This window comes from Microplitis mediator, chromosome 3 (genome assembly GCF_029852145.1).
Source record: "Microplitis mediator isolate UGA2020A chromosome 3, iyMicMedi2.1, whole genome shotgun sequence".
NCBI classification, from domain to species: Eukaryota; Metazoa; Arthropoda; class Insecta; order Hymenoptera; family Braconidae; genus Microplitis; species Microplitis mediator.
In genome coordinates this window covers 19,757,666-19,874,062 of record NC_079971.1, presented here as the reverse complement: position 1 = coordinate 19,874,062, position 116,397 = coordinate 19,757,666, and the positions used below count along the sequence as shown (strand labels likewise).

The window sequence follows — 116,397 nt, the reverse complement described above, 5'->3', positions numbered from 1 at the left end:
TTCAATAAATCGAACTGAAATACACTGTACGCAATTATCAATAAACTAATAAATAAATTTTTAACTATATTACACACAATATTTTTCTTTTTTCAAATAAATACAATTTTTTGTATGTACTCAAAATCTTTATTTAATTAAACTGTCATATTTCAATTTTTTTTTTTATTATTGAAATGAGTACTATACTTCAACGTTACTTTAATCCTTTTTTTTCCCAAATTTCACTCATTTTATAAGATTGATAATAGTATATTTTTTTATTCACTTAGCTATTGATAGTATTTTTTTTTCTTTCCAATGTTTTTTCTTGTCTGGAATATTCACGAATAAACGACAAAATTCAACTGCTCTTAGTAACCAAACTATATTTAGATATCAAAATAGTCAACAGTATTTATTCTATTGTACTTTTAATATTAACTTAATATTAAACACAAAATTTTGAATTAGTATTATATGATGATTATTTTTATATAATCAAAATAATAAATAATTATAATGCACATGACATTCGCAACTGTAATAAATTACAAATTTTCTTAAAGTTCTATGCTATATTAAACATCGTCTATACTCACGAGTCAAAGACGGGAGTATGTCTACCTTACTTATACCCACTACTATCCACGATTTGCCTCAACCAAGTAATAGCCATTATCCAACATAGTATTATTTCTTATCATTATTTTTATTACATAAAAAATTAACAAACTATATTTATAATATCCTCATAAATTTTTCTCATATTTTACAATTTAATTTGATTCAATTTTCGTTAATATTCAAATAACTTATAATCAATACATCCATTTCTATTTAATATTTCTCCGTTGATTATATTTTTTAACATCATGAGTATATATTTATTATGCATGAGTTAAGTATTTTAATCTTTTTACTAATGGCTTTTTGCCTTGATCTTGCCAATTATTATAAAACAAATTGGAAATTATTATTTAAATACTAAAATATATAAATCCAGTTTTCTACATATATCGAATCAATGACCCACAAATTCTCTTATGAGTTTCAAAATTTTTATTCTTTTATTATAAGAAACAATTTTTTTATATATTTTTACATTTGATTATATTCTCAACTATAATTTCACAGCATATGCCTTATTAATAATTATATATTACAATTTATTTTTATTCATTACACATATTTTATTTCAATCATTCAATTAATTCATTTTTTAGTAAAACCATTTTCATTTCTCATTTTCAAGAGTTTTATTTTATATCTAAAAATTTTCACTAACTTGGTAGAATACCGTAACACTTGTGTTGTGTTTCAATTGTAGCTTCGGCTAAAAATTAATAACTTAAATTAATTTATAATTATACTCCATTATCGATAGACTATTAATCTATTATCATAATGCGCATGGTATTCAACTGTAATGAATTACAAATTTTCTTAGAGTCGTATATGCTATATTTAACCTTAACCAAGTAATAACCATTATCCAACATAGTTTTATTTTTTGTCAATATTTTTTCTCATATTTTACAATTTAATTTAATTCTTTCTTTGCTAAAATCCAAATAACTTATCATCAATACATCAATTTTCTAAATTTATTATTTCTCCATTGATTATATTTTTTAATATCATATGTTTGTTAAAAAATGTTTTTTTCTTTTAACCAAACTATCTGATCTGTAAACTAATTCCATAATATATACTTTATTTTTATTCATTACAAATATTTTATTCGTATTCTCATTCTTTATATTTGTAATCATTCAATTAATTTATTTTTTAGTCAAACTATTTTTATTATAGTCACTCCTCTATTGCTCATATTATTATTTCTTATTTCAATAAAGTGTGTATGCTAAAAAAATTTTCTATCTTATATTCACAAATTCTTTATTAAATTTTGTTAGGATGCTGTAACACTTCTGTTGTGTTTCAATTGTAGTTAGTTTCGTCTAAAAATCAATAATTTAAATTAATTTTCTTTATTTTTCAATCTAAATAATTATTTCTCATAAAAATTCTTATTCATCCATATTTGATTATTTTTTACTTAAATTAGTCATTGTTAAATATTTTAAATAAAAAAATCACTCATTATTATTATTATCATCATCATATTTTATCGTCATTTTTATTCTTATTTCATATACATTGATATCTGAGATATTTAGTACATGGATTCTATAACATTTATTAATTTCGTTATATTTAGTGTTCAATTTTAAAGAGATATAAAATGCATATTCAATCGTTGAATTTTTATTATTTTATAAAAATTAAATATATATTAACAATTATAATAACCATTAAATACATCTTTTATTGTTATTACACAAGTACAGTTTTTTTTTTTTTATAAACTTTGTTACTTTTCCCATCCCTGCTTAACAAGTAGTTTAACCCCGGATATAAGTTGTAATAAATAATATAAATAATATAATATAATATAATGTAAGAGCTTAGATATTCTTTTAATTAAATGTTATTATCATTCTTATAATAAATATGACTCATTTATTCTATTTCAGTTTAAGGAACGACACAAAACATCCTCATTCCAATTCTGCTAGTCGTTGATATAAACATTTCTGGAGTTAAAACGTTTCTAAAATTATATATCCAACTATTATCGAACTAGTTAAATTCAAATTATATACCTTTGTCAATCTTACCAATATTCATATACTTGTAAATTACTTGGTAGTTCCCAGTACTACTTGTGTACCCATTTTTTACAGATAAATTAATTATCTGATCATATTTTCTTTATTTTTAGCTTCATTCCAAGCTCATTACACAAAATTTATTTTTTATTATATATTTTATAAAAATTTTCATACACAAAAAAATATAATGTAAATACAAATATCGATTCTTTAAAATATTTTTATAAAAACTAATAAATGATTTATTTCACAGTATTTTTCAATCAATTTTATTTTTTTATTGTTATTATTAACTTCCTTTTTATTCTTTATTAATATACGTATACCTGAAAAATTTACCAACATACTTGTAAATAATCATTCATTTCGTTATGATCAATATCACACTCTAAAAAATCATAAAATATATATTTTATATCGAATCTCATCTTTTGAATCTTTAATATATTTATACTACTATCAATTATGTACGTTTTTTTTTTTTTCAAACATCTTTTATACTCGCCTGTAAACGACGGAAGTAAGACCATTATACTTTATACTTGACACTACTAACGCTTTGCCTCGACTAAATGATACATGTAGTATATTTTTTTTTTTTTTTCTAAGCTTCTCAAACTATTTCTCATAAATATACGATATACTTTTATTGTTTTTAATAACATTTTACAATCTCTTTTATTTTATTCATTTGTAAAATTGATTTTATTATTTAAGTACATGGTATTGATTTCTTTTTTCACAAGTAAAACAGATCTATAATTATGTTATTTGTTTAATTGTCATTATATATCTATTTTATAGTGTATATTATCTATGTAAATATATCAAATTGACGAAACGCCTCACTCTAATATCCACAACGTTTTCTTGCTTTCTCGAATATTAATAAAGTAAGTCTTTTGGTGGTTTATCTATGGTCTCAAATCCTGTTATTTGGACGTGTTCGTTAAATAAAGGAACTTTGGGAAACATCTGCCCTTGATGCAAAAATCTTATTACTCTACTACCGCAGTTTAAACGCATTGACTTTTAACTTTTTAGCAATTAGAAGCCCATCAAAAATTCCCATATGTCCCCATGAAAAAAATTTATAAAAAAAAATATATTAAAAATACATAAAAAATAGATAGATATATATATTTTGAATAGCTAACTTTTGGCCAATTTTAGTATATATTTTATATACTTTAAATATATTAATGTATAAAAATATACAAAAAATATATTTTTTTTTTATATATTTTATATGTATTTATATATTTTTTATGTATTTTTAATATATTTTTTTTATATTTTAGCATACATTTTTTTTTATAAATTTTTTTCATGGGGGTGGAATATTCAAAAATAAATTTATGTATTTAGAATTTCCATCTATTTTTTTTTTATACAAAAATGGAGATACCTATTTAGTAATCAACATAGATATTTTTATCACAACAGTTTGTACCCAATATTAAGATAATTGTATAAATTCTAATAACATACACTACTCAGTTTTTTTTATTATACATTTGAATTGAAATTATATTCGCATTCGTTATACCTTAATATTTTACCAACTCGATTGCTAATATTATAGTAATTTTTTTTTTTTCTTATATTTTTTAACTGTATACAATTATTTTAACATTATTGATAGACATGAAGCACTATAAGTAAATGCTGTTTATGAAGCAAAGTTTTTTTCAAAAGAATATAACCAAGACATTTTCATATAATATACTTTTTTTTCTTCGATAAATATTACAAGAAAAAACTGAAAAATGGTTTACGCTGCAGCCAGCTCTGAAACTCCCCGCTGTTTTTGAGCTCGAAAGATTCGAAAAAATTATTCTCGATAGAAGTTAGAGCTCTTTGAGCTCGACAATACCTTCAAATACATTGATGTTTTCGAGTTCTTTGAATCTGAAAGAATTTACATTTCAAATTAATCTCCGAGAATTCGAAAAATTGAAAATAATCAATAAGGATTGTTTCTCAAAGTTTCGCAGACGATTATGCTTGCTAAATTCATTGTTTTGAATAAAAGTTGGTAGAAATTTACAAGATGTAGAGTTACATGAACTTTGAATAAAACCAGCGAGATAATAGAGTGAGAGCACTAGTACCCAGCTCCAAACCAGTAGCCAGCCACCTTATGTTAAATTATATCTATATATATTTTGTGCCAATGTTAAAGTGTATGACCGGCTGGCTACTGGTTAGGGGCTGGGTACTGGTGCTCTTACCCTATATGAAACAACCATGATAAATTGTCAGAAACAGTGAATTTTCGTAATTTTCGATGATAATATTATTTTAACGAACCGATTGCAAGAATTTATGTAGCGATCATCTAACATTATGCAAAAGGACCGATTTGGGTTTTGGACCATACGAGGAATTACAATATGCGTTATCTGATGAGAAAAATTAAGTAAATTGTTCTTTTTATAATTTTTCATCACCGATATTCTTCGAACTAATTAACCGATTTTGATGTCTAAGGTGACATTCGACGCAGTTATTCAACCTTCAGCGCTGATACATTATTAGAATCAATCAGTTTCGTGATTTTTGAGTTTATTAGAAAAAATTATTAATAGAATATTAAGTATTCTAGTAGCCTTGGTAGTGAATGAGTACAGTTGTAACTACCCTGATAGCAAAGCTGGCAGCAGGAAAGTTCGTAACAATTTGTAGTCAACAGTTACAAAAGCGCAAAGTTGTTGACAAGTTGTCGTCAACTTGGTCACAATTAATTGACACCAACTTGCTGACCAGAAAGTCTTGCTATCAGGGTACTCTCCTTGAATTGAGATATTAAAAGTAGCCATGTAAATTGCGCCAGTAAGTTGACGTTAACTTATTGTCAACAACTTAAGTTATTGGCCAGACTCTCTGATCAGAAAGCTAGTGTACATTAGTAGCGATCAACTTGTCGACGAGTTGTCAACAACTTTCAGCTTTTTTAACTATTGACTACAATTTGTCACCAACTTTCTCAGAAAGTTCGCAAGGATCTACTACCGCAACCTGTCGACAACTTTCTGAGAAAATCGAAGGTAACTTTCCGTCAACTAATCGAATGCCAACTTTTGCCACCAACTTTCTCAGGATGTTGTCATCAACTTATGGAAATACTAACTTTTTTCGCCAACTTGGCTATCAGAGGGACAGTAGTATTTTAATATTTATTTATTTTAACGCTATCTGCAATTTACAATAGTTTAATAATATATAAGTGTAAAAAATTTGCTCGAATATAATAAACTCAATGTGTTTAATAATACAAAATTCCATATTTAGAAGTCACTCAAAATATTTGATACTGCATTTGCACGCTTCATAACGCGAAGCGTTTGAGGTAGTGCTCTACTCTCAACACGTCAAGGTCAAGCAATTTTCTTTTAAAAGTAGTGTAGCAACTATCGAAAAAGTTTAGATCATGGGCGTATTCATTTACTGTAGCGAATATTCTGTTCCTGGAACCACTCATTATAAATTTCCTCTTGTCTTGAGGTGAATCTAATAATCAATTTTCTCTCAAAATTTTAGTGGGTACTAGAAATTTTATTTCGTTGAGAATCTCTGGACTATCTATTCTATTATTGATGATGCTGTGGAAGAAGCACAAATCTATCAGTTTTCTACGGTTTTCAAGTCATAATTTTATATTAAATATGCAATTACAGCGTTCTTTTAATGCATGCGTAAAATACATATAGGTATAAGCAAACATCAACATATATCAAATTTTAGGCGACAATTAGGCTGGCTATCTATTGAGAATAGGAAGTTATACCTACTTGGTACCTTAATTTATAAGTATCTATATCTAGCCAACATATAGGGCTTTTTGCGGATAAATTAATATTCAAAAATGATATGTATTTATTGAGAGTAGATCCAAATAAAACCAACTCATTATGGCTACCACCATGTCATACTAATCACTATCAGAAATCATTTCTGATAACTGGGATTAAATTTTGGAATTCGCTGCCTAAACATATAACATCAGCTGATAGTTTGAGAATTCTTAAGAAATTATGCTATAAGCATTTAATGGTATCTGAGAAAAATAGTTAAAGTTGTTAAATTGTATTATTTCCCTTACTAATTATGTCTATAATTCGCGTCCCTAATACCAAAAAGGCATATAATTTTTTTTTAATTCACCTATCGCTTCAGAGTGACGAAATTGATCAAAAAACAAAAATTAAAATATTAATGCCAAAATGACCTATAACAGCAAGCACATGCCTTTTTGGCATTAATTTTATTTTTAATTTTTTAGCTAATGCCAAAAAGGCGTTTAAATAAAAAATCAATAAAATCAACGAATTGGTTCAATTAAATATTTATTAACAAAAAATGAATGAATTTAATATTTTAATGATTATTTATTTATGCACCTTTTTAGCATTAACTAAAAAATTAAAAATAAAATTAATGCCAAAAAGGCATATGTTTGCTGCTATAGGCCATTTTCGCATTAGTATTTAAAATTTTTTATTTTGATCAAATTCGTGATTCTAAAACGATAAGTGGCTCCTAAAAAGTTTTCACCGAAAAATCAGAAAATTAGAATCGTCGAGCTTCAAAATATTTTTTTTTTTTTTTAAATTCTCGATACGACCATTATTCACATAAATACAGATAGGGGATAGTGGGGCAGAGCGGCCCCCCTGAAATTTTGATCAAAAAAAAAATTTTTTTTTTTTCGTCTGATTACTATAAATCCGATATATTTGCGCATTTTTAGCCCTACGCATGACACCTGGGGCAAAATGGACCAGCTAAAAATTTTGAAAAAGTGATTTTTTCATATTTTTATTGTCAAATTAAAAAAAAATTATTATAATTCCACATTTCTAGCCCTACGCATAACACCTGGGGCAAAATGGACCAGCCGAAACGTCCGAAAAAATTATTTTTTCATATTTTTCGGCCGTTTCTCTATGTAAGAGGCAAATTTGGTCACAAAAATTTATAAAAATAAAATTTTTTTTTTTAGTTGATAAATTTTTGAAATAAAGTAAAACTATATAATTGTTTTTTTTTTTTTTATTAAATAACAATTAGTAATTAAGGTAATCGAGGGTGAACGATTTATTACACCTTAAAAAAATTTTTTCGAGTAATATAAAACCAAAAATAGTTGTCAAGAGAAAGAAATACATTCTTAATGATGAAAACAATTTAAAAAAAAAAAATAACGAAAAAAAAAAATTTTTTATCATTTTTTGGAGGGGGGCGCTCTGTCTTACAAAAAAAATTTTTTTTTTTCAGAATTTTGGCCAAATGTCCATAAATTCGTTCGAAATAGGACAAAAGTAAAGTGATCTTATGGTTGAAAGCCACAAAAAGTAATAATTGGCTTAGGGGGGCCGCTCTGCCCCACCCTCCCCTACTCAAAATTCACTGAAAAATTTCGAAATTTCTGTTTGACTTTAATTTATTCCCTTAGTATATTTAAATTTGAATTCACGGGTTTAACTTTATGGTGATATATTTTTTTTTTTATATGCCTTTTTGGCATAAATGATCATTGTGCCTAAAAGCAAAAAGGCTTATGTATATTTATAGGCCTTTTTGGTTTTAATTTTTTTTATTATCAAAATATTCATTTCAAATCATTTCTAAGCGATTGAGCAAAAAAAAAATGTATATGCCTTTTTAGCTTTATGGTAGATCTATATACAGCATATGCCTTTTTGGCATTAGGGACGCGAATTGTCAGTCTTATTGATTGTGTGTTATATGAGTTGCTGGCGTGTCTTTCTTTTATGTAAACAGACTTTAACGGGATTAATCTTAGAGTTATTTGTACTAATTTTTGTAAATAAGTATAAATAAATGAATAAATAAATAAAAATAAATAAATCATTTTCAACCTACACCTCGTCTCTTTCGTCGTGATTATGATGCCTTACCCTCTCAGTTAATATGATGGTAATGAAGATGTCATTCTTATCGATTCAAAATGCCTAGATGTTTACTTTATCTACATACGTATAATAAGTGTGTAAAAACAGAATATATATATAGTACCATAATAAATCACATTGATTTTTTTCTAACTTCTCGTCTCTTATTTCTATTGTCTGTGATTTTACACTCCGTACATTTCTATTCACATTTTGTTCACGGCCTGTTTCATAGCAGTCGTCCAAGAACCATGATGACGTATGGTTTGTGTAATCTCTTCATAAACAATTATTTTCAAACGTGAGAAATTATTTTACAGTTAAAAAAAAAAAAACAAATTAATAAATAAACTATGTTTTCCAATACATAATACATATTTCATTAAATACTGATTATTTAGTCGTAAATATCTGTCGCTAAACACGTTTATTTGAAAGTTTAATTATAAATTTATTTATTGACGGTGTAATTCAATTTTCCTTTGTATTAATTTGTGAAAATAATAAAAAGTAAAATTAAATGTTTCACAATGGTGAAACTAACGGAAGAAATGGTCGTTGCTAGAACCCGAATTTCGGATCTTACTGCTGTTAAAAAACTCAATTGTTGGTAAGTAATAACCTGATTTTAGTTATTTATATAAATTACTAAATATATATATATATATATATATATATATATATATATATATATATATATATATATATATATATATAATTTATTATAAAAATTATTAAAAATAATTTCCATTAATTATAATTTTTTTTTTCTTATATTTATTTATTTCTTAAAACTTGTATACTTTTTTTTCAAATATAAAATAATTACAATATTCAAAGATGAAATCTAATTATTGTTTTTATTTCAGGGGCTCCGAATTAACAGATGTTAGTATTTTACGTGAATTAAAAAAAGTTGAAGTTTTATCACTGAGGTATGGATTTAGAAATAAAGTATTAAGTAATTTATTTACTTTCGATATCGATTAACTGCTTTACCTTTAAAAGACAATTCAATAAATGTTTTTCTTTTTTATTTTTACATATGCATGTGATTGCTTGATGCTTGTTCAACTTCAAGGCCACTGAGCCTACACGTTTCTTCAGAATAGCTTGTTCTACCTACTTTAAATCCTTCAAACTCAGCAAATACTATTATTATTTAATAATCTATTTCATATATTTTTTATTTGAATTTATAATTTTATAAAATCATTACTTATTTTAAATCATCGAATTATTTTATATCTATATCTTTTAAAAACATCACGTTTTCTTCTACAATAAATTTATACATGCGAGGCTTCTAGTTTACAAACCAGACGTTTAAAAAAAATTAAAAATTGAGTTTCCTATTAATACACAGAAAAAAAATGATTTTTCGGTGCAAAATATTTTTACTCGTCTTAAGGTGGGCAGTACTAACCGAATTTTCGAATTTTACTTTTCTAATTACATTTTGAATAATTACGTCACTCGAATGATGAAAACCTTCCGAAAAAGTTTGTCTTTCACATTTTTTCGGAAGCTATAAAAATTTCTGTAATAACAATTGATTAATAAATTAAAAGAAAAGTAAAATTCAAAAATTCGTTTAGTACGGCCCAGCCTTAAGACAATTTTGACTTGCGCTAAGAAATATTATGATACTGAAGTTAGCAGACAATTAATAATTTTAAGATTTTTTTTCACCAAATCAATTACAAAAATCCTAAAACTACATAGAAAAAACAGTTAACGAATCAAGGGAAATATTCTTGATTCAAGAAAGTTTTTTTGATCGATTCGGAAAATTAGTATATTACACACCTAGGGAAGTAAAGCAAGAAATGTCTCAGATCACATGTAATTGGTGGCCGAGGCGAAGCCATTTTATTGAATCAAGATAGAAAATTCAGAAGACAATATTTTTCTTGAACCAAGTTAACTGTTTTTTTTTGTGTAGAAATATGCACATGTAGAAAATTTAAAAAACTACAGGTGCAATTTTTTCAAATATTTTTTTTTTTATAATTTATCGTTTGAAAAAAATCAAAAAATTATCAGACCTCGGCTAACTTCAGTATCATGAAATATTTTGAATTATAAATTGATAACAAAAGTTTCCATGGTATTTTACGGTAAAAATACGATTTTATTATTATAAAATTATCATATTATTCCCTAGCGAATCCTAATTACGGTAAATTACTGTAAGCACTGTATACTTTTATATTTTTTACAGTTTTACAGTGCAAGCCTTCACTTTATAGTAAAATTCCGCAGGCTTTCTGTGATTTTACGGTAAATTTCCGTACTTTAACGGCAAAAGTACAGTATTTTTACCGTAAATTTGCGGCAAGTCTGCGGTATTTTACCGTAGAGTAAAGTGTTGCACTGTAAAAATAAAAAAGCATACGGTAAAAATGCTGCAAATTGCGAGAAACTGCCATGTTTCACCGCAAATTGCCGTAATATGTGATAAATTGCGGTAATTGACCGTGATTCGGATCTGTCAGGGAAAAAATTTTTCGAGGAGAAAAAGTTTCTTGCGCCAAGAATTTTTTTAAGTCCCAAGAAAATTTTTGTTTTAATTTTCTATTGCAAAATTGTTCTAGCGCCAAGAAATATTTTTTTTCTGTGTAGATTTACGTTAAGTAATTTCATAAAATATCTATTATTTTTCTCACAAATATGTAAACAAGCGAAGCGTTCCTCGGTACGCTTATATAGTAAATAGGAATTTCACATGAGTAATTCTAAAAAATAACATAAAATTTCTTAACAAAAAACATTGTATCCGATTAATAATAACTTAATATATCGAATGTATCATCTTATATGATAATTCAGGAATTTATCCGTGCAAAAGTTTCATTTTAAAATCACATGTTTCATTCTCTTAATGCTACTTGACGCTACTTAATTCCTAGACATTTAAATCCACGGTTTTTTTCAAAACCAGACAATGCCAATGCGCAGTAGGTTTCAAGTCTGGACACAAGCAAACATATTTTTTCTGGTCTTTGAAAAATTTGATATCATGTTTCTTTTAGTTTTAATCATTTATTAAACATTAACCCTTGGTCCATCGTGCTATGAGCGCAGCCTCGTAATTTTTATTAAAAAATTATTACGTTTGTACGTACGTACGTATGTAAATGTCTGTAACTTTCGAACGGATGAACCGATTTCGATCATCAAGGTGGCATTCGACGCGGCTTGTCAATATCTAAAAGCTGCGAAAAGTTGAGCTTGATCAGTAGGGTTCATTCGGAGATATTCCAAAAACAAAATTTTTTCAAAAATGTTTTTTTTGGATAACTTGTTGTGCTCGATGGATTCATTCCAAAATCTAATCAGCTCTAAAACTTTCTAAGCGTCGAATGCCACCTCAACCATCAAAATCCGTTCATTCGTTCAAGAGAAACCGTTGTCGAAAGAATTAAGAAAAAAATTTTTTTTTAGTATTTTTGAAATTTCTCAAAAACGACTAGATAAATCAATTTTAAAATCTGATCAGCTTTAGAACTCAATAAAACACGTCGATTGCCACCTCAACCGTCTCAATTAGTCAATTCGTTTGAGAGATATCGTTGGAGAAAAAATGGTAAAAAACATTTTTTTTTCGAAAAGAATGGCATACAAAAGTATTTTCGAGCACAAGGAGGGGAAAATAGCGGGAAGTTTTAGGGCTAGCCCGTAGGGTCAACCGATAGACCGATTTTTTTTGTTGAAAAACCTGAGAAACGCGACAATTTGTTGCTGACGCGAGTAAACTCGGGCGTTGAATTTGTTCGGATTTTCTGCGCAGTATTTCCAGTTCGCACCAGCGACTTATTTCCAGCTCAGTTAATTCATCTCTTTCTTTAATATTTTTATTTGATACAAAATTTTTATTTTAGTAAAAAAATTACAATTGTCTAGTCGTATAAGCACGTGTGCTTTTAATTTTAAAAAATCATAGTTATGATACTTGGCAACACCGAAATATTAAATACATGGCAGCGGAACGCTGCGGCGCCACGAACAAACGGTGGCGAAACCGCGCGATGGGTGGAGGGTTAAAAATATTTTCTATTATGCATAATTTAAAACTATTGAGCTTTATATTAACCAATAACTAGTAATGTAATAAGTAATTAACAGTATAAATATATTTTTAATAAGTAATTATAATTACATATTTCAGCGTCAACAAAATAAACAGCTTATCAGATTTTCAATTCTGTTCAAATTTAAAAGATTTATTTGTTAGAAGAAATAACATAACAGATTTAAATGAAATATGTTATTTACAAAATTTACCAAACCTTCGCAATTTATGGCTTGGAGAAAATCCTTGCGCTGAAAGAGAGGGGTAAGAAACCGTATAAAAATATTATAAATTACTATTTATAATTAATCATTTTATTTTTAATACTCTTTACTTTAATAATATACTGAGTGTACACAAGATTTATTAAAAAATTTCTCTTATTTAATCATTTTCTTTAATACTGATTCATTTAAATTATATTAATAAATATCACTTATTATTATTATTATTATTATAGATATCGTATGGCTGTAATTAGAGCTCTACCAAATTTAGAAAAGCTTGATGAGAAATTTGTAACTGCTGATGAAATAAATGTTGCATTATCACGAGGGAAAATTCTTGTCCATCCTCTTAGTATGGATGCGTCACCTCCACAATCAGATCCAGCAAGTCCTGAGGTAAATTTTAATTACTAAAAAATTCAAATGATATCAGCAATCCCTGCATGTTTAAAAACTTTACAATTGTATACTAAAATTAATAATTTTTGCATATCAATTTATTTTATTTATTTTAAAAATTGATTTTTTTTTGTCACTAATATTGTGTGTTACTAATGCTTATAATCAGGAAGTCGCTGAGTTCATTGACGACGTTGTGTTAGAAAGGAATAGAAGATACAGTTCATCTAGCGATCAGGTAAAAATAAATATTTAATTGTTTTATGTAACAAAAAATTCACATTAAGTTGAAAATTGTATTTAAGACTCCAGAAAAGAAACAGATATTTTATTTAGACGTTAATAAGCAATGATATGTCGACAAACATAGACGTCATTTAAAAAAAAAATTGCGTTTAAAGATTTAAGGAGTGTCTATAGCAATTTTTGTCCAAAAATTTTAAACTAGTCCTCTAAATGCAAAATTAAGAACTCGATGCGTTACTCTGTTATCTAGCAATCTATGTTTTCATTTTTCAAAAATGTTCATTTGATGAAAAGAAAAACGTGGACAAAGATTCCATTTATTGTACAAGTGCAACAAAAGAGAAATAGGCGTTTTGATTCCCGGACAAAATATTCCCGTGAAAAAATGTTATTGCATTTTTCGAGAAATTCTTTTGTTTTTTATTATTTTTTTACTTTTACCAGTTATATTTCAATCACAAAAATTTTCGAAAAAGTATTGGTCAAATTTTCTTTGAATAAATGATAGTTCTACTGTAACTACAGTCGACTACCCGTCATAAGCCTAGTCTAGGGAATGTAGGGAAAATTTTTATGGGAATTTCAGTCTTCCCAGTACCGTATGTTTAGTTTTGTTCTCGACTATCCGTTATAAGCCTGTTTTCTTTTATATGATTTTAAACGTCATATTTATGTTTTGTTACATACGTGACTATCCTTATTATTCTGGTGCTTATAGCGCTAAAATAAATACTTATCTTTTTACACAAATAATAATTATAATGATAACGGTATTGATTACAGTAATAATAAAAATAATAATTTTATTGATAAACATAATGCTCAATAAAACTTTCCAATTGTTACAGAAGCTTTAAATTTAATTCATGATTATAATTATGAACAATAAATTATATTTTACTTAATAACGATTAAATTATTCTCCGTGAAACGTAGATAGTAAATTTTCATCATTAATTTGTCTATTTTTTCCTACTGTTAGTTTATAATTTTGACAGTTTTAACGGAGGCTTATAACGGGTTTTCTGTTACGAAACTCCTTAGAGTGGTTAAGTGGGGGAAGCTGTTTGAACTCAGTGACTCCCGATTGAGGGGAAGAGGCTTATCAAAGGCAGGCTTATGAGGGGTAGTCGACTGTTTATGACTTCATATATTTTATATTTACACACGTATAACTTGTAAAAAAAAAAGCACATGGCTATATCTATATTACACTGTGTCAAAAAAATCGACTTTCTAAAAGTAAAAGTTTGTCCAAATACATTTCGGACGAGGATATTTTGTCCGGAGACCAAATGGCATAGAACCCAACAAGGAGAGTACCGTTCGTCGACTTGACTGTGATAGAAAAGAAAGATCAGACTCCTCTTAAAACTATTTTTAATAAAATTTATCTCGAAATTATTCAAGCACAAATTACTTTCTTGTGCTTTCATTAAATAATATTCAACCAAAAAAAACAAATATAATAAGGTGACGATCTAAAATGAGTAAATCCATAAAAAATTAAATGAAATTTTTTATAACAAAATATAAAATAGTTTAATTATCAAAAACGTTTCATAAAACTAGACTCGGCTTTACAAAACTACTAATCGTACTTAGCTATTAAATATAATTAATATAAAGTCACTTGATTCTACTAGAATGATTACAGTATAAATGTTATTCAGTAAAAAATTAATTACTACAAAATTTGTTTTAACTTGTTATAAAAAAAATTATTTAATATTTTCACAATAACGTACCAAGTTACTTGAATTTTTATTCTGATCAATTAATGACTCTCTGCAATCTAGTGCTCGAACTCAAGTTACTTAACTTAATTTTCCGAAAAGTTTCATTCAGGTAATTTTTGTTATCAATTTTCGGGATTTTTTTATTAAAACTTTTTTTTTACGCTAAATTGTTTGAAAAATATTTTTTAGTTCGTGAGGAATCATCTGGTAGAAAAATTTTACAAATCTTTTTTTTTGTGAGGTAACACGTTATTGCTTTTCTACGTCTATTCGATGATAGATTTTTTTTTAATTTTTTCAGAGAAGTTATGAGGATCATCATCAAGTTCATGAAGAATATCAAGATACTGATCGAAGAAATGCTAATTATAATGCATCATCTCCTCATCAATATTCTCAAAATAATCACTACAATTATGACGTAAATATATTTTTAAATAAATAATTATCTTTATATTTACTTTAAAGCTTTTATAAGACAAAAATAATCTTGCGGTTCAAGCGGCTTGAACTTTAAAGCTTGAACTTTTATGTGTTAATAATTTTATATTAATAATTATTTATTTTTATTAAAAATAAACTGATAATTATTAACAATTATTAATAATAACTAACAGCTTCAAAATGGACAAACTAAAAATCAAGTAAAAGATGAAACAGCTAAAATTGAATTACGTACCAATGGACACAGCTTGCAGAATAACATTCCCGAATTTCCTAAGGTATATCATTCATCTTAAAAAGAACAGCATTAATTATTTGCGTAGAAAATTAATTCAAATTCCGATAAAAATTAATTCTTCTTTATTAATACCCTAGTGTAGATAATTAATAATTTTTAATCAAGACATCTTAGTACAGTTACTGTACTTGAATTATTTTAATTATAATTGTAAAGTTTAAAAAAAAAATTTTTATTCGCAAATTGAACAAAAAAAATTTAATCGGGACTTGACTTAATTAATATCGCTAACTTGCATTTAATTTTTTTTAATTTTTAAATGAAAAAATCTACTCACATTATTTATGATAAATTTATATTGCAATAAGAGAAATTGTTTTCAATTTCGAATTCGTTTTAATTCAGACTTAATAAATAGTACGTTTTCATGATGCACACTGACATGAAACGATAATCTCTATTTACGCAACAGAATTAGAGCATGTTATTTACCTTGTCACGATTGTAATTCTACTTAGCTTATACTTTCATTCGCTACTTTTCTAACTTTTTAATCTTTTATTATAATATTAATTGCTAAGTATTTTTTAAAATTAATAATTCAATTTTTATTGCTGGTAATAATTTTTTTCAATTAATTTATTTAGTAATCAATCCGGATAAAAAAAAATTATATATAATTATGTGTGAAAAATGGCCCAATATAATTACATAGAATCATATTTACATTTTATATAGTTTTCAGGGATTAAAAAGAAATTAAAGGGACTCTTTGCCTTTCAGAATGCGTATATTTTATAGTTCATTTCTGTAAAATGGCATGATTATATATAATTGTACATACGTCACCAGAATAATTGTATATAATTATGTAAAATTACATATAGTTATAAATAATTACCTAATTACGTACAATTATATATAATTTATACATGATTATATATTAGGGTATTTGAAAAGAAAAATTTTTTATTTTTTGGAAACAGGTTCAAAGGTCTTATTTAGGTATAAAAATACGCCTGTAAAAATTAGAGCTCTTAATATTAACATTGAGGTTCCGCATTGCACTTTTCTATTTTCCGTAAGAATAACATGGAAAATTTTTTTTTGGCGTCTTATTGTTATAACTAGCTAACGATGCGTCGTAGGAAAAATCCGCAGACATATTTTTGTAGGAAATTGAATGTTCTACAAAAAAAGTCTCTTATCATTTATTGATAAATCCATCTGCTCAAAAGTTATTTGAGCTCAAAGTCAAATTTATAGTAAATTTTGAGATCTTTTTACTTTTCCGGCGAAACTATCAGACTTATCACAAAATGTCACAAGGTTTTTTTGTAGATAATTTTATTTCTCAGAAATTATCTCTCATAAAATTGTTTAAAATTTCGCATTGTTTTCTAGTTATTATCATTTTTATGTCAAGCTCTTAAAAAAAAAAAAATAGTGTTCTAATCGCCTTTAAAAGCTTGGCATTAAAAAGAGCATAACTAGAAAACGATGTGGAATTTTAATCAATTTTATGAGAGATAATTTCTGAGCAATAAAATTATCTACAAAAAAGATCTCACGATATTTCGTGGTAAGTCTGATAGTTTCGCCGGAAAAGTAAGAAGATCTCAAAATTCATTATAAATTTGACTTATGCTTAAATAACTTTTGAACAGATGGATTTATCAAAAAATCATAAGGGCTTTTTTTTGCAGAGCATTCAATTCCCTACAAAAAAATATCTGCAGATTTTTCATACGATGCATCGTTAGCTAGTTATAAGAATCAGAAGACGTAAAAAAAAAAATTTCTATGTTATTCTTATGGAAAATAGAAAAGTGCGATACGGAATCTCTTAATGTTAATATAAAGAGCTCTAATTTTCACAGGCGTATCTTTATATCTAAACGAAACTCTTGAACCTGTTTCAAAGAAACTTTTTGTTACATTCTAGCTTTTCCATTTATAGAACAGAATAATTTTAAACTACCAGGTTGACGTCTTTAGGGTATCGATAGATCTCAGGTGTGTGAGATTCCTTTATTTTATGAAATAAATTTTACGGACCTAATCTCGTGATGGAGATTATGGGCTCCATAATTCGGCCCAAAAAATCCCTTTCTGCCTTAACCTTTCCGCTGCAGCCGGTGCGTAGACGTCCCTGCCGGTGGCCTTGAAATTGGCTTCAGAATAATACCCTTAGCGAGGGTCGTGGAAAAGAATAGCCCCCGAGAGTGATTGCTGCCGGTCTAGATCAATGTTTGGAAGCGGGTTTCCACCGCCGATACCCGTCCAAAAGGCAGGTTGACCCTCTACAGCGTTGATGTTTGACTATGCGGCGTAGCTGAGCCTTCTTGTCTGACCTTCTGCTTCTTGGCATGAATTTCTAGATCCGGAAAGGAAGCGCCTAGGCCGCCGGTATCAGGACCCAGAACAGGTGAAAGTATTAGGCTGTCGGTAGCAGCGGCCAAACTTTAAATAAGGAGTGCGTATTTCAAATAAAATACGGATATGTATTTTTGCCTTGAAGTTCGAGTGACAGGATCAAGCCAGTACCTTTGTGTAGAGTTCTTAGCTCTACTAGATCTTGTGATCGACTGCCTTGATCTGTCGCTCTTTGATAATATACATTCATCAAAATGTTGACATTACATCTCAGGTTTCCTATGAGAAAATCGTCGTGATATAACCCAGATCCCACGCATCGTCGTTTGTTTAGACTATTCTCGAGCCACGGTGATTCTCTTATCGCAAGAGATTCCCGTTACATTGTTGGCATTGAAAATAAATAATCTCACCAACAAAGTAACGATTTATTGATTTATTTATCATTCTAAGAAGTGTCGAAATTTCTAAAAATTTTTATTTAAATATAATTAAAGCCAGAACGTAACAATATATTTATATATAATTACATCGGGCTATTCTCTATATATAATTATGTAATCATATATATATTTTTTTCCTGGGGACTTTGAATCTCAGTATCATTTAAAATGAGAAATCAAATGGAATATTGATATTCAATATGCTTACGGATATTCAATACTGAGCAGTTTTTTTTTGTTTGTTATTTTATTGATAATTAAATTAAAATTATTATTGAATTATTTTTTAATACAAATTAATTATAGGATTACGATGATCGTCCAGCTGTTGCAAAACAGAATGGAGATTATGAAGATCGTCGTGGTTATAGTGCTGAGTATGAGAGATCGAGTGAACCTAATACTCATCGTTCACAGCAAGTCCTACCGTCACCAAGAACAGCTTACTCTGTTAACGAGTATGGCGATGAAAGACGATCTATAGATCGAAATATTTATGAATGTGAAGACCGAAGACAAATAGATTATGAGGAATCACATCAATCAAGACGAACTTCTGCTCACCAAAACAGTGAAAGGGTTAGTAGTTTTACAAGGCATATGTAATTTAGTCTTAATTACATAGCTTTCCATGTAAATAAATTTGTATTCATACTGAATTTAGATCTTAATTTCATCATGAAACTCAGATCATGACACAAATATGACTTCCATCATAAATTTGTACCAACAACTTTAATCACGACAAAAATATGACTCAGTCAAATTTTTATCCAAGTGATTTTGAAGTTCATTCAGTAAATTAATTTTACAATTAAAACTGATTTACGTAAGCCAAGTACTTGATAGAAAAAATTTATTGGTGATTTCTGAATCGATAAATTTGACAAAATGTTTAATATAGTAAAAATTTAGTCAAGTTTCTGTTGGTTATCCCACGTCCAATTCAAAGGCGTAATAAATTAATTTCAGAATTGATACAAATTTACTAGACGAAAAGTTGGAGCAAAGTCATGATGAAGTCATATTTGTGTTACCATCGGAGTTTCCTGATGAAATTCAGATCTAAATGCATTATAAATACAAAATTTTTTACACGGGTTAGCTTATTTAGCCGATGGACTATTTACGATAATTAAATAAGTACACTGTAAAAAGAGCGGTGTTAAAAATGGACTCATTTTAACTCCGCCCGGTGTTAAAATAAAACTACACCGGTGTTAAAAATACCGGTGTTAAATCGGGGTAACCGGTGTAAAAGCGTAGTAAAATCGGTGTAAAGGCGGGGTAACCGGTGTAAAAGCGGAGTAAAATCGGTGTAAAGGCGGGGTAACCGGTGTAAAAACGGAGTAACATCGGTGTAAAAGCGGGATAACCGGTGTAAAAGCAGGGTAAACTGCGTCCGCTTGGATTATTAACTTTAAAGATTATAAAACACAAAAAATGTCAGTTCTTTATGAAAATTAATAAAGAATTTCATTTATTAACAAGTATAGTGATCGAGTAAGTAAAAATATTCACAAAGTAAAATATTTTAACATCGGTAAAGAATATCTACACCGGCGGCGGCGTTATTTTAACACCGGTCTAGAATATTTACACCGGTGGCGGCGTTATTTTAACACCGGTCTAGAATATTTACACCGGTGACGGCGTTATTTTCACACCGCTTTCAGGGGTAAATTTAACACCGATAATTTTAACACCTACACCGTTTGGACTTACCCCGGTGATTTTTTACAGTGTAGTTTAAATTATATTTACTTTGTTTTTTAAGCTGAAAAAAAATTTATTACACTGTCAATTAAAATAATAATAATTTTGAGTTAAGAAAATATTTGATTATTTTTTAAATTAACTATCAAACTGTTTAGTTATATTTCTATTTGAATAGAGCAATATAATTAAATTTGCATTTTCCGGTGGCAACCCTGATTAAATCTCATAAAATCTGATTGAAAGTCAATCGGAATTCAAATTCAAAAGTTTTTTGATGACTCGGATGACGCATTCGATGCAGGAATAGACAGAAATCTTGCGAATCGAGATAGCACTGAGAATTTTTTGTATTTTGAATGGCACTAAAGCAGAGGATTTTCAACCAAAGTAACTTTCATCGATTATTCTGAATTTGAGAAAAAGTTCAATAATTATATCAGAGAAAAAATTTTCATGAAGTGACAATCCTCTACTTTCAATGACTTATTCAGCTTAAAATATCAAATAAATATAATTTATCTTACTTGTTTAGTAACCGTAGGTAGATCATTGCTAAATAATTAGTTCAACCATTTAACCCTCCGTCCGTCGCGCAGCGTTCCGCCCCCATGTATTTAACATTGCGGTGTTACCAAGTATGAGAGCTAAAAACCAATACGTCTAAGGTATAGATACACGGTAGGCTCGCGTCATGACACTTCATACATATCCATGTGTTTGAACGTGTGTACTTGGCGCGAGACACTACCATGTTTCCTGATCATAACTATGATTTTTAAAAATTAAAACCACACAAGCTTATACGACTAGACATTGACGCGTTGAAGTTAGAGTAAGACAGCAGCCGCGCGGAATCCGATTTTCAACATTAAATAAAAATTATTGTTTATGGAACTAGAGTTCCAAGAGTTGAGACTTTCTTCAGAAATTTCCTACTCATTAAAGATCTTTTTTTAGATTTTCGATATCTTTTATAGTTATTGAGCTATTAACAAAAATCTAAGATTATTTATCTTGTTTGTTTTTTATTAATAAAAAATTGAAATTTTGACAAATAAAAAAATAAAAAACACATCTTGCTCAAAATTTGATTCCGCGTCGAATGAGTTATCACTCATATTTTTGCCACAATTCTAAAAATTTTTTCCAGCAAATTCACACAGGATTTTCACAAAAATCTTCGTTACTATCCCTTTTTAAAAGAAACGATTTAAAACGATTAGAAAAAAAAAATTTTTTAATACTTTTTAATGCTTTTGATTACTTTAAATACTTTTGAATCGCCTTTCTTATGGGCATTTAACATTGCAAATCGTTTCTTTTAATCAGGGATGTAACATAGTACTGCCCTGTCATGACAAAACGACGTATCTCAAAAATTATAGTTTCGAGAAAATAGCGTTTAAAGTTAATTAACAGAATTTGAGTACAATTTAACAGAAAAATTAATTTCTGTTATGACAAAACGACGTATCTCGAGATACGTTTTTTTTATCGTAAAAAACTAATGCTTGTTTTGATAAATAGATGAAATTGTTATGACAAAACGCTGTAACTCGAAGAATTAAATTTCCAATGCAAAAAAGATACGTTTTTTTTCATTTCTTTTATATGCACATTCGACCAATATTATTGGCATAATTAATTAAATTAGTAAAATTTTGATGATACCCTATTATTAAGTGACACTAAATAAACCTTTTTAGCTTTGTTACGACAAAACAGCGTATCTCGAGATACGTCGTTTTGTCATAACAGGGCAGAGTAATGGTTACCATGCTAGCATAGGAATCAGAACTATTTTTTTCTCTCCGTGTAAGGCAGAAGACCTAATACCCGATCAGGGAACTAGTACCCGATCAATCCATGTATTTGTATATCTATAGTTCATAAATATAGACATACAAATACATGAGTGATCGGGTACTAGGTCACTTACCTTATAGACTATCGGAATATGCAAAAAAAAATTGATTTTGTCAAAATTCCACACTAGTGGTCCCCATTAATACAAATCGCGGCGCTGCGTTCATAACGCGATGGACGAAGGGTTAACCAGTTTAATTCTGAGAACTTAAATTCTATCTTAACTATTTTCCATTATTTTTTATTTATTTATTTTTAATACAGGAGGATCCCAGAGAAATGCCAGGTTGGGTGCGACATTCGGAGAAAGATAAATGTCGGTTTCATTATCACAGGAGACCTGTTACGAGAGTAAGTAAATTTTTTTTTTTTTATTCAATGACTGTAATGTTATCTAATAAACAATCTATTTCTTTTTAGAATTCAAACATTTTATCTGCTGTTTTGTGTCTTGTGAAAGAATTGGATTACCCAAGTCTAGAAGTTGTCGAAATGGCAGTTCGCAACAGAATGGACGAATTAGAAGAATGATGTATCTGACGCCGTCCCCATCTTACTCGGGGTACGGCGATGTTGCCACCATCAATGGCCAGTGTCGAGTCAATGGCACCAAGTCCTGATTATACTGATTCTTTAAATACAATACCTCTCGATTTAGATCGTTTTGATGATTTTTGTTACTGCGAAACTAAAATAAGACCTACCAAAAATGTTTCTATTGATCCAAGCCCGCGTTATTTTGGAGAACATGATAAAATAACCGGTGAAAAAAGTCCATTATTAAATTCAATGCCATCTCGTGGATTTGGTGATAAATTTACAGATGATCCGTCAATTGATTGTACATCAAAATTAATAAATGACAAAAGTCGTAGCAAGAGAATTAAAAATCTCGATCTTTCAGAAAATTCATGTTTCAATAAAATTCATGAGCTTAAAGGAAATCAAGTAAGAAGAGTTGCAAGTAGCGATAGTATCCCTTTAGCGATCGCTAAACGAGAAACTTATGTAAGAGACTATCGGGCTATTGATGAAAATTGTTGTGTTGGACGAGTTAACAGTCCAGATGTCAGGCAATTGCGGTATATTCAATCAGCTAAAGGAGCTTGGTCATATAATTTGTAATAAAATGAAATAAAAATGAGGAGATTACTGTCAGGCTGTGGGATAAATTTTTCAATATAATTAAAGAGCCTATTTAACTTTTAAATAAACAACTAATAAAAATGCAATAATTAATAGTTACTATTTATTGCTCTACAAAATAATTTTTGTATTATAAAAAATGAACAAACAGTCGTAGGAATCTTTTTATAATACTTTAGATAAAGAAATAAATCCAATTTTTAAAAATTTATAGACAAAAAAAATATAATTGAGATTATATGGGTGTAGTGCATCCCTACAGAGAATTTCTCTACATTATAAAACTTTACAAAGTTTTTTCCTACACGAATCAACTCTACAGATAAATTTTTACATCGCAACAACTCAACAAAGGTTATTTTCACATCCTTACATCTCTCATATAGACAATCTCTACAGCGATCATTTTTACATAGCGCTAAGTTCAAACAGTAGAATTTTTGTTTTGATTTTTTATTAATAAAGAAGGTTAATTATATAAAAGAATGAATGAATGAAAGTGAAATTAAATTATTTAAATATTACAAAAGTGATGATTCACCCCAACACAAATTTAGAAATTCTAGCGGTTGCTGCTTTTAAACTGGTGGTCTTGTGTTAATTTTCTGTATCAATTGTTATTTTTTGTTGTGTTTATATTTTTTTTTTTTTTTTTTATTGTAATTGTTTGAGAATACATATTCTATAACAATGTTATATTTTTATTTTTAATAAAATATTAATTGTCGAATAAGACAACCGTAGGACTGTTGAAAAATGATTTAAAATAAGTGAAGATACAGCGCACCTGTTGCTATATATAAACCAAAGTTGGAAATCAAGTTCAAATACAGAATAAAGTTATCAAAATAGATACGAAAAGTTAACATGAGACCACTAGTTTAAAAGCAGCAGTCGCTGGTTTCTCTAAATTTGCGTTGGGGCGAATTATCACTTTGGTAGTATTTAAATAATTTAATTTTACTTTTATTCATTCATTTTTTTATATAATTAATTTTCTTTATTAATAAAATTTCAAAACAAAAATTCTACTGTTTGAACTTAGCGCTATGTAAAAATGATCGCTGTAGAGATTGTCTATATGAGAGATGTAAGGATGTGAAAATAACCTTTGTTGAGTTGTTGCGATGTAAAAATGTATCTGTAGAGTTGATTCGTGTAGGGAAAAACTTTGTAAAATTTTATAATGTAGAGAAATTCTCTGTAGGGATGCAACACATCCGATTATATTATTTTTTTATTAATTGGTAACTTTATTTTTTTTTTTTTGAAATTAATTTTAATAATTTAATCAACTGCATACTTATATTTAAGTACAATTTATTTTATTCCTATGATAAATTTAATAATTTCTTACAATTATTTTTGCTGTTAATGACCGTCCATTTATCATATTTATTCCATTAATTGCTTTTGCTTTTGATTATTGTTAGTATAATTGTATTAATGTATTAAATTAATTTACATAAATTTTTAGAAAATTAATTTAAATAAAATTGATTTATTTAAAATTTTTATTTTTTCTTCATTAAAAAATTAACGGATTGTTAATAAGTTTTTGATATATTGTAAAAGTATATCTTGTTGAATAATTAGTTAATTATTTCAAATAAATCCTTATATAATTGATTATATTTATTATATAAAATTAAATCTTCCAAACACAAAATGTATATATTAGAAATAAAAAAATTGTTGAAAAGAAAAGCAGAACAAAAGTTTATGAAAAAAAAGAGAGAAATTAGACTAAAAAAAAAAAAAAAAAGGAAAAAAAATAATAATTAATTCAAAGTTACAATGAGTCTATTTGTCAGGAGTATTTTCATTCCATAATTAAATATTGTATTTAAATAATTTGTAATTCAATACGTCCAGTAAAATTATTTGTGTAGTATAAAATTATTGATTTATACATTTCTTTGTAAAATAAAAATTTTTAAACTGTATTGGTGAGAAAATCGTTCCTTCTCTCTAAGTCAATTTTCTTGCCGATTCGGCTTAACTAGAAACGATCAAAAATTAAATTGTACCTAAATTGATAAGCTTTTTAAATAAAAACATGAAGATACACCTTTAACAAGTATAAACGTATGTTATTTTATTTATTTATTTCCATGTTCTTAATAAGATAAATTATTATTGCACAGTCGACTACCCGTCATAAGCCTGCCCATCATAAGCCTCTTCCTCGCGATCGGGAGTTACTGAGTCCAAACAGTTTCCTCCACTTAAACACTCTAAAGAGTTTCATACCATAGAAGCCGTTATAGCCTCTGTTTAAATTGTCAAAATTATAAACTAACAGTAGGAAAAAATAGACAAATTAATGATGAAAATTTACTATTTATGTTTCGCCAAGAATAATTTAATCATTATTAAGTAAAATATAATTTATTGTTCAAAATTATAATCATGAATTAAATTTAAAGCTTCTGTTACAATTGAAAAATTTTATTGAGTATTATGTTTATCAATAAAATTATTATTTTTATTATTACTGTAATCAATACCGTTATCGTTATAATTATTATTTGTGTAAAAATATAAGTTTTTATTTTAGCGCCATAAGCACCAGAAAAATCGGGATAGTCGCGTATGTAACAAAACATAAATATGACGTTTAAAATTATATAAAATAAAATAGGCTTATAACGGATAGTCGAAAACAAAACTAAACGCACGGTGGTGGGAAGATTGAAATTTCCAGGAAAATTTTCCCTACGTCCCCGAGACCAGACTTATGACGGGTAGTCGACTGTAACAATTTGATCGGCATGAATGTCAGAGAAAGAGAGAGAGAGAGAGAGAGAGAAAGATCTTTTTGATATCAGAAAGATAACATCATTTATTTAGATAACTTTATGATACCAATAAGATGACTTTCTGACATTCATGCCGAACGGGAATGTATTCCAGCCTACCCGATCATCTTTCATTTATTGACAAAATTATCACATTTGCTTATTTAGAATTATGTTTCGTTGTTAATTTTAAGAGCATGATATTCATTGTTTGACTACATTTTTAAAAAAATTTTATTTAATAATAATCGGTGTTAATGTTATAAAAATTATTAAAAGTAACTCTACTTACATGTGATCAGGGTTGCAAATTTTTTAATTAAAAAAATTACAATCCATATTGTTAAAAAAATTATGAATTGAAATGATTTTGATTATTTATTTTTTTGAAAATGGGAAATGACAGTCCCTTTAATTTTTATTTTTGAAAAAATGGTTAATATAAATTGTATTAATTATTAATTATTTCGTCCAAAATTGTTAATTAAAACGATTTGGATGATTAATTTTTTCCAAAACGGTTAATTAAAACTATTTTAATTTTTAATTTTTTGAAAAATGGGCAATTGAAAGTATTTTAATTTTTAATATTTGGAAAAATGGATAATTAAAATCATTTTAATTTATTAGTTATAACTTTGAAAGCTCAAATCGTTCAAATAATCTGCAGATTTTTCCTACGATGCATCGTTAGCTAGTTTTAAACATCAGAATACGCAAAAAAAGTGTTTTCAATGTTAGTCTTATGAAAAATAGAAAAGTCCAATGCGGAACCTTTTCATGTTAATATTAAGTGCTTTAATTTTCACAGACGTATTTTTATATCTAAATGAAACTTTTGAAATTTCTTCCGAAAAAAAAAATGTGTTTTTTTTTTTTAATCTTATCATTGCATGTTTTATTTTTCAAATACTGTGGTGCAAATTTTTCAATCAAAAAAATTACAATTGTGCTTTTAAAAAAAATGAATAATTCAAATAATCAGAATTAGGTTCCGATCTAGACACATACAAGAGGTAGGATAGACTAGTAATAAAGTTGGTAAAACACAAAATAAATTTAAATATTTGATACATACAAAGTATTTTATTTATTTATCTATTGCAATGTACAGTACAGTTATTAATATAACTTTACATTGATAACTATCTACATTTTTTCTTAAAAGTTTTTCTGCATTATTAATCTTCTTAGCATACTATTTATTACTCTTTTTTACAAATAGGTTTTTAGTTATTACATTCACTCCACCTACACCTTTATCACATTTGTTTATCACCTCCCTATCCAAAAGTCCCCATAGAATCCACTCAAATGGGTCAACAGCCTAATAAAAAACAATACGTTATTTGTATCACTATATATAGTGATTGAGACAGCCATATCAAAAAGTTGACTTTGAGTCTTAAGCAAGTCATGCACAACTATTTTCAGCATGCTGCTGGCGCTAGTCTTCCTCTAGAATTTAGTTATAATTGTAATCAGCAAACTTTCTGCGTCTTGCTAAACTACGAGAGGTAAAAAAACTCAAATAGCGCGAAAATATATTTCTTGGGGATCTTTGATCGGAGGGCCAACCGTTGCCCATATATTTTTTGTTCATAGAAACAGGATATGGAGGTCTAACAACAAATCTTCCTAAAAGCACCAATAAATCATAGTTACTGAAATACATAAGGATTCGTCTCACGCATAAATAAGGCAAATAAGTAATATCTTTTAGGTGTGCCGCAGCTTCTTTCAGCAACCGGTAACGCTTGTATTCCTTCTTAAACTTTCTTATCAGGATCTGCGTATATAACGGCAACTTATTCTCATCGTTTCTTAGCTCTAAAGCTTTCCTAATACTCTCATTATCTGCATATATCACCACCTGATCAGCATTTTTGAATAGTAAATCGCAATAACGAACATAGCAATCCTCAATTTTTTCTTCATCCTTTCTCTCCACTTGAGCTCTGCATTCATTCCCAAAATCGTCGTATTTTATTTTTTTTTTAGAATCAGCCCACTTGGTAAGTTTTTCGTTTACAAAGAGTCCGTTATCCCTGAATTGAATTGCATACTTTAGAAGCATTTTGTTGCTACGAATGGAATAGCTGTGGAATTCAGAATTATCAATATCTGCACCCATATTCAACACCAGCTCAAGCATATCGGGATCGAAATTCTCAAGAGTCATGTCAATAACATTTACGTATGTTGAAGTTGACTTACGTTTAGCCGTGGCATTGACATCAGCACCATTGGCAACTAACATCAACGCAATCTCTTTTAAATTGAGTCTCACGGCTTCAAGAAGTGGTGTTATACCATGAAAACCATCCACATTACTTCTGCTGTCAACATGAGCACCTGCATCTAATAAACGTTTAACGATGTCTTTGTTTCTGGTATAAACAGCAAGATATAAAATTGTTGTTTCAGTATTCATCTTGACATTAACTCTAGCACCCATGCTCAGTAGCAAATCTATCATTACAATATTGCTACGCATCACAGCAAAATGCAACGACGTGTATCCATCACCCTTCCGGTTTCTGCAATGACTGTTGATATTTGCACCATAGTCTACTAATAATTTAACCATATCCAAACTATTAGCAGTCACAGCAACTTGCAAAGCAGTCACACCATACAGATCTTTCGTGTCTTGGTATATTTTAACGGTCACACGACTGTAAAGTTTCGAGTTAAAAATAGATTGAAATGGAGAGTACACATCGATCATTGCACCTTTGCTTATTAATTTCTTTGCCATTGTCAGATTATTCTTAAACGCCGCAATATGGAGAGATGTCAAGCCAGACTGTGCTTTGAAATTAACGTTGCAGCTTTTATGATCCAGTAGAACCTGGACCATCTTCTCTAGTCCCATATCTACGGCAACGTCCAAGGCACTTAATCCACCATGGTAGTTCCAGTGATCGTAAATTGCGGTGGTACTGACCTCAGCACCCTTCTCCAAAGAATCTTTGACCATTTCTGTATTTGCACATTTAATTCCTCGGCATAGCGAAGCCTGAAGGTCATTAGTACACTTCGATAAGGGAATGAGTATCATCGTCATTTTGGAGAGACTTGTTTCGCTGATGACGCCGATTGTATGCATTTTAATTGAATATATTTTTCAAATCTTCTTTTTCTAAGTTTTGGTAATTTGATGCACACAAGAATTAGTCAAAGTATTTTAACTAATATATTATTCTTGTCCTGAAAATTATTTTTTATAAATTATTAATTGTAAATTAGTATAGTTCTTTTATTTGTAATAATCTAATTTACATGTACATATATACCCGGGAAAAAATTAGCATGCATAATCAAGCATGCTCATGCATGATTCAGGCAAGACCAAGCATGCACGATCAAGCATAACTCATGCAAAGTCATGTCTGATCATGCAAAGTTATATTCAATCGTGCATAACGAGAAATGAGTTTTCACGCATGATTCATGCAAAGACATGTATGAGCATGCATGGTCATACATGAACATACATGATTCATGGAAAATCATGCCTGGTCATATATAAACAGTCATGAACTTGTATAATAGTATGATTTTACATGAGCATACATGACCATGCCTGATCTAGCAGAGCCATACTCAACCATGAATGATCTGAATGATAATGATTAGCGGAAAAATAATGGTCATACATGACTGAGTATGGCTTTGCATGGTACATGAGCATGCATGACTCATACAAAAGCATGCTTGATCACGCATGATATATGCAAAGTCAAACTCAATCGTGTATGACTACGCTTGACGGGCAAAGAATGGTTACGCATAAGCATGCATGACTGAGTATGGCTTTATATGATCATACGTGAGCATGCGTGATGCACGCGAATTTCTGCTTGATTACGAATGATTGATGCAAAGCTATATTCAATCATGCATGACTGGGAAAGCATGGTCGTGTATGAGCATGTATGATTGAATACCTACGACTTTGCATTATTTAAATGAAACAACCCGAGTCAAAAAACAAATTCGGATTTAAGTCTCAAAATTCTCAATGAGGTTTTTGAGGATCTATTTAGAATTTTAAGATTGACAACAGTATAGAAAGTTATCCTAGTTTAGTCCTCAAAGTAGTAGTTACGACCCATTTCACCACTTTGGGAACTAAACTAGAATAACATGATCTAGACTAGAGCCTCAAAATACTCAAAACATACAGGAATAATTTTATCCGCATTTGAACCTCAAAAGTCTCATTCAACGTATGCTCCCCCCTCCCTTTTCTATCCAAAATTTTTCAAAGTCCGAAGTATAATTTTTCATTAGTTGAGGATTTTGAGGTCTTAATTATAATTAAAAATCGATAAATTATTCGCATTTAGACCTCATAGTTCTCATTAAGGATTTTGAGTACTAAAGTAGAGTTACTTTCTGGGTGGTAAATAAAACATCAAAGGAATTGAGGCTTTTGAGGACTAAATTAGAATTTGTGTTTTGACTCGGGAAATTTATAATTATAAAGTCGTATCATAGATGAATGGACTACACTCCATTTTTTACTTAATTTCTAGTTTATTTAATCAATATTAGCAGAAAACAATGAGTTTTTATTCATTGCAAAGAATTTTTGTCACAGATTTGAATTAAAAATAATTTAATCAATGTCCATGATTAACAACTCCGATTGAACCGATTGAATACGATTAAAATCCGATCGAGCTTCAATCGGATTTAATCGAAGTTTTTGATCAGGGATAAGCAAATATTTTTGATGAAAAAATGTAAATAATTAAACATTTATTTTTATTTTGACGATAGTAGTTGAATTACAATGTTTTTTTTTTATCGAAGATTAAAATAAATTTAGTTTCAAATTTTTTGTTCAACCCAGATGAAAATATATGGTCGAAATCACGCCAAAACTGTATAAAATTTTATTGAAGAAGGCCGAAAAATTTTTAATCTTCCTAAAGAGGCCGAAAAATGATCGACAGGTAAATCGGCCTTTTTTCGACCATGTAAGCTTTGGATTTTCGACTTTAAAATTGGGCGCGAAATTGTAAGTCATCTGATAGCCATCTAACGTGCTAATTGTATATTAGGGCGTTTCAAAATAAAACAAAAATTTTTTTTAACTTCTCGCTAAGAAAATTGAAAATTTTCAAAAATTTGGGAAGTTATTGGTTTCGGTCCGATTTGCAAAAACCGAATTTCTATCAGATTTTGACGTTTTAAGGTTCTAGGAAGCTATCCTGACTAATTTCACGATGATGTCCGAGTGCATGTATGTGTGTACGTACGTACGTATGTAAATATTCATAACTCTTGAACGGATGAACCGATTTTGATCTTTGAGGTGTTATTCGACGCGGCTTGTAAATATCTTGAAGCCGTAATTTGAGCTTATTCGGTAGGGTCCGTTCGGAGGGATTCAAAAATAAATTTTTTTCAAAAATGTTTTATTTGGATAACTTTTATTTTGCTCGATGGATTGATTCCAAAATCTAATCAGCTCTAAAACTTTTAAAGCCGCGTCGAACGCCACCTCAACCATCAAAATCGGTTCATTCGTTCAAGAGAAACCGTTGACGAAAGAATTAAAAAAAAAAATTTTTTTTTGGTTTTTTTGAAATTTCTCAAAAACGACTCGATAAATCAATTTCAAAATTTGATCAGCTTTAGAACTTAATAAAACACGTCGATTGCCGCCTCAACCATCAAAATCGATTAATTTGTTCGCGAGATATCGTGGGAGAAAGAAATGCTAAAAAATGGTTTTTTTAAGACAATGGCATACAAAAGTATTTATCGAGCTCGAAGAGCTCGAAAATGTATTTACAATAATGTTTTCGAGCTCAACGAGCTCGAAAACAGCGGGAAGTTTTGGGGCTGGCCCGCAGGGTTAACCGATAAACCGATTTTTTTTCTCGTAACCAGGCTCAAAAGTTTCGTTTAGATGCCAAAATAGGCCTCTGAAAATATGAGCCATTAATATTAAGGTTATCCGCATTGCACTTTTCGATTTCCCATAAGAATAACACAGGAAAAAAATGTTTTTTTCTTCTGATTTTTTAGACTAATGAACCATAAATTGCATTGTAATTGCCATCAATTATTTTTGTAGAGAATTGAACGCTCTACAAAAAAAATCTCTTATTATTTTTTGATAAATCCATATGTTCGAAAGTTATTGTAGCTGGAAGTCAAATCTACAGTAAATTTTGAGATCTTTTTACTTTTCCAGAAAAACCATCAGACTTATCAAAAAATGTCATAGGACCTTTTTTGTAGACAATTTTATTGGCTACAAATTATTTTCAATAAAGTTCATTCGAATTCAGCATTAGTTTCTAGTTATTTTCATTTTAACGTTAACTTCTCAAAATCGATTAGAAGACTATTATTTTTATGAGCTTGGCATTAAAATGGAAATAACTAGAAACTAATGCGGAATTCGAATGAACTTTATTGAAAATAATTTGTAGGGGATAAAATTGTTTACAAAAAAGAACCCATAACATTTTTTGATAAGTCTGATAGTTTTTCTGGAAAAGTAAAAAGATCTCAAAATTTACTGTAGATTCGACTTCCAGCTACAATAACTTTCGAACATATGGATTTATCAAAAAATGATAAGAGATTTTTTTTGTAAAGCGTTCAATTCTCTACAAAAATAATTGATGGCCATTACATTTTTTTCCGAAAATTGACTGTTTTTAAAAAACAGAACTTTTTTAAAAAAGTAAAAAAAATTGTAAGCTTACTATAGTACTAATTTTTTTTACTATAAAATGTTAAAATGCATGTATCTCATGAACAGTGCATTTTGGCAATATGAGTGTCATATGAAATTTTGTAGAAGGCAAAATTCCCTAAAAGATTGGTCCTTTGCATATTTTCCGTAAGATGAGCCGTTTCTTCACTATTAACGATTAAATAAAAAAAGTGAAAAATTGTCTTTCGGAGCTGATACAATCGACATGGATCGAGTTAACCAAAACCGTTTTATACATTTTTAAAAAGCAACAATTACTCTACAAATAAAAACTGGTTTCAAAACGATAGCTCAAAATTGGGTTAAGTTATAGTAATTTAAAAAGTGTAGAAAGATTTTTATGTGAATAAAATAGTCGAATAAAAAAAACCGTCCATAAAGCACACCTGCGCTTTCGTGCTTGAGGTGTGCAAAAAAGTTATTCGATTTACATACTTTTTAAATGGGCAAACTTTGATGCGCGGGAGGAAGTACTTACAATTAAAATTAAGAGCTGAAATTTTCAAGGAATTTTTTTCTCAACATGAACAACGAAATTTACTTGTATCCGCTAAAAAAAAAATGTTCGTTTCAAACGAAGCACCCTAACAATACATGTTTATAATCTTACATTTAATTAATAAACATATATTTTTAAATATATATATATATTTTTTTTATAATTCATTACTTTTTCATATCGTAGAAAACTGATTATACATATTTTTATTTTCAGAGTTTTCTTTTTTTCCGACTATTCTACCCGACAAGATCTAATGGCCAATATTGTATATATATATATGAAAACGTGGTTAAATTAAGACGCATATGCACTATCCTCATTCATTCTACTCGACTCTTCTCAATTCCCCCCACTCTGTAAAATATATAAGGCTTGCCACGCAAGCAATTCTTCTTCTCGCCTATTCTGAACTTTCACTCAATGTTTCTCCTCTCACGCTATTTCCCCTTTTTCGTCTCAACACGTTCAGATTTAGCCTCCGTAAAGAAGTTTCATTTAAAAAAAAAAAAATGCATACATTGAGTAAATTTTTTTTTTAATTTCATTGAAATTTTACAAATAGCTATGTGTATATTGGAAATTTTAATATATGGTCATATATAATTCACTTCTCTCGGGCAATTAAATAACTATTTAATAAATACTATAATTTCTATTCTATTCAATCGAATAGAATAATAATAAAAATAATAATAATCGCAATAAGTAAATAAACTAAGACTAAAACTAAGAATAAGGAAAAAAAACTGTAAAAAAACGAAAGTTGTACAGTAATATGCAAATAATAATAAATAATCGTATAATAAGGATTTATACGATTATAATAATAATCGTATAAATCCTCGTCTTTAACGTCAGCCATTTTTAAGTTTCATTGTCGATCATATTTTGTCTTAATGAATTTCGGCCTAGCGAATTTCGGCCTCGTGTTACTACCTGTGCCTTTTTTCGGCTAAGAAAAAAAATTGTTAATTTTTCAGTTTGAAATATTTTCACCTCGGAATTAATAATTAAAATTAATCCTTTTTTCCAAAAAATAATTAAAAATAAATTTAATTAAAATTTTTTTTTTTTTAATAAATTGAAGAATTGAATTACTACTAAATTCTTGCCAAATTGATAATGATAATCAATAAAGTTGTATTTTTTTTTTCACTTAATAATTAAGATTAATTTAATTGTTAGTTTTGCTCGTAATTTATAACTAGAATTATTTCTATTAATTCTATAAAAAAAGTACTTTTCAGCCAATAAACTTTAACTATACAACAATACTAACAAAATAAATTAATTTAAAATCGAATTATCGTTATTTTTATTTTTTTTGAATAATTCTAGGGATTGTGCTTGCTCAGAGGCCTGATCATGCCTGAATATTCGCCAGCCATAAGCATGCGTGATCATGCATAATCAGGTCTGATGATTTTTTCCCGGGTATACATTTTTATGGTAAGTATATAGTGATTGCAGGAAAAAATAAAATACTAACCTGAGATTAAAAAAAAAAAAGTGATGATAAAATCTAACTATTTAGTAAATAGGAATTCTTTTTTAAATTAATAATAACACTTGGTTTGTAAACGTTAATATGTAAATATGTAATTGAAAATATTGTTTTATCATGTATATAACACAATTTATTTTAATTGAACCTTTTTTTTTGCTCCTGTCGGTTATCGTCTCGATTGGGCCACGTAAAAGTTTTAACTGAACCCACTAAAACCTACAGTTAGACTCACTAAGAGCTCACTCATTATTCAATGGTGAGGGTAGGGGAATTGTATAGTACTGAAGGGAACGCTCTCAGAGTAACTTCAGTATAAACATGTAGTTGTATAGTTAATGTTGCAAAAAAAAAAGATCGATTAATCGATATTATTAGTCGATTGAAATTTTCGAATACGATTATGAAAAATTGATTTTTTTTTAAATTACAAAAAAAAATTATTTTCGTGTCATTTCGTAAATGAATGCTTACAATAATTTTAAAAAAATTTTCTACATAAAAATCTCATAGCAATCTTGCCCAAGTCTGGTCACAAGTACACTACACTGTAAGAAGAGCGATGTTAAAAATGGACGGTTAAACCCCACGAGGTGTAACATGAAATATCACCGGTAAGACAGCGTAATTCGACGGGGTCGAACCAGTGTAAAAGCGGAGTAATATCGGAGTAAACCGAACCCACCTTGTTATAATTGCAAGATCAGTCCTGTTATAGCTATAGGAATAATCTTGAATTCGTAAAAAGTCTAATAATGTCAATTATTGGAGTTGAGAATCAACGCCGATGAAAAATAGTTATTTACCACACACATACACGCGTGCGCACGCACGCACATTGTTTAACTAAAGTGATCGAGTAAGTAAAAATATTCACAAAGTAAAATATTTTAACATCGGTAAAGAATATCTACACTGGCGGCGGCGTTATTTTAACACCGGTCTAGAATATTTACACCGGTGGCGGCGTTATTTTCACACCGCTTTCGGGGGTAAATTTAACACCAATACAGTGTACGGTCTATAAACACTGTATTAAAAGAAGATTTTTTTTCCGCAAATAAACATATTTTTATGTTTGAATTAAAAAATTTTTACCAGTTTCAAGAGTTTTTATTTTTTAATATAAGAGAAATTTTTTTGAAAAAAGTTTTTTTTTATGAAAGTGAAAATAAACTGTCCCATACAGGAGCTGCCAGAGTTGAACAACGGGCCCCTACTTGGCCCAGCACTGGGGAACCTAGCTTTGGCACACCTATATTGGCCCAGGCTTGGGCCAGGACTGGGTAACCTACCCTTGGCCGTCCAATGGCAACCTAGACTTGGGCCAAGACTGGGTAACCTAGCCTTGGCCGTTACAATGATTACCCGGGCTTGGGCCAAGACTGGGTAACCTAGCCTTGGCCGTCCAATGGCAACCCAGACTTGGGCCAAGACTGGGTAACCTAGCCTTGGCCATCCAATGGCAAGCCAGGCTTGGGCCAAGACTGGGTAACCTAGTCTTGGCCGTCCAATGGCAACCCAGACTTACGCCAAGACTGGGTAACCTAGCCTTGCCCATCCAATGGCAAGCCAGGCTTGGGCCAGGACTGGGTAACCTAGCCTTGGCCGTTACAATGATTACCCGGGCTTGGGCCAAGGTAGGATTACCCAAGTTTGGATATACCCATGGTTTATACAAGTAGATCATATAAATGTACCAGTTCAACGTTAGTAGGTTCGTCCAGTAGCTACCGTTCGGACCCAGTAATCAGAAGGACGGCAGTTCGCGCCCAGAGTCCAGCAGAATTTCCACCGAGTTTTTTTCACATCATTTACCTCCCTTAAATAATTAAAACGTTAATGATCATGAATTCTACGAGGTTAATAATAATAAATTTTTTTTAATTAAATTTATTCGTTTCCTGGAAGCCTGGGCCAGGTCTGGCAACCAAGCATGGGCCAGGTCTGGTAACCAAGCATGGGCCAGGTGTGGCAACCAGGCTTGGCCCGAGATTATCATTCCAGGCTTCTACCAAAGCTGGGCCAAGACTGGCTTACAAGCCTGGCCCAAGGTTCTACAAAGTTGGGCCAAGTCTGGGCCAAGCTTGGGCCCGTGGTACTTTCCTCTCTGGGGTATTTTTTTATTAAACAATTGAAAGCAGATCATAGTGGACAAATGAGTCATTTTACAATGCAAGTAGTAGTAAGACACATTGTATCTGTTATAGAATCTGAAGATTGCTTGTTAATGAAACTGAAAGATATGAAAAGTTTTTTCAGCTTGTAAGAGTGAGACGGCATAATCACCGCATAAATGCGGCATAATCATCAATATATTTATGCGTATAAATACGGTGTGAACATTGTATGAATACTGTGTAACCACTGTGTAAATGAGGTGTAGCTACCGTATAAATACGGTATAACCAACGCTTATGTACAGCATAAGAACCATATAAATGGAGTATACTAGACTGGGCCAAAAAAATTGACTATTTTTTTTTTTCATAGCTATATTGAAAATATTATTCAGAATGACAAAAAAAAAATTTCATGAAAGTTTGAGCCCTTAATATTAATTTTAAGAAGTCTATCATCGCTATTTTTAATTTAATTCATAATTTGATGTTTTACGTCGGAATTGCTAAAACATTGGAGTAAAAAAAATTTATTTCCACTTATTCTTATGTAAAATTAAATTCCCTACAAAAAAGGTCTGACTGAAAATTTTCGTCAGACAAGCCGTTTCCGATTAATTAAGCTTAAAAAATTGATATATTTTTTCGATTTAACATTTTTACTTTTGAATTTTGTAACTGTCGAATCAATAAATATCTAATAAAGACCATGCCAGATTTTCGAAGGAAATTTAATGCTCTACAAAAAAGGTCTCTTAACATTTTTTGCTAAATTTACTCCTTCGAAAGTTATTCACGTTATTGAAATCGTTTTGACTCAAATTCAACCTTGAATAACTTTCGAAGGAGTGAATTTAGCAAAAAATGTTAAGAGACCTTTTTTGTAGAGCATTAAATTTCCTTCGAAAATCTGGCATGGTTTTTATTAGATATTTATTGATTCGACAGTTACAAAATTCAAAAGTAAAAATGTTAAATCGAAAAAATATATCAATTTATTAAGCTTAATTAATCGAAAACGGCTTGTCTGACGAAAATTTTCCATCAGACCTTTTTTGTAGGAAATTTAATTTTACATAAGAATAAGTGGAAATGAATTTTTTTTACTCCAATGTTTTAGCAATTCTGACGTAAAACATCAAATTATGAATTAAAATTAAAAAATAGCGATGATACCCGTCATAAATTTAGTCTAGGGGATGTAGGGAAAATTTTTCTGGGAATTTCAGTCTTCCCACTACCCTGCGCTTACCCAGAGAGGAAAGTACCACGGGCCCAAGCTTGGCCCAGACTTGACCCAACTTTGTAGAACCTTGGGCCAGGCTTGTAAGCCAGTCTTGGCCCAGCTTTGGTAGAAGCCTGGAGTGATAATCTCGGGCCAAGCCTGGTTGCCAGACCTGGCCCATGCTTGGTTGCCAGACCTGGCCCAGGCTTCCAGGAAACGAATAAATTTAATTAAAAAAAATTTATTATTATTAACCTCGTAGAATTCATGATCATTAACGTTTTAATTATTTGAGGGAGGTAAATGATGTGAAAAAAACTCGGTGGAAATTCTGCTGGACTCTGGGCGCGAACTGCCGTCCTTCTGATTACTGGGTCCGAACGGTAGCTACTGGACGAACCTACTAACGTTGAACTGGTACATTTATATGATCTACTTGTATAAACCATGGGTATATCCAAACTTGGGTAATCCTACCTTGGCCCAAGCCCGGGTAATCATTGTAACGGCCAAGGCTAGGTTACCCAGTCCTGGCCCAAGCCTGGCTTACCATTGGATGGCCAAGGCTAGGTTACCCAGTCTTGGCGTAAGTCTGGGTTGCCATTGGACGGCCAAGACTAGGTTACCCAGTCTTGGCCCAAGCCTGGCTTGCCATTGGATGGCCAAGGCTAGGTTACCCAGTCTTGGCCCAAGTCTGGGTTGCCATTGGACGGCCAAGGCTAGGTTACCCAGTCTTGGCCCAAGCCCGGGTAATCATTGTAACGGCCAAGGCTAGGTTACCCAGTCTTGGCCCAAGTCTGGGTTGCCATTGGACGGCCAAGGCTAGGTTACCCAGTCCTGGCCCAAGCCTGGGCCAATATAGGTGTGCCAAAGCTAGGTTCCCCAGTGCTGGGCCAAGTAGGGGCCCGTTGTTCAACTCTGGCAGCTCCTGTATGGGTAGTTTTGTTCTCGACTATCCATTATGAGCCTATTTTATTTTATATAATTTTAAACGTCATATTTATGTTTTGTTACATACGCGACTATCCCGATTTTTCTGGTGCTTACAGCACTAAAATAAATACTTATATTTTCACATAAATAATAATTATAATGCAAAAAATTATAATGATAACGGTATTGATTACAGTAATAATAAAAATAATAATTTTATTGATAAACATAATGCTCAATAAAACTTTTCAATCGTAACAGAAGCTTTAAATTTAAATCATGATTATAATTATAAACAATAAATTATATTTTACTTAATAATGCTTAAATTATTCTCCTTGAAATATAGATAGTAAATTTTCATCATTAATTTGTCTATTTTTTCTTATTGTTAGTTTATAATTTTGATAATTTTAACGGAGGCTTATAACGGGTTCTCTGATACGAAACTCCTTAGAGTGGTTAAGTGGGGGACGATATTTGGACTCAGTAACTCCTGATCGCGAGGAAGAGGCTTACAACGAGTAGTCAACTGTAATTTAATTAAAATTTTTCTCAAGTTATGCACAAGTTTGGGTCAATTGTTTTTCAATTCACATCTTTTTCAGCAAGAAAGAATTTTCAAGATAACAGTTAAATTGAGACTTCATTTCAATCACTATTTACTGAACTTGTTAAATATTAATATTCTTAAATTTTGTTAACTCTTGAAGCTTGAAGAGTGGCTCATTTTGCCCCACAATAAAATTTTTTTATTTTTTATGGCTGAATCACATAGACACCGAAGTCTTATTTGAGGGGTAAAAAATGAGTAGAACTAAAAAAAGACGGAATTTTTTTTAGACCAAATTTACTTATACCCACTCTTCTTTTTTTTACTTACTAAAATCACAATGGAAATTATTTCAAGCGTTCAAAAAACGATAAAAAAAAGCTTAAAGTAATAAACTTATTTTCTAAGTTTAAAATTTTAACAACCAAAGTATTACAATTTAAGTCCCAGCTTAGTACATGAATAAAAAAAAAGGTAAGAAAAATTTTATTGCATGCAATTGTATGAACTCAAATAAATAAACATATGTTTACCAGATGTTTTTAAAGTACAGATATCATAGAAAAGATTAGCAGTAACAATATTTGTTATCTTAAATTTTAGTACATTCGAAAGATTTTACCTTTTCTAGAAAGGGATTAGTATACTAAAGTTTCATTCAATAATTTTGAAAATAAATTAGAAAAAAATTTTAATTAACGAAGAGAAAAATTTTTAAAAATCAAAAATATTTATTCAATAATTTATATTCAAAGAACCTTAAAGTTTAAAATTTTTTAAATATATTTGCAAGAAATTTTTTGATAAAATTAAAAGTTGTGTTTTTTTTTTTTACTGCAGGTTCAAAATAAGCTGATTATTAAAAATTTAAATCTACTTGTCTACTTTGTGAAAACTCAGTTTGAAGTTTTTTATGCCATGGTAATTTATTTATAGTAAAAAGTATGGTTTTTTATTTTTGTATATTTTATTCATATAAGTTTTTTTCCAATGTTTAATTTATTATTCTCACTTTAACTTCTTTATCAAACCCAGCAATTATTTTTTAAAATTAATATTCTGTCATATATTTTCTGCTTTGAATTTTTCTTTTTAATAAACTAAATAATAGATTCAATAATAAATAAATGGATCAAAAATATTTTACTTAAAAAAAACAAAAATATGTAACTGACTAAAACCTTAAAGATATCCGTGATCCAACAATATTTTGCATAGAAAGAAAGTAATTACTATAGTAATTACCTGCATATATGAAAATTTAAAAATCAACAGATTTTATATATATTAGGGTGGTCGTTAAAAATTAAATTTTCTCAGGAGCCCCAGAAAAAGCTTCTTTTTAGTGAAAAAAATACGTGGGGAATTTGGTTTTTTATTTTTCAGTAAAAAGAACACGTGCCTCAGGACGATCAAAGTTCATTTTTCGATACAATCGCGGTTTTTTTTAAATATCTCATGAAATATGCAAATTATAGGAAAAAATCATAGGAATAATTTTGTAGCAAATTAAATTCTTGACAAAAAAGGTCATGTTGATTTTTTTTGTAAAATGTGTATTTATGAAGATATTTTTAAAAAACTTTTTTGGATCTTATCAATTGAGCATTTTAAGGATTACTAATGTTAAAAATAACGTTTTTTTTTACTCTCTTAAAATGAATCAGTGAAAAGTGCTGCAAATCAGTGAATATTCACTGCATAAACAGCCCCAAGTATACCACTGTTTATGCAGTGAATATTCACTGATTTGCAGCACTTTTCACTGATTCATTTTAAGAGAGTAAATATAGACAACTTCGTTACTCGTAACATATTAATCCTTAATGCTTGTTGTAGTTTCTATATACTTAGAAAAATGTCATTTTCAAAATTTGTAATCCTTAAAACGCTCAATTCATCAGATCTAAAAAAAGTTTTCAAAATATCTTCATAAATACACATTTTATAAAAAAAATGAATATGACCTTTTTTGTTAAGAATTTAATTTCCTACAAAATAGTTCCCATGATTTTTTCCTTTAATCTGCATATTTCATGAGATATTTGAAAAAAAACCGCGATTGTATCGAAAAATGAACTTTGATTGTCCTGCGGCACGTGTTCTTTTTACTTAAAAAGAAAAAACCAAATTCCCTACGCATTTTTTCACTAAAAAAAAGCTTTTTATGGGTCGCCTGAGAAAATTTAACTTTAACGACCACCCTAATATACATCTTAGCTCCTTTACTTAATTCTCAGACAATGCCCCCTACTTTTTAAAAATTATTGATGATTTTCAATATCGTCATAAGTATATCAAAATTTAATCAAGTGATTGAACAGAAATTAAAACCTCAATTTAAAAAAGGACAACGTGGTAGTAATTTCGCCGAGGTATACCCATGCAGGAGCCGCCAGAGTTGAACGACAGGGCCCTACTTGGCCCAGCACTGGGGAACCTAGCTTTGACACATCTATATTGGCCCATTCTTGGCTCTAGATTGGGTACTCAGTCCTGGCCGTCACAATGATTACCCGGGCTTGGGTCAAGATTGGGTGCCCCTGCCTTGGCCGTTCAATGGCAACCCGGACTTGGGCCAAGGTAGAATTACCCAAGTTTGGCTATACCTATGGTTTAATAATAGATCATATAAATGTATCAGTTCAACATTAGTAGGTTCGTCCAGTAGCTATCGTTTGGACCCAGCAATCAGAAGAACGGCAGTTCGCGCCCGGAGCCCAGCAGAATTTTCACCGAGTTCTTTTCACATCATTTACCTCCTTTAGATAGTTTAAACGTTAATGATCATAAATTCTACAAGGTTATTAATAATAAAATTGTTTTTTAATTAAATTTATTCGTATCCTCAAGGCATGGGCAAAGTCTGGCAAAAAAGTCAGGGCCCAACGTTATCATTCCAGAGTCCTACCAAGGCTGGGCCAAGGCTGGCTTACAAGCTTGGGCCAAGGTTTTACATACTTGGGTCAAACCTGCGCCAAGCCTGGGCCCGTCGTACTTTCCTCTCTGGGTAGATTTTAAAAAAAATTACTTACAATTGATATCAATTGGGAGTTAAACGAAATTTGGAAAATAAAATTCAGTAAAATCTTCATAACAATTTTGTAATTCGAATTTTCGAATTTTGTGGGCCAAAATTTATTGACCAAATTTTGTTTAACTCTTCAATGATAAGAACGGTAAGTAATTTTTAAAAAATTCTATATGTTGGCGCAATTCCTACTGCGTTGTACTTTTTTCAATTGAGGTTTTAATTTTTTTTTTAATTAATTAATAAAATTTAGATGCGCATATGACAGTTGAAAGTCTTTGAAAGTTTTTAAAAAGTGGAGGGACACCGCATGAGAATACCCTTAGCCCAAAGTTTTAAGATATAAAGAAAATGAAAAGTGGTCATATTTTAAAATATGATTATTCCGGTTTATATTTATCTCCATTGTAAATAACTTAAAGTAAGACTACACAGTGACTTAGGTCTCAAGTGAGGGTATGAAACAATATTCGAAACCCAAGGTCACAACTGGAAAAGGCCCATAAAATAAAAGATTCAAAACTTTTACCCCATAAAATAGTCGTTACTTTGTACTTTACTGTATACTAGAAATTTAAAAAAAATTCTATATATATTTAAATTCAAAAGAAATATAATTATTGAATTCAATTTTTACTGTAATTTATAAACAGAATTTATAATTCAAGATTTTTTTCTATGATTGACTTTTTGCATATAAAAATAAATTGAAATAAAAAGTAATAAAAAAATAAAAAATAAAATGAATATTTTTTTTTCTCCTTATAGATAAACTGAAACCAGATACTTGAAGAGAGAGAGAAAGAAAGAGAGACGAGAGAAAAATAATAAAACATTTATATACTTTATAATTAAATGACATTAATGTGATCGATTTAATTTATTTAGACTCTCTTTTCAATTTATTTAGATTTTTTCAAACTCAAATTACTCTATACCAAAAAATTATAGTAATTTTTTTCCAAGGTATCATATATGATAAATACCATAAAAAAATATATATTTATTTTGCATGTCTACGTAAATAATAATATATTAATATGCAGTAAAAAATCAGTCTGAGTGAAAATTACAACAAAAAGGGGAAATAATGGCAAGTGGAACAGTACAAACAATACTAAAAATATATATAGATATATAAAACTGTACTGTAGCTAATAGCACTTGTTTGCATAGCAAGAATCCATTCATTATTTTTTTTTTATTTTATTTTCTGTTATGTTCAAGGTGTGACGTACAGAGTAAGAGAGTAAAATACGTTAAATTTTTCTCCTTATTTAAAATTTTCTTCGACAAAAAAAATTAAGTTATTTAATTTAATTATATGAGTGTGAATGTAACTGACAGTTGGCAATTTTTAAATTTTGAAATAAATAAATAAAATGTATGTAGATGAGTGGAAATTTTAAAATGCGTATTTAGATCATGATACTGAAGTTAACCGACTAATAATTTTTGAATTTTTTTTTCAAGTAAATCAATTGTAAAAAAAAATATTTGAAAAAATTGCAGCTGTAGTTTTTTTTATTTTCTTCATGTGCATATTTTTAGTGTTTTTTTTTTTCTTGTAATTGATTTGTTGAAAAAAATCCGAAAATTTTTATGATTCTGAAGTTAACCGACATTTAATAATTTTTGGAATTTTTCAAAATCATAAATTATAAAAAAAAAAATATTTTAAGAAATTGCACTTATAGTTTTTTGGATTTCCTACAAGTGCATATTTTTAGTTTTTTTAATTTTTGTAATTAACCAGTTTAAAATAAAATCAAAAAATTTCTAATTGTCTGTTAAATTCAGGATCATAAATCTTTTATTGTCTTCTAACTTCAGAATCATTTAGATCACGAGTGTGAAAATCGCAGACATGAGAAAATTTATAAATTTTAAATAAATAAATTACTAAAATTGAAAAAACTGCGCGTACTTATTTTTAATTGATCTAAATACGCATTTTTTAATTTTCACTACTTATATTTTATTCATTAATTCAAAAATTTAAAAAATTGCCAGCTACATTCACACTAATTTTACATCAATGAAAAATCAGTACGCGCAATTTTTTAAATTTGTTTTTTTAATTATTTAAAATTTATAAATTGTCTCACGTCTGCTACATTCACACTCATCTCCTTTTATTATATTTTTTAATTAAAAAATAAATGTCATAAACCATATATTTAAAATTACGAGTGCGAATGCAGCAGACGAGACATTTTATGAATTTTAAATAAATAAATTAATTAAAATAATCAAATTTAAAAAATTGCGCGTACAGATTTCTCATTGATCTAAATACACATTTTGTATTTTTTATTCTACTTACAGTTTATTTATTTATTCAAAAATTTAAAAAATAACCACTTGTCAATTACAATCACACTCATTTAAAATAATAAAATTTTTAAATAAATGATCTTTTTATCTCGTCCTTTGTCTGACTTTATTGTGAGAGAGAAAGAAATTTAAAAAATATACAATAGAATGCAATGACAGACAAAAAAACAAATATAATATATTGAATTGTATATCTATATATATATTAATATATACATACAATATCTTCTGTTCGGTGGTGACTTCATCTTTAGACAGCGATTCAGGATGGTCGCGTCTGATGATTATTATTATTAGCGCATGTCCGCAACACCTTCTCCCCTTTGATTTAAAAATTTAGACCAATCGGTGAATTACTGAAGTTCTGACTTGTAAGTTTCACCGGCGAGCTTACCCGATGATACCCGAACGCAGATTTTCTATTGTTCCGTTGCGCAGCACGAGGCACGAAGCCGGTAGCCGGTTGTCGAGAACAAGATCGCGACCACAACCGCGTGAGCAGTAGTAGAAGTCGGACGTGCGTAGCGTCTCTTATAATTTCGTCAATTTAAAAATTTAAATTGGTACTTAATTGTTGCAGAAATTACTAGGTAATTAATTATTTAAATAATTGTGATTTTTATTAATTAACCGCGAAGTTCAATAAATTTATTATTCAAGTTTTTGTTTAAATTATTTTTTTATTTTAAAAAGCCGCCGCGTTTTTGTTTTATCGGTCGCGTGTCTTCGCGAAAATATTTTCTACAGTTAAAACATAAAAAACGCGTTAATTAATAATAATTATTGTATTTAAAACTTGATTAATAATTTAATATTATAATTAATTGTAAAAAATTAATAATTTGGTTTTTTTATGCGGTTTCTTTTGTCTCGAGTTGTAAAATTAGTGCAGGTTAAAACTTGTGTGAAGCGATCGTTGTTTCTTGGAAAAAATTTATTCAATTTTTTTTGTTTTTTATTAACAATTGATTTAATTATTTATTTATTTATTAAATAATTATAATAATATTAAAATAATTTTGTGCACGTGTTTTTTTTCTTGCTAAATTACTGAGAGTCGAGTTCTTTGTCTCATTAGTATCTAGGTACGAGATTAAGAGATACGAATTTCTTAGAATCATCAGTATTACATTTTGTCGGTTCACAAAATGGCGTCGGTCATTTGGCTTAAAAAGAAAATAATATTTAGAAAAAAATATTAATTTGCGTCGTGTTTTTGTCTCAAGCATTGAAATCGTTCATCTCGGTCTCTAGTAAACTAAACAAACAGAACGTGTTTAGACTTGTCTTTCATATTTAGTATAAACTAGATACAGATATTTATTCCAAGTCGATATTATAAATATATATATATATATATATATATATATATATATACATATATATATATATATATATATATATATATATATATATATATATATATATATATATACATTTTTTTTTTGTTTAGGTTTTTATTTCATCTAGATAATGTTTGTAGAAAACATTCAATACTAAGAATTCGATCGTAAAAATAAACTGATTTTTTTTATTTCTTTTGCTCACATCAAAGTAAAAAAAAAATATATATATATATATATATATATATATATATATATATATATATATATATATATCAGAAAAAAAATGTAATTTATATAATTATCCTGAAGTTATCAGATGATTAATAATTTTCAAATTTTTTTTTTTCGACTATTTAATTTAAAAAATTAAAAAAATGCACACGTAGAAAATAAAATAAACTACAAGTGCAATTTTCTAAAATATTTTTTTTTTTTATTAAATTTATTGTTTGTAAAAAAATTAAAAAATTATTAGACCGGCTAATTTCAGTATCATTTTAAAAATCGATTTTTTTTCTCAACAAATCAATTGAAAGAAAAAAAAAAACTAAAAATATACACTTGTAGAAAATCTAATTGCTATAGGGACAATTTTTTGAATATTTTTTTTTTTAATTTATCATTTTTTAAAAAATTCACAAATTATTAGACCGGTTACTTCAGTTTCATTCAATGAATTGATTTTTTTTATCCTCAATAAATCGATTAAAAAAAAAAACACACAAGTAGAAAATGAAAAAAAAAACAAGTGCAATTTTTTAAAATATTTTTTAAAAATAAATTTATCGTTTGTAAAAAAAAAATCAAAAAATTATTAGTCCGGCGAATTTCAGTATCATTTTAAAAATTGATTTTTTTTTCTCAACAAATCAATTGAAAGAAAAAAAAAAAAAATCTGCACATGTAGAAAATAAAAAAAAAACAAGTGCAATTTTCTAAAATAATTTTTTTTATAAATTTATTATTTGTAAAAAATTTCAAAAATAATTAGACCGACTAATTCCGGTATAATTTTTTTTAAATTTCAGATTTTCGAATCAGCTAAACAATGGACGGTAGTGGAAGACCGGCTGGAAGAAGCCGAGGCAGAGCGACTAGCAGCAGCACTCCCCAGCAGCAACCTCAAGGAGCATGGGCCCGTCGTCCCGGACCATCGCAAGCTCACGATCCTTCGAAACAGTATGGACCCCCACCGGTAAATTAATTAATAAATTTATAAATAATTTAAGTGGATAGATCTTATAATTTAGAGGAGAAAGACGAAATATTTCCGTTCACAGAGCGGGGTAGGACGTTCCGTCCGTGCGCCCGCACCAACAAGCGCTCCCGCTGGAGACCAGCGTCCACCAGGAGTTGATCGTCCAGCTCCTCCGCCATCTGATATTGTTCCAGTCGGTGTGTAAAATATTTTTTTATATCATTCCATCTTTTTTCTATTTTCTTCAACAGGTTTATTAAGCATGTAATGGTTAATGTATGGTAACAACTCTATCTCGAAAACATTCATCTTTTTTTTTATTTTTTTTTCATTAATCAAGTAAATGTATAGAAAATGTGTAATAAAAACTTTGTCTAGGAGGTGGTGGTGATGCCGCATCAGCTAATGCCGGACGTGGAGCCATGCGAGGCCGCAGAATCATTAATCCAGACATTTTAAATTCACGTCCATCACACGTGAAATTATCGAAGAAAGGTGAGAATTTATTTTTTAAAAAAATTCAGACCAATTACTATTTTTATTGACATCAATTGACTTTTTTTTTCTTCAGGAACCGGAGGTAATCCAGCCAAATTGCAGGCTAATTTCTTCAAAATTTTGAGCGCTCCCGATTGGTGTTTGTTGCTGTACAGAGTCGACTTTGCACCTGAAGAAGACAGAACTATGGTTCGTAAAGGACTTGTACGTCTTCATAGAGAACAATTAGGAGTTTATGTATTTGATGGCACTCTTTTGTACACTGTCTCACGCTATCATGGAGTGACTAAAACAGATGTAAGATTTTAATTGTTTATTAATTATAACGTAATATGTTTGATAAATTTTTAAACATTGATTAATAATTTACTTTTTTGATTCAGGCTATGGAATTATTCTCAGAACGAGTAGGCGATAATACCAAAATAAAAATAAGTATTCGTTTAGTCGGAGAAATAGCCAAAGGTGACCCTCATTACCCTCAATTTTTCAACCTCATTTCTCGCAAAGGGTTGGAATATCTCCGTCTTCAATTAGTCGGGCGTAATTACTTTGATGCCAACGCAAGAGTAAGTTTTATATTTTAAAAAAAAATTTCAACAATTCGACAATGAATTTTTTTATTTAAAAATTTTTTTTTTAAGGTGGAAATTCCCGAGTACAGATTCCAATTGTGGCCTGGATATCAAACGTCTATTCGTCAACACGAACGCGACGTATTGATGGGATGTGAGATCACCCATAAAGTGATGCGTCAAGAGACGATACTTGATATAATGAACAGAATTCGTAATAATTCTCGCGGCGGTGACGTTCAAGTAAATTTCATTCAAAAAATTATTTACGTTTTGTAATTTTTTTTAAAATTTCATTTTATTTAATTTAATTTTTTTTATGTACAGGGAACTTGCAAAGCTGAAATCATTGGTCTGACTGTTTTGACTGATTACAACAACAACACTTACAGACTTGATGATATCGATTTTACTAAAACACCAAAGTCAACATTCAACAAGGGAAAAGACAATGTTCCGACTCCATATCTTGATTATTACTACCAAAAGTATAATATTCGCATTAGATCTGAATCACAACCGCTTCTCGTCGCTCGTTCAACTCAGCGAGATCGTCGTGCTGGACAAGATGAGATAATTTATTTAGTTCCCGAACTCTGTCGGGCAACAGGTAATTTTTTTTTATTTATTTATCTAAAACAGGGTGGCCACAAATTGAGAATTATCAGGAAATTTTTAAGTATCCGGGAATTTGATAGTGACAGTTAGAAATTTTCAAAATTTTTTAATGGTACACTAGTAATCAAAATTCATGTTCCTGATAATCAGAACGTTTTGCGCGCTACGAAAAAAAAAAAAATTGAAAAGTAAAAAGTCTAATGGATAGCGGGATTTTTTAAATGTTTTGCTCACAAATGCTGGTATGTCAGCCGAAAAATTTTGGCCACCTCCAACCTCTGGACTACCCCTTAAGTCGCTCAAAGCAGTCGAATTACATAAATTTTTTTCATTTTTATTGCGCGAAAAACGTTTCGATTTTCAGGTACATAACAATTGAGAGATACTTAAAAAATTGTAAAGTTTTAAGTGATTTTCAGGCTGTAAGCCGGAGGTAAATGGTCGTTCACAAAAGACAAATTGTAATTTTAAGTGTCTAGCTTTCTAATCTGGTTTCGAAATTTTTTTATTCTGCACGTCCCGAAGTAAACCTAAGAAAACGGTTAAAAAAAAAAATTTTTCAATTTTTCTTCGTCTCAGAAACGGTCTACAGGCTTCAATAAATTTTTTCCGATAATTGTAATTGATTTTTGATTACCCCGGAACCGTGCATAAAAAAATTTCAAGACCAGATCAAAACACTAGACACTTGAATCTTCAATTTGTCTTTTTTGTTTTTGTTGTACGGCCATTTTCCTTCGAGTTACCAGTCCAAAATCACTCAAAAATTTGAAATTTTTTTAATATCCCTTAATTTTTGCGACTAGTGTATTTTGAATCTATTTTGATGATGAAAATTCTTATTAAATATTTTAACTTACACACTTTTAACATCTAATAATTAAAAGTAGGGCATATTATTTTATTTTATTGACTTTTTTTTGGTTCCTCACATGATTTAATCATAAAATTTGATTATTGACAATGAAGACATACAGGGTGGCCACGAACCGGGAATATCGGGAATTATCAGGGAATTTAATGCAACCGGGAAATATGGAAATGCCAGGGAATTTCAAAAAGTATCCGGGAATTGAATTGTAACCGTTAAAAGTTTAAAAAATTTTAAATTATACACTAGTTATAAAAATTAAGGGAAATTTAAAAAATTTCAAATTTGAAATGATTTTCAACAGATTGTAACTCTAAGGAAAATGGTCATACGACAAAAACAAAAAAGGCAAATTGTAGATTCGAGTGTCTAGTTTTCTGATTTGGTCTTCAAATTTTTTTATTATGTGCGGTCCCGGAGTAATCATAAGAAAATTATCGAAAAAGAAATTTATCAAATTTTTGCTTATTTTAAAAACGGTCTTCGAGCTTCAATAAATTTTTCCGATAATTATTATTAATTTTTGATTGCCTCGGAACCGTGCATAATAAAAAAATTTTAAGACTCAGATCAGAAAACTAGACACTTGGAGCTACAGTTCGACTTTTGGTTTTTATTGTACGACCATTTTCCTTCGAGTTACAAACTTGAAAATTACTAAAAAATTAATTAGTGTATTTTAAATTCATTTAAATCATAAAATTTCTTATTAAATATTTTAACTTAAACATTTTTAACATGAAATAATCAAAAGTAGCCAATATTAATTTATTATATTGCCATTTTTATGGTTTCTCGCATGATTTAATTATCAAATTTGATTATTAAAAATAAAAATATAATAAAAACTTTAAATATTTAAATGATACGAATAAAATTTCTAAATCAGGGAAAAATGTGAAATACTTTACTGGAAAACCGGGAAATATCAGGAAATTTTGAAATCATTTCTTTGTGGTCACCCTGTACGAGTAAAATTTTTGAATCAGGGAAAAATGTAAAAAAATTTTACTGGAAAACCAGGAAAGAGGAAATTTTTAAATCATTTCTTTGGGGCTACTTTGTAAAAAAAAAAATTGATAGACAAAATAAATTAATAGCTCAATCAATCAACTAATTTTAAAATTAATTTTCAGGATTGACCGACGCAATGAGATCGGATTACAAATTAATGGCAGCATTGGCAGTACACACCCGTCTCAATCCTGAAAGACGTATTGAAAAATTATTGAATTTCAATAGACGTCTGCAGACTACACCTGAAGTTGTCGAAGAGTACCGCAAGTGGAATTTACGATTGGACACCAACTTGGTTGAAATCCCAGCTCGTATACTTCCGCCAGAAAATATTATTTTTGGCAACATGAAACAATCAGCCACTCAAAGAGCTGACTGGACTTCACATTTCCGTTCTGCTCGACTGATTGTCTGCACTAAATTGCACGACTGGGTCCTCATTCTTCCAGAGCGTTTACGTCGTGACGCTCAAGTAAGTTGACTTTAATTGTTCATATAAAATTAATTAAGCAATTGACTAAATTTTTCATTTCTTCAATTAAATTAAATTTTTTTTAATTCCAGCAATTCGTTGGTAACATCGTTAGAGTTGGACAAGGAATGTCCTTTGTAGTAAGTCAGCCAACCGTCCGTGAAATTCGTAACGACTCAGCTCAATCATATGCTGAAGAATTGGAACGCGTTATGAGTCGCAGTACACCTCAACTTGTCTGCTGTATTGCATTCAGATCAAAAGCTGATGTTTACTCAGCTATTAAGAAGAAGTGTTGTGTTGATCGTCCCGTTCCAAGTCAAGTTATTCTTGCCAAAAATTTGGCTTCCAAAGGAGCCATGTCAATTGCTACCAAAGTCGCTATTCAAATGAACTGTAAAATTGGTGGCGCTCCCTGGAGTATGGACTTTGGAATGGCTGGATTGATGGTCGTTGGATTTGATGTTTGTCATGATCCTAATCACCGTGGAACTGATTTTGGTAAATTGATTTACTTTTTTATTATACATATTTACAGGAGAGAGGAGCAAAACTAAATATCCCCAAAATTTTTTTTTTCTAAACATTCCAAAATTATTTCTGAAAATATAATTGAACATTATTTTTAATTTTTTTTGTCGCCGTTTTAGAAGAATTTTTTTATTGAAAAAAAATAGTATGAAATTGATTTCATTTCTTTTCTTATCAACTTGAGATTAAAAAACTCAATTTTGAATTACGTCAGATGTATTTTAATAATTAACTTGGAAACATTTACATTTTTTATAATGAACTTTCAATTATTTACATATTTTAAGTATTTTTATTATTTACTTTTAATTTAACTTACAATTAATTTAAAACTAAAACGTAATTTGAAATTTAATTAACTGATAATTTTTTTATTTGCTACTTTAGGCAACATATAATTGTTTTTTTTTTTTGTTTTAAATATCTAACTTAAATCTTTTGCATTAAAGTTAGAGCCATTCTCAAATAGTGCCCCCCCCCCACTTTTTAAAAATATTAAATGACTTTCAATTTTAATGACTATTAAAGTTTTTATAATTGATTAAAAAAAGGTTTAAGCATTAATTAAAAGAAAGGCAACGCACTTACAATTTCGCCGAGACAGATTTAAGAAAAAATAATCTACAGTTGATATCAATTAGAAGTTAAAAAAAATTTAGAAAATAAATTTCAGTAAAATTTTTATGTCAATATTATAATTTGAAATGGCAAATTTTTTAGGCTGAAATTTATTTTAATAAATTTCTTTTAACTCCTTATTGACTTTTTTAAAATCTATATTTCGGCGAAATTGTAACTGCGTTGTCATTTTTTCAATTAATGCTTCAATTTTTTTAAATTTTATTGATGAAATTTTGATACTGTTATGACAGTTCAAGGTCAATGGTTATTTATAAAAGTGGGGGGGGGGCTCTGTCGGAAAATGCCCTTCCAAACAATTAGTGATGAACAAAAAAAAAAATTGATAATTTAAAGTAAATAGTAAACTTTTTCAAAAATCGAAAGTGTTACAAAATGTTAATTATTTTAATTTTACAATCAAAACCCTGAAATTTTTTTTTTCTCTATTTGCATCCAATCATTACGTGAAATATAATTTTCTTTAAGTAAATTACAAAAAAAATTTGATCCATTTTGCTCGCGAAAAATTAAATTTTTTTTTTTAATAGCCGAGAAATTTTCTACTCACTTTGCATATCAAAAAAAAAAAAAAAAAAAATTTTACGTATTTGTGTTCCCGGAAACTCAACAGTTCCTTGAGAACCGCCCCCCTCCCTTCTGTAAATATCTAAATAATTATCTATTAAAAATTGATTGATTTAATACTTAAAAATTTAATTAAATAATTTTTTTGTAAATTTTCAGGTGCTATGGTTGCCTCACTTGATCGTGGAATGACCAGATACTTCTCAGCTGTCAGTGCTCATCGTAGTAACGAAGAATTGACAAATGAATTCAGTCTTAACATGGTCAAGGCACTACGCAAGTATGCGGAATTAAACTCCGGACAATTGCCAGCGCGTATTGTTATTTACCGTGATGGTGTTGGCGATGGACAAATTCCTTACGTACTTGATCACGAAGTAAACCATCTCCAAGAAGCTCTTGCTAAACTCTACGGTCGTACTGAATTAGTAAAGATGTCATTCATCATCGTCACCAAACGCATCAACACCAGATTATTCTACAATCGCCGTGAAAACCCACCACCAGGTAGTATTGTAGACGATGTTATTACCAACCCATGGAGATACGACTTCTTCATTGTCTCGCAATGTGTAAGACAAGGATCCGTATCACCCACTGCTTACAATGTCGTTCATGATAACGCGGGAATTGATGTCACCGGTCTCCAGAGATTGACATTCCAGTTGACTCACATGTATTTCAACTGGAGTGGAACTGTCAGAGTGCCGGCACCCTGTCAGTATGCCCACAAACTAGCGTTCTTGGTCGCGCAAAGTATTCACCGATCTCCAAGCAGTCACTTGGAAAGTCTTTTATATTTCCTTTAAAAAACAAAAAAAAATTATTAAGCAAAAGAATAATTTGCTTTAACTTTTTTTTTAATTAAATTTCTTACTTATGAATTTAAAATATTTTTTATTAATGTATCGGTGAAATACTTTTTTTTTTTTTTTATTTTTTCAGTAAAAAGACAATTTTTATTTTATTACTTCATTTTTATTTCTTTAGTTAACTGGAATTTTTAATAATTTAAAGAAAAAAAAAAACTGAAAGGTGGCAGTTAAATATTATGATTATTAAAATTATAACTAAATATTTTTTTATTATAAACTTACGTAAGTTATCAGTATTTTAAAATATTTATTAGTAAATAATTATTCAGACATTTGATCTACGTAAGAAAAAAAAGAAAAATGTTACCGCCTTAAACATGACTAGAAATTGTTTAAAAAGTCATGATGATAAAAAAAATATCATTATCTTAATTAAGTATATGTTGATTTAAAAGTAAAATATCAGTAAGAAATATTAAATGTTTACTTAATTTTAATTATTGAATAAATTGATACTAAGTTTAAATTTTGAGTTTTATTTTTTATTTCAGTTCACTAAAAAAATATAACATTTTTATCAATTAGCATAAAATTTTTCAATTGAAAAAAAAGTCAAAAATAATCTGACAGGAAAAATTAAATCTCATTTAATGGAATCACGAGTTAATTAAAAATAAGAGATTTTGCAATTACAGTCTTAATTCATAAAAATTATTAATTAAATATATAAAATTTTAATTTATATAAAATACATTTTTTATGATAAAAAATAATTCATGCTTATAATTAATTTTATCGATTCTCTTCAGCATCTTGCTCTCCTGCTACCGCGTCAATTACTCTGACTTCGTCATTACGCGGTGGTCGGTGTCGTCCAAGTCGCGATTGACATTTTCTTAACAATTGCGGTATTAATACATTATTATAAAATGAAGTTCCAATTAATAAGATGGTGAAACCAAATACCTGTAGATTTAAATATTTATTGATTAATTAAATTTTATATCTAATTAAAAGTAAAGAAAAAAAAAAATGTAAGGTATTTACTTGAATCGTAGTAGAGACGTAATGTAGCTCTTGCCATTGAAATATAATTGAAAATATCCAGATGGTAATTGTTCTGATACTGTCAAGTATCATACGCGTCGTAGCGCTCATTTCTTTAGTGACGCTGATGCCAGCGAAATTAAAGAATGCAATACTTAACATGATACCTTTTAAAATAAAAAAAATAAGATTGATAAATAATTAATTATTAATAATTACGCAGCGTTACAATTCCACTCACAATATCTCTACTTAAGGGGATACGCTACCGGACCTCTTTCTCACACTCAGAAAAATAAACGGGACTGTCTTTGTTGCACTCATAGAGTAAATGAGAATTTTAAAACAATTTTTCTTGGAGACGAACTGGAATTTTTGAAAATACGAAATTTCTAGCCTTCTATCAAGGTTTCAAAAAACGCCAAAGACCCTTTAGGTTTCCAGTGTTTGCCCGTGAATTAAATTTAATTTAAAATCGGTTACCGTTACCGCTTAAGGGAAATTGCTACAGCTCTACTCACTCACAACTTGATTCAGCCTCAACTCTACTCACCGTTTTTTTTTTTACTCAGGTTTAACTCTACTCAGTTGGGTGTTTACTCAGCTACAACTCTACTCACGTATTTTAGCCTATCGATAAAATAGCAATTCTTTGTGAGAAGAGTTGTAGCTGAATAAAGACACAACTGAGTAGAGTTGAACCTGAGTAAAAAAAACTGAGTAGAGTTGAGGCTGAGTAAAGTGTGAGTAGAATTGTAACACTGCCAATAATTAGGGTGGTGCAATTAAGTCTGTTACAGCGGGTAAAAAAGATAACTAGGTCAATTGACTACTCAGCTAATCATCTTAATATTTAGCCAACGGCTGAACTGGCTAAATGATAAATTTAATTATTGACGGCTAATAAATATGTATAAATTATATTTACTTTATTTTTTAAGGCCATTCTTAGATAGTGCCCCTACTTTTTAAAAATTTTCTATGATTTTCAACTGTCAAAGGTATCAACATTTTATTAATTTATTAAAATAGAATTAAAGTATTAGTAGAAAAAATGACAATTTTGCTGAGATATAAATTTAAAAGAAATAAAATTACAGTCGATATTAATTGGGAGTTGAACGAAATTTGGAAAATAAATTTCAGTAAAATCTTTGTCAATTTTATAATTTTTTAGCCTAAAATTTATTAAACAAATTTTGTTTAATTCATAAGAACTGTAGGTAACTTTTTAAAAATTTTGAGTCTCGACGAAATAGCAACGACGTTTTCCTTTTTTCAGTTGAAGTTTTAATTTTTTTTTTTAATCGTTAATGAAATTTTAATACAGTTGAGACAGTATAAAGTTATTGCATATTTTCAAAAAGTGGGGGGGGGGGCAATGTCTGAGAATCTCCTTAAGTTGATAAAACCATTTAAATATAATTTATTGTACTGCCACATAAAATAAGAACAATTTTGTAGTAGAAAAATATTTTAGTTTTCAAATTAATTATGAAACTTCAGTGATATTTCTATTTGAATAACGAAATATCATTCGCTTGCATTTTCTGGTGGTAAGTAAAGCAAGAGACCCAGTACCCGATCAAAGAACTAGCACCCGACCACTCTGGTATTTGTTCGAATACTAGTTCCCTAATCGGATACTAGTTCTTGTATCTTAGTTCCGTTTAACAGAAAAGAATAAGATTTTAATTGACCGTAGGTAGTTGATTGATAAATAATGAAATTAACTATTGAACCTGGTTAACTTGTTAGTCAACTAGTTAACCTGTCAGCACTCCCGTTATGAGGATTTTGCTCACAGGACACTATTCAAATTATAGGATGTCGCTGTCGCGTGAGCGAGACACTAAAAATCACGGAAGTATTGAAGTGTTAAATTGTATACTCTTATTAATAATAAATAAATTTTTACCAATGATGGACATAAAGAGTCTGCCGCTGTTTCCAATTTGAATAAATGCATCGATAGGTGCCTCGAGTGTACCCTGAGAATTATCAGCAAATGGAGGATCAGCTTTAATATAATTAAACGGAATAATAGTTAAAAATATTCCTATAAAACCGAAAACTCCTTCCCAACCAACAGCTTGAAGCGGTGGAATGTCTAATCCAGATAAAAATTTCTCTTCCACTACCATTTGTACAGCTGTTATTACCTATAAATAATTTAAAAGTAAATAATTAAATTTTTTTCATCATATCCTTGATGGAAATTATTTATTAATAACTTACTTGAGCAGAAATAATCAATAAATCACCAGTGATAATTGAATTTCTATCCATCGTTTGTTCAGTTACTATTAAATCGCTTACACCCACCAGAGTTAAACCAAATATCACCATACCAATTCCTGACCATTCTCGTGATCCGAGTTTACGGTCCAAAAATCCCATTGATAAAATACCAGTAAAAACAATAACTGACCCACGGAGCATTTGAAAACTACTTGCGTATGTCAGATTTAATCCAACGTACATTATTGATGTTGCAATCATGTCGCATAAAGCGGGAATTACAAATATTAACGGATTAAAATTTCTTGATCCTTTTGTCAGACGATTGTTGTCCACTGATCCATCCTATTTAATTATTTTATGTAAAAAAATAATTTTATATTTAAATATCAGGTGATTTTGTAATTATTTTTATTGAAGATATAGAAAATTTTTATGATCTTGAAGTTAGCAGACAATTCAAAATTTTCAGATTTTTTTTTCAACAAATCAATTACAAAAAAATGAAAACTAAAAATATGCGCATGTAGAAAATTTTAAAAACTAAAGGTGCAATTTTTCCAAATTTTTTTTTTCTTCAAATTTACCGTCTAAAAGAAAATCCAAAAATTATTAGACGTCGGTTAACTTCAATATCATAAAATTTTTTCATGTTCCGGACGTTGGGGACGATCCTGAAGTTGGCAGACAATTAAAAATTTTTTGATTTTGAACAATTAAATTTGAAAAAAAAAAAAAAAAAAAAAAACTAAAAATATGCACATATAGAAAATTTATAAGACTACAAGTGCAATTTTTTAAAATATTTTTTTTTAATAATTTATTGTTTTTTTAAAAATCCAAAAATTATTAGACGTCGGCTAATTTCAATATCATACGTTAGGGGACAGTTGAAAATTTTTGGATTTTTTTTTAACAAATCAATTAAACTAAATTAAATTTAACACATGCAGGAAATTTAAAAGAATATGAGTGCATTTTTTTACAACGTTTTTTTTTTTTTGTAATTTACCGATTTGAAAAAAATCCAAATTTATCAGATGTTGGCTAACTTTAGTATCATATTTTGTCGCTAATATTCTATATTTATGTTTAATGAATAATTAATTAGTAATTTGCATTGAAGAAAATTTTTAATTAGAACTTAATTGTACCGATTTTTTTTTAATAATTTAATTTAGAGCCAGAGAATTTTTTTTCATGCGATTTTCTTTTTATCAGTGTCAGAATTTAAAAATTTATGTCAATCATTAATTCATTGAAAAATTTTAATTTATAATAAACTCATTACAGTAATTTTAAATAATTAATTATTCATAAAAACAAAATACACAAAAAATTTCTCTTATAAAAAAAATTTATTCTTGATCTCTGAAATTAATTCATTGGAAATTTTCAATGAAATTTTTCTCTTAGCTAAAGAAATTACAAACATTTTTGAAATAAATTTTTTTTTAAAGCTGACATAACAAAAAAAAAATTTTGAAAAAAAAGTTGAAAAATTCTATCAAAACTAATAAAATATTTAAATACTTAAATAGTATATTGTACAACTAGTGCGCTCATTTGCTCGTGTGGGTGATCGGCAACACCGCACAAATTGAACATACTTTTTTTTATTATTAATGCCATATGAGTACTATGTTAGGGCTCGCTGTTTTGTTCCCCAAGTAGCTTTTTGCTGATTCAAATGTCGTGGAAACAGTTGAATGGGCAAACAGTTATTTGGCGAATAAAAGAGCGTGCGCTAAGATAGCACTTATATCGCATGAATGATAAAAAAGTCTTTTGTGAGACACTTGAAATTTTATGATTCTGAAGTCAGTAGACAATTAAAAATTTTTAGATTTTTTTCCAACATTTAAATTTGAATAAAAAAAAAAAACTAAAAATATGCACATGCAGAAAATTTGACAGACTATAAGTGCAATTTTTTGAAATATTTTTTTTCTTTTAATTGATCGTTTTTTACAAAATCCAAAAATTATTAAACGTCGGCTAACTTCAGTACCATGAAATTTTTATGGTATTTGTTAATTTTTTTCAGAAATATTTTATTTCATAGCGAGTAAAATTTTTTTTACAAAGAATTACTACAAAATATTGAAAAGTTTCAATAAACTAATTTTTTGGATCAAGAATTTATTATTTTTATTTTTTTAATAAAATTATTTTTTCTCTCAGCTTAAAAAAAAAAATAAAAATTTGAATTTAAAAAATTTTTGAATCAATTTGTGTGTCATCAAAATATTTAATAAAAATTTTTTTGTAAATATTAAATAAGTGGAGTAAATAAAAATATCGCGCGCTCGTTTGTATTAAAAAGCTCCTACTCCATGTAAAAATATAAAATAAATGTAAATTCGATACATCGTTTAGTTGATAATTAAAGATAAAGTAATCACTTTTGTTTAGTCATTTATAAATTCTTATAGATAAAACTATAAAATTATGCTCTCACATTACATTAATCGTAAGTTGTATTAAAATATTTAAACGTGACTAGAATAATAAAATAATAAATAAAAATTAATAAAAGTAACTTACATTGCGACGATTATAATAAACATATATGAGTTTAAAAATCAATAAACATGACATTTCACCTAAAAACATAAAACTTGACTGTATAAATGGATGATTGAAATGTCTAGGCTGTCCATCTTCACCAGGTACAATTAATCTGTCTGAGTATCTACAAAAATACAGTTTTTTTTACTTTTTTAGTGTAACTTTTATAATACTGAAGTATATGACAATAAAGTTTGCAGACATTTAAAAATTTTTTGATTTTTTTTAACAAAAAAATGAATATTAAAAAATTACACGTGTAGTTTATGAAATTTCCGACATGTGCATTCTTTAGAAAAATTTTTTTTTTCATTATTTATCTGTTGAAAAAAATTTTTTTAATTTTAAATGTCTGCTAACTTAACTATCATCTGAAGTATGAGTGTAAATGTAGCAGATATGAGAAAATTTTGAATTATAAATTAACGAACTATGCAATTAAAATTAAGAAAAAATGCATGTGCGGATTTTGAAATTCTACAAATGTGAATTTTTGGATTTTTATTCGATTAACATTTTCTTCATTTATTTCAAAATTATAATAATTGTCGAATGTCTCCAACATTTACACTCATTACTGAAGTAAGCTGACGTCTAGTAATTTTTGGATTTTTTTCAAATCGGTAAATTACAAAAAAATATATATTGTGAAAAAATGCACCTATAGTTTTTTTAATTTTCTGCATGTGCATATTTTTAGATTTTTTTTTTTTTGGTAATTTATTTGTTAATAAAAAGAAAATCCGAAAATTGTTAATTGTCTACTAACTTCAAGGTCATATTCTTTTATTATAAAATCCTGTGTAAAAAAAATTAATTACAAAAACTTTGATGATAGTGAACTTCCGGAATTGAAATAATTCTAAACTTTAAATTGAACATTTTTGGAACTTTTAAAAAATTAGAAAGAAGACTATTTTTTACTGGTGAAGGTTTTTGAGTAAAAATAATTTTATTTGACAATTTTTTGGGTTTGAAGGACATGAAAAAAAAGAAATTAGTTAGGAATTATGAACATTTACGACTCTTACCAGAATTATTCAGGTGTGAGGCGAAAAAAAATAAAAATGACCCAGGTCAAAAAAATAACTTGATTTTGACTTGCTTTTAACTTAATTTCGACTGCTATAATTTTTTAAAATTTGCATTTGACTTATTTGATTTAATTTTAGCTACACCTGATTTTTTTAACTTCAATATGACTTTTTTAACTGAAGAATTCAAGTCACATTTAAGTCACATTGACTTGGATCTGACTTATTTGACTCAAATTTAAGTTATTCAAGTTAAAGTGACTTTAATTTTACTTAGTTAACTTAAATTTTTAAGTAAAATAAGTCAAACTCGACTTGAATTTGACTTAAATTTAAGTCGTTCAAGTCAGATCCAAGACAACGTGACTTTAATTAGACTTAGTTGGCGTAAATCGGTACTTAGTAAGACAGCTTAATCAAAAGCAAGTGTATTTTCATATCTTAATATGCGATTTTGCGTTATTAAAAAAAAAACTTGACTTGCTTTTGTCATTCTACACTTGCTTTACTTCCAATTTTTTAAATTACGCCAAAATCAAGTTATTTTTTAGACCCGGAGACTTGAAAAAATACTTATCAATTTTTTTTTTATTTTTATTACATTGTTTTGGGCAGGTCAGTTATTTTTTCATTTTTTGGCATTCAAAAATAGTCTAAAAAATGAGTGATTGGAGCTTTTAATAAACTCACAAAACTGTCAATTTTGCTTAAAAAATTTCAAAAAAATTTCAAAAATCGACACTAGTTTAAAATTTTTCACACTTCTCTGAGAGAAATAAAAATAAAATTCAAGTAACCATGTTTACTTAACTCATAATACTAAAAATAAGAAAAAATTTTCTTTATAAAAACTGTTTGAATCTACTCATAAATTTCTACAGAAAATGCATTTTCACTAAAATTAAGAAAATATTTACTTGGCATTATTTAAGCAAAATGATTCTTAAATCAAGAAATTTTACTTGGAAAAATACACTTTTTTCTCTCAGTGAATTCTAATTATTTCAAAGTTACAAAAATGTTCAACTTAAAGTTCAGAATTCCCTCAATTTTTAAGTTCACTTTTAGGAAAATTTTTTGAACTAATTTTTTTTACACTCAGTGATAATTTATCAAAAACAAAACTTACTTGACAGACAAAGTATTAAATGATCCTGTCACGACCATAAGAAGAGCTAAAAATTTTTGGTAATTCGTCCACGCCATTTTCTTATTTTTTTATGTTATTTTTTTTACAGGATTCTATTTTAGACTGGAAATAATAAATAATATAATTAATATCAACAATATGGTATATAAATTTCACGACTCATGATGCGAAGCATCAGAGTGTGCTTTACGATCGAAAAATTTTTTTTTATATACATAAAAAAATTTTAAAAAAAAGTCAAATAAATTCTTTGTTATAAAATTAATTTAAAAAATTTCAAAATTTATTTATAAAATAAAATTCGTATTTCATAATAAAAAAAAAAAAGTATGAAATATTTAAATACATTTCCATTGTTCTGCATTATCTATAACATAAAAAACTGAGTCGTATTTCACGTGAAACGTCAAAGTTATTGATAAAGAATGACGTGAAATATTAAATGTTATTACAAGTAAAATGTATGTTGACTTTTTTTTTTTTTTAGATATTTATTTATAAATAAATACTTACTTATAGACATATTACTAATTAATCATACTTCAATTTTATGTTATTTGTTTACACTGACAAATATATTTTAGATATTTTTTATTTTGTTTATATTTTTATAATTAATTTTTTGGTAATATGTCAGATTGGCTGACAGTGATTATGAGAAAGCACTTTGATCGGTGAATAATCACTGCAATAGTGTCATTACTTTACACATATATATACTCTCCATTTGCAATAAATAAAATTACAACTAAGAATATGTGGGAGCATAGAGAAGAGAGAGAATGGAGCAAATCAGCAAAGAAATGTCAGACACGTAGAATTGAATTGTCGATAAAAATGCAGCAAACAAAATTTCTTTATCAACTTTTGTTAAAATAGATTGGGAATGATCCCATGGGTCATTTCATGAAATGACCAATCAAAAAACTTGTAACTTCCCGCTAAGAAAATCGAACATTTTCGAAACATTCGCACAGTAAAAAAGGATCCGTCAAAATCAACACATATCGTGTGTAAAACTGGAATTCTTAAAAATTCTTTTGTGATGGTCGACATTATTTTGAATATATTTTGTGTGTTGATTTGACAGTAACATATAAAAAGTGTTACTGTCGAATAAAGTAACATTTTTTTGTGTTAAAAAATCAATCGATTGCGACTTTTTTTGAAAATTTTAAATTTTCTTAGCGGGAAGTTAAAAAACTTGAAAATAAACAATGATCATAATGTTGATAGTAATATATATTTTCCAACCGACAAAAGAAAACTTAATGTGTCTATAAATAGTATATTGTGTGACAAGGGATGAAACATGACGATTTCAAACTGTTTTATCCTCCCTGTTAGCCAAGTTAATAGACACTTTCTGAGAAAGTTGGTGACAAAAGTTAGAAATTCAATAAGTTGACGGTCACTTTCTGAGAAAGTTCTCAGAAACCTGCATTCCAGTTGCGGCTCCATACTGGCGTCAAATTTCTCAGAAAGTTGGCGGTAACTTATAGCCAAAAGTTGCAAAGTTGTCGACAGCTTGTTGTCAAGTTGATAGCAAACTAATAAATACCAACTTTTGGACGAGAAACTCTGGCTATCAGGGGCTGAGTTACACACCATATTTTTCATGATTACTTGCATCGGAACTTCAAGATTCAGTGTCAGCAGCCAGTAAGAAACAAGTTAATTTCAAGCCGATGATAAGGAGAACTGTTAGAGAATGAGAAATTTGTGATTTACAGTCACTAATTAAATATTAAATAAGACAAAAATATTATTTTCACTAATATTTTATTAATTTTATTTGGTTAATTAAAACTTAAATCACTTAAAAATGAAATGAGTAAACCGAAGTAACAAGTAAACAAATGAGAGTGATAAGGCTGCAAATGAACATTAAATATAACTGACACCGGGTAGAAACAACCCTAGCAGATCCGAATTACGGTAAATTACAGCAATTTACCGTAAGTTACCGTAATTTCGCCGAAAATCTACGGTAATTTACCTATATTACCGGGATTTACCGCAATTTACCGTAAATTGTGGCAAATTACCGTACGTTGCGGTAATTTACGGTAAATCACCGTAGATTTTTGGCGAAATTACGGTTAGTTGCGGTAATTTACCGTAATTCGGATCTGCTAGGGTAACATCTAACACCGCAAAATAAGATCATACTACGGGAAAAATAGCGTAAATATACTGGAATAAAAATACGGCATTCTATATTGATGAATGTAGATCAAATTATTAATTTTTTACATTTATTAGAAAAAATCAAAATAGATCGAAAAATTAAAAAATTATTAAATTGTATAGATTCTAATCTATACCTTCAATGTAAGAAAATCTAAGTTATCTGAATACTTGTAATGATATCAATGTAGATCTACAATTTGAAAGTTCGGTCAACACTGATGAGAACAGATTTCTTTACGATTTGAATAATATCCAGCACTACACAATACCATATCTTAAAGACACGGTACCGAAATGTCAAGTAAAGACAGTTGTTTACAGTCAAATATTCGATTATCAACAGACATTCCAGTGAAAAGCTTCACATTACAGTAAAATACAGCAAGTTTACCGCAATTATATGGTGAAATACCGCAATTTAACAAAACTTCTACGGTAAAGTACTGCACTGTTACCACAACTTTACGGCGAAAATGCGGCATTTTTACCGTAAACTACCGTACTTTCACCGCAACATTGCCGCAAATTTACCGCAGCTTCACCGCAAATTTGCCGTAAATTTGCAGCATTTCGCCGTAAATTACGGCAATTTACCGTAATTTGCCGTAGATTACCGTAATTTACGGCAAATTGCCGTAATTTACGGTAATTCTGCTAGACGCTGTAAATTACGGCAAATTACGGTAAATCACTGTATTTACCGTAATTCGGATCCGCTAGGGAATTGTGTCTTCCCAAGGGAAGAAACACGCATGTTTCTGCTAGCTGTACACGGAAAAAAGAGCAGTTGAAAAATTAGTTTCGTATAGTAGTAAAGCGCTCCGAGTCTGAAACTGTAAAAATTACATTTTTTATCCAGAAATAACAAATATTAGTTTCAAACTCGATATTCTCGATTTAAACTGTGAAATTTGCTGCTTAAAATTGTTTTAATTTTATTACTATAACAAATGGGGATTCTACGGCTTCTGTGGCGCCGCTAAATGACCGTAAATTCTTGTAGAACTCGACGAAATAAGACTTTCTTAAAGAATAAAATTTTTCGATATCTTGCTCAGTTTTTGAGAAAAATGGATTTCGAGAAAAATGCGATTTTTTCAAAAAGATGAAATATTTCATTGATTTTAATATCTTCAATTTTTTTGTATTTTTTTCCGAAAAGTGCATTTGAAGATGAAAATTTTGAAAAAAAAAAACGTTTGAATTAGTCCATTTTTGAAGAAGTTATAGCCATTTGAAAAAAAGTCTTATTTCGTCGAGTTCTACTACAATTCGCGATCATTTGGTGGCGCCACGGAAACCGTAGACTTCCCTTTTAATTTATTGATAAATTGTTATTATAGAAATTTTTATAGCTTCTGAAGAAATGTGTAAGACAAACTTTTTCGGAAGGTTTTCACCATTCAAGTGACGTAATTATTCAAAACATAATTAGAAAAGTAAAATTCAAAAATTCGGTTAGTACTCCCCACCCTTAATGTTTAAAGATTTTTGACTGGAAGGCCTATTTTTACTGTAGAAACTGTAATTTTTCAACTGCTCTTTTTTCCATGTATGAAAGTATTTTTGAATTACGAATTCGCTAGTAGTCCTTTGCAGCACCGGCTTGAAATTCGCTTCTTTCGACTGGCTGTAGAGACACTGAAACTTCAAGTTTCGATGCTGGTATCATTCAAACAATATTCCATTTAAAATAATATGAAATAAAAAAATATAAATAATAAGTCGCTCTTAATTATTTTAAAAGTAAAGTAATTTTTTTTAAATAAAATACAAAGTACATTTGATATAATTTATTTTGATGTATTAATTAGTCACTCCTTTTTTACAATTGATTACTCTTAGCGTAATACAATTTATTGTATTGTGCAATTAATGTTCTCTTCATCTTCATGTAATTACTATTTATTAATTTATTAATTAATTCATTTATTTATTCGTTTTTAAAATCTTTACTTTCGTTACTGATTAACAATTTACGTGCGATTGTTTTATTTATTTATTTAGTGCCAGTTTGTGCTGTTGATCACAAGATCATCACTAAATATTTAGTTGTTTTCTTTAAACTTATAAACAAAAATAAACACAATATAATATTTCACATGTTTAAAAATATCTAAATATTAAAATGCAATAAAAGGAATGTTAAGCATCGAAAAAAAATAAAAAAGTTATAAATTATTTCGTTAGTTATTTATATGTAAGCTTAATTGTTCTCTTTTCTTCGTTACTTAATTAGTTTTTATCATGATTTTTAATTATTATTAAATTGAGCAGCGTCGGACGAACAAGAGCGTGCATGACGATCAGAAAATTTAATAATAATACAACTGTTATTATTATTATTATTTGTTTATTTTTACTTTAGATCGATCCAATTCATCTAAAATGTGCTGACTAAATTTGCGTCACGACAGCTCTTAAATTTTTATTTTTTTAAAACAATATAAATTATATTATTCTTTAAATTTTTTCGTGCTTTCTATCTGCATAACAAGTGCAATTAAACAAACAAAAAAAAAGTATTGAACTTATATATTTATAATTATTAATTAATAAAAAAAAATAGTACGAATTAATCGTAAGAATGAATAAAGAAATGTGAAATTGTACACCTGTTTTTAATAACTATTTTATGACGGATGAAATGAAAGTGAGTTTTTTACGAAAAAAAAAAAAAAAATTATGTTTCCTAAATTTTTTCTTCTTTTTTTTTACTTTCGTCAATTTTTAATTGTACTGTTCTGGCAAGACGTAAGAGATATCGTCCCAAGGATGTCGGTATAATCCTTGCTTCAGTCTCCTTTGATCCATGTAATGGCCTAAAAAAAATAAAAATACATTATAAAATATATATATGAATTTTTTTATAAATTCTTATACTATTTGTTTGCTGTCATATATCTGGTTTTGATGCAAAACGCAACTGAATTGACAAAAAGGCCATAGCCGGATCAATATGGGAATTCTGCCCCCATGGCTTTTTTGACTCATATTTAGGGGGTCGATTTGGTGTCGAATGAAAATAATTCACCTCAATTTTTAGTTCTTTAACTCAAACGGTATTCGAGAATTTAAAAAAAAAACTGTTTTTTCGAAATTATTTTTATTTTTATATTAAAATTCGGAATTAGTCAATGATGATTTTTTTCCTAATTCTTACGAGTCCAAAACATGAAAAAATCATATGATCGTGATTCTCAAATGGAAAGCCGATTTTTAACGGAAAAAAGAAAATTATAATCTTTTTTTTTTAGCTTTTGTGAAATATGTCACTCACCAAAATTTGTCAGAAAATGTCTTTCATACTCCTCTATACTCAGGAATTTTTTTTAATTTTTTGAAGTGGTGGAACAATTAAAAAAAAATTAAAAACTCATTTTTTTCTTAAAATCTTGCGTTTTAACAAACTTATATTTTTTTTTTTTAGTACAAATAAATACGTATAAAATTTTTTTTTATCAAAAATATATCTTTGCAAAAGATAAACATAAAGAATCAGTAGCCTAAGGTAATTAGAAGGGTTATTAATGAATCAAAAGACACTTAAAGGTAATACTTATTTTTTCATACTATTGGGAAATATTTTGAATTTTGATACAAGAAAAAAATTGATAATAAAAAAAAAATTTTACGTATTCATTTGTACTAAAAATAAAATATAAGTTTGCTAAAACGCCAGATTTTAAGAAAAAAATGAGTTTTTAATTTTTTTTTTAATTGTTCCACCACTTCAAAAAATTAAAAAAAATTCCTGAGTATAGAGGAGTATAAAAGACATTTTCTGACAAATTTTGGTGAGTGACATATTTCACAAGGACTAAAAAAAAAAGATTATAATTTTCTTTTCTCCATTAAAAATCGGCTTTCTGTTTGAGATTCATGATCATATGATTTTTTCATGTTTTGGACTCGTAAGAATTTGAAAAAAAATCATCGTTGATTAATTCCGAATTTTACTATAAAAATAAAAATAATTCTCGAATACCGTTTGAGTTAAAGAGCTAAAAATTGAGGCGAATTATTTTCATTCGACACCAAATCGACCCCCTAAGTATGAGTCAAAAAAGCCATGGGGGCAGAATTCCCACATTAATTCGGCCCTTTAAAAAAAAATTTTCTAACAGTGTATTGGGAAAATAATTTTCTGAAACTTGGAATAAAATACCGGAGTTTCTAATTTTATAAGTCACTAATAAACAAATAAAAAAAATTATGATGACATCATTTCAGAGTTATGCTGACTCTGACAATAAATCTGAGACAACTCATAGTAAATATTTCTGGTATAAAAACTTTGTGATAATTTTTTAATTTAAAAAAAAAATATTGCAAGTAATAAATTATTAAATTAATAACAAAGTATATAAATATATTCCCGGCGAAAAATTAAATAATTGGGGTGTGCGAATAGTTCGAACTTAAGAATTCTTCGTAAATTCTCGAATTGTTAGAAAATTTACAAATAATTCCGAAATTTTTCTTTGAGCGACGTTTTTCATTTTTTTATTTTTTATTTTTTGAGTAAAAATAATTTGATTTGACAATTTTTTGGTTTTGAAGAACAAAAAAAAAGGAATTAATTAGGAATTACGAACATTCTCGACTCTTACCAGGATTATTCAGGTAAGAAGCAAAAAAAAAAAAAAAATAAAAATGATTTGAAAATATTTATGAACATTTTTTTACTTTTATTAAAACTTTTTGGAAGGTCAGTTTTTTTTTCACTTTTTGATTTGTTCAAAAATAGTCAAAAAAATTAGTGATTGCAACTAATATACTTTTTATGAACTCAAATAATTGTCAATCCAAGTCAATTTTGCTTAAAAAATTTCAAAAAAACCTCGCAACAAAAATCCACTAGTTGAAAATTTTCTTCTACTTCTAATCATTGAAAGTTCCAAAAATGTTCAACTCAAAGTCCAGAATCGTCTCAATTTCGGAAGTTCACTGTCAGGAACGTTTGTGAACGAATTTATTTTTACACCGGAAGTTATAAAAGTATTTTCGCCCAGTTACTAAACTAAACTCCTTAAATTTTAATTATTAAAACAAAATAATTTTATAAATAAATCCATAGCTTACCAATGAATCCAATACTACGTCCAAGAACGAATAAACTGTTGATCGCTCCAATTTCGATGTACTCTTGTGCTTCCTCTCTCGTGAATGACCCAGAATTTCTCAGCATATCAACGAATGCACATGCGATCATACCATCAACATTTAATATAAGATTAGGTTTTTTACTTGTAGTAATTTTTTCAACTTCGAGAGCATATTCGACCAGTGGTTTTGCCGGAAAACTTTCCATAACATATTCTTTGATAAGTTTAACTCTCATATCAGGATTATTGATACTCTTAACACGGTGTCCAATTCCCATAATAAGTTTTCCCTTTTTCCGTGTGTTGTTGACAAACTCTTGTGGATGAAGACCCGCATCGTAAGCTTCTGAGAACATTCGCGCAGCTCCATCCAACGCACCACCAAATCTATCTCCAATAGTCAACAGTCCAGATACCAAAGAACTCACAAGATCTTTACCTGCACGTGCACAAACGATCGTATTGTGAGCACCGGAAACAGCCGGTCCATGATCAGCCGTCAGCATCAATGACATCTCCAAAAATTTACAGTAAAGTGGCGGCAAACATTTCTGGAACCAAAGCAATGAAACAACTCCACCAATACCGACATTTTGTTTCAGTACTTCAGTAACCGGTACACCAGCATACAGAAGTTCGTGTCCACGTTCGTCGCATATTGATGTCATAAATGACGCAGGTTTTCTAATTAATCCTAATTCACGTGCCCATGAGTAATCCATAGGTACCGTAGGTGGTGGTAATTCTGGAGCAGGTACAATCGTACCTTTTTTAACCAGGTCATGATATACAGAACCAATTAAGTCACCAAGAGTATCAAAACTGTTGGGAACATAAGCGCCAGCGGATTTTAATGCTGAGTTTTTAGCACAGGCTGTCTCCAAATTACTGTGAGCAATAGACCCAGCATGACCGAACTGTACTTCTGACTTAAACATCGACGCGCAGGTACCAATACACCATGCGACCAATGGTTTTGTTATTTTCCCACTTTTTAAAGCCTCGCAAACTTCGTATTCTTCAACCCCACCGACTTCTCCCAACAGTACTATCAGTTTAGCATCAGGATTGTTTTGATAACGCATTATGTGGTCCATAAATGTCGTGCCTGGATAACGATCGCCACCAATAGCGACTCCTTCGATGACTCCGTTCGATGCTTTGGATATAATATTGTTAAGTTCGTTCGACATTCCACCGGATCTTGATACATAGGCAACGCTACCAGATCTGTAAAGTTTACTGTGAAGGATATTGTCCATCATACCCCCGGTGTTGCCAATTTTAAAGCACCCGGGCTTGACACCGCCGACTGTTGCTGGTCCGATTATCGTAACATTTTTTTCATGGGCCATCAGAATAAGTTTACGTGTCATATTCTCAGGAATACCCTCAGCGATTATAGCAATCGTACGAATTTGGGGAAACTGAAGAGTCTCAAGTGTACTTTCATATGCTGAACGTAACGATGCAAAGGTCACCATTACATCAGCATCCGGATGTTTCGTCATCGCGTCTTTCATTTGTTTGTAAACGGGAATTAAAATTTCTTTGTGGCCCCAATAGAATTTCTGCTTGTGATCACCAACGAATGGATACACGACCGCTGCTACCGATGGCACTGATCTTCTACAGACGAAATCAAAATCCAACATACTCTGGACTGCTCTAGTTTGCATTCCCCAAATAATAGCGCGCGTTGTGTTGCTGAAAAGTTCTTTTGACTCAGCAGAATCGACCGAGTCTGTGGTTTTTATTTTAGGCTGTTTTTCTGGGGGTGATGATGACTCCGTAGAGTCGCCATTTAATGGTGACGTTGGACCGACATCTTGTCCTGATGGCAAAAGAAAATTAGCTGTAGAAAATTCCTGAGCTTCTGGGTCTGGAATTGGTTTTGATCCCATGGCCATTCCACAGATAGCAGTCATGTGCGTTTCTGGACCGAACACATAAACTGGAATTCCTAGACGACGTCCTACTTCACGGATTATTCTCAGACCTTCTTGGTAATTTGGCCCGGCACGTCGTACAAATATTTTTATCTCATGTTCAACGAGTAAGGGTTGGAACTGTTGCAGTGCTTTGACGATTCCTTTGAATGTCGCAGCAACGTTTGTAAAATTAGCGATACCACCGCCAATGATCAGTACTTTACCGTCAGGATGTTTTTCTTTAGTCATTAAACTCAAAAGAGTCTTAGCGTATTCGTATGTTTGCTGTTCGCTTGGCGCTCCTGAATATTCCCCGTAATTGGCTAATTCTGAAGCTCCGCCTAAGTCACAAATGGTGTCGGAATAAATAACAGAGGCACCGCCACCAGCGACCATCGTCCAAATACGACCCTGTGGGTTCAAAATTGTCAATTTTAAACTCGCGCCAGATTTAGCATCCAAGTCTGCGATGTAGGCCTCCTCTGGATATGCATCACGTCCGAATGGTGGCGGGTAATCGATTTCACCCCAGTCAGGACGACAGATAAAATCAGCAGTAGTGTCTAATTTAGCAGCGAGATCCAAAATATAAATTGTATCATCAGTTACTACAAGCGGGTTTATTTCCATGTATGTAAAGTATAAATTAATGTAAATATTGTAGAGTGCGTCGATGAATTCGGCAATCATTTTTTTTTTACTGTCTGGAACATTGACGAGTAATTTACTTATCAGCGTATCTTGATCTGGAAGTTCTTGGCCGACTGGTACATCAAGTTTCAGTGCTTTAGCATCAACGTCTCCAATATCAACTCCGCCTTCGTGGTGAAATAAAATAGTGTCTGCAGTACGGTGGGAATAAATACAGACGTAGGCTTCTTCTTCAGGTTTATGCGGTATAAAAGGTTCAATAATAAATGTCTTGAGTTTACCGGTTGCTTTTTCAACCTTTTGTTCTTTATTGATTCTCTCTTCAACCCATTGTTTGACTGCTGGCAAATCAGCATTTACTTTAATCAATCCAAGTTTACCGCGTCGTTTTATCAGTTGGTCGGGCTTTACTACGAGTTTTTCTGTTTTTAGCCAAGGATTTTCTGAGGCTATTGTTGACCAATTGGTTGTTTCGTCTATTGCAACGAAACGACATTTAGCTGCTGCTGTTCCGTTACCAAGTTTTCTGTTTATCAAATCTTTTCCTGTCGCTTCTCTGATCGCCTTTGCCGACATCTTTGTTCTTTATTACTCTGAAAAATATTTTTCATTTAATAATTGTATATTTATATAAATATATATACGTATTAGGGTGCTTCGTTTGAAACGAACATTTTTTTTTTTTTAGCGAACACAAGAAAATTTTGTTGTTTATGTTGAGAGAAAAATTCCTTGAAAATTTCAGCTCTTAATTTTAATTTTAAGTACTTCCTCTCGCGCATCAAAGTTTTCCCATTTAAAAAGCATGTAAATCGAATAACTTTTCTTTTAAATTACTATAACTTAGCCCGGTTTGAAGCTATCGTTTTGAAACCAGTTTTTATTTGTAGAGTAATTGTTGCTTTTTAAAAGTGTATAAAATGGTTTTGGTCTAACTCGATCCATGTCAATTGTATCAGCTCCGAAAGTCAATTTTTAATGTTTTTCATTTATTTTTGTTAATAGTGAAGAAACGGTTCATCTTACGGAAAATATGCAGAGGACCAATCTTTTAGGGAATTTTGCTCTCTACAAAATTGTTTCTCACACTCATACTGCTAAAGTGCACTGTTCATAAGATACAAGCAATTGAACATTTTACAGTAAAAAAGATTAGTACTATAGTAAGCTTACAATTTTTTTTACTGTAAAATGTTAAAATGCATGTATCTCATGAACAGTGCACTTTAGCAATATGAGTGTCATGAGCAATTTTGTAGAGGACAAAATTTCCTAAAAGATTGGTCCTATGCATATTTTTTGTAAGATGAGCTGTTTCTTCACTATTAACAAAAATAAATGAAAAAAGTGAAAAGTTGACTTTCGGAGCTGATACAATTGACATGGATCGGGCTAGAGCAAAACCGTTTTATATATTTTTAAAAAGCAACAAATACTCTACAAATAAAAAGTTAAAAAAAAAGATCCGAATTTAAATTATTTGTAAAATTTACGAATTTCTCAAGCGACCCCTTAAGGGAAAAGGGGTCAGAAATATAAAAAAAAGAGTAAATTTTTGTAATTTGTTTTCAGAGTACCTTATTTATTAAAATTCTTAAAATTTGTGACATTATTAAGCATCATTCCAAGAATATTCTGCTAAATTTTCGTAAAAAAATATTGAAAAATAAGCCAGTGGTAGTGGGGAGAGACGACTCACCTCAAAAAAAAGTCTCCATGCCGCAGGCAGGATGACTCATGACTGCTTCGTCTGAAATCAAACCACCAAAAAGATTTCTTAAGTACATAAGTTTATCTTAGATTTGAACGACGAATTTTTTTTTTTCTCAATAACTACTTATTTTTTAATTAAACAAAAGGAGCAATTTCTGGCAAAAATCAGAGTTCTTTGATTGCACCTTTACCAAAAATTCAAAAGTGAATATTTTGTTTATTCCTTCGTTCAAATCTAAGATAAACTTATGGACTAAAGAAATATTTTTGGTGTTTTGATTTCAGATGAAGCAGTCATGAATCATCCTGCCTACGGCATGGAGACTTATTTTTGAGATGACTCGTCTCTCCCCACTACCACTGGCTTATTTTTCAATATTTTTTTTATGAAAATTTAGCAGAATATTCTTGGATTGATGCTTAACAATGTCACAAATTTTAAAAATTTTAATAAAAAACGTACTCTGAAAAAAAAATCACAAAAATATACTCTTTTTTTTTATTTCACAGACCCCTTTCCCTTCAGGGGTCGCTTGAGAAATTCGGAAATTCTAAAAATGATTTTCCGGATTTTTTTTTTTTAATTTTGTCTTTCTCGTGGCGAGAACTATATTCTGTAAAATCAATGCCACGCTAAAAATATAGATTTTTAAACGTCGCTCAAGAATTTTGAATATTGACTCATAATAGGTAGCAAAAATATTTTGAATGAATTTTGTATTTTTTTATAACTCAATTATTGTCATTTAAGTAAAATACAACTTTTGCATAACCGAAAATATACTGGACAGTCTTAAACAATAAAATTAGGCAAGATTTGAATAACAAAAAAATCCCAAAAATTGAATAAAAAAATAAAAAGTATGTAAATAAATAATTTTCTCTATGTCTCGGGTTATATTTTTATTCTTTATGATATAAATTGATGGTGAAAAAATTGAGACGCTTTAATATTAATATTCAAGGGTCGCTCGAAAATGTCCAAAAGACAGCAATCAGAAACATTCAAAATTCTTGACCGACGTTTAATTATTTAAATGTTTGGCTAAAATTGTCAGCATATTTAATATTTTACGTACAAACTATTGCTGCCGGAAAGAAAAAGATTAGAGAAAAAAAATCCGAATTTCAATCATTTTTTGAATTTTCAAAATTTGTGCGCGACCTCTTAAAATTTTTTATCGAGCTGATTTTTGGAGAGGGTTCTGAAAATATATTAAATCAACAATTTTTCATATGAGACTCGAATACAAAAAAAGTCGGTTTTTTTGGGTCACTCTAATATATATATATATATTAGGGTGGCGCAAAAAAACCGACTATTTTTTTTTTTTCAATCTCGCATGAACATTTGTTGGTTTACGATGTTTTAAGAAGCCTCTCCACAAATCAGCTCGATAAAAAATTTTTAAGAGGTCGCTCACGAATTTTGAAAATATCGAAAATGATCGAAAGTAGGATTTTTATTAAAAAAATTTTTTTTTTCTCGTGGCAGCAATAGTTTATATTTGTAAAATCATGACTATGCTGAAAATTTCAGCCCAAAATTTAAATATTTAAACGGCGCTCAAGAATTTTGAATGTTTCCGAGCGCAGTCTCTTGGACGTTTTTGAGCGACCCTTAAATATTAATAATAAAGCTTCTCGATTTTTTCACCATCAATTTGCATGACAATGAATGGAAATATAACCCGAGAAATAGAAATAATAAGTTATTTACATACTTTTTTATTTTTTAATTCAATTTGTAGGTTTTTTCGCTTATTCAAAACTGACCGAATTTCATTGTTTAAGACTGTTCTGTATATTTTTGGTTATGCAAAAGTTATATTTAAGTGAAATGACAACAATTGAGTTATAAAAACTAATTCAAACTATTAATTACATATTATCAGTTAATATTCGAAATTCTTGAGCGCCGTTTAAATATTTATATTTTGGGCTGAAATTTTCAGCATAGTCATGATTTTACAAATATAAACTATTGCTGCCACGAGAAAAAAAAAATTTTTTAAATAAAAATCCGAATTCCGATCATTTTCGATATTTTCAAAATTCGTGAGCGACCTCTTAAAAATTTTTTATCGAGTTGATTTGTGGAGAGGCTTCTTAAAACATCGTAAACCAACAAATTTTCATGCGAGATTGAAAAAAAAAAAATAGCCGGTTTTTTTGCGCCACCCTAATATATATATATCTATATTTTTTTTTAATTACTTATAAATGCATCTGTAATAATAAATTGATTTAAACCCACATGATAATTATGTAATAATTACAATACTTATGAAATTGAATAATAAAAATGTATTAGATATATATTTTTAAATATATACATAATTAAATTCATACTTAGTAATATAAACATCACCTGAATAGCTTGTAAGTTAAGTCAGTAAAGTCAAGGTAATACTTTGCGAATAATTGTAATGTAATCAACATTCAGAAACAAAGAGAATAATAACAGAAAAAGAAAAATAACTACAAATAGATCAAACGTTCTGTTTAATTGACTGCAATATTAAAAATTTTATTTGAAATTTAAAGAAAATTACTAGGAGTTATTGACAAGTTTTAATCACTTAGAAAAATAAAATATAAGAATTGTTGTAGATTAACTTCCTTACAAACTTTCTTTGTACGCTACTTCAAATTTTCAAGTTACAAAAATTAAAATCACCATTTATTTTATTTTATTTCACTAATTATTTTTTTTTTGTCAATTTATTTTAAATTTCTGCCTGATAGTTATTCAAAAAACCGTAGATTTAATTTAAAATTATGTTTTTTACATTCAATAAGTTTTCAAATACGAAAAATTTTATAGCAAGAGTTTAATTAACTCGCAATTATCAAAAATTGTTTAAGTTTATTTTTTTAAAAGTTGGTTCTGTATTCAAAAAATTTTTTGAATTAAAATCCAACTCAATGTCGAGAGTAATTACATAGTTCATACATTTTTATATAATGAAATTATGTTTTTTTAAAAATTATGCTTTGATTTTTTAAGTATCGTCAACAAATCGACATTCTGATAAAATTTATAAATTTTATTGAATTTCCCGGACAATTATCTTGGAAAATCAAAATAATTTATCAAAGTTTATAATCATAATAATTTATATATGTAATTATTATTACGAGTTATGATAAATTTTTAATTATTATAAAATAATTAATGAATTTATTAAATAATTGAATGTAATAATGAAACATATGTCGATATGTGTCACTTTCACTCGTCACATTTGAACTTTCACACGTCTAACTGTAAATATATAAATATATAAACTTTCTCTAATTAAAAATCATAAAATTTTTTAAATTTCAATTTAAATTCTTAAAATTTCAGTTCGTGTTAATTTATTTTTAAAAATATCTCCTGAAGTTAACAGACAATTTAAAGTTTTCAAAAATTTTTTTTCAATGAATAAATTACAAAAAAATTAAAAATTTAAAAAATGCACATATAGAAAATTTTAAAAACTATAAGTGCAATTTTTTTAAATATTTTTTTTTTCATAATTTATCGTTTTAAAAATAATCAAAAATTATTAGACGTTGGCTAAGCTTCAGTGTCATAAAAGAAAATGATCCTGAAGTTAACAGACGATTAACAATTTTCAAATTTTTTTTTCAACGAATAAATTACAGAAAAAAAAAAAAAAAAAAAATGCACATAAAGAAAATTTAAAAAACTATAAGTCAAATTTTCTAAAATATTTTTTTTTTCATAATTTAGGGTAGAGGTACCATTTGTGGCCACTGCTCCATTTTTAGACGTTTGATATTTCATTTTAATTAATGAAAAAGTGTAAAATAAAATTGCCATTTTAATAGCGGGTTAAAAGCATCTTTGAACACATTTTAAAAATTAATTTTGTCATTGTGTCTTTTACAAATTGTTTTATTTAAATTTTTCAAGAGTCCAAAACTGGCTCTAAACTGACCAAAAACGCCACCTCTACCCTATCGTTTTAAAAAAAATCCAAAAATTATTAGACGTTGGTTAACTTCAGTGTCGCAAAAAATTAATATTTTTATTCATAAACAAAAAAATTATTTAATGACGAGAAAAGTTGAATAATATTTTTTGTTGACGATATCGTAAGAAATAAAAAACACTTTTTGAAACTATCTTTTATGATAAATATTGTTTGCACTTTTAAAACATTTAGTAAGATTTGAAAGAAAAAAAATACAAAAATAAAAATTCATGTCGTAAGTTATCATACGATTAATAAATTTTATTTTTTTCTACTCTTTAATGACGCGGTAGATGAAGCGACACACCACGTGGTGATAAGACTTTGAGTAATCAATAATTCGGAATTTTAAAAATAGAAAATTTTGTTATCGTCACCAGCACGTATTTATAACTTGAATTTTATTTTGCTAATTATTATTCATGAAATATTTTTTTTATTTTATTTTTCAAAATTCTCAACAACAACAACAACAATAATAATAAACTGAATATAAAATATAATAAAACTTAAATTATTGTTACATCACCGCAGATTTTCGAGTGCTTAAAAGAAGTGCTTCCGTATTTTTTTTTATTGACAATAATGTAATCAGAAATAAAAATGAAGGGGTCAAGATCATGTCGATATGATTTAATGCTCTTATTAATTAAACTTTTATTTCGTCTACTTTTGATATTAATTATTACTTAAATTAAATCGAATAAGCGAAAAATCACAAAATTTATGAGTAAATATATATAGACATATATATATTTTTATTTAGTTATTTTTCGGAGAGTTTAAAAACTAATTGCGTCATGAAATGACTGTCAAAGTTTAATTAAAATTTATAATTTGCCAAGTGATGTAAGAATTTTTTTTTCGTTTTCAAATTTCAAATTTTTTTTTCTTCTGAGTTAAATATAATAGAAACATATTTATTTAAAGGATTACTTATATAAATATGTACATAAATATTTATATATACACATATATATATATTTAGTTTATGAATGATTTAATTTATTTAAATTTTATAATGTATTTATTTATTCAAATAATGAGATAGATTTTTTAAATTTATGATTATAAATTAATAATTAAAATAATTAATTATGCAAAAAAAAATAATTACTAAGAAAAGTGAAGTTTTATTATTAAAAAAAAATAAAATAATATTTATCTTATCTTAAAATCAATATAAAGTAGCGCACTACAAACTAATCACTATTATTTAAAATTAGATTCAAAATAAAAAACAAAAATTTAAATTTAAATTTCATTTTAAGTGAAATGTATTTTTAAAAAATGAATTATTTAAATTTGTGATTAAATTTATAATTGCTAACCTCAACAATTGATTGCGATTGTCGGCACTCTAAGGCCGACATAAAATGAAAGTAAAAAATAAATAATAATAATAGTAATAAATAAATAAATAAATTATTTACCAGGAGTTTAAAAAAAAATATCTTGTATTGGTGAAGAGTGATATTTTAAAATCTGCTCCAATTGAATATATAAACAGCAAGTTTTTGGTATTTAATATTATTTTTGAAGGTTATTTTTTAATTTGACTTATCGTTAAATATTTAAACGTACGTCCGTACCGAACGCACGCGTGAAAATGACTGATTTTACTCCAAGTTGTCTCAAGTTTACAAGCTTTTTATATTAAGAACTAGAAATGTTCATTAAAATCCCTAGAATATCACTAGCCTGTAAATTGTAAACACAAAATTCGAAATTATAAATAATTATTTGATTAATCATTCAAATAAAAAAAAGTTTTCATCATTTTTTTAGGAGTTCATTTGACAGCTGGCAAATTTAGAACTTTTAAAAATAGATCTTTGCTATTGATGGTTTATGTATTCAGGAATTTATTCTTGCTGCTGACGTTGGAGATCATGGAAATTATTAATACGTCATATCGTACGATACCCACCCCAACTTGTAATTTCAAAAGATTGTAAGATGAGTTATTTTTTTTTTTTATCCACCTGCTTTGGAATTCGAACCCGTTAGAAAATTTTACTGATTTTTTTTAAATTTATCATTGGATCAAACAAATATTTCATGGGCTCACATAAAAATTCAATGGCTCATTTTTAAAATTTTTTTATTATTGATAAAAATAGTTTTGTGATCCTGAAGTTAGAAGACAATTAAAAATTTTTGGATTTCTTTTTAAATTTAATTAGAATAAAAAAAATCAAAATATGCATGTGTAGAAAATTTAAAAAACTATAAGTGCAATTTTTAAAATAATTTTTTGTTTGTAATTTATTTAAAAAAAAATCCAAAAATTATTAGACGTCAGCTAATTACAGTATCATTTTTTTTTTAACATTAAAATACACGTGAATTGTAATTATAAATATATTTTTATAAAGAATGTTATTAATTATTTAATTTTTTCTAATAAACCTTTAATTTAATTATCTACTGACTCATAATTTCGATGTTTGTCCACAATTTTAATATAAAAATCTGTCAATATTTATATTATTAAATTATTGTAGAAAAAAATTTATTATATTTAATTACTGTATAATTATTAATTTTTTAAAAATCTGAGTACGTACTGTATAAATTTGTTTAAATAAAATAAAAATATTCAAATGCATTTGAATAAAAATATAAAATTATAACACACATTTACTTTGACTCTACAATTAAAGTGAAAAATATTAAACTATATTTTATAAATGCAGTGTGTGTTAATAAAAATACTTATTAACAATTATTGTTATTGTTTCATACACGTCCTTCTAATTTACTGATTACGTCATGAACATTTTCTATAACACTGTAGATGTAAGGTCGTTCCATTGGATTAGTTTTCAACATTGATTGGATTAGGTTTTGAATGTCCTGTAAAAACATAATCTATTTTATTAAGAGAATAAGGAAAATTTTGTTCCCGCCATATCTATATGATAGAATTAGTTAATATTAATGAAATTGGTATCATTAGATAGGTCTTAACTTGAATTTGTGCCTTTTCATAGTTTAGACTCTTTTTAATTGCCAAGTATTGAGATAAATAGATTTATCTATATCATTCGAATTACATTTAAATTACGCGAGAAAAAAGACGATCGTATTTATTTTCTTTAAATAAATTAATACTTTAATTATTCTGTCACTAAATATGACTGAATGTCACTGAATATATAGCTATATTATCTATATCGCGTTACTTATTCCAAAATAACAGATTTTTATACTCCCTTTTGGTTTTAGGAAGCTTCTCAAAGCCAAAAAAGTGTGCATAGAAAAAAAAGGATTCATTGACACAAAAAATCTTTACTCGCCTAAAGAAAATTTTTACTTACCCCAAGAAATTTTTTGCATCGTGAATTGAAAACAAAAATTTATTTAGAACTAGAAAAAATTACTTGGTGCAAGGAATTATTTCTTGACCAAAAAAATCTTTTCTCGCCCTAAGACATTTTTTGTATTTAATTGATAATGCATAAAATTTCTTGGTGCAAATTAAAATTTTTTGCGGCAAGAAATCCTGTTTTTCTGCGTATTTTATAAATTTAGTAGTGATATTTGAGCAGTCGCGTAGTGACTGCAGGTTGCTCGTAATTGTTAATCTAATTGTAGGATAATTAATAAGTAATTAGTTATATATAAATACCTCATTGTAAGGTGCGTTTTCGGGAAAAGTTATATTCGCACTTATCACAGCTAGTGCTACACTGTCACCTCGTTCATAAACTGCCTCAAATGGAGATTTGAAATAGCATAAGGCGTATAGAATACATCCAAGTGACTGAAATTTTTGGAAAATGAAAAATATTATAGGCGAATTAATTAAGAAAGTTGTTTGAATGATACCAGCATCGAAACTTGAAGTTTTAGTGTCTCTACAGCCAGTCGAAAGAAGCGAATTTCAAGCCGGTGCTGCAAACAACTGCTAGCGAATTCGTAATTCAAAAATACCTTCATACAGCGGGCAGAAACGTGTGTCCCTTGGGAAGAAACACAATTGTTTCTGCCCGGTGTTTGTTATATTTAATGTTCATTTGCAGCCTTATTACTCTCATTTGTTTACTTGTTACTTCGGTTTACTCATTTCATTTTTAAGTGATTTAAGTTTTAATTAACCAAATAAAATTAATAAAAAATTAGTGAAAATAATATTTTTGTCTTATTTAATATTTAATTAGTGACTGTAAATCACAGATTTCTCATTCTCTAACAGTTCTCCTTATCATAGGCTTGAAATTAACTTGTTTCTTACTGGCTGCTGACACTTAATCTTGAAGTTTTGATGCAGGAAATCATGAAAAATATGGTGCGAGACTCAGGATGAAACACGATTTCAGACTGCGGGTGATGTCAGCCAACTACACCCTGGTTTGAAATAGTTTTGTTTCCCTTTCCACTCAATATATTATTTAAAATTATAATAACAATAATAAAAAAAAATAATAATAATAATAAATACCCAAATATCTGTACGTTCATCAATCATACAATAACTCTCAACATTGAATAATTCTGGTGCTCGGTATGGCATTGAGCATCTTTCTGCAGCAATATCTTGTAAAGTTTGTGCCTCTTGAGCACCACATACTTTAACTCTAGCCTGGGAAACTGATCCTAAAAAACAAAAATTTTATTGTTCAAATAAAATTACTATCTTGTAATATCTCTAGATGACTGCCCGAGTTTTACGATATGCCCACCATGAAATGACATTTATTTTATTATTATAAGAACAGCTGAAACCATAAAAAGGCACAAATTCACGAGTATAATTTACCAGTGATACCAAATTTAATCCGTTTTATTTATTTCATCAAGAACTCGTAATTAAGAGTTCTTAAAAATGACACCTTGAAGAAGTCATTATAAAACTTCTTGAGGACGCCTTCAAAAAGACCAAGTAAAGCAGTCATTCCGACTTGAATGCTGTCTGGGGTACTATTAAAAAATAAAAAAATTTTTAACTGTCGCAATTAAATTCCTGGATACTTTTCGAAATTCCCTGACATTTCTATGATATTTCCGGTTACATTAAATTCCCTGATGATTCCCGATTTGTGGCTACCCTGATTACTGTATAAAAATGCGCCACACCCAATGTAATAAATAAAAATATTTGAATACCGATAGCGAATAATGACTATTAATTTATTGTTTAACTGAATATTAAAAAAACATTTTATTTTCTTTATAAAATTCATCATATATACGACATATATTCAGATTTGCCTGCATATATATTTTTTTCGTACGAGCAATACTTAAATACCCCAACACTCTGGAAATCTGCAGAGATTTAATTTCTTTAAACGATTATTGATAATTAATATTTTTGTTTACCTAGATCCATAATAATAGGAGTCAATGTATCATCAAGTAGAATATTAGCAGTCTTTAAATCTCGGTGGGCAAGAGGTTCAGGTTTAACATCATGAAATACTTTAACACCTTCACATATTTGTTGAAAAATATTTAATACATCTAATGGACTGAAGTAATTGTTTGTTTTTGATCTTTTTTCCAATTCATAAGCCAGCGTTCCTTTCTAGAAAAATGAAAAAAATGAAAAAAATGATTAAATAAATAAATCCAGTGATTTGAATTACTGATAGAATTTGAAATGATTAAAATTAATAATTTAATAAAATAATTATTACATGATAATAAGGTAGAACAAGTAAAACTTGACTTGTTGCATTTATTACTGGATCAGCAGCACCTTTGGACGTTGAATCAATACATTCAATAATATTTACATGTTTCAATATCGTATGATATTCTATTTCTTTAGCAGCTATTTGCTGATCTTCAGCACTATGACATATTACTTTTTTTATTGCATATTTCCGACGTGTCAAAGCATCTTCTACTAAATAAACTGAACTAAATCCTCTAAAAAATAATTAAGTATTAAAATTAAACCAACTAAAGAAAATGTATGGGGCATTTTATGTCAACTCGGACAGTTTTAAAAATTTTTATTTTTGATTTCCTTCATTTTTTGATATTTTGTACCTATTAAAAAACTCTTCCTCTAAATTTTTAGATTTTTTCAATGACCCATTTGGAAAATGTTTTTTTTTTTTTTTGGATTTCGGTTACAACTTTTTTGATAATCTTCAAATCGAAACTCTTTTTTTGAAATTTTTTTTTTTCATCTTTTTGGAAAAAATACGACCAAGTTTTTCAAAATATTTTTCTATGTGAGTTTGAATTCTAAAACTTTGAATATTTTTTTTCAGTTCATGCATATTTTGATTTTCTTGAAAATTTTTTGTAACAAACTGCGATTCGTTTCTCAACTTTTAAACCTAGTCTGGTCGTAGGACCTTCAGAGCTATCATTAGTTTTGAATTTTTGAAAATTTACAAAATTTCATTCTCTCTATTCATGATAACGAGTATCAATTTTTGTCACTATTTACTATTTTTCTAATTCTCTCAAGTAGTTTCTTAAATTGTTTACTGTAAACAGGTTTTTGAAATTAATAATTAGTCGTTACGTCCTTTATTTTTTTTTACCATCGGTTATGAACAGACTTTTCATTAATTTAATAATTAATATTTTTTCTTTTCAAAAATCTGTGGTTAGATTATAGTTTATTATAAAAAATTAAAAAAAAATCAAAATATACAAGACAGTAAAGTTGGGGGACATCTAACAATTTTTGAAACTTTAAAATAGTAAAATAAAATGTTTATAAAATAAAAATAAAAAAATGCATATTTAGAAAATTCAAAAATCAGTACATGGATTTTAAAAAAATTTTATTTTTTAAATTTTTTTATATGTAATTAAAAAATTGTCTTTTGTCTACTACATTTACACTCATAAATATATAATACCGAAATTAGGCGACATCTAATAATTTTCGAATGTTTTTCAAAGCGATAAATTATGAAAAAAAATTGCACTTATAGTTTTTAAACTTTTCTACACGTGCATATTTTTAGTTTTTAAATTAAATCATTGATAAAAAAGTTGGAAAATTGTTAATTGTCTGCTCTTTAGGATCATATAAATATGCATGAACTTTGAAGTAAAAGATTCAAAGTTTAAAACTTTAAAATAATAGAGAAAAATTTTGAAAAACTTGTTCGTATTTTTTTCTAAAAAATACATAAAAAAATCATCAATTTGAATGTAGCAGACATTAGACAAATTTAAAATTATAAATAAATAGAATGAATAATTAAAAAAATTACATTTTTAAAAAATCCACTTATTAATTTTAAAATTTTTTAAATGCACATTTTTTAAAAATTTTAGTGATTAGTTTTTAAATTAAAATTTAAATTTTAGATACTGAAGTTAGCCGACGTCTAATAATTTTTGGATTTTTTTTAAACAATAGATTATTAAAAAAAAATATTTTTAAAAATTGCACGTAGTTTTTTAATCTTTCTACAGGTGCATATTTTTGTTTTCTTTTTCTTCAAATTTAATTGTTTAGAAAAAAAATCCAAAAATTTTTAATTGTCTGCTAACTTCAGGATTGTCTGCTACATTCACACTCATGAAAAAATCAAATTTTAAAAACAATAAGTTTCGATTTGGACCATTATCTAAAAAGTTATGATCAAAAAACAAAAAAAGACCGATTTTCGAATGGGTTATCAAAAAAATCTCAAAATTTACCAGGAAGAGATTTTTGACAGCAACAAAACATCAAAAAATAAAACAAACCAAAAATAAAAATTTTTCAAACTGTCCGATTTGACACGAAGGCTCTATATATTTTGAGGTTAAATTTGAAATGAACATTTTTCAATTTACTTACAAATAAAGAATTTTAATAAACTTAATAATAAAAATATGTTAATTACCCATCAGCAAGATGTTCTAATATATTATATTTTTTATCATTGACAGTAATTGTCTCTTTTGAGCAAAGACAGCCCATTTTTAAAATTAAATTCAATCCTAAACTATTCATTATTTTTTAATTACACATATTTACAATTAAATATTTGTTTGTTTTAATAACTATTCATATTTTTTAATTCCGGTTCATATATTTATGTATAATTTTTGAGTGTACCATTAACCTCAAGAAAAAAAATAAAATAAAAGTTCGGAGTGACGTCCAAAATAAAATAATAATAAATTTAATTGTCAATTAACGAATAGGAAAAATAGATGGCGGTAATTTATTTGACGCGCGCGCAATTATTTAAATTTTCGCTCTTATTTGATGATGGTAAAAAAGACAACGCATTGCACATTGCGCAAGTGTAATGTAATATGCAAACATATATATATTATTACATATATTTCATAAGAGATATATAGATGTGTTATAAGTAAAAAAATATATCTCTCAAGGCGACTTTAGTAATCAATAAACACAAGATCAAAGCTTATTTACAACTCTAACATCTGTAATATTTGAAACAAGTAAGCAGACCAGTTTCGAATAAGAGCTCGCTGATACCCGAGTTATCTTTCAATTTATCGTCGATCTTAAAATTTATCATTTTTATTTTTTAAATAAAAGAAAAAAAAGTTTTGTTTAATTTATCGTTTTTTAAATTTTTTGTTGTGTCAAAGTTCGCGATAATTTTTATTAATTAAAAAAAAAAATATTACACTTGTTTTTTTATTTTGTCATATTGTTAAATTATTTTTATTGTTTTTATAAACGAAATCTAGATATGGCGCAAGGAAGTTCGCAGCCGCAAAGTGCCAATGAAAAAAGTTACATCTTAGATGCAAGAAAGAATTTTGAAGACGTGAGTAATTTTATATTTTTAAACATTTACAATATTTTAAAATTTTAATTGACAATTTAGTAAAACTGTTTTAAGATTTGAGTGTAACATAAAAAAGCACAAGGTGTTTTTTTTTTTTTTATTGTTTTCTATTGTTTATTTAAATTATTTTTTATGATACTGAATTTGACCGACGTCTACTAATTTTTATATTCTTAAAAAACGATAAATTACAAAAAAAATTGCACTTACAGATGTGTTAATTTTCTACATGTGCATATTTTTAGATTTTTTTTTTTTGTAATTAATTAGTAGAAAAAAAAATTCAAAAATTATTAATTGTCTGCCAACTTCAGGATCATATTTTTTTGTGTTCTAACAATTTTTTTAAAAATCCTGTAACTAAAAAAATTTATTTATTTTTTACACTATTTGTTAATTAAATAATTTCATTATATTTGTAATTTACTAATTAATAAGTAAATTATTTTAATTAACAAACTAAAATTTACGAGTGTGAATGTAGCAGACATCAGACAAATTTAAAATTATAAATAAATAGAAAAAATAATTTAAAAAAATGATATTTACAAAAAATCCACTTATTAATTTTAAAATTTTTTAAATGCGCATTTTTTAAAATTTTATTTTATTAATTATTTAGTCTATTTGTTAATAATTGTAAATTTGTCTATCTGCCACATTCACACATTCGAATTTTTGAATTATTAATTAAAAATTTAAACTTTAAACTTTAACATAATTATGCAAAAAAGTAATTTTCGTTATAAATTTATTATAAATATGATTAGTTATACAAAATTCGGTAAAATTCATGTTTTTGAATATATTTCAGTCACTGCTATATATTTAATTATTATAAATATAATTAAGATATATATATGAAGTAATTTATGAGACGAATGATAAATATGTATAAAAAAACTAAAATGAAATTGATTAAAACTTCGTCTCCCCCTGCAATATCAGTCCCCTGACGGGTGAACATTAAAAAAAAAATGTGACACTTTTTTATTGATAAATTTTGAACTATTAGGCTTACAAATTAGTTAATTAATTTATGTCAGCATTTTTTGATTTAAAGTCACAGCATCTATTTCGGGCGCAGTTTCTTGCCTTGTGTCAAATGTATTAATTCGTGATTATTTACAATCCTAAAACAATTATAATCTGTTTCGATTAAAAGCAAAAAAGAGTTCAAACATTTTTAATTGCGAGTGAGTTATTTTTAATTTATCTTAAAAACTTGTGATAGATCAATTGATTATCAGTCCCATGACAAGTAATTTTTTTGTAAATTGTTTACAATTGTCTGTGATTAAATGTATATTTACTCACTCAGAGAAAAAACCGGCAAATCTAACTATAAAATGGCAGTTAAATAGTGCAACTATTTTTTTGGAGTTATTACAACAACAATACTCAGTTCTAAAAAAATTTTTGTTTTTAAATCATAGTGCAAAATGTTTCTTGCGCCAAGTAATTCTTTTTTCTTTGTAATCTATTGGTTCAAAATTAATACATAAATATTAATTTCAAGACAAAAATGCACTACGAACTCATAAATTTCAAGGCAAATTATTTTTTTCTTTTGAGTATAACTCTCATTTTAATGATTTTCTTTTTGTTTACTTGAATTCATCAGATTTATGTTGTTCTTTGCACATAAAAGTCTAAAATGATTGTCTAAAAAATACTCCCACTGGCATGACACCAACAAAATATTATTATTCTGTTCGCGTACGTCATATAAGCTTTTTAAAAATGGATGAAACTTTTAATGCAACGAAATATTATTTATTGGTCCAAAAAAAAAAATAGAGCTCCAGATTATTAGATTATTGTCTTTACATCGATAAAAAAATAACTTTTTTAAGAAGCAAATATTTTTATGCTGCGAAATCATTTTATAGCAAATTTGCAATAAATTAATCGTTTGATACAAAAAAATTTTTTTTGGCTGGAGAAAAATTATCTTAGTAATTAAAAAATTAACTGACTCAAGAAATTTTTATTTAAATTAAGTACTTTCTTAAAATCAAAATTATTTTTTTTGAGTTTAGAAACGAACAATTCATTATTCCAAGAAAATTGTTTTTTCTAAAGAAAATTTTTTATCAGTTTATCTGAAAATAATAATTTAGTTGATTATTAGCAAAGTAGTGAAGTTTTCGCTCCATAATTTTTTACTTTCATTCATAGTGCAAAAATTTCTTGAGGCAAGTAAATTTTTTTTGTGTCGAGAAATATTTTTTTTTTAGTGTACACATCAGTCTCTTGAAGTCTCATTTAAAAAAAAAAATCTGAAAACCGCCTGACCCTGCAGGCCAGCCCCAAAACTTCCCGCTGTTTTCGAACTTCCTGAGCTAGAAAAGATTACTTGTAAATTTTTGAGTTTTATTCTTCGAGCTCAAAAAACTGCTAGACCAACAAAACACAGATTTCACTGAAAAACAAAATTATTTTTGTCCGATGATATCTTTGGAACGAATGAACCGAATCGAGTGTTTTTGGTGGCAATCGAAAAAGCTCAACAAGACTTAAAACTCAGTACATTTTGAAGCGAATCGGGCAAGTGGTTTATGAGTTATACGCAAAAAACCTAAAAAACAAATTTTTAATCTATATTTGTCGGACAAAAAAACTTACACACACACACACACACACACACACACACACACACACACACACACACACACACACACACACACACACACACACACACACACACACACACACACACACACACACACACACACACACACACACAGGCGCCCATCCGGAAATAGTATTTTTTTATGTTGATAAAATTAAATAATTATTTTCATAATTAATAATTAACATTTTCGTATAAACTTTGTGACCAAACGATTCAGAAAAGATTGAATTATTTTATTTTGTACATTTAATTAACTGCATGAGAAAAATCTTTATCCAGTATTCCGTTAAAGCCGACTGAGGCTTTACTTGCAAAACGTTTTTGTTAATAACAAAAAAAATTAAAACTTTTTTTGCTTGGTTTTTGTACCCGAAGATTCACCAGATTTTATTCAATTTTTTATTTGACTTAGGCAATTTTTCGTCACAAAGCTTCGTAATAGGGGAAGTAGACTATAGTCAGAATAGCTTCCGAGGACCTCGAAACGTCGACATTTGATGAAAACTTGATTTTCGAAAGTCGGACCGAAACCAATAACTTCCCTTCCTTTGAAAATTTGAAATTTTCGTAGCGGGAAGTTAAAAAAAAATTATATAGGGAAGAGTGGGGCAAAATGGCCCCTTAAGAAATAAGGGCTTATATGTAATATAAATGTCAGCCCATTTTGCCCCACTCTCCCCTATTAACATGATAGAAATGTAATAAATTGACTGTTTCTCAAAAAAATAAAGTAATTAAATTATTGTTCACAAAAATTTTGTGGACAAACAGAATAAAAAATAAAAATTTTATGAGTCCAATTTCACTAAAAATTACCCGAGTTTTGTATAACTATTTATGTCAATGAAAGTAGATTTATTTATTTAATAAATAATAATTATTTGATTGTGATGTAATGCCTTCATAAACATATGTTATCTTAAAGAGTTCATTTCCCAGACAGATAATATAATGAATATTTATGTCCGTATTAATTGACAATCTACTTTATTATACAGTACAGTGATTAACGATTAAAATTATTCCATAATTATGCATTCATCATTGATATAATATATATATTATATATACATGCATTTAAATATTTTTAAAAACAAATTGATGGATAAGTAATTAATTATATTATTATTCAAAATAATTTATATCTAATTAAAGCACAATCGTCTTTGATTATAAATGGAAATTTTGTTAAATTTTTCCACACGTCAATTTATTAAAAATCACAATTTATTATTTTTTCTTTCCCTGGTGTTTTATTGTTTTTTTTCCTACTCTTCTTGCTGATTCATGCACAAAATGTCGGGAAAATTTGGCAGGGAGGCAGCTTGGAAACGGATGATTCTTACGACGATTTGAGACAACTTGTAAGGGTAAGAATTAAATCACAGAAAAAAACAATTGTCTCTGCGCGGCATTGAAATCATACATTTTTCTAAACTTGTTCCATAAAGTATCAATTAAATTTATTTTATTGATAATAAATTTATTTCTGCATCTGTATTACGTGTATTTTTATTATTATTTTTTATATCATTTTAAATATATTACTGTATATGAATCTATGTCATTGTTCATCTCGTCTTGGATACTTCTGTCATCTAAAAAAAAAAAATAAAATCATCGAATAGTCATCATCAGCCACTATCGCCGATAATCATCAGTTTGTTTATGTATAATTGTGCTCAGCTGTTAGAAAAAATAAGATAACATCTAATATTGTTAACAATGTGGATTGTTTCTTTGTATTATTGGTAAGAAACGCATCAGCTTAATTTTCTTCTTTTTTTTTTACACAAAAGAATTTTTGCATTTATAAATTTTCTTAAAAAATTTATTACTTCCCATCATCTTAACATAACTTTTTTACCATAACTGCACCGAAAGTTTAAATTCCCGCCCTGTTTAGACGGGAGAGAGTCGACTTTTATCTTATGAGAGAATAAATGATAAAAATTAATGTATGTAAAATTTTTCCCGCGGGAAAAAAATGAACTACAACTGTAAAAAATCACCGGGGTGTCCAAGCGGTGTAGGTGTTAAAATCGGCGGTGTTAAATTTCAACACCGAAAGCTGTGTGAAAATAACGCCGCCGCCGGTGTAAATATTCTGTACCGGTGTTGAAAAAAATTCCCCGGTGTTAAAATAACGCCGCCGCCGGTGTAGATATTCTTTACCGGTGTTAAAATATTTTACTTTGTGAATATTTTTACTTATGCGATTACTACAGTTAAATAGCGGTTTTATTAATTAATTAAATTATTGGTGATTGTAATGGTGGAAGTAAAATTGTGTAATTTTTAAACAAATTACGTATAACATAAATAAATACATAACAAAGTGGAAATTCCCTCCTGATAATATTCATCAAATTTTTATATTTTTTTATATTTAATAGAATTTTTTTTCTAATTTCTATACTTCGACTTTTTACGAATAATATCATATATAATTGGTATTTAACAATAATATAATAATATATATTACTGTATCTAATAGTTCAATCAATTTAATACTTTGTTTTCTTATTTTATACTTGTTAATAAATGATATTTTTTATTCATTTTCATTAAGAACTGACATTTTTTGTGTTTTATAAGCTTTTCAAAGTTAATACTCCAAGCGGACTCAGTTTACCCCGCTTTTACACCGGTATTACTCCGCTTTTACACTAGTTTAACACCGGTATTTTCACACCACCGAGTTACGCCTCCTACGCCGGTGTAATTTCATTTTAACACCGGGCGGAGTTAAAATTAGTCCATTTTTAACACCGCTCTTCTTACAGTGTATATATAAATTGAGAAACGACAAGTAATATAATGATAAAGTGATTAGTAAATATTATCATTCTAAATAGTAATTCTTTGATTCATAATTAAAACGTAAATAATTATTGGATAAATATTAAAATTTACTGTCTATACAAGAAAAATTAATATTTGAACTTTAAAAATCGTAACTTACACATTAAAAATTTATGACACGTATTACAAATAAAATTTATTGTTTGGAATGACAAAGTTCTCTATATTGACACCCAGGTTCCGGGTTATAATTTCAAACACTAATTGCTAAAGTATCTTTTTTTCTGTGCGCAAACAGAAACAAAAGTTTAAACTTTCAGGTGTAGATCTAGTGAAAAATAATTTACACGCGACGAAGGAAGGTAGGGTGTGCCGATTCGCGTGTTCGCTCGGTAATTACACACTCTCTTAAAATAAATCAGTTAAAAGTACTGCAAATCAGTGAGAATATTCTCACTGATTTGCAGTACTTCTTACTGATTTATTTTAAGAAAACACGCGAGTTGGGCTGTCCTGTTTTTATTCTTTGGTGTGTAATATACTAGTTTCATATCACTTGCATTGAAATTGCGAGTTTCAATGCCTATTTTTCCAGTCGAAACAAACCAATGCGATCTACGGGCAGAAACTGATCGCAGACTGATCTAGGGAAGAAACTCATTAGTGTCTGTCTGATAATTTAGTTTCTGACTTCATTTCAGTCAGAATCGCATTTGTTTATTGCAAGTCTCTAAATATTTGTCATTCTAATAAGCGACTAAACTGACACTTGTGTCTCGAAAAATACAAAAATAATACGAGTTCTAATTATAAAATAGTATATTACACACCGAGGGAGAAAAGTAGGACATTCCAACCCACGCGTGTATAATTGCCTGAAAGTTCAAATTCTTGCCTCTGTTTGAGGAAAGAATGTCGCGTGCGCTATTTTTTATCGTTTTGTTTTCGTATTAAAAAACATATAACGACTTTCTTCCTTCTAAACAGAGCAGGAATTTAAACTTTCGACGCAGGTATGATGAAAAATGATTGAAATAACAAGTGAATGTTTCTCTTGTTAAATTATTTAACCCGTCAGCACTCCCGTTATAAGCATTTTGCTCAAAGGACACAGGATTCCAATTATAGCCCATACGAAAAAAATATATATCCGGATATATCCGGGAAAATCTGGAATATGTCGCATATATGCAACATATATATAAATATATGTCTCATATATGCAGATTTGCCCGGATATATCCGGATATATATTTTTTTCGTATGGGAGGATGTGACTGCAGTGCAAGCGAGACACTAAAAAAGGCGGGAATACTGAAGGGTTAAATTTGAATATTTAAAATACAGTATTCTTTATTTGTCACACTTTCGGTCAGAAATTAGCCTGTTTTGACTGACTTTAGACATTGAAACTCAGTATCAATGCAAATAATATGAAAAATATTATGCGTGACTTGTGATCGAACACGATTTCAGATTTCGGGTGATGTCAGCCCTCGCTTTTGAGTAGTCAACTTCACTCTTGTCTAAAATCGTCTTGCTTCATCCCTTGTCACGCAATATACTATTATTTTTGCTTGAATAAAATACAGAACATGTGCAAGATGATGAGAAGTTTGCATAATGAATTTTCTTAATGCTTTTTTTAAAAAACAATTTTTTTTTAGCACGTGAATGTTTAATAAATTGCACTTCCATAAATGCTATGAAAATATGGCAGCAAATAATATTATGTTTTAATTTACAGCAAATGTTTATGTTTAATTAACAAGCATTAATTTGAATATTTAATTAAATTTAAAATTTCATAGTATTATATACTAGAATAATATTAAATTTATCGTTTAATTATTTAGATTATGTGCATTAATAACGATAGCAAGAGTGAAAGATGGAGTGAGGGATGAATAATAAAACAAGTGTACTAAGCTTTAATAGAAAAATATTTTTTTTTATTATTGTTAAATTTTAATTATGTTATTTAAATAAATAATTGTGATTGTGGGTCGCGTTTTAGGAAGATGAAGAGGAATCAGGGAAATTTACGAGTCTTCCAATGGCGAGTTTTAATTTTATTAATTCCATTATTGGTAGTGGAGTTATCGGTGAGTATTTTTTCATTATTTTTTAGTAGATTTCTTATAAAAATTTGGCAATTTCATTTGTCCTTATGGTGAAATTTTCAAAAAATTTTTTCAAAACTTAACATGACTCGTCGAGTAGGTTCCAAAAATACTATGAGTTAAAAAATTTATATATATGGGAGATAAAACGGCTTGTAGATGTGATAGCGTTTGCAATTCCAAAGGGGTTTGAATGAAATTTAAAATACTTTTTTTTTGGGTAAAAATCTAGGTCAAGATCGAAGATGAGCCAAATCGGGCGGTTAGTTCAAAAGTTATGGATTTAAAGCTTAAAAAAAAAAAAAATGTTTTTTTGTCAATTTCTCCCTAAATAACTTTTGTATAAAAAGCGATAGTTCATTTCTGTTGAAAGTATCTGAAATTTCATGAAACTACCTTTGATTTCTGTTATTTAACTTTCCATTTCGACAATTTTTTGGAACAGATCAATGACTGAGAATTTTTGAAAAAAATTTTTACGGCTTTAACTCTGAATATCTTATAAATAATACGTCGCGGGTTAATTCCGTTAATTACATCTTGTAGCTAATAGAATAAGCTTCAAATTACACTATTATGATTTAATCTAAAAATGAATCGTTCATTAATTATGACGTTCAAACGCAACTATATGATTAATTATAAATATTGAGCCTTGTGATCGCGATAATGCTACACGCAAAAAATTGAATTATAAAAATTAGTAATTGATAACTAAAAATTTAGAATGTGATCACAATTTAATATCATTTCAAACAGTAATTTCATAGTTTTATTGAATATATTATAATGATCTTAATTTAAATATTGAAATTTAAAGTTTATATGTAAATAAATCATGTTACAAGTAATAGAAATTACTGTTAGGTAGATAAAAAAATGAAATTATAATAATTTAACGTTTCAGCCTCAACATTTACTGGTTAGAACATTATAGTAAAAAAGTAAAAAAAACATTCAGTACACTGTAAAAAATTCGCGGAGTGAATGCGGATTAAATCCGGAGTGAATGCGGAGTGAATGAATTTTTAATTATTTACTTCCCTCGGAGTGAAATTCACTCCGGAGCGGAGTTTTAAAAATATTATTAATAAAATATAACTCCACTTAATAAAATCGAAGTAAAAATTCGCGTAATATATTATTGATCAGCTGATATGCACACACACGCACGCACACATTTGCACACACGCACGCAAACACCTGCACACACCCAAACACACACACACACACACACACACACACACACACACACATATTGTTTAGCAGTTTCATATAAATTAATATAAATTTATTTAAGTATTAAAACTCTGGACCGGAGTGAATTGGGAGTGAAATAAAATCCGCGTCACTCCGCAATCACTCTGTTAAAAAGAAACTCCCAATTCACTCCACATGCGGAGTGATTTTTCTTTAAAACTCCAGAACTCCGAGTGACGGAGTGAATCCGGAGTGAATTCGGATTTTATTTCACTCCCAATTCACTCCGGATTTTTTACAGTGTATGATAAATAAAATTTTCAATGTCGAACAATTGATTTTATGTACAACAATATATAATTATTACTTTCTTCAATTTGTCAAAAAGCATATTTTAAGCGCATTAGTTTTTATAGTTTGAAACAATAAAATTTTACTTGTGTTTGTAAGCTTTTAATGTATGTGAAAGAATTAACCTAAAGTATTACTGATGTGGCTATATTTATATGGCAAGATGACGTATTTTATCATTTCAAACAATAAAATTTAAAGACCAAGAGTGACTTTTTTATTTTTCATATCAATATATTTTAGAGAATCATTCTTATACTTTTTCGCTTTTAATATTATATTATTTATGAATTACCTTCTTTAATGCGGATTTATTGTTCAAACAATAAAAATCAATTGACAATACGAATAAAATTTATTATTTATTTTTTTGCGTGTAACAATTTTGAACAGATCTAAATGAATTTTGATACACATATTTTTTTGTTTAATTGTTTCGGTCAAGTTTGAAAATGCGCTAAATCAGTTGATTAGTTTGGAAGTTGTAGGTATTTTAAATTTTCCAAATTTGAGATAAAAAATTATTTATTATTGATTTATCCATAAATTACTTTAAAACAAAAATTTATGTTAATTATCATTGAAGGTATTTTAAAGCTCATCTAATTAGCTTCAATTTTTGTTTTTTCACTTGCCGTTTTGACAATTTCTTTACATAGATTTCTGACCTTGTTCATAGAAAATATCCAAGAAATTTAATTTTTCGACTAATTTTTATTTAATAGCTTGACAATAAATAAATAAATAAATAATAAGAAATCTACTACTATTTCGGTTGCCGGATGGCCTTTTTTTAATTTTCTAATTATAAAATTAATTTTATTAATGTTTTAGGTATTCCGTATGCACTTCATCAATCGGGTTTTGGTTTAGGAATTTTTTTATTAATTATCGTAGCAGTATTAACTGACTATTCTCTTATTTTAATGGTAAGAAGTGGGCATATTTGTGGAGAAATGAGTTATCAAGGACTAATGAGAGCTAGTTTCGGAAGGCCTGGATTTTATATTCTAACGGTTCTACAATTTATTTACCCTTTTATAGGTAAAATAGTATACAATTAAAAAAACAAATATTTAAAAGATCACATATTTTATAAATTTTATTTATTGAAAATTGTGTTTGTTATTTTCGCAGCCATGATATCTTACAATATTGTTGTCGGTGATACTGTGACAAAGGTAATAATCAGGGTAACTGGGATAGCAGAAAGCAATATATTTGCACAAAGAGAAGTTGTAATATTATTAGCAACTTTAATGATAACAATTCCATTGTGTCTCTATAGAAATGTTGCGCGACTTGCTAAAATATCATTTCTATCTCTCGTATGCGTTGCTTTCATTTTATTAGCAATTTTTATTAGAATGGGTACCATGTCATCTCTTGTGTAAGTTATCATTCAATAACTAAGTAAGAGAAACAATATCTGATCACTTTTCGTTGAAGTAATGACAGTCACAATGATTTTCATACACCGGTAAAAATATTCCTACTAATTTGAAGCGAACTATTTGAAGATATTACAGTTGAATACCCGTTATAAGCCTGCCCGTAATAAACCTTTCGCTGCCCGCACGAAAAAATATATATCCCGGCAAAAAAGTATAGGGTAGAGGTACCATTTGTGGCCACTGTTCCATTTTTGGACATTTAATCCTTTATTTTAATAAATGAAAAAGTGGAAAGTAAAATTTTCATTTTAATAGTGGGATAGATGTATCTTTAGACATATTAAAAAAATTGATTATGTTATTGGGTCTTTTACAGATTATTTTATTTGAATTTCTTAAGTGTCCAAAACTGGCTCTAAAGTGGCCAAAAACGGTACCTCTACCCTATAACCAGCTTATATCTTTAGTATTGTCGTATGTATGCTATTTCGCCGGCATATATTTTTTCGTATGGGTGAGATAATTCTGTCCTGTTTAATCCCGAACCCTTTTCTATAGCAACCCTAGTAGCATTGTCTGACGCAAGTTACTTGACCAATGTCCGCTAGTAAGTTTTTTATGCAAGATTTAAACAAGACTCGAAGAAGATATATTTCCCGGATCGAAAAATTAGATCTGTTTCAAAATAAATGATAAATTAAAATACTTTTTATTTACTTTAGGTTATTTAAATTGTATTTATTTCAGATGGGAATTTAATCGATTTGTGTCCGTACTATTCCCTATCCAGGCCAATATCAGACTTGTTTTCGTATTATATTTAGCCTGTTTTTTAACGCTTTTAGATTAAAAACAGACTTTTTTGTTATAATTATTAGTCTGTGTTCATTTGTATTTAGGACAAAACCAGAATTTTTTTTACTATAATTTTGAGTCTACTTTTAATCGCCTTTAGATCAAAAACAGGACTTTTTACAAATATAAATAACAATAATAATAATCTAGATTTATAAATTTATTTTAATTTTCTTGATATTTGAAACATGCTAATGCGCTTTCGTAATAAGATGTCACGAGAATTTTGATGGTTTCTAATGCCAAAATATTTTTCGATTTTATCCAGTAAATAAGAAAAATTTATTGACATTCTAAGAGTAATTTTATTACTTTTATTCAATCTTATAAATATTCAGTCAAGACAACTAAAAAATAAAGTTGTCAAACTATCATTAACTGCCGACATTTTTAAACAAAATACTCTAAGCAAATGGTAATCAAAACACAATCAATTCTGGAACTTTGAATATTTTTTATAAATATTGTCCGTAAATAAAAATATTACAAGTCCATGATTGAATCTAGTTTTGTCCGTGCAAATTTTCAGAACTAAAATATTTCCAAGTTCAAGAATTAATTTAGTTTTGTCTGCCCGTAACACAATTGTTTTTTACAACAACAGATCAAAAACAGCTTAAAATTTTTATAAAAGATCAAAAATAGATCAACTAGTTCAAATACAGACCAATTAGTCCAAATGCACTCCTGTTAGACTAAAATCAGATCTAATTTTTCGACCCGAGCAAGGACTTGATCAGATATTGGGTCTGTTACATTAGAAAAATAATAGAAATTTAAACAACCGAAAATTTTTTAATTATCAATTTTTAATTTTTTTTTAGACCGGACAGAGCAGACAGTTGGGAATTTGCCAATATGAGAGGAATATTGCCATCAATTGGAATAATGGCATTTGCATTTATGTGCCACCATAATACATTCCTCATTTATGGGTCAATAGAACGCGCCACCCAACAGAAATGGGACATGATAACCCACTGGTCTCTATTTACATCTTTCCTCATTGCTGCGGCATTTGGAATAGCCGGCTACGTCACATTCACAAGTTACGTTCAAGGAGACCTCATGGAAAATTATTGTTGGGACGATGATCTTATGAATCTCTCGAGAGTAATGTTTAGCGGAACAATTTTACTTACATTCCCCATTGAATGTTTCGTAACACGTGAAGTAATTTAAATAATTAATTATTCATTTAATTTATTATTCAGTACATTGTAGAGCTATGCAATTTACTCGGTTAAAAACCTTCTGAAGAGGTGGATTAAATCAATTAGATAGCCAGCTTATCAGCTTAGTTAATTTCACCGGTTAACTTAATTAGCCAACGGCTAAACGGGTTAAATTATTGATTTGATTATTTACTAATGGACTCTGTTTACAGTAATTACCCTATTGAAAAATCCGTATGGAATTATATGAGAATCCATGTAGGGAAGTTGGATACCTGAATTCCTTTATAGGGATTCCACATAGAATACTGCGGGTATTTGGATTCCCATAAAAAAATACATATAGGAAATTGAATATCTTCATTTCTCTGTTAGAAATCCATATAGGAATCTAGGTATCTAGATTTCTATGAATTCCCATATAATGATTCCACATAAGAAAGTGTGGGTATCTGGATTCCCATACAAAAAATACACACAGGAAATGGTGGGTACCTGGATCCCCATGTAGAAACTTGGGTGCATGGGTTTTTTTGTGGGAAATTCATATAGGAATCTGAGTTTCTATATAAATAATTTTTATAGAATCCAGTGTATCTAGATTTCTATGTCTATCGTCTATTGATACGCGCATATGAATAAAAGAACAGAATAATATTCTATTGGCAGGATACTTTTTATTTGTTGCGTAACAACATATCCGCAGACAAAATAACCACACGACAAAATATCCACGGAAATAATATCCGATGAATAAAATATCTACGGACAGAATACCCTGAAAATGAACATACCAAAGACATGAATTCATCAGATCAAAATTTTCATAGTTAAAATAACAGTAGAAGAAAGTTATTAAAATCATATTTTATAAACATTTATCATTTAATTCATTAAATACTTCATGCGAAAATACATATGATTAATACATACATAAAATGAACCTGAAAGTCCCAACGTTGGATGCCAACGAATTTTCAAATTCCTTAAAAACAGAAAAAAATATTCGTAAAAATAAATAGAGGTGCCAGATGTTGTAAAAATTGAAAAAAATTCCACATACTTTACAATTTATTCGCAGTGAACAAAAGCGTACGTGTATTTTATTCCGATTTTTCAATTTGAAAGCTTGATGTGTGCGGGTGGGACTTGGCCTCCGGTATACAGGTGGAATTTTTTTCAATTTTTACAACATCTGGCACTTTTATTTATTGTCAGGAATATTTTTTTCCGCTTTTAAGGAATTTGAAAATTCGTTGGCATCCAACGTTGGGACCTTCAGGTTCATTACATAAATAGGTGTGAAACATAGCGTTCTTTTTTCACGAATTTTCTGTGTTTGCAATTACAGAAATATACCCACACATAAAATGGTGTGAAAGATAGCGCCCCCGTTTTTCACAAATTTTTTGTGTATGCAATAAAATATCTACGGACATAATATCCTGAAAATTGACGTAACAAAGGGATGAAAAAATATACCCATACAAATATTTAATCAATTGAATTTTTTTACGGATATTTTGTCCACGGATATCTAAGCCTGTCACCTTTTTATTTTACTTATTATTTTAATAAAACACTCAATTAGGAATCGTATAAAGGTATGCTACTCCAGGAAATTTTATTAAAACTTTCACGCTTTTTATGGTATTTGTATCAATAACGTGACGCTTTTTGTTAATTTTCCTAATTCCTAATCCATACAAGATTTCTATGTGGATTTTGACATGGTGCAGATTCCCATGGGAAATCTTCGTAAAAATCCACATGAGAATCCTTATACTAGATTCTTATATGGATTTGCCATGGTGTGGATTCCCACACAGAAAAAAAGGATTACTTGGCACAAGAATTTTTTACTCGCCCCAGGAAAATTTTTTCCCAGCTCAAGAAATTTTTTGTATTATGAATTGAAAACTGAAATTTTCTTACAGCGAGAATTAATTTTCTCAGAGCAAGAAAAAACTTTTTGAGTCAATAAACTTTTTCTCGCCCCAAGAAAATTTTTGTGTCCAATTTATAATACAAAAAAATTCTTGCGCCAAGAAATTCTTTTTTTCTGTGCATATAGGAACCCATGTAAGAATCTATATCGGGATCTATGATGGATTCCTATAGGAAGAAACCAAATGGAAAGTGAATCCATCCGAAAACACCATGGGGCAATCCACATAGGAATCTAGGCTGGATTCCCATATGAATTTTTTTATAGGGAACTCAATTACATCTGGGATAGAACTCAGTCTTATTCAAACGAAACTCAGTACAATCGAGTTAGTACTGGGTACCATCTGAAATTTTTTTTTACCTCTGCTGTAACTGAGTATAGTCCGGGATAGTAACCAGTAACATCTTCTTTCCGTCTAATTAAGTTAACCGGTTAAATCAGCAAATTAATCTGCTTGATTTTTTCAGTAATTATAAGTCGTTACTAATTAAAAAAATTTTATTTAAAAATAGGTAATCCTAACGGCCATAAAAGGTACCACTGAAACAGAAAACCATGATGTATATATCGCTGGATCCGACAGACGTTATCTTATAATAACAATGGGAATAGTAACGCTAGCTTATTTAGTATCAATGTCTGAAGATTGTCTTGGTGTTGTACTGGAGCTTAATGGTATTTTAGCAGCAGTACCATTGGCTTATATATTACCGGCCTTGTGTTATATAAGACTCGAAGAAGGTCCACTTCTGTCTCCTAAAAAAATACCAGCAATGGGTTTACTTTCTGCGGGAGCATTTACAGCTATTGCTGGTTTATACCTTCTCATCTTCCATAACCATACTGCTGATTCGTGTAAACACGGACAAGTAATGCCATACTGTGTAATTAATTCAACTATTGCAAATATTTCTACTACTGCGACTAATGTATTAGAAACGTCTTCCTTACCACCAAATTTAACAACAGAAATCACAAATTTAGTGACGACAATCGCTAGTACTGTACTTTAATTTTTAAATTAATTAGGCGTCATATTAAGTTATTAATTAATTAATTAATTTTTTTTCTAGTATATTTATTATTAATGATAGATAACATTCGCCAAACCAAAGCTGTATTTAGATTACAAAAAATTATATGATAGGGATCATTAGTTTGTATTTGCAATTTTAAATTTAGAGATTAACGAGATTTTTTTTTAAACTCTCGCGGTTATGGAAATGCCTCAAAAACACGGTAAAAATACTGCGTAATTGCGGTAAAATTTTAGTTATTTTGTCGAATTATTGCCAAAAGTGTACGAAATAAATTCAGAATTTTTACGATAATAGAACAGAAAAATTGCGGCATTTTAACAGCATTGAAACCGTATTATACAGAGTATTTTTTAGTATACTTGCGGGAATATTGTAGCATCAAACCGTTCCTGGTTGAAAAATCCGATTCACTTCAATAGGATTTGATCCTCTTGAAATGAATCGGAAATTTTCGAAAAATATATTATTTTCCGATTAAAACCTATTGAATCCCATTCAAAATTTTTAATTGGAATGAATCGGTTCTAATCGGAAAATAATAACGAAATAAAAATATTATTTTACTATTGGAACTGAATTATTCCGATTAAACTCAATCGGATCCCAATCGGGCTCAATCGGAATTCTCAACCAGGAGTTCTAGTTATGTTCACTTATATACATTTTCTTGTTTGAATTAGAAAAAAGTAAACTAATAGAATAAAAGAAAAACAAATTTATATTTTGCACATTTTCGATGATTTGAAATGCAGGAGCGAACGAAATATAAAACTGAATTTTTTAGAATTTTTCATTATATCAGCAGGAATCTGGCAAAATTGCAGGATATCGACGCTACTATTGCCGGAAAAAAACGATTTGATTATTATAAAATTATCATATTATTCCCTGGTGAATCTGAATTATGGTCTATTATCGTAATTTTCCGCAATTTACCGTAAAATACGATATTTTTACTGCTAATTTATCGCGTTTTGCGGCAATTTACAGTAATATCTGACGTTTTCTGTGGATTACGGTAAAATACGGCAATTTACCGAAATTTGCGGCATTTTTACCACAAGCACCGTATGCTTTTTTATTTTCACAGTGCAATACTTTAATTTACAGTAAAGTACCGTAGGTTAACCGTCTTGTACCGCAGGTTCGCGGTAAAAAATACCGCAGCTTGGCCGTAATATACCGTTCGTTTACTGTAAAGTACCGTATTGTACCGTTAAGTACCGTTATTAACTATAAAGTTCCTTAAATTATGGTAATTTGGATCCACCAGGGATCGTATCATAGTTTTTATGGAGAATTTGTTCGGTAAAAGTTCGGCACTTTTCCAGAAATTTTACTGTAATATTCTGGTGACTCTACAGCATAAGTACGATAAATATACTGCATAACTATAGTAAAAAAACTGTCCAATATAACCATCCAGGTCAGATACGAGGTACGGTAAATTACCGTAACTAATGTAATTTACTCGTGCGGAATAATTACGGTATTTTACGGTAAATTACAAAATTTTATTATAGATGTGCGAGATATTTGCGGCAAAAGTACGGTATTTTTACCGTAAATTTGCGGCAGACCTGTGGGGCATTTTACCGTAAAGTGAGGTATTGCACTGTTACACTGTAAAAAATAAAAAAGCATATGGTGCTTACAGAAAAATATCGCTAATTTCGGTAAATTGCCGTACTCAACCTTAATTTACCGTAAATAACCGTAAATTAGCGCAAATTGCGGTAAATTTGTCATAGAAACCTCGTATTCTCGGTAAATTACGGCGAAGTCTGGTAAATTACAGTAATTAATCGGAACATGGATCCGCCAGGGATGTACACAGAAAAAAAAGTTATCTTGAGTCAAGAAAGTATTTTGGAAGACAAACGTTTTCGGGAACCAAGTCAAGATTTTCTTGAGCCAAGAGAATTTGTCTTGGTCGGAGAAGATTTCTACTTTATCTGAGAAAATTTAGGTATCCAAAAAAATGTTCTTGAATCAAGAATTATTTACCTTCAATCGAGAATTTTCTTTTCTGTGTAGTTACGCCAAATTATTAAAAAATTATAACAGTAAATTTACGGCATTTTCAAAACCGCGAGGGAAAATTTTTTTTTTTAATTTTTATGTGCAATAGCCAATTTATTTACGTAGTTAAGAAATGACAAATGCACAAAGCAATCAAAAAATAATATTTATAATGAATGAACTTTTTTTTTAAATACTTTAAATGCAAGCTTTATAAATGGGTATAAATTAAGAAAATTAACAAGCATTCCATGAAAGTATAAAAAAAAAGTAAATAAATAATTTTAATTTTTTTTATAAAACATTTTTTTTCTAATTATTTTATATTTGTGATATTTTTTTTTTATTATATATTTGTAATTATAATTTATACTGCGTTTATGTATATATATATACATTGTTTAAGAATTGATATATGTATATAAAATGATGTACATGAATTATGCAAACTGATCAAAATAATCAACTGAAAATATTCATAATTTTGTTTATTAAAAAAATAACGAAAGTAAAATTCTCTTAGTGAATTTTTTTTTTCTACTTGAAATTTTTCCGCAATTTATATTTTTATGGTAAATAATAATTAAACGGGTTAAGATAAAAAAACTGATAAGATTGTCAAGTAAATGTTAATAATAATAATAAAAAAAGGGCAAAATAGAAAATAAGAGACGCGAATTATTTTTATCGCAATTCCTCGACCATTTCTAACTCTGTGATAAATTTATGTTTCAATGAGCATCAAAAGAAAGAAAATAAAAATAATGAAAACAAAAATAAAATGTTATTCTACTTGAAGAATACGCTAACGAAAGTTTTATTATTATTAAATATAAATTATATTGATCTATATTATGTTATTATATATATATTTGGAATGATAAATAAATTATAACTGATTAAATAATTTATTGGTTTAATGTATTAAAATTATTCTCTTTTTTTACAGAGATATCACGCAATTTAGTATGAAATAAATAAAAATTAGTCTAAACTCTAACATCTATTCTAGAACACTTTGTTATTTTTATTATTTTAATTTAAAATATGTTTATTTTTTATTTAAATATCCAATGCTTCAGTCACTGTCACAGTACATGGTCCTTGAAAATGATATCTGCAATAAAAAATATATTTTAAGATGTGAGATAGAATACTTAGTATCTGATCAGGGAACTGGTACTCGATCCCTTCGTGTATTTGTGTATCTATATTTAGTAAATATAGATGTCGGTAATTTCATACCAAATCACCAAATTTTAAACATAACATTTTTTATATTTGGTTGAATTTCTGACATTATCTTTTTGTGTGTCTAATACCAAATGGTAAAAGGACGCATACATTTTTTTTTTATCGCCAATTGACTTGTAAATTTTTTTTACGCATGAAGAATTTGAAAATTTTGTGACCTAAAGTTAAAAAGGACTATATATTTTTTTTTTTGCGTCTTCTGATTTTTATAAGTAGCTAACGATGCGTCATAGGTATAATTGGCAGGCATAATTTTGTAGGCAATTGAATGCTCTACAAAAAAAGTTTCTTATCATTTTTTGAGGAATCTGTTTGTTCAAAAGTTATTTGAGGTTGAAGTCGAATTCATATTAAATTTTGAGATCTTTTTGCTTTTTCGGCGAAACTATCAGACCTATTACAAAATATCATGGGACCTTTTTTGTAGAAAATTTTATTCCCTATAAGTTATTTCCAATAAAATTTTTTTGAATTCCGCATTGTTTTCTAGTTATTTCTATTTTAATGTCAAGCTCTGAAAATCGATCAGAAAACTATTTTTTTTATGAACATGACATTAAAATGAAAATAACTAAAAAACAATGCGGAATTCAAAAAAATTTTATTGGAAATAACTTATAGGGAATAAAATTTTCTACAAAAAAGGTCCCATGATATTTTGTAATAGGTCTGATAGTTTCGCCGGAAAAGTAAAAAGATCTCAAAATTTAATATGCATTCGACTTCAACCTCAACTAACTTTTGAACAAATAGATTTATCAAAAAATGATAAGAAACTTTTTTTGTAGAGCATTCAATTCCCTACAAAATTATGCCTGCCAATTATTCCTATGACGCATCGTTAGCTACTTATAAAAATCAGAAGACGTAAAAAAAATTTTTTCCATGTTATTCTTATGGAAAATAGAAAAGTGCAATGTGGAACCTCTTAATGTTCATATTAAGAGCTTAAACTTTCACAGTATTTTTTTTTCGTCATTTCTAACAATATTTTCAATATAATGAAGAAAAAAAAAAATAGTGGATTCTTTTGATACAGCATAATACACACCATGGGCAGTAAATAAGAAAGTCTCAAATCACATGTTTGTTGACAACATGTGATTTGAGGCTTTACAACAATTACATGTGGTCTGAGACTTTTCTTACTTTACTGCCCTAGGTGTGTAATATACTATTTGTTCACCCTTTTAGCATGGATCCCTACTAATCTCTAGCAATGCGTCCTTTAACCTTTGGGCGCGTGATTTTTAAAAAAAATTATTTTAAAAATAAAATAAATTACTGGAAACTTTTTGTTGCTGCTGTTTCTTCCAAATTAAATTCAGCAACGGTAATACCGCGTTCAGCAACTCTTGGTGCAAACATAGCAGCTGGATAAACAATCGATGATGTTCCAATAATTAAACACACATCACAATTTTCAACACATTCCTCTGAAAAAAAAATAAAATATAAAAAGTATTTAATTAAATATAAGAAGAAAATCTAAAGTTTATTAAATTATTTTAAAAATAATTTAGCTATGACTTTTTATTGAAATTATTTAAAACTAAATGAATTTAAAAATATTTTAACGGACACATTTATAGATAGATAAATAAATTAAAATTTTATTTAGGCAAAATTTAAATTTGATTCATTTAGAATGACGCAAGTTATCGTGATGCCAAGACGCTTTTGTCGTCGACTTTTAAAACAATATTATTTTTAGAATTTACACAACCTTTCTAAGAGGTATTATAAATTTTTTTTTCTTTAATTCTATTATAAAAAAAAAAAAGTAAATAAATTAAAAATAAAACAAACCAGTTTTATTAAGAAGATCTTCATCAAGATTTTCTCCAAACCATACAATATAAGGTCTCAATAATCCAGCACAAGAATTTTTTTGACAATGCGGTAAATCTTCGACGGGTATTTCTGACAACGTGTCATCTTGTTCTGGTAAACTGGAAGAAAATATATATGTTAAATGTGTAATATATTTAATTTAAAATCGGGTCTAGATCTACTTAATAAAATGATAAATTCGTAGGAAGGTGGACAGTAGTTCAAAATTTAGAATTTAATTTCGACCATAAATCGGACTTGTCCCTTTATTGGGACTTCTTCAGAACTAAAACAAGTTACAATTAAAAACATTTACTTTTCAAATTAAATTCTAAATTTTCAATCCACCTCCTTATGAATTTATCATTTTTTTTTTAATTTTATTACCTGGCTCTTGCTAAAGCTGGACAAATAGGAACATTATTATTGACCTCAACGTTATCACATTTAGTGCACCGGGTTTTAAATAATGAACCATGAAGTTCATATATATTATTAGTTCCTGCACGTTGATGAAGTCCATCAACGTTTTGTGTTACAACAGTTACTTTCTTTCCTTGACTCGTTAATTTTTTTTCAAAATTAGCGATTGCTTCATGTGCCTAAAATAATTACATCATTAAATTAATAAATTATGACCCTAAAGTAAGCAGACAATTAAAAATTTTTGAAATTTTTTCATTTAATTTAAAAAAACTAAAAATATCCATGAGTGTGAATGTAGCAGACATGAGATATTTTATAAATTTTAAATAAAATAAATATTTAAATTCAAAAAAAGGCGCGTACTGATTTTTCATTTATCTAAATATGTATTTTTTAAATTTTACTCTTCGTACATTTTATTTATTATTATAAAATTTAAAAAACTAAGTGCAATTTTTTGAAATATTTTTTTTGTGGGTGTGAATGTAGCAGACAGACAAATTTAAAATTATAAATAAATAGAATAAATAATTTTTAAAAAATGCACAAAATAATTTTTAAATTTTTAAAAAATTTAATTTTATCAATCATTTACTCTATTTATTAATAATTTAAAATCTGTCTGATGTCTGCTACATTCTGGTGGAAATTTTTCTGACTTTTCTCTGAAAAGTCTTTAGAATTTTAGCAAAGAAAATTCCGAAAAATTTCCACCAGGATTCACACTCATTTTTCTTTAAATTTATCGTTTTTAAAAAAATTCAAAAAATTATTAGACGGCGGGTAATTTAAATATCCCCTGGTGGAAATTTTGGAAATTTTTCTGACTTTTCTCTGAAAAAATGTAAAAAAATCTTTAGAACTTTAGAAGTGAGTTTTTCAGAGAAAATTCCAAAAAATTTCTACCAGGGTCATAATAAATAAATATAATTTATAATAATTACTTTATTTGGTTGTACTTTAGATGCTAAATCTCGTCTGTATTCATAAAATTCCCAAACAAGTGATGGATTAGCCTTAAAAGCTTGTGGAGTTGCTAAATAAGTTGCTTGATATGTTCGCCAAAATCCACCAGCACCACGAAAAGTTGGCACACCAGATTCTGCTGATATTCCACTTCCAGTAAGAATTAATATATTTTTAGCACTTGATAAAGTATCTTTAAATGATTTCATTACGTTATTCATTATTATTATTAATTACTTTTATTATTATTTATATTATCAATCAATCAATCAATCAATCAGTCAACAGTTATAAATTAAATTAACAATTACACTACTGGACAGCTTTGAATAAATTAGCTTTCAAGTGTGACCTCCAAGTCCTTTTTAAATATAAACCATCAGCTGATGACTGATGATTACAAAACATTATCAGCTGTTCCAGTTAAACGCCATTTTTAAATCTATTTACACTAGTGGTATATTTGTAACACGTTTTAGATTTTATTATTTCATTGTTATATTATAATAAATACTAGATTTTTTTATTTAAATGAAACGAAACATGGTTTTAAATAAATCAATTAACCAACAAAATTATATGGAGTATTCAGAGTATTCTTGTTTGGAGAATAATAAAATACGAGATGAAAAAATTAATTTATATACTGACTGTAAGAAAATATATTTATTTATTTATTTATTATGAGTGTGGATGTAGCAGACATAAGAGAATATATAAATTTTAAATCAATAAATATGAAATGAAATTTTTAAAAAATGCGCGCACTTTTTCATTTAAATATGAATTTTTTAATTTTTACTCCACTTAGATTTTATTCATTTATCGCGAGTATGGATGTAGCAGACATCAGGCAAACTTAAAATAATGAATAAATAGGGTAAATAATTTACAAAATAATATTTAAAAAAAATTCACTTATTAATTTTGAAATTTTTTAAATGCGCATTTTTTTTAAATTTTATTTTTTTGATTATTTACTCTATTTATTTGTAATCTTAAATTTGTCTGATGTCTGCTACATCCACAATCATTTATTCGAAAATTTAAAAAATTGATAATCGTTGGTACATTCATACTCATTTATTAAGTACAAGGTAAATGACCCAGTAATTGGCTATATACTGATTTCAAATTTTTTTTAATTTAAAAATTGAAATTTTGCATGGTATTCAAATTAGTTGACGTCTAATAATTTTTTGATTTCTTTGAAAACGATAAATTATGAAAAAAAAATCGGTCTATCGGTTGACCCTACGAGCCAGCCCTAAAACTTCTTAAGGGAAGTTGAATTGCCTACAAAAAATCTCTCTTAGTAAATTGACGTAAAACGAGCCGTTTTCTTGTAACCGTGCGTTAAACATTGATTTGTTTTTTAAATTCTTTGTTTCTATTTTTGATTTTTGTAACTACTAGAAATATTAAAATTTTTTTTAGTCAAGATACATATTCTTGAAGGAAATTCAACGCTCTACAAAAAAGGTCTCATAACATTTTTTACTAAATTCACTCCTTCGAAAGTTATTCAGGTTATTCAAGTCGTTTTGACTCAACTTCAACCTTGAATAACTTTCGAAGGAGTGAATTTAGCGAAAAATGTTAAGAGACCTTTTTTGTAGAGCATTAAATTTCCTTCAAGAATATGTATCTTGACTAAAAAAAATTTTAATATTTCTAGTAGTTACAAAAATCCAAAATAGAACCAAAGAATTTAAAAAACAGATCAATGTTTAAGGCACGGTTACAAGGAAATGGCTCATTTTACTTCAATTTACTAGGAGAGATTTTTTGTAGGGAATTCAATTTCCCTTGAAAATATACATTGCTCAAATTTTTCAGATAGATGATTTACGAGTTTTGGGTAAAAAATGAAATTTCTGTCAAAAAACTAATAGTTGTAACGATACACCTCTTAATATCAATATTAAGGGCTCAAACTTGCACAATACTTTTTTTGGTCATCAGGAATTATATTTTCACAGTATCAAAAAAAAAAATAGTCGATTTTTTTGGCCCAGTCTAATACATACACATACACATACACTCGGACATCATCTTGAAAATAGTCAGAATAGTTTCCTAGAATCTCGAAATGTCAAGATTTGATAGAAATTCGATTTTCGAAAATTGGACCAAAACCAATAACTTCCCGAATTTTTGTAAATTTCCAATTTTTTTTTAGCGGGAAGTTAAAAATATTTCAAAAAATTGTACCTATGGTTTCTTAAATTTTCTACATGTGCATATTTTTAGTTTTTTTTTTTTTTTTTTAATTCAATTGTTGAAAAAAAATTCGAAAATTTTTTAGTGCCTGCTAATTTTATAATCATAAATTAATGATACTCAAATTAGTTGGCGTCTAATAATTTTTGGATTTTTTTAAAAACGATAAATTATGCAAAAAAAAAAAAAAATATTTCAAAAAATTGCACCTACGGTTTGTTAAATTTTCTACATGGGTATATTTTTAGTTTCCTTTTTTTTTTTTAATTCAATTGTTGGAAAATATATTAATAAAATATTATTTTATTTCCTCAGTAAACATGGATACAGATTTATCGGATTCAATGGATTCAGAGTCGGATCTAATTAAGTCTGAAGAAAATTACATAGACTTGTCTAATGAAGATGTTAAAATAATTGAAAAAAAAATTGACATTTTATTAGTAAGAAGTGAACAGTATAAAAGACGAATCGAAAGTCTTACAAGTGCGATTACTAACTTAAGATACATTAGATTAAATTTAGAAGAAAAAATAAATCTCGTTCAATTTGAAAATAATTATTAATTTTTAATGAAACAATTATTTTATTTTACCAAATATTTATACTCGCATTTACTTATTATATTTTGTGCTCTAATTCTTCGACGAAAATTAATTTTCTATACTCTTCCTGCTGCTAAAATAATTTATTTATTTTAATTATTTTTTGATTTTTACTAAAATCATTTATTTATTTCGATATATTTACTTGCAACACATCATGTTTTAAATTATCTCGATGTTTCGATAACTCCGTTATTTCATTTTGTAATTCTTTTACCTGAAGTATGTACAATAATTTATATTAATTTTGATATTTATTATTATTATTATAATAATTTACTTATAGAGTATTGAAATACTAGTCATAAATTTGACTGACCTCGCTTTCAATTTTTTGTAAATCATTTTTTAAGTCGCCCAATAAATTTTTGTAACAAGCTACTGATGTTATTTTTTTTGATTCGATAAAATTTAATATTTCCTCAGCGCACTTTATATCATTACGAGATTTATTTATCTAAAATTTTATAAAATGTAAGTTTACACAGAAAAAAAAGGATACCCTATTAGGGTGCTCGGCTGCCCAATTTCAAAACACAGAAACTGACAAAAATAAAATTTTTGAAATATGTATTGAATCATGTCCACAAGACTCCACTGGAACTAAAAATATTAAAAAATCGATTTTGAAAAATTTGTCCCTTTCTGTCTTTTGAATTTGGGCAGCCGTGCTTTGAAAAAGTCGACTATTTTTTTTTTTTCTGACACACCTAAAAAAATTTCCTTACAGTTTGAATTCTAATATTAATTTTAAGTACTTCCTGTTTTATTTAAAATTTTTCCCACTTAAAAAGCATGTAAATCGAAAAACTTTTTTTTAAAATTGCTATAGCTTAGCCGGATTTGAAGCTATCGTTTTAAAACGAGTTTTTACTTGAAGAGTATTTGTTGCTTTTCGAAAGTGTATAAAATGATTTTGCTCTAACTCGATATCCATGTCGATTGTATTAGTTCCAAAAGTCAATTTTTTCACTTTTTTCATGTATTTTTGTTAATAGTGAAGAAACAGGTCATCTTACAAAAAATATACATAGCACCAATCTTTTAGGAAATTTAGTCCTCTACAAAATTGTTCGTTACACTTATACTGCTAAAATGCACCGTTCATAAGATACGAGCAGTTAAACATTTGGAAACTTCACAGGTATACATGTTTTTTTACTGTAAAATATTCAACTGCTCGTATCTTATGAACGGTGCACTTTAGCAGTATAAGTGTAATGAACAATTTTGTAGAGGACAAAATTTTCTAAAAGTTTGATCCTATGCATATTTTTCGTAAGATGACCCGTTTTTTCACTATTAACAAAAATACATGAAAAAAGTGAAAAAGTTGACTTTCGGAGCTGATATAATTGACATGGATCGAGTTAGAGCAAAATCGTTTTATACTTTCAAAAAGCAACAAATACTCTTCAAATAAGAACTCGTTCCGGCTAAACTATAAGAATTTTTAAAAAAAAGTTAGTCGATTTACATGATTTTTAAATGGGAAAATTCTTAATGAAAAAGGAAGTAAGAGAGAGTGGAGGTAAAATGGGCCCCTTAAGAAATGAGGGCTTATATGTAATATAAATGTCAGCCCATTTTGCCCCACTCTCCCCTATTTAAAATTAATATTAAGGGTTCAAATTTTGAAAAAATTTTTTTTTGATGCATACAACAATATTTAGTTGTGTCAGCGATAAAAAAAAATCGTCGACTTTTTCAAAGCACCCTAATAGGGTATCCTTCTTTTCTTGGGGCGAAAAAAATATTTCTTGCACCAAGAAATCGTTTTTTTCTATGTACTGCTTATACAATTTAAAATATTAACAAACTATTCCGTACAATGTCTTCTTTTTCTGATAAATTTTCAGCGAATGTTTTTAATTTTTTCTCAACGCTTTTGTGAACCTGGAAAATGTGAAATATAAAAAAAATATACAGTAAAATAATTAACAAGAAATGTTATTTAATTATAAATAATAAAATTTACTTCAATGTCAGTGCCTGCCGATTTTTGTCCAAGAATCTATAAAAAAATAAATTTTTTAGTTTATTATTTTAAATAAATTAATAAAAAAAAAATAGCTTACATGTTTTTTTAATTCACCTCGCTGGCCTTTATACTGCAAAAAAAAAATTGAAGAAATTAATTAAATTTCAAGGTAATTAAAAAATAATAAAGTAATTTACCATAACCATGAGAAAGGCTGTCGTTGTCACAACGACAAATAAAAATATCCATAATATTTTAACTGTACAAAATTTAGTCATAATTGGCCATAACATATTAGGAATATGAGAATAATAATAATTCATGTTTTATAAATAATAATTGTAAATAATAAATAAAAATTATTAAAATAAATATTTTGCAAAAAAAAGTTTGATTTATAAAAACATATACATTAGTTTATAACAAATGCCGCGTATACTCTGAAATTGTTAATTTTTATTGAAAAAAAAAAAAAAAAAAAAAACTAAAGGTACGAAATTCTAAAATTTCTATTTTTGTAAAAAAAGTTTAGAAAAATATTTGAATCCATAAAAATACTTCGAGCAAACTGTCAAGAGTCGAAGAAGTCAAAGGTTTGAAATAAAAAAAACAAACTCTTGACAATAAAAAAAATTTTTTTTTTTTTAATTAATTACCAGACAGTTTTGACAGCCCAATCAGCATTAAAAAAATTATTGACTTTTTGTTGAATTTTTAAGCTAACAATTAATTACTTGCACACAAATTGTCGTCTTAAATTTAACAAGAAGTCAACAAATGTTCTCGTGCCGCTCGGGAAACTGCTAAGCCATAAAAAAGTAAAATTGATTTTTTTTTTATTTATAAATTAATTTTTTAGGCTCTTAATTATCACAGTCGGACCTCGTTATAAGACTATTTGCTGTCTTTTTTTATAAATCAGATATCGCGATAGTTTGAGAGAAACTAATAGTCTTAAAACGAGGTCCTACTGTATTAGTTTCTCTGCTATAAAAACTTCGAATCGTTTTCTTATGTTGGAAAAAATTTGTGGCCCTGAAAAGGGCCGTTTTTGTTTTAAATAAAATCGAGAATCAGTTCATGAGTTGTTTGGTTTCATCGGTGTTGGGATCGTCCAGCACTGCATCAACTTCGCACTTTTTTTTACGACTCGTCTTGAGGACGACTCGCATGCTGGGCGCGAGTTGGTAAAACGCTTCCAGTCTCCCGAAGACGTTGAACAGCACCAAGAATCACATGATGGTCGGGATGCCGAGGACGATTTGGGTAACGTTCCGCATAGACACGACTCGCTTCTCTGGCATTATACAAGCAATTGCCGTAGATCAAGATCATGTCCACGTAATCCGAAATAGAATATTGGTTTTCACGAGGCATTTTTAAAAAGTAGTGTCGTTATTAAACGTTCAATAAAGAATTAAAGATTAAAGACTGATGTTTAGTAGTTGTTCGTTGTTCGCATCGGCAGATTTTAAAAACAATTGAAAACTATAAAAAAAGAGAGGGGAGTAACGCTAATTCCCACTTGTGCCAATTCCCAACTGGTTGGCAGCATTGTCGGGAATTATTTAACTATAGATGTCATTAACAGCATTTACATTTTTATCATACGATGGTTATATTTATCCATTGAAAATTCATGGTAGCCAGATTTCTGGAAGAAAATGTGGAAATGGGAAATGTTAGGGAATTATAAATATACTGAAAAAATCAGGGAAAAGTCAAGAAATTTCTTCAAAAAGCTGGAAAAATTTTTCTTATCTTTTCTTTTGACTGAAAAAATCCGATACATTATTTTTTGTCGAAACTGTTTAAAAAAGGGCGCGGCGTGAATGAGATTGCAATATCATTTAAAAAAAAAATTCGCCGGTTAAGAAAAGTAATTTGGAAAAATTAAGAAAAAATTTTTGAATACTTTTAAGTACTTCCATACACTTTAAATCCTCGCAATTTTCAAGCATTTAATCCTTTTAAACAGTTCCAAATCATCCGTTTCATGGAGACCCTGGTGGAAATTTTTTGGAATTTTCTCTGAAAAACTCAGTTCTAAAGTTCTAAAGACTTTTTTAGAGTTATTCAGAGAAAAGTCCGAAAAATTTTCACCAGGGGAAATTTAGAAAAATTCAAAAATACTCAAATTTTTAAATACTTTTAAATACCTTTGAATCACTAATCGTTAAATTACGGTCTGTGGAGCAATTTATACAATGATTCGAGAGTACTCTAGTTTCTTGAATACTTTTATACTTTTGAATACTTACAAATACTTTTCAATTACTGAAAAATTTTTTAATCGCTTTGAATATTTTTTAATTTTTATTGAGAATTCAGAAAGATTAAAAAACATTGAAATTTTTAAAAATGTTTTCTAATCACTTTTCTTAATCAGGGTTAGTAGAAATTGATTCCAATAACGAAAAAATGAAGCAGTTAGAATTAAAAAGGCTGTTAGAAAAAAAAAGTCTTAGTAGAAACCAATCGTCAGCATCTTCAGCTATTAACAAGCACATTGACAAGTTAATAAAACAAAAACATTAAAAGTATACATAAGTATTGAACTAATAAGCTTCACTATATTTATTATTCTCGTACTTTATTAATATTTTATTAACCCAGACAGTTGTTGAATGGGTCTGTTGATTAATTTGATAATATGTTCAGAATCGCTGTTATTAAAACTGTTCTCTTGTAGGTTTCGCCGGAAGATATTCGGTAATATTTCTATTGCAGCCGTTTCATATTTTCGCCGCTATTGATTACGTTTGCAATTACTGATTATAATTTTGTTAATTTTG

The 116,397-nt window shown here is 28.4% G+C and overlaps 9 protein-coding genes across 17 annotated transcripts; 3 read left to right on the top strand and 6 right to left on the bottom strand.

Annotated features, from left to right (window-relative positions):
* The first annotated feature begins 8,776 nt into the window (after window positions 1–8,776).
* Window positions 8,777–24,167, top strand: LOC130665105 (dynein axonemal assembly factor 11). Of its 4 annotated transcripts, XM_057465380.1 has the most exons (10): window positions 8,780–9,185; window positions 9,445–9,510; window positions 12,747–12,914; window positions 13,111–13,273; window positions 13,446–13,514; window positions 15,563–15,682; window positions 15,879–15,983; window positions 19,069–19,341; window positions 22,612–22,698; window positions 22,768–24,167. In XM_057465380.1, the coding sequence occupies exons 1-10, from the start codon at window positions 9,106–9,108 to the stop codon at window positions 22,876–22,878; spliced, it is 1,242 nt and encodes a 413-aa protein (XP_057321363.1). In that variant the 5' UTR covers window positions 8,780–9,105; the 3' UTR covers window positions 22,879–24,167. The 4 variants fall into 4 exon arrangements, with proteins under 4 accessions (XP_057321366.1, XP_057321364.1, XP_057321365.1 ...); XM_057465381.1 differs by lacking the exon at window positions 13,446–13,514 and having other exon boundaries at window positions 8,778–9,185; XM_057465382.1 differs by lacking the exon at window positions 15,879–15,983 and having other exon boundaries at window positions 8,779–9,185.
* Window positions 24,168–27,415: 3,248 nt separating this feature from the next.
* On the bottom strand, window positions 27,416–35,251 carry LOC130664839 (putative ankyrin repeat protein RF_0381). Its single transcript, XM_057464972.1, has 2 exons — window positions 35,034–35,251; window positions 27,416–29,507 (listed from the first exon to the last, which is right to left on the bottom strand). Exon 2 carries the CDS (start codon window positions 29,404–29,406, stop codon window positions 27,760–27,762), a length of 1,647 nt encoding a protein of 548 aa, XP_057320955.1. The 5' UTR covers window positions 29,407–29,507; window positions 35,034–35,251; the 3' UTR covers window positions 27,416–27,759.
* Window positions 35,252–45,687: 10,436 nt separating this feature from the next.
* On the top strand, window positions 45,688–54,920 carry LOC130664990 (piwi-like protein Siwi). Of its 4 annotated transcripts, none has more exons than XM_057465223.1 (11): window positions 45,688–45,837; window positions 47,622–47,788; window positions 47,874–47,988; window positions 48,173–48,286; window positions 48,363–48,586; window positions 48,673–48,858; window positions 48,934–49,107; window positions 49,192–49,474; window positions 51,490–51,842; window positions 51,935–52,343; window positions 53,739–54,920. In XM_057465223.1, exons 2-11 carry the CDS (start codon window positions 47,642–47,644, stop codon window positions 54,386–54,388), a joined length of 2,655 nt encoding a protein of 884 aa, XP_057321206.1. In that variant the 5' UTR covers window positions 45,688–45,837; window positions 47,622–47,641; the 3' UTR covers window positions 54,389–54,920. The 4 variants fall into 4 exon arrangements, with proteins under 4 accessions (XP_057321206.1, XP_057321205.1, XP_057321204.1 ...); XM_057465222.1 differs by having other exon boundaries at window positions 48,170–48,286; XM_057465221.1 differs by having other exon boundaries at window positions 47,853–47,988.
* Window positions 54,915–63,196, bottom strand: LOC130664991 (solute carrier family 35 member F6). The gene is made up of 7 exons (XM_057465224.1): window positions 62,951–63,196; window positions 62,417–62,539; window positions 60,230–60,377; window positions 57,680–58,027; window positions 57,360–57,603; window positions 55,442–55,608; window positions 54,915–55,360 (listed from the first exon to the last, which is right to left on the bottom strand). Exons 2-7 carry the CDS (start codon window positions 62,491–62,493, stop codon window positions 55,187–55,189), a joined length of 1,158 nt encoding a protein of 385 aa, XP_057321207.1. The 5' UTR covers window positions 62,494–62,539; window positions 62,951–63,196; the 3' UTR covers window positions 54,915–55,186.
* Window positions 63,197–67,055: 3,859 nt separating this feature from the next.
* Window positions 67,056–79,644, bottom strand: LOC130665775 (ATP-citrate synthase). The gene is made up of 3 exons (XM_057466358.1): window positions 79,453–79,644; window positions 69,716–72,913; window positions 67,056–67,452 (listed from the first exon to the last, which is right to left on the bottom strand). Exons 2-3 carry the CDS (start codon window positions 72,894–72,896, stop codon window positions 67,361–67,363), a joined length of 3,273 nt encoding a protein of 1,090 aa, XP_057322341.1. The 5' UTR covers window positions 72,897–72,913; window positions 79,453–79,644; the 3' UTR covers window positions 67,056–67,360.
* A 701-nt stretch (window positions 79,645–80,345) lies between these two features.
* On the bottom strand, window positions 80,346–86,097 carry LOC130665777 (serine/threonine-protein kinase 16). Its single transcript, XM_057466363.1, has 6 exons — window positions 85,834–86,097; window positions 83,665–83,899; window positions 83,348–83,552; window positions 82,467–82,621; window positions 81,654–81,788; window positions 80,346–80,878 (listed from the first exon to the last, which is right to left on the bottom strand). The coding sequence occupies exons 1-6, from the start codon at window positions 85,941–85,943 to the stop codon at window positions 80,762–80,764; spliced, it is 957 nt and encodes a 318-aa protein (XP_057322346.1). The 5' UTR covers window positions 85,944–86,097; the 3' UTR covers window positions 80,346–80,761.
* A 160-nt stretch (window positions 86,098–86,257) lies between these two features.
* Window positions 86,258–105,221, top strand: LOC130665776 (putative sodium-coupled neutral amino acid transporter 11). 3 transcript variants are annotated; one of them, XM_057466359.1, is made up of 8 exons: window positions 86,258–86,404; window positions 86,660–86,739; window positions 90,715–90,768; window positions 94,221–94,308; window positions 96,712–96,921; window positions 97,015–97,267; window positions 98,951–99,299; window positions 101,765–105,221. In XM_057466359.1, exons 2-8 carry the CDS (start codon window positions 86,662–86,664, stop codon window positions 102,263–102,265), a joined length of 1,533 nt encoding a protein of 510 aa, XP_057322342.1. In that variant the 5' UTR covers window positions 86,258–86,404; window positions 86,660–86,661; the 3' UTR covers window positions 102,266–105,221. The 3 variants fall into 3 exon arrangements, with proteins under 3 accessions (XP_057322342.1, XP_057322343.1, XP_057322344.1); XM_057466360.1 differs by lacking the exon at window positions 90,715–90,768; XM_057466361.1 differs by lacking the exons at window positions 86,258–86,404; window positions 86,660–86,739; window positions 90,715–90,768 and adding an exon at window positions 90,832–91,149.
* On the bottom strand, window positions 105,211–109,014 carry LOC130665778 (NAD-dependent protein deacylase sirtuin-5, mitochondrial-like). The gene is made up of 5 exons (XM_057466364.1): window positions 108,772–109,014; window positions 107,789–108,003; window positions 107,378–107,520; window positions 106,854–107,004; window positions 105,211–105,431 (listed from the first exon to the last, which is right to left on the bottom strand). Exons 1-5 carry the CDS (start codon window positions 109,012–109,014, stop codon window positions 105,377–105,379), a joined length of 807 nt encoding a protein of 268 aa, XP_057322347.1. The 3' UTR covers window positions 105,211–105,376.
* A 2,545-nt stretch (window positions 109,015–111,559) lies between these two features.
* On the bottom strand, window positions 111,560–114,186 carry LOC130665779 (uncharacterized). Its single transcript, XM_057466365.1, has 7 exons — window positions 113,800–114,186; window positions 113,700–113,732; window positions 113,600–113,635; window positions 113,452–113,517; window positions 111,941–112,078; window positions 111,767–111,838; window positions 111,560–111,694 (listed from the first exon to the last, which is right to left on the bottom strand). The coding sequence occupies exons 1-7, from the start codon at window positions 113,923–113,925 to the stop codon at window positions 111,638–111,640; spliced, it is 528 nt and encodes a 175-aa protein (XP_057322348.1). The 5' UTR covers window positions 113,926–114,186; the 3' UTR covers window positions 111,560–111,637.
* Between the last annotated feature and the right edge of the window lie 2,211 nt (window positions 114,187–116,397).

Excerpts from the sequence above, each read along its gene's own strand:
- LOC130665777 (XM_057466363.1), bottom strand. The coding sequence starts at position 85,943 with ATGAATAGTTTAGGATTGAATTTAATTTTAAAAATGGGCTGTCTTTGC. Across the intron at positions 83,900-85,833 it reads TTAGAACATCTTGCTGATGG|AGGATTTAGTTCAGTTTATT; the intron begins GTAATTAACATA and ends ATTATTTTTTAG. Across the intron at positions 81,789-82,466 it reads ATGAACGTACAGATATTTGG|TCACTTGGATGTATTCTATA; the intron begins GTATTTATTATT and ends CAAAAATTTCAG.
- LOC130665775 (XM_057466358.1), bottom strand. The coding sequence starts at position 72,896 with ATGTCGGCAAAGGCGATCAGAGAAGCGACAGGAAAAGATTTGATAAAC. Across the intron at positions 67,453-69,715 it reads ACGTAGTATTGGATTCATTG|GCCATTACATGGATCAAAGG; the intron begins GTAAGCTATGGA and ends TATTTTTTTTAG.
- LOC130664991 (XM_057465224.1), bottom strand. The coding sequence starts at position 62,493 with ATGGCGTGGACGAATTACCAAAAATTTTTAGCTCTTCTTATGGTCGTG. Across the intron at positions 58,028-60,229 it reads TTTATTATAATCGTCGCAAT|GATGGATCAGTGGACAACAA; the intron begins GTAAGTTACTTT and ends ATAATTAAATAG. Across the intron at positions 55,361-55,441 it reads ACGTCTCTACTACGATTCAA|GTATTTGGTTTCACCATCTT; the intron begins GTAAATACCTTA and ends TTAAATCTACAG.
- LOC130665778 (XM_057466364.1), bottom strand. The coding sequence starts at position 109,014 with ATGAATAACGTAATGAAATCATTTAAAGATACTTTATCAAGTGCTAAA. Across the intron at positions 108,004-108,771 it reads CTAAAGTACAACCAAATAAA|GCACATGAAGCAATCGCTAA; the intron begins GTAATTATTATA and ends TAATTATTTTAG. Across the intron at positions 107,521-107,788 it reads CCAGCTTTAGCAAGAGCCAG|TTTACCAGAACAAGATGACA; the intron begins GTAATAAAATTA and ends ATTTTCTTCCAG.
- LOC130664990 (XM_057465220.1), top strand. The coding sequence starts at position 47,642 with ATGGACGGTAGTGGAAGACCGGCTGGAAGAAGCCGAGGCAGAGCGACT. Across the intron at positions 49,475-51,489 it reads CGAACTCTGTCGGGCAACAG|GATTGACCGACGCAATGAGA; the intron begins GTAATTTTTTTT and ends ATTAATTTTCAG. Across the intron at positions 52,344-53,738 it reads TCACCGTGGAACTGATTTTG|GTGCTATGGTTGCCTCACTT; the intron begins GTAAATTGATTT and ends GTAAATTTTCAG.
- LOC130665779 (XM_057466365.1), bottom strand. The coding sequence starts at position 113,925 with ATGAATTATTATTATTCTCATATTCCTAATATGTTATGGCCAATTATG. Across the intron at positions 113,636-113,699 it reads GAGGTGAATTAAAAAAACAT|ATTCTTGGACAAAAATCGGC; the intron begins GTAAGCTATTTT and ends ATTTTTTTATAG. Across the intron at positions 111,695-111,766 it reads TAAAACATGATGTGTTGCAA|CAGCAGGAAGAGTATAGAAA; the intron begins GTAAATATATCG and ends AAATTATTTTAG.
- LOC130665776 (XM_057466359.1), top strand. The coding sequence starts at position 86,662 with ATGGCGCAAGGAAGTTCGCAGCCGCAAAGTGCCAATGAAAAAAGTTAC. Across the intron at positions 86,740-90,714 it reads CAAGAAAGAATTTTGAAGAC|GGAGGCAGCTTGGAAACGGA; the intron begins GTGAGTAATTTT and ends AAAATTTGGCAG. Across the intron at positions 99,300-101,764 it reads AATGTTTCGTAACACGTGAA|GTAATCCTAACGGCCATAAA; the intron begins GTAATTTAAATA and ends ATTTAAAAATAG.
- LOC130664839 (XM_057464972.1), bottom strand. The coding sequence starts at position 29,406 with ATGCATACAATCGGCGTCATCAGCGAAACAAGTCTCTCCAAAATGACG.
- LOC130665105 (XM_057465380.1), top strand. The coding sequence starts at position 9,106 with ATGGTGAAACTAACGGAAGAAATGGTCGTTGCTAGAACCCGAATTTCG. Across the intron at positions 9,511-12,746 it reads GTTGAAGTTTTATCACTGAG|CGTCAACAAAATAAACAGCT; the intron begins GTATGGATTTAG and ends TACATATTTCAG. Across the intron at positions 15,984-19,068 it reads ACATTCCCGAATTTCCTAAG|GATTACGATGATCGTCCAGC; the intron begins GTATATCATTCA and ends AATTAATTATAG.